General features: G+C 51.5%; 1 protein-coding gene and 1 pseudogene across 10 annotated transcripts; one reads left to right on the top strand and one right to left on the bottom strand.

Annotated features, from left to right (window-relative positions):
• Positions 1 to 20,118: 20,118 nt before the first annotated feature.
• Positions 20,119 to 20,571, top strand: LOC110548205 (small ribosomal subunit protein uS13-like; annotated as a pseudogene).
• A 42,543-nt stretch (positions 20,572 to 63,114) lies between these two features.
• On the bottom strand, positions 63,115 to 142,236 carry Ptpru (protein tyrosine phosphatase receptor type U). 10 transcript variants are annotated; one of them, XM_060379443.1, is made up of 32 exons: positions 142,029 to 142,235; positions 127,605 to 127,736; positions 124,705 to 124,976; positions 124,160 to 124,241; positions 123,940 to 124,055; positions 123,477 to 123,651; positions 122,782 to 123,075; positions 112,859 to 113,167; positions 106,444 to 106,553; positions 105,989 to 106,190; positions 105,588 to 105,690; positions 103,338 to 103,611; positions 102,536 to 102,572; positions 101,792 to 101,930; positions 98,999 to 99,028; positions 97,491 to 97,648; positions 88,401 to 88,591; positions 87,762 to 87,837; positions 87,298 to 87,374; positions 85,762 to 85,779; positions 80,617 to 80,653; positions 79,882 to 79,979; positions 79,669 to 79,785; positions 78,858 to 79,012; positions 76,678 to 76,813; positions 76,070 to 76,219; positions 73,236 to 73,409; positions 71,542 to 71,682; positions 70,779 to 70,904; positions 70,487 to 70,644; positions 69,870 to 70,005; positions 63,115 to 69,681 (listed from the first exon to the last, which is right to left on the bottom strand). In XM_060379443.1, the coding sequence occupies exons 1-32, from the start codon at positions 142,099 to 142,101 to the stop codon at positions 69,619 to 69,621; spliced, it is 4,359 nt and encodes a 1,452-aa protein (XP_060235426.1). In that variant the 5' UTR covers positions 142,102 to 142,235; the 3' UTR covers positions 63,115 to 69,618. The 10 variants fall into 10 exon arrangements, 9 of the variants coding, with proteins under 9 accessions (XP_060235426.1, XP_060235427.1, XP_060235430.1 ...); XM_060379444.1 differs by having other exon boundaries at positions 79,891 to 79,979; XR_009590582.1 differs by lacking the exon at positions 85,762 to 85,779 and having other exon boundaries at positions 63,115 to 69,048; positions 69,563 to 69,681; positions 79,669 to 79,979; positions 142,029 to 142,236.
• Between the last annotated feature and the right edge of the window lie 955 nt (positions 142,237 to 143,191).

The following is a 143,191-nucleotide window of genomic DNA, read 5'->3' as shown; positions in this document are numbered from 1 at the left end:
GCAAAGGTATGCAGACGTGTTGTGAGTCCCTGTCAGTCACGTGACTTTTCAGACTCATCTTTGCTCGTGAGTTGAGGATCAAAGGTCCAGATGAAGAAGAGACCATGTCCCCTAACCAATACTGTTATCTGTCGGCCCGGCTTCACGGTGAGCTCCTTGAAGGTTGGACGTATGTGCGTGGCCAGTAGCCAGGACATGCCCTCTATGTACATGTTAAAAGACTAAACACATGAAAAGTAACTTACTGATCTTGTCAGGACACGCCTGTAATCCCAGCACTCAGGACCTGGAGGCAAGTAGAACCAGGAGTTTAAAGAGGCATCACTAGCTATATATATATATATATATATATATATATATATATATATATATATATATATTAATTCCAAAGCTAGCCTGAGCTACTTAAGATCCTGTCTCAAAAAATAAAAATTATCAGAAACCCTCGCTTCCCAGGTGTGGAAACTGAGGCAGAGAACACAGCCCATGTGGAGTCTGGATTTTGGAACAGCTTCTACCACGGACCCCTTAAGGTGACCACTTCTGTATTGTGTAACAGAAGTTTTGGTTTCTTTGTAAACACAAACAGTTATGTTATGTAAATATGTTTTGTTTCAAGTGTGGGGTTTTAGTTGGTCTGTGCTTTGTCCACACCTGTTTATTGTCTTGTGCTGGGCATGGCTTTCGCCACCTGGTAACGGCCGGCCTCATGCCTTGTGTGGCACAGAGAGGGGCTTGGTCTAGGGCTCTGAGGATATAAACATGAAAACCGGGAGACGGGCAAGGTGGGGTGTGGGTGCTGGCGTGTGGCATGTAGCAGTTTGGAGAGACCGGAGAGACCGGCAGTTTAGAGCAGACAGAGGGAGAGAAACGCTTTGGGGCACAGCGGCGCGGAGGAGCCTGCTGGCCGCCTTTGCTGTTGACAGAGATTGGTATAGAGCCCTAAAAGAACCCACTGACCCCAAACAGCCAGGAGAAGTAAGAGGGTCTGCGCCCCCTCTCCCCATTAACCTTCTCTCTCCTACCTAGGGTTGGGCCGGTGGAAAGGACGTGGAGGCATAAACCCCCCAAATATACTAAAGTTTTTAAAACGAGGACAACCGTGTGTCCCAGTTCCCCGGGAGGGACCAGCCAAAGGCTGCTGCTCCCATCGGTGGAGCCATTTGTGGTGCCTTTTGGTGTCTGCGTGGGCATAATTCCAGTCACCTAGGAGGGTGGGACCTGGAAAGGACAGATTGAACTGAGTATCAGGGGCTTGCTTTGATTTACCCCGCACATCTGCATGGCTTCCCTACTCCACAGGCCGTGAGACACTCACAGACGCTCTGAGACAGCGGTTCTCAACCTTCCTAATGCTGCGAACCCTCATGTTGCGGTGATCCCCGCCCCCCAACCATAAAATGTTTTTGTTGCTGCTTCGTAACTGTAATTCTGCTGCTGTTATGAAACATAACATAAATATTTGATATGCAGGATATCTGTCTTGGGCACCCCCCAAAAAAAGGGGTTGTTTGAACCCTGTGGGGGGTCGTGACCCACAGGTTGAGAACAACTTCCCTGGGACCCGGGCCTCATGGAAATGGTCGAGGGAGACGTACCGGTGCCGCATAAATCGTCAAACCATTTGTCTCAAGCTTGTTCTTTTACTAAACAGGTAGTCTACGCCACCTCTGAGTGTTACTGAGCCAACAGGAGATGCGGGGGTTGGGGGGTGGGGGGTTGTCTGCTGGAGGTGGGACGGGGACCCCGCACAGAATTTTATAACACTACAGAGCAGAAGCGGCTCAGAATAGATGACTTCTGTTCAGTCGAGCGAAGGCAGATGTTTCGATTACGTATACACAAATCTTCAGCTCAGTGTGGGGGTGGCTGCACCTGGGGGGAAGGTGCAGGCATGAAGAGACGATGGATAAAACTGAGCAGGAACTAAAAGCCCCAGGAAGCAGTGATGGGGAGGCCACCCCGCCCCCACGCCTGAGGCACCTCCGGGCTCTAGGCTGGTCCACTGGGCATTTCTCAGTGGGAGAGATGAAGACTCCAGCAGGTTTGCGTGGCGTCCACGAAGAAGGTGGCGACAGAAGCTGGACTCCGGACAGCCCTGCCGAGACTTCTGAGGTCTGAGATCAGCTCTGTGTCTGCGGCGGGTTCCCAGTCCTCACTCTAGGCCTGCGCTGCCACATGACCTTGCAGCGCGCAGGCGCAGCCTCGGTTCTTCCCTGCTGATGGTGGACTTGGCCGCAAAACCTGTCTCAACCGTTGCTAGGTGTGTAGAAGAGACAAAGGCCGTTCCAAACCAAGGCCGGGGGCAGCAAAGGAGACCTGGGGAGATGGAGAGTATTGGAAAGAACCCGGCAAGAGGAGGCTGAGAAGCCCTGTTTGTCGACCGTGCGTGAAGACCTAAGGCCACCGTAGAACTGAGCACAGGAGCAGCCGGCAGAGGCTGAGTCGGGGCTCAAAGCCTGGACGTTAAAGGTCAGGTGATTGCTTAGAAGAAAAAATAAATAAATAAAAGCAAGAACATTCTTCACAAAATATTAACAGAACCCAGCGTTTCAAAATATCCAGAGTTTAATCCAAAATTGTTCAATATGCAAAGAACCAGGAAATGTCAACAACATGTGATGGAGAAGATGGCCAGATAACAGAAGCATTTAAATTGTCACCAAAAAAAAAAAATTTAATGTTCCATGAGATAAAGGCTAATGTTCTTAAAACAAGTAGAAATTTTCAACAAGGGAACACATGCGGTTAACAGAAAATCAAATGGCAGCTTGAGAACTGAACTAAAAAAGAAAAAATTCTGAAATTTAAATTTTCACTACCTCGACTCGGTAAAGAACCACACAACAGAGGAATGAGTCAGAGAGCCTAGAAATAAGTAGAAATTATCCAATCTGAACAAGATGATGGAAAATAATACACAGAAGTTCAGGGGACTGTGGGGCAGTGTTGAAAAGTCAAGCGTTGGGCTTGGAGAGAGTTAACCACGCTAGCTGGCTTTGCAGAGGACCGGAATCCAGTTCCCAGCACCCACATGGCAATTCACAGCTGCCTGGAACTCTAGCTCCAGGTGATCTGATGTCCCCTTCTGACCTCTGTGGGCACATACCTGCACACACAGGTAAAAGTAAAATATTTTTAACCCTTTGAAAGAAAGCCTAACATTATCCCACCCATGGTGGTGAATATCTATAATCCCTCCACTCGGGACGAGAGGTGGAAGGTAGTTTGCTTAATGAGCTCAAACCCAGCCTTGTCTCAAACAAACAAAAAAGAGCAAGCCTTGTATTTGTACTTTGGGACTCTTGGAGGGTAACAGACCGATGCAAAAGCTTATTTGAAGAACTGATGGATTAAAAACTCCCCAAATTCTGGGAGAGGATATCATTATAAAGATTTGAGGAGCTAAGCAACCCCAACCCAAATAAAATCAAAGAAAATTATCCCTGGACATATCATGATCAAAGTGCTAAAGATCAAAGAAAGAAACATCTTTTAAAAAGCCAAAGAAAAGAATAGCATGTCCCATTCAATGGGGATTGCAAAATTCTAACCAAAACCCAGAGAGAGAGGAGACAGAGGAAGATTTTTAAGATATTGAAAGAAAATAACTGTCAGCACAGAATGCTATCTAGAATAATATGTTCCTGAAGGGTGAAAAGCATTCTTCAGGAATGAAGGCAAAATAAACACAGTCTCAGAAGGAGCTGTGAGGAAGCTTGTCACAGACCTCCTTAAAGCAAGTACCAGAGGGAGCTCTTCAGCTAGGAGGGAAATGGTAGCAGTGAGAAACTCGGATCCTTGGAGATTATATGTCTGTTCTTCATCACTGGAATGAAATACTTGAGGCAAGGTGACTTTGTAAGCAAAGTAGGTATGTTCAGCTCACAGTTTTAGAAGCTGAAAGTTCAAAGGGCATGGCAGAGGCCCCTGTAAGGGCCCACCACCGTGGCTGGCAACTCAGGAAGGATGGTGATACCAAGAAAAGGTGAAAGGCAAAAACAGTAGGACCAAGTGGGTAGCCAGAGGGGAACTGGGAGGGGAAGGGGGGCAGCTTTAAGCATGGGAAAGCTTACTCCAGGAGACAAGTGTTCCCTTCCCAATTCAGTGCACCTAATGACCTAGGGGCTCCCTGCTGGTAGCTGTGCCTCTTGAAGACCCCGCCATCAGCTGGTCATAAAGGCCATGCTTGTAAGCCCAGCATTCTCGAAACTGAGGCAGGAAGATTGCAAGACCAAGTACAACCTGAACACAAGATGAGACCCTTTCCCAGAGCAAGAATCCCCTGATCTCCTTTATTGCCAACGGGACCAACACACCCAGCTCTGGGCTGACGTTCCAGGTGTTTCACAGCAGGAAAGAAGAGAAGCAGACAAATAAATAGTTGTATGAAAAATCACAAGCATTCTAAATACAGACGAGAGCTGAAAGTAAAAGTTCAATATCTAGCGGGTGGTCAATGTGCAGATTTATAAATCATTTGACAACAATGCCACAGAGGAAGGAGGGAAAAAGAGCTCACGGGACTGTAAAGCTTTTAAGTTTAAATTAAGGAACAAAATACTGATTTCCGATAGTCCGTTGATAGTCTATATATGTATCTCCCGGACTAAACCCTCCGTCTTTCCCTTGCCTTATGCCAGATACTTTGTCACACCGATGAGAAAATTAACTAATCCAATAGTCTTAAATCCAACCATATCAATTATTAGATCAAATGCAGAGCCTAAACGCACCGTTTAAAAAACAGGCTTGGGCTGGAGAGATGGCTCACCCAGGTAAGAGCTCTGGCTGCTCTTCAGAGGACGCAGGATCGATTCCCAGCACCCATGCGGCAGCTCACAGTCATCTGTAACTCCTGTTCCAGGGGATCTAACACCCTCTTCCGACCTCAGTGGACAGCAGGCACGTGGTGCACAGACACACGCGGAGGCAAAACACTCATATAGATAAAGTAATAAAGGTAAAGTAATAAAAACTAATAAAGTTTTTAGGACTAGATTATATTTTATTAAATAGTAAAAGCAGCCCCTCAAGGGGTGTTTGTGTGCACCTTAGATCGCAGCACTCGGGAGGCAGAGGCTAGAGGATCTCTGTGAATTTGAGGCCAGCCTGGTCTACATAGTGAGTTCCAGGACAGCCAGGCTGTGTAGAAAGACCCTGTCTCATTAAATAATAAATAAATAAATAAACAGCCATTATATGACATCCACAAGAAACATACATTTTTATGATGGTATGTTGAAGTTTTTTTTATTTCCTAAAAAGATACACCATACACACAATAATCAAAAGAAAGTCTGGGGCCAGGCTTGGTGGCCAGGAAGCAGAGACAGGAGGATTTCTGTGAGTTTGAGCCAGCCAGAGCTACATAGTGAGACCCTGGCACAAATCAGAGAGAGAGAGAGAAGTAAGTTAGAGGTGTCACTGATATCAGCAAAAGAAAATGTCAAAAAAAATAAATGAAAGCTACCAGAGAGAAAGAATAATGATGAAAAGACTGGTTTACCAAGAAGGCATGGCAGCCACGGATGTGAGGGTGGGGGGCTAACACAGGCTTCAAGTAGATGAGACAAATTTCAGCACTAGAGACGTCAGCGTTCCTCTCTTTCTAACTGACAGGGGAAGCAAAAAAAAAAAAAATCATCAAAGATGAACCTCTCCACCCACCAACCTGATATATCACTGTGTAGAATAACACTCTGTCCAACAACAGCTGGAAATGCCGCTTTAAATGCACAAGGGTCATTTGTCAGGAGAGACTGTATCCGGGGTCACAAAAGAAAACCAAAGCAGTAAACCTAAAATAACAGAAACATACAGAGGATAAGAAATATGCAAAGTACATTCTTTGACCATCATAGAACTAGACTATGAGTTGGCGACACAGAGCTACGTGGATGGGCTAGGGAGATGGCTCGGTGGTGATAATGCTCGCTACAGAAACACGGGGTCCTAAGTTCAAATCCTCAGCATCAACATGTAAAGCTGAGCATGGTGGAGAGAGATAGGAGTTTCCTGGGCAGTTCCTGGCTTAGTTCTGGTTCCAGTGAGAAACCCTGTACCAAGGGAATAAAGCCTCTGACCTCCGAAACCCTGCGTATGGGCACTGCACATATATACGTGCATAACACACACACATGCGCGTGCGCACACACACACACACACACACACACACATCAGTAACACATAAGAGGCTAGAGAGGTAACCCAGCCGTCAAGAGCACTTGCTGTTCTTGCAAAGGTCTCAGTTTTGGTTCCCAGACTCCACATGACAACTAACAACAGTGTGATTCCAGTTACATGCGATCTGACTTCCTGTTCCGGTCTCCACAGGCACTGCGTGTGGAGTATACGCATAGCGCACATGCGTATACTCAGGTTTACACACGTACACATGAAGTGGAATAAATGTTTGGGAGCTTTTGGTTTGGTTTGGTTTGGTTTGGTTTGGTTTGGTTGGTTTGGTTTGGTTTGGTTTTTTGAGACAGGGTTTCTCTGTGTAGCCCTGGCTGTCCTGGACTCACCCTGTAGACCAGGCTGGCCTTGAACTCACAGAGATCCACCTGCCTCTGCCTCCCAGAGTGCTGGGATTACAGGTGCACCCCTGTGCCCAGGAAAAGAAATTTAATAAAAATAGAAAAGAGAGCCTGTGAGATGGCTTAGCTGGCGTGATAGTTTGAGTGTGAATGGTCCCTATAAGCTTCTGTGTTTTAATGCTTGGTACTCCGTTAGTGGAACTATTCACGAAGAATTAGGAGGTATGTCCTTGTTGGAGGAGGTGTGTCACAGAGGTGCACTTTGGGGTTCAAGGAGCCCATTCCATGGCCCAGTATCTCATCTCTCTCTCTCTCTCTCTCTCTCTCTCTCTCTCTCTCTCTCTCTCTCTCTCTCCTGAAACTTGAGGATCAGATGTGACCTCTCGGCTACTTCTCCAGCCAATGCCTGCCTGCCACCGTGCTCCCCGCCATGATGATCAGGAAATAACCCTCTAAAACTGTAAACAATTCCCCAATTAATGCTTTCTTCTAGAGGTTGTCTTGGTTGTGGTGTCTTCACAGCACTAGAACAGTAGCTAAGACAGAAGTTGATATCAGGACTGGTGTTTTGCTAGAGCAGGCCTGAACATGCTTGTTGAAAAACTGTGGAAGACTTGGGGGCTTTGAACTAGGAACTTGCTTAAATGCTTTAAGCAGGGCTTAATGGGGCCGTTCTAGTTGAAGCATGGAAGACAGTAGTGCTGAGGGTAACGTGGACTAGCTCAAGAGGTTTTGGAGAGGGAGAATATTGGAGACTCTTCTTGAGATATTTTGGCAAAGAAAGTGGCTGCTTTCTGCTCTTGTCCTAAAAAATCTACTTGAGGCTAAATTGAAAGAGTTTTGGATTAATGTTGCTAGCAGAGGAGACTTCAGGACAGCCTAGTACTGACTGAGCAATGTGGTTATTAGTGACCCCTCTTATGCAGATCTACAGTGAAGAAGAGCAAGCAGGGCCAAAAGAAATACAAAGCGTACAATCTGAGGAGAAAAGAGCACCAGGAAATCCAGTGTTGGAGCCAAGTTTTGTGCTCAAGGAGATGAGAAGTTTAAAGAAAAGCCTAATGCTAGACAGAATAGGGAGAGTGGCGCCCTCAGAGCAAAACACCACACAGCTAATCCCACAACTTACAGAAAGGAAAGCTTATGGAGCAAAGGAAACCAGCAGCCAAAGCTTAAGCAAATGTAAGTCTTGGACCGGTTTCCAGCCCCAGCAAGCAGCAGAACTTGGCAGCTTTGGCCACGTGATTCTGGCTTTAGAGTCAAAAAGGACACAGGAGAGTGGTTGCGGACTCTTCTTCCAAGGTTAAGGGGAGCCACCGAGGTCAGATGGATAGCAAGAGGCCACTGGGTGACACTATGAAAAGTAAAGCATGGGTTGATTTGAAGATCCCAAGATGTTGGAGGCTTAGGCTACCTAACCAGGGAGAGATTCACACAGGGACTGGAACCAGCCCAAGAGAGAGAAGAATGCTGCAGCGAACAGAGCTGGAAGAAATGAGAGATTAGCAAAGCCATCTAAGACAGGATTTAGAGTTGGTGCTACTTGATTTCGATCTTGCTCTGGTCCAATTATTTCCCCAGTATGTTTTCTTCTCTCACTTTGGAGTTTGTAATGTATATTCTGTGCCATTGTATGTGGGAAGTACGTAAACTGTGTCTTTATTTTATAGAGAATAACAGTGAAGAAATTGCCTTGAATCTCAGAAGAGACTTTGGACTTTGAAACAAGTTTAAAACTCTGATAGACTATGGGGGCTTCTGAAGTTGGACTAAATGCACTTTGCATCATGATATGGCCACAAGCCTATGGGGGCCAGGGAGTAGAATGTGGTATTTGAGTGAAAATGAACACCATAGGCTCATGTGTTGGAATGCCTAAGCTAGAGGAACTGTGTGAGAAGGATTAGGAGGCGTGGCCTTGTTGGAGGAGGTGCGTCACTGGGTGGATGGGTTTTGAGATTTTTAAAAGCCAACAATAGACCCAGTCTCTATCTGCCTGCAACTTGCAGATCAGATGGGCGCTCTCAGCTACTTCTCCAGCAGCTGCCTGCCTGCCACCACAGGCCAGCACACCCCCATCACAATGATAATGGACTAACCCTCTAAAACGGTAAGCAAGCCCCCAACAAAATGTTAATTTTTAAGTTCCTTCATCATGGCATCTCTTCACAGCACAGAACAGTGATAGACAGCAGGTGTTTGCTACCGAGCCTGAGGACCTGAGTTCAATCCCTGAGGTTCACATGGTGGAAGGAGAGAATGCTCACAAGATGTCCTGTGACCTCTGTAAGGGAGCCATGACATGCTCACACACATACATGTTTACACACACACATGAACAAGTGAATAAATGCAATTTTAATTTAAAAGATATCTGATTAGTTTCAGATACAGAGAAAGTTAACAACATAGCTCTTAGCCTACAGATCACCAAGGACTCTCAGCTGGGCATGGTGGCTCATGTTGGCAATCACAGCTCTCTGGAAACAGAGGCAGGAGGATTCATTGGCTCCAGCATAGTCTTGGGCTTCATAATGAGATCCTATCTCAAACAACATATATAGTTATCTAAAGATAAGTTTTAAGACCTTATTTTATTTTAAGAAAAGTAAAATTAAGACCAGGAGTGGTGACTCACAACTGTGGTCCAAGCACTCAGGAGGCTGAGGCATGAGGATTCCAAGTTTGAGGCTAGCCTGGGCTACATAGCAAGGTCCTGTCTCAGAAAAACTGAAGGTTTAAAAATAAAGTAAAAATTAAGCACAAAATGTAGCCACGCTGTGTCATGGGGGAAAGGTTTCAAACCCAAAAATCTAAAATTTTGTGCAAGAATGTTGAAGACGAAGGACAAAATAAAGCCAATGAGAACAGGAAGATGGAGATGATAAAGACAAGAGCTGGAAGCGGAAACACAAAAACCATAGGGGAAAAAAACACAACGGAGACTTTGCACATTGAGAAGATCAATAAAATTGATATACTTCAGCCCAGACTAACCAAGAAAAAAGAGACAACAGAACCAACAACATCGTCGATAAAATCACTGTTGGGCTCCGCAGATAGTAAATGAGAATGAATGTGTACTGTGAATAATTCCAAACCCATAAGTCTGACAACTTCAATGAAACTGACCAAGTCCTTGAAAGACACAAAGTACCCAAGTTCACTGAAGAAGAAATTGATGACCTGAGTAGCCCTATAGCTATTAAGAAATTAAATTTAGAGTTGGAAAAAAAGCCTCCCAAAAAGGAAAGTTCCAGGAACAGACAGTTTTACCGGCAAATTCTACCAACATCGAAGGGACAGAATACCAATTCCAGAATTTAGAAGGGAGTACACTTCCTGGCATGCTTTATGGGGTCAGTATTATCATGAGGGGGGAAAAAGGCCATGAAAAATACATAAAGCCAAACCAGGCATGGTAATACATGTCTCTAACCCCAGCACTCAGAAAGCTGAGACTGGAGGCTGGTGAGTTCAAAGCCAACCTGGGCTAGAGAGCAATACTCTGTCAAAAAAATAAAAAAGAGAAGCAGAAGAAACCAAAAAAACCCAAATATTAATATTCTTTATGAACAATATGTAAAATTTCTCAACACTAAACTAAACACAATAATATTTAATCACAATAATTTGTCATGGGTAAATTTGTTTCAGTAATGTGAAAACTTATTGAAACTTGAGAATGAAGCTGTGTAGCATCCGAACAAACATCCCAGAAAAGAAAAATGCTTGATCATATATCCAGGGATACAGAAAAAGCATTTGACAAGCAACATTTCCCAGGGCTGGGCTATAGATCAGTGGCAAAGTGCTTGCTTAGTATGCACAAAGCCCAATTCAATACCCAGCTCCAAGACTGTGGAAAAATACTATTAATTTATTAAAATGTTTGCCTATTATGGTTTAGCACCATTCCCTAGACAGGGATCCTGAGCTGTATAAGAATGAAAAGATAGTCTGCAGGTTTAATGCAACCATAAAAGAAGGAACGGACAAGTCCATGTGATTTTAGCTCAGTAGAGATGGAAGTAAGCCCTCCCATTCCTGGGCTTCCAGAACTTTCTTTTACACTAATGCCATCTTCTCCATGAATAGATGAGGCAGACACCAACGACGCTGAGTCAAGTGAAAGACCATTTGAACTTTAGCATTTGTCTTTAAAATTCATGTGATCCTGTGAGGTGATGACTGTAGATGAAAGCGCTAAAGATCATATGGATAAAGACCACAGAGGAAGTGTAAGTGCAGAAAATACAGATATAAATTATAGCTAATACTGATATAGAGATAGTAAGTGTAGATGATATACATATACAGTTATAAATAGATCTTTGATCAATACAATACTTTATATTTGCCATAGGGGAGGGCAATGTTTTTATCTACTTAGTCACACCCCTTCGTCACAGTGCAGATCTCAGGGGTAAGCATGCCTGGACTGGGAGTCCCTGAAGTACGAACCCTGCCACCTTCGGGGACAAGGAAAGAATGGGCCAGAGGGCAGAGGCAGGGGCTGACGATCCTGCTGTTAAAAGTTCTGGAGAATTCAGCCTGGGGGAAGAGAGGCTGTCGGCTGCCAGCGCAACAGAGACCATGGAATTCAACCTAGAAATCCAAGGAATACAGGCTAGGCCGTGATGCTTCCGTTTATAGATGGAGAAACTGAGGGCCCAGGGAGGAAAGGTGATGTGCCCACAGTCATCCTGGCAAATGGGAAGCCGAACCCGTGCAGAATCTGGCTTCCTTGTGTGTAGTCTGAGAACCTTCCTCCCATGGAATTGTGGATGCAGAAACCTCCCTCCCCATCTCCCAGCCTAGGCCTTGGTACCCTTGCTGGTACTGAGCAGAAGTGGGCAGTTATGGGCTCTGCTATCCAAGGACTCTCACAGGTGAGGTGGGCACAACAGCAGACCCCCAAGCTCTGCTCAGCCCCTCCCACCTGTGTGACTTAGGACAGTGCCAACCTTTCCGAGTCTGGGTTCCGTTACTCAAACACACAGAGATGCCTTATGACAGAGATGCCAATGGAGAAGGCTTCATCTGGCTGATGCCCAGTCTTCATGAAGGAGGCCACTCCATCGAGGCTAAAAACTCTCAGGGCTAAGAGCAGAGAGGTGCCGCAGACAGGAAAGTCTTGTTCTTAAATATGGCAGGGAGGGCCAGGTGCAGCTGGGGAACTAGCAGAGAGGCCACCATGTCCCAGGTTTGGGATGGTCCTAGTCATGTGCAGAACGTAATCTCTACTACTGACAAGAGAAAACTGAGGTCCAGAGAGGGGAGATCTCGATTTTATACAAGGTCTGCTTGTCTCTTGGTTGTGGGTCTCTGATAAGAAATCCTAAATAGCCTGGTGGTGGTGGTGGCACATGCCTTTAATCTCAGCACTTGGGAGGCAGAGATGGATGGGTCTCTGTGCGTTCGAAGCCAGCCTAATCTACAGAGTAAGTTCCAGGACAGTGAGAAGAAACAGAGAAATCCTTCCTCAAAAAAAACAAAACAAAACAAACCAAAAAAAAAAAAAAAAAAAAACAAAAAAATGAGAGAAAAAAATCCTAAATTGTCTCCATTCTCAGAAACCGTCAGCAAGCAGTATGAAACAGAATCTTCCTGATCCCCACTATGTTTGATACCTACAGAGTAATAAAAACTTAGAAATTTCAGCAAAACAAGACTTACTTTCTATTAGAAAAAAAAAATCAGAAAATTGGGCTATTCATGCTATGAGTCTAACAAAGCAACAATTGCCAGGAGTCTAGTTCTTCTTCAAGAACAACACGGGCTTTGGAACCAGATGCCTCGGTGACCTCAGCAAGTGACTTCGCACCCCTGGCTCCTACCTCACAGGGTTAGCCTGAGCACTGAAGGAACATAGTACATATAAGGTGCTGTTACGGTTGTGTGTCTGCTGCTGTGACAAGACGCCCTGGCAAGAAGCGACTGAAGAAATAAGATTTCTTTCAACTTACAATCCATCACTGTAGGGAAGTCGAGGAGGGGACTTCACACAGCTGGTCACATCACAGCCACAGCCAAGAAGAGAGAGAGATTAGGGCAGTCATGCTCGCTGGTTCGCTTGCTCTCTTGTCCTTAGTTACATTTCTGCATTCTTAAAGAGCTCAGGAGCCCTGTCTAGGGGATGGTGCCCCCCATAGTAGGCTGGATCTGCTCGAATCAACCACCTAACTAGGACAGTCCCCACGGACACACCCCGAGCCCAATCCAGCATGGAAAATGCCTGCAGACGATTCTTGCCCTCGCCAGGTTGACAGTTACAGCTGTCTGGCTCACAGCAAGGCTGCCATTGGGCTTGCTCTTGTGCGCCTTAAAGTGACCCGCACTCTCCAATTGTCCAGGTCCCACCTCTATCTTTCCTTTCACCAGACGACCTGCTCATCCCTCCCCAGCCACTACAATGAGTGATTCCTGTGTTCCCAGGGCCGCTTCTCAGCCTGACATCAGGCTAAAAAGGGCCAGGGCTCAGATAGATGGGAAACAAAGTGTGCAAGCCAGAATGTTCTCAGCCTGAGTTCTAAGCAAGGCTCTCCTTAGGCCTGTCTGAAACTGCACGCCTACAAATCAATGCCCTCGCACAACCAGCAGTCTATTCGCCGGCAGCAGGGAGGGCCCAGCCTGAAGAGAATGGTGTGAGAAGGCAAAGGTCGGGAGAGCACCTACTTATGTCCTGAAACGCCATCCACGTGGTCAAGAGAATCGCCTCCGGCAGCCTTGCAAACTCTATAACCGGCCCCCACCCCTGAGCGCCTGCTTTCCCCAGGCCCTGCCTCCATGCCTGAGAGCATCTATGAGCACCAACCCGACTGCAGGAGCCGTCCATCAGTGCCCGTGGACGTTGTCAAGGCAGATGAGCAGCGAGGCTGGCGAACTTGCAGCGGGAGAAAGATTGATCTTCCGATTATCTCCCAATCTATACTTGTCAAGCAAGAAAAAAGACCTAAAGAATCATGAAATTAGAGCAAATGAGCTTCGGGATGCTGATCCTCTGTTGGGCCTCCCTCCCCCACCCGTAGGGGGAGGGCGATAGAAAAGAAACAGCTCCCCACCCCCTGCCCCAGCATGTGTGTGTACATACCCGCCCCTCCCTCCATGGGGGCGGGAAGACCTGAAGCAGCTTCTGGGATGGACCCCAGGATTCCACTCTGTCCTCGGCGCAGGGTCTCCCCTCATCAAGTAGATCCTGATACAGAGAGGGGAGAGCCCCTTCAGGTGGGAGTTGCCGCCTCAGCAAAACAGGGTTCTCCTCTAGCCTCACTTTCATCCTTTGCAAAATGAGTTACCTGGAGGAAGGGAGAGACCAATGAGAGAGAGGAATAACATTCCGGTTCATTTGCTTGTCCATCCGGCATTCACAGAGCTCCTGCTTAGAGCCAGAGCCTGGAGACACGGCCCAGAGGAAGGGGAGCCTGGCAGACCTCAAATGCTGACTGAGGCATATGGTCTCAGGTGCTATGACATGGCGATGCATGTGACATGAAGGTACACGGACCAAAGGACGAGGAAGGGACCTAGGCTGCTATGTTCCCTCTACTCTGCTTTTGCGACCAAGTTAAGTTACACTAGGAGTGTCAACTGGCCTAGAACTCATTCCGAAGCCTGGGCTGGCCTCTTTCCGCTGCGACCTCTCCCACCTCACCATGTGCTGGGGTTGCAGGTGTAAGCCACAATACCTGGCGAGAAGCTGACATCTTAGACAGGGTAGTCAGCTCCTTTGAGGCTCTAACAGTTGATCAAAGACCTGAAGTGTACCAGCCGAGATGAGCTCCCTCCTCTTGTAGCCTACAGTATCCAGTGCCTGCTGGTCCTCTGACCCCCGTGCACTGGAGTCCTTGCAGCGGGCCCAGACCAAAGTCCTGGCTCCGTCCTTCTTTGGGTATTGTCCTGACGTAACAGCCTCTCCTTTGAGCATGAGTGTTCTCATCTGGACATGGGTCTTCCTGCCTTCCCTTGAGAGGCTTCCCTAGAGAATCAATGTGAGCCCATGTCCAGCACAGCAATGATGACAGAGGTACAGAGACCCTCAGATCAAGCAGTCCCCAGACAGCATATATTCAGGACAATTTGCCAGAGAAGGGATATGCCAGCTGCCCGGAAACACCGTTATTTTTCCCTTTCCAGGAAATGATTCTCTAAAGACCCAGGTTCTTAATGCTGGAGTCAAACGGCCCTGCAAAGCCTCCATCAATTTATCCTCCCAGCCCCAAGGCACGTTTGAAAGGCCGGTCCGAGCAATCAGGAGGAACAGTCCAAGAGCTCTGGCTGTGCCGGCTGTGGCCTTTGAGACACTGAGGAGCCAGGGGCCAGCTCATATAGTCTGAGGCCTTTACTGCTTTTTGTCATCAGCATTACTGACGTCTGGGGAGGTAATACAGGCAGATTTTTCCAGGACCTGCCCATCTTCCCTGGCATCACTCTCCAGTCTCTGCCCCAGGTGGGTAGCTACAGCCCCACAGCTGGAAACTTCAGAGGCCAGAGCGGACTGATTATGAACTTGGGCTTGGAAGCTACCAGGGCCCGGCTGACCACAGCTCTGCCTCTCTCTAGCTGAGTGCTCCCAGAAACAGAACATGCCTTGTGTAGAGTACTTATTTTCCATGGAGCAGTAAAATTGACTCCTGGGGTGTCCCGTTCCACATATTTTGACCCATGCATACATTTGTGATGATCATCACAGGATAAATCACAGTTCCAGAACCCCAACGAACCCTGCCTCTTGCCGTCCCTTCTACTCACACTCTCTGCCACACCAAACCTCCAGAACCTGCTATTCTGCCTCTAGTCGATTTAGTCTTTACAGAAATGAGCTCTGAAAGGAATCACATGAGCCCTGCCAGGCAAGTGCAGTTCTCACCCCTTACCAAAGAAAACCTTTCTGAAGTAGCTGGAGACTATTAAAGAGACCCACAGTTAGTCAAAAACAAAAACGACAGTGGACCAATTGGTAATATGGACAATGCAGCCACCACACCAAAGGCTCAAAGGAACAACCTGGACAAAGGAGACAGAAAGACTGTAAGAGCCAGAGGGACATGGGGGGGGGGGGAGGACACCGCAAGGACCAGCCCAAGATGAAGAGCTACGTGTAACCAGCAAGAGGGAGACTCAGTTTTCCCCAGATACCAGCCTCATAATAGGTGACGCAACCCAAGCGGCCAGCCTTAACCTCCTGTAAGCAACACTAAATGGACTCAGTAGGGTGTGTGCGTGTGTGTGAAACAATAACTAGAATGTTGTTATAATAATAATAATGAGATCCTGAATTTGAGGGGGTGCATGGGAGGAGCTGGGGGAATGGTGGAAATGATGTAAATATATTACCTACACATGATATTCTTGAAACAATGTTTAAAAACCTTTAGGGAATCACATAGCAACACTTTGAAACCGGCTCTTGTGCTCGGCCTCACGCCAGTGAGATCTGCTGTGACTCAGATAAACCCGGTGTCTCTATTACTAAAGACTGCTTTTCTGCCGCTCAGCCTCATCCTGGTCAGATCCCAGGCATGAGCCTCCCTCCCTAGCACCGTGCGCCATAAAAACGTGGCCTCCACATGCACAAATTCTGATGCTTGAACAGGAGAATCGTGAATTCAGGGTCCCATCAGGGTTTAAGAATCTGCCCACTGACTGGCTGGCTGCTTAGAAGTTGGGACTATCATGTGGACTCACACACTCACATGCAACGGAGTGTGTGACTTGGGCCACCAACTCTTGTTCCCAGCCTGTGGACAGTCATATTTAGCTCGCCACGAACTACTTCCTGTTCCCTTTGTGGGGGGTGGGGGGGGAAGCATAAATGGCATGTTTCTTTTTGACCACTGAGCAATGTGCCAATTGGCTGCCATTTGTTTCTCTCTTGGAACAAGCACTTGAGCTCTAGGCACCTGAGGTGATTTTAACAATTAAGAACGGAGCTTGCGGTCTTGGGGTCAGGTGTGGCAGTTCACACCCTTAACTCCCGGCACTCAGGAGCCAGAAGCAAGTGGGTCTCTGTGAGTTTTGAGACCCGCCTGGTCTACATAGCTAGCTCTAGACCATCCAGGGCTACACAGCGAGACTTGAGACTCTGTCTCACATATATATATATGTATGTATGTATACGGAGCTTCGGTAGGATTCAAGAGTGGAATTGCTGGCTACTGCCACGGAGCACGCTGCAGAGTGGCTGCCTCCTTTTCCTCCCCCTCCCACAGTGACTGACAGCTGCTACATGCCCCTGACAGCCTGTCTTACTGTCAGGAACTCTTATTTAGCCATTCTGACCAGCACCCATTGCTCCCACTGCCGCTTTAACAAGCCCAGTTGGCTAACGGGGGGGGGGGGGAGTAGGGGGGAGCAGCTTTTTATTTACCCTTTATTTGCCTCCCTGTTGTATCGCTGTGTGTCTCTTTGAGGCCACATTTTTCTAGGTACATCTCTTCCCTACTGATTTTTTTTAAAGTCTCTTTGCATATTTCAGACAGAAATCCTTTCCTGGATATGTAATCTCAGATATTTTACCCTAGTCCTTAGCTTATCTCTGTGTTCCCTTAATAATGCTTTCTGTGCAGAAAAAAAGACGATCATTTTGAAGTATAATTTATCATTGTTTTATTTCATTGGGTTTTATGGATCTTGGTTGTTTTTTGTTTTGTTTTTTTTTTTTTTCTGGTGCTGTGTGTAAAAACTATCTGTCTAAACCCAAGCTGGGAGAAGCTCTCTCTCTATCCTGCATGAGCTTTGGAAAGTTGTGCCATCCATTTCACATCCAGAGCTGTGAGCAATCTTGTTAGACTTTTGCACAAAGTCTGACATTTAGATGGAGATTCCCTTTTTGCCTGCGGACATCTGACAGTTCTGGCACCATTTATTTCAGACAGTTGAAGAGTTCCGCTTCTCTGAGCTTCGCTGTCCTCTTCTGGAGGATGGGTTAACAACCGCAGCACTGGTTCATTGCGTCCCCTACCCCGGCCCTCCTGACTCGGGATAAGTGGGAATTGGATGTCAGTTTTTAGTTTTCTCCCTGTTGGTTGCTTTTCTTATTGCTATGATCAAAGACCTGGCAAGAAGCGGGTCCAGGGGGAGGCGCTCATTTTGACTTACAGTTTGAGCAGGTTCATTGCAGTGAGGAAAGAAGCAGGGGCCAGCCGTGGCAGCAGGCGTGTGAGGCTGCCCCCTCACATCTGGGCAGCCTGGAACAGGAAGTGGAACTGGGCTGAGGTCCTGCCCTCCAATGACTCTCTTCCTCCAATGTGGTCCCACCTCCCAAAAGTCCCAAATCTCCCAAAACCTACTACCATGTTCAGTCAGGCCATGGGGGCCGTTCACATCCAAACCAGAATGGCCATTGTCTACCCCGCCGCAAGTGTGTAGAACAGCCTTCTTACCCACAGAACAAGGAAGATAGAAATTCCTTCATGTACCTGGGCAGGACCTGCTATACAGTGTGTATGACCTGTGCCCATGGTCATTTACGATGGCCACATGCATTCGCAGACACTAGGCCTCAGCCTGTGACCCAGGTTTGGGAAACCAGCCTTAGCTCCCGTCCATCCTTCCCTATGAGGCAAATGTTGTTGAAATAGCGTGAGGGGACTCAGAGCTTAGACTTGCACACACATGGTTGGGCTAGAAAGATGGATAAGCCTGGGTAAGTCTGCTCCTCCAGAGGTCCTCAGTTCAATTCCCAGCAACCACATGGTGGCTCACAGCCACTATACTGGAATCTGGTGCCCTCTTCTGGCATGTAGGTGTACATGCAGCTAGAGCACTCACATTAAGATTTCTTTTTAAAAATCGCCCCCATGGTGGTGTGGATACGCCTGGGTGGCACGCGCACAGACCCTGGCATTGCGTGTGCAAACCCAGCCATGACTCCGTCTGTTCCCCATGCGCTGCATCCAGACATTTGTATCAGATTCTTCAGGAACGGCCTTAAAGCCCCCTTGTCCCCACCTCCCCGCTTGACGGCTCTCTATTTCTTTTATTTTTAACCTGTGTCCACTTAGAGTTGGAGGAGGTGTGCGTGAATGCGTGCAAAGTCACGTGCATAGAACGCAGAGGACAACTTGCAGGGGTCAGTCCTCTCCTTCCACTGTGTGGATTCTGGAGATAGAATCAACCGTCGGGCATTCCACGGGCTTTTAGCCACTGAGCCATCTCGATGGCCTGCGGTTCACTTCTTAAAGACGCCCCTGACCCCACCAGAGAGTCCAAGGACATCTCGTGGCTTCTGAGACAGACCATCCCAGGAGAAGTTTGACGTTTAGTGAAAATCGTCAAAGATGCTTTTGCTTGGGAGACAGAGAGACAGGCAGACAGAAAGAGATGGGACTTGGTTTACAGTTGTGTGCATGGAAGGCACCATGGCAGGAAATGGGGGCCACGGTGTTTCGGGGATCATCCCTAAGGCGTGGGGTGACACTTGTTGCTTTCAGAATCATGTCAGAGCAAGCCACACTAGGTAAACACTGGTGAGGGTGAAGGCATATACTCCACAACCCCAGTGCTCAGGAGGCCAAGGCAGGAAGATCACGGTTTTGAAGCCAGCCTGGGCTACAAAATGCATCTGAGGCCAGCTAAGCTGGCCTGATTTACACCCAGTTCCTCCGCCAAGTCCCATGCCCTGGCAGCACCTGGAGTGACCATTTTTACTTGTCTCAGCTCCTTGTCCTTTTGCCTTGAGCTTGGAAAAGAAGGACACCAGGGGTCACTTCTGAGGCTCACCCTCCCAAATCTCATCTTAACAGTGAAGGAGCCAAGGCTCACAGCAGCGTGACACCAGCACCCTTGTGTTCCAAGGTAGCAGAGCCTACATCCGGCCTCCAGTCAAGGTGACTCGAGTGCCCATCCTACGGCCAGAGGACACCAGCGGCCACCGTCATTGTCATGCTGGCAGCAGTCCCGGGAGTTGGGGACCAGAACTGCTGGCATGCAGACAGGAAAGTGAAGGTGTGACTGGACCTCAGCAGGCCCATGTCTGGTCCCCAAGCTTGTCGGCTTTCTGAGTCGAAGCCTCAGCACTCTTCCTGCAGAAGCATAAAATCAAAATGAAATGCATGCCCTCGTTTTTCCTAAGCTGGGCTGGGGGTTCAGGTTGCAGAGGAATCCCCTGGGGACGGGAAGGGGCAGGAAGGTATCTGTCTAAAAGTGTAAATTCCCACCAAAGATTCAGACAGTTCTCACTGAGTATATCTGAGAGGAGCCTGCAGTTTGGGGTACAGGGATGAAGCCCAACCCCTGCACATGCTAGTCAAGCCTTCGACCACTGAGCTTCATAGCTAGCCTTTTTTTCTTTTTTCACAGTAGCACAGGCTAATGTTGAATTCCTGATCTTCTCGCTTAAGGCTCCAGACTGGTGGGATTATCAGTGTATTCCACCATGCCTAGTCTAAGAATCTATATGTCAAACCTGGTGGTCTGGGTAGACTGTGTGCTGCCCATCTTTGGAGGAGCACTGGTCTGGGGAGGACCAGGCCCATTAGGGCACTATGTAAACATAGCCTGATGTTCAGGATCAAAATGCTCCATCCACACAGGAGGCCAACACTCTGCTGCCTGTGCCATCGCTTGTGCCTCCACCATGTCTCTGTTGATCCCTGAGAAGCTCCGGCACATTTCCCAAATACTCAACACCATCACCGACCGGCGGCGAAAAGTGGCCTTTGCCATCACTGCCACTAAGGGTGTGGGGCGGAGACACGCTCACGTGGTGCTGAGGAAAGCAGACATTGGCCTCACCCAGAGGGCTGGAGAGCTCACGGAGGACGAGGTGGGGCGTGTGATCACCAGCATGCAGAATCCAAGGCAGTACAAGATCCCAGACTGGTTCTTAGACAGACAGAAGGACGCGAAGGACAGAAGGTACAACCAGGTTCTGGCCAATGGGCTAGACAACAGGCTACATAAGGACCTGGAATGACTGGAGAAGCTCAGAGCCCATAGCGGTCTGTGCCTCTTTTAGGGCCTTCGTGTCCCAGGTCAGTACACCACTGGCCGCCAGGGCCATACTCTGGGTGTGTCCAAGAAGAAATGAGAGTCTGGGCCTTTGCTGTTCGTCAGTAGTTTATATACCTATGGGGGGGATGGAAAAAAAACCTCTCTATCCATCTGTTCTAGACCTTCCACTCATTCCCCAGGGAAGGAACCCAACCGCTCTTGCTCTATAACCAGAGTCATCATCCAAAACAGTAACTTGCAACCACCCCCTTTCCTTGACCTCCCCAAGGACCATCCAACCCAGCAGTTAGTTAGAATAAGGCCTGCCTGACTTGAGGCCTCAATGATGACAGCCCCCTAAACCAACCTACAACCTACAGATAACACTTCACAGAAAAGAAACATGGCGGCACAGAAGCAAAGAAACTGCCTAAGGACACTCAACGAATGAGAGGGTGGCAGGGCAGCCATCACACTGTGCCCGTGCAGAACTCAGTTCCCATAAGCCCTAGGCCTCCTGCAGAGCATAACTCTTTGGCCCTGCCTTTTGCACCTGCCCCCTGTAGGACTGTGACTCAGGAAAGAGAGTCAGGAGAGGCTACCAGATGCTGGACACGTTTTAACTACAAACACCACCTATCCTCACTGGTTCCACCATTGGGGGCTAGCCTGTGGCTCCAAGCAGCATCCCTTTTGCCCCAGACGCTTCAAGCATGGTTGGCTCCACTGTTTCCTAAGGCCAAGAAAGGGGCAGAGTGATTTGACCCAGTCTAGACAGGCTTTGCTTCCGTTCTCCACTCAGACCTGGTGGTATTATGGAAGTGTTGTCACTGAATGGAAGCAAATGCTCAAAGGTGATGTCATCTCCAGTATGAAATGCTTGCCAGGCACTTCACTGCTGGGGCATGAGATGCAACTGATAATTTTCTAGCTAGTGGGGACATGCCCACAAATTGTTGACCTTCAAAGCCCAGAAACTTCGCTGACACAGTGGGTTCTTGGGTATGAAGAAGGACAACCTCCCAACCCTTAGGTAGCTATTTTCTTCTTCTCCAATGCAGTCCATACAAGGTCATCAATACCTTGGACCAGCGTTCCTCCCTGCACAAGGTCTAGACAGCCAAGATCTCCAGACTGTGTGTGTGCTGCTTGTGAGAAACAGTGGGAGACATGTCACTTGGCCTGAGGCTGTGTGTGTGTGTGTGTGTGTGTGTGTGTGTGTGTAGGTAGGTATAAGTGTCTGGGGAATCACAGAGGCCAATGGCAGCTGTAGTTCTTCAGGCACCATCCACCTGATCTTTTGGAGTCTCTCACTGGCCTGGAACTCAATTAGGCTGTATGTTCTTGTACTTAAAATAAATAAATAAATAAATAAATAAATAAATAAACCTCTTATTTACATTTATTTACATTTCTTTTATCTTTTATCTCCCTACTCCACCCCAATCCCTTCCAACACCAAAACACCAGGTAGAGAGGGCACAGTTCTTTCTTAGCTGCTTCCTGCTGCTCAGGGTCGTCAGGTCCCTTGGAGCCAGTCCAATCCTCATTTCAGGAGATCTCTAACTTCTTGTTTCACAACAGCAACCAGGAGCAGCAAGGGGAAGCAGGAGCAGCCGTGTTCTCTCTCTGATCCCCACTCCCTGGGCTCTGGCATTTGTTCTCTCTCCAGAGTCCTCAGATTCAAACTATCTGCAGCTGGAAAAGAGCTCCTCTCAGAGCCCGCATGAGGCAAATAGTCTGCTGCTGTGGACAATCTGAATCAGTCCCATATCCCATACACGGGACCAAAACAAAAACATGTTTACATCTGCAGCAGCTGGCTGGCCAGTGGTCCCAGGAATCCACCTCACTGGATTACGAGCACACGCTACACACACCCCACTTATTTTATGCCAGTGTTGGAGATCAAACTCAGCTCCTCGCTCCTCATGGTTGTAAAGCAAGCACTTCACATCTCCCCAGACCCGTTAGGTGACATTCTGACAGTGCACTACGGGCCCTTCCAAACTGTCTCCCATCACACTTACAAAACAGAATTAAAGAAATACTCACAACCCAACGTTGGTGCAAGGTGCCTGGCACCAACGAGGTTGCCCACGTGAACCCCATGCTTCTGAGACAGGAGCGACGGGAACAGCTGCCTGCTCAAGTTCAGTGGGTCGGACTGGCAGGCCTCCTCTTTGGAAGCTCCTGAAAGCCTTGAATTTTGAGGTCAGCGTTTGTCTTTACAAACTCCCCCTGCACAGGAAGCATTACCTAATCTACTATGTCCTTGAGAACAGGAAGGAAGCTTGCAGATGCCTACTTTACCTTCCTACCATCATGGCATCACCCCACGGACCGTCACGCCACCGTGAGGCCCCAGTTTTGTGTGCGTGTGTCCCAGTTACCTTTCAGAAAGTCAGAGGCTCGCTTCCTTGGCCTTCAGTGTGATGAATGTGAACTAAGACTCCCTCCACCGCCTGGCTATTACACACCCACCTTGCAAAGCAGTCACAGTGGTGTGTGGGATCAACCCACAGCCCCATGCAGGAATCTGAAAAGCCCGCTTCTCATTTCCTTCTCTCTGGCAGACAGTAACTCCACCCCAGGAACTGGCAAATTGTGGCTGCTGAGCCATATCTGGCCTGTGGCTTTTATTTTTGCATTTCCTATGAGCTGTTGAGAATGGGTTTTTATGTTTGGTTTTTTTTAATCTTTTTAGGCAGAGTGGTGAATGCCTGTTATCCAAGCTCTGGGGAGGCTGAAAACAGAGGGTGTTTGAAGGCGAGGCCAGCGTGGGCAACGTGGTAAGACCTTGTCTTGGCAATAACAGCAAAATCAACCACACCTCTGCCGATCTATACCTTTGGTCAATCCCAATTCTCTTGTGTTTGGTTGGTTGGTTGGTTGGTAATTTTTTTTTTTTTTTTTTTGAGACAGAGTCTCACAATGTAGCACAGGCTGGCCTCAAACTCCTGATCCTCCTGCCTCAGCTTCCTGAGTGCTAGGGTTGCAGGTGTGCCTCTCTGGCCACATAAGTTCTGTACCAGTCAGGATGTAGTCAGAAGACAAGGTCACATGGTAATTTGATTCAGGGAAGTTTAATATAAAGGGTTATTAACAGCTAATTGGATTAATTACCGCAGACTAAAGAGAATCCTAAACGAAACCAAAATGGGCACTATATAGAGTAGAAGCAGAGAACAGAAGAGACCTCCCAGCCCCCACACGCCCCACCCTGGCAGCCTGCGCTGTGCTTCTGGCCTCCCTTCAGAAGTGGTAGGTCCAGCCGTGAAGCTGGGTGATGCTTCGCCCGCTGAGGTGAGCCAGCAGAAAGCAGCCCCCTGCGATGCAAGCGAGCTTGCTGCTCTCCGCTCCCTGGGGAGCCAGACACCTGCTGGGTGGTCCCCTTCTGTGCTTTGGAGAGAGCCATGTGCTAGCGCAGCTATGAGAGTTAACCAGTTCCTACATGGGACAGGCTGAACAAATGAAGTTTTCCCACTGTGACTGCTCTCGCCTTTTCTTTATTACTATTACCTGACGGTTCTCACGGGGAGGAAACTGAGCCTTAAAGGAGGGGTGTGACAAAGGCAGACCCGAGATCTCAGCTACACCTGGGTCCATGCCCTAGCGTGGTGGGTACCAAGATGCCCCTTCTACTTACAAGAAGCAAGAATCCCCTCTTCCTGTCTCTGCATCAGATACACAGGAACTGGTCCAGAGACATACCTGGGGCCACACAGTGAGAGGGACAGAAGCTGATCCGGTCTCATCTCTTCTCCAGGTAAGAATGGGAGCTATAGTCATCTGGTCACCCAAGCACAATGCAGCCTACAGCTCCCGGTCCCTGTCCCTTTCCTCCTCCTGGCCTGGGACTGACATAACCTGTGTTTTACGGTTGATAGTTTCACAGCAAACCTCCGTTTGCTCTCCCACTGGTTCACCCAGGGTTGGCTCTTTATGGTCAAGTAAATAATGCAGGCACCTTGTGCCACGCTGTGGCCAGCTCTGAGGACCCGGGCAGTGGGAGGAGCAGCTGGAGGAGCCTGACAGAGCCACAGGCTCTGTAGACAGAAACTAATCACAAGATGACAGGTGTGTGGGCATGACTCCTGCGAGACAGGAACGCTGTAATGAAATCGGCTTTTCCTCCAAAGCTCTAGGTGAGATTTTAAATGAAAGGGATGAACTCGGGGGCTGTGCCTGGGCTCAGGGACAAGAACTCAACTTAATCTTCTCACTATCGCTTCATAGTGAGATCACAGCCCACAGCCCACCAGGCCTTCCGGGGGCCTCAGCATCCTTAATTTTGGCTCAGGCTAGTCTAGTCACCTGGTTGATGAGGTCCAGAAGTGCTGCACAGAGCTGCTTGGGGTGATGGCCCCAGAGGATCCCGGGAAGATTTCCCCTGCCTCCAGCTTTCTCCTTCCCTGAGTGTCTTAAGAAGCAAAGGGCAGTGGGCAAGAAGCCAGGAGATGGGGAGCTCAGCCCAGGGTGGACAGGGTTTTCTGTACGACCTTGGAGCAAGGTCAGACATCTCTAGCCGGATGCCCTACTCCCTCCTCCCCTGGCCTGCACCGTCACTCTTCTCGCCACCTAGAAGCTTCCAGGCATCTCTGCACACTGCAGAGACCTGAGCCACTGCCTCCAGGTGGCGATGTGCTCTCCTGCTTCGAGCCTTAAACTTCAGCATTCCAGAGACAGGAAGCCCAAAGCTCCACTCCCTCCCATCAATTATCCTGCAACTTGGGGTTTGAAAAGGCATGCCGAATAGTGACAGTGGCAGCCACACACTTGGTTTCTGAATCCTCCCCATCTACATCCCAGGCACCAATTCCCATCTAAGTGCCAGGACCAAAGTCCACATGGATATAGACACTACAGGGGACCCTCAATTTACAACGGGATTACTTCCTGATCCAGCAGTCATCCAGTGAAAATACTGTAATTTGGAGGCTACCTGCATCATCCTCCTTTTGCTATGAGGAAACTGAGGCACCAGTAATGTCAGGTGACTAGGACAAGAGAGGACTTGACCGGACACTCTGAACTTGAGTCCTCAGAATGGTCTGCATTTCCAGTTTCTTGTACCTCTTATGGGCTTGTCCAGGAAAACTGTGGTAACCAGATCCTAGTTGCAAGGAGAGAAAGGTTCACTCCCATTTCCCCAGAGCTGTCCCTACAGAATGAACCACACACCGAGTGAGGCCCATAGGGTCAGAGTGCTGCCACATGAGGGAAGGCCTCTGACCAGCTGATGAGCTGATGTGTATGAGGAAGGGCCTGGAGCCTCCTGGGAACTTCAGGACCTAGGAAAGAAAGCCACCAGATTCATGGCTTATAAGAAAGGGAGCTGCCAAGGCTTTCCAGGTCAGAGAAAGTTCTGGAGTTTGGACTTCCTCCTGGAGGAAAGTCAGATGTCAACCCTTATCTCTTTTCCCATGAGCTTCGTCCAGCTTAGTGCTGGTCACCAGCTTCCTTCCTGTTGCCCAGATTGACCCTGCCTGACAGAGAAAGCACACAGCTGCTTTTGGAGCCTCTGAGACCAATAGCCACCAGAAGAGCTGGGTCCCCAAGCCAGGACTCCTTGGAGGTGGGATAAACTTGTGGCCACAAACAATTCACTTACAGCCTCTGAGATTTTCTTGGTTGCCAGTGGCAACAGTGACCAAACTCACAGGTATCTGAGGCACATACCCCACTGCTCATCACCTGTTTACTCTCAGTGCAGTGACCATTGGTGACCTGGGTGGGAGGGGATGCCAGCCAGTGAGAAGGAACAGGAAACATTTCAAAGTCAAACACTGAGCAGGCCTTGGCTTGAAACCACCTTGGGTTCAGGCCCAGGTCAGACAGCTCCTGCTGAGCCTGGGCTCTCCAAGCCCCCTCTCCTCACTTGTAGCTCCACCTTAGTTCCTGAACAGAGGCCATGACACAGCAGAAACCTGGAACCTGGCCAGTGGAGGGGGGTGGCATTCAGAGAGCAGCCAGAGAGGAAACTGTGTATGTGTATGCTTGCTTGCATATGTGTGTGCATGCATATATTTTCGTGTGTGTGTGTGTGCGTGCGTGTGCGTGTGCGTGTGCGTGTGTGTGTGTACATCCATGTGCATGGGGGGGCGATTGCAGACAGACAAACACACAAGGTTGACCTAGCCTGTCGTCTCTTTAGACCTGTCCTCTCCTACTTCTACGTATCACCTTGGCCACACCCTGAGCCTCAGTTTCCTCACCTGTCCTGGGGAATATGGAGGATTGAGAGAGCAGACCTGTGAAGGGACTTCTGGGCACCTGGCTTAAACAAGCCTCCTTCTCCCCCACCCCAGTGACATGCTGGAGTCTGGTGTCACTCCACCCAAGCTGACTCTGTCTTAGGACCAAGCTGCCCCCTGCCCTTCCTCCTCCCAACCTGGAAGCGACCTCTGTTCTGGACCCAGCCGACCAGGACATGGGACTCCATTCGGCTCATCATAGACTCCAGCAAAACATCATCCTGTATCTTGTCTCCACCAAAGGTAGAAAGACCAGGAGGCCACCCCTCCCCGAGCTGTTCAACACCATCTCAAAACCCCCCACAGGCCCACCTGACACAGGAGTTTAAGTTCCAGACCGCTGGTTCTCAACCTTTCGGTCCAGACACATACACACCCCAAGCACACACAGGAGTCACATAGCAGATATTTACAGTTCACAACAGTAGCAGAATTATGAAGTGGTAACAAAATAATTTCACAGTTGGGGTCACCATGACATGAGGAACTGTATTAAAGGGTTAACAGGTCACAGCATTACGAAGGTTGAGAATTACTGTTCTAGACCAAAATCCTCTCAGGGAGCTTCCATTATCACTGCTTATACCACTCCTATGAAAGGCTCTACACACACACACACACACACACACACACCAGTAAACTCACAGCTGCCTCCAGCCACATGGGGGCAACATGGGTCTTAACTCATCCATCTATTTACTGAGACCTATGTGGCAGACTGGGCTTCATTTCATCCTTAAAACAGCCTCCTTCCTAGTAAGGAAACAGGTTCAGAGAGGTTAAGCAACTTGGCCAAGGTCACACAGGAAGCAGAAGAGGCAGGATTTACACTCTGCTGACCTGCTGCTGCCTTCGTCATTTTTCCCATCAAGTCTGGACAAGGTGACTCGGGGCCACCTTTGAGTCTGCAGTATGTTCCTTCCTGAGGACCAACTGGGAGCCGCCTGCTGCCCCCAAACTGGCATATGCTTCTTTGGAACCAGGGGCCCCAGTCTGAGTTGCCAGATGTCCATGTTGGCGCCAGCAGCAAAGACCAGGAAGGGGAACAGCAAGTGAGAGAAAGATTGATTAATTCACTGAGAAATGGAGACAGAGACGCTGGGAGCTGGGATGGGCTTGTGCCTACCCGAAGCAGGAGGCAAGTCTGCACACTTGCACACACACACACACACACACACACACACACAGTCATATGGAAGGAAAGAACACACAAATGGTGAGAGATCTGGGGCCGTTTGGAAATGAGCTACATAATGAAGAAGGAGAGAAGGGAGAAAAGGAAGGAAAAAGAGACTCACACCGATAAGGAAAACAAGGAGTACCTGGAGAGAGACAGAAATAGAAAACATGAACACAGATTGAGAGAGAGAGAGAGGGAGAGAGATGAGAGAGAGGTTATAGGAGATAAAATTAGAGAGAGGAACAGTCTGGGAAAGAGAGACTAACAGCCCATCACCCCACCCCCACAGAGATGGAGACAAGCACAGGGAAACACAGACACACTGTTGCAGGCACGGGGGTAGAGGAGCAAGGCCATCCCAGGACAGAGAGAAACAGGGGTGGGAGCTGTAGAAAGCTGGTGACTCCTGCGGTGCTCCAGGCTGCCCCTCCTCCTTAGCTCACAGCGCTACCCAAGAAGCTGATCTTACTGCCTAGCAACCAGACATGCTCTGTGTACCCCCCCCCACATACACGCCACGAGTTCCCACAAAGTCAAAGGTGATGGGATCCATCTGCAGACAGCACAGGGCTCTTCTTCATCCTGGCTCCACACTAGGCACAATGAGAGACAGAGGGACCCACCCGGCTGCCAAGCCCAGGCTCAAAGTCACAGGGTCCCTCCCCCTGTTTCAGCTCAGCTAAAGAACGAACATCAACCAGGAACCAAAAGGGCGAGATGCAGCCACTATCCACAGATCCCCGACCTGAGAGACATCAGGTCTGGGTCCAGACATCATCTTTACTGTCTGCAACACGCCTGGCATCAGTCACCTGGCCTCCTGTGCACCTCTGGGACAAGAATACCCACACCCCTTCCTCAGGTTGGTGAGAAAACCAAAAGCAGATGTCAGTGTTACACAAAATCTGTCTCGCCGGGTTTCTCTAACCGGGAAAGTCTGGAAAACTGGGAGATAAAAGTAGAAAGTGAGAGGCAGCCAGGATGAGTGCCCCCGAGCGCGCGTGCAGTCCTAGGAAGGGAGAGGCCATGCTAGCCCTTTGGACGAAGGATAAACACGGCTTTGGGGTGTAGAAAGTGTGCACAGCTGCTATGGGAATCGGCACAAGGTGTACGCAATAGTGTAGAGACAAGACGGTCCTCAAAGCAGGGACTTCGTTGGAGTTGGGATACGCTCACCGCACGTCACAGATGGGGAAACTGAGGCCCAGAAATGCATCAACTTGTCCAAACTCACTCAGTTGGCAAGTGTTTGACATGGTATTTGAATCCAGGTCTGGGCATTCTGCCCAGCTGTAGGTCAGCACCTTGCAGGTAAAGGCAGAGACCAGGGAAGGGAATCTTGGATCATCAGAAGTTTGTTTTTCTGACAGATGAAGTCCCCAAAACAAAGCCCAGGCAGGAGAGAAGGGAGCAGGAGTCAGTTTCAGTGTGGGGGCACCAGGGTAGGACAAGGAGGACTCACACAAGTGGCCTCAGAGTTCAAAGGTAGGGGTCGGGCCCCAAATGCAATGTCATTACTGATGAGGTACAAGAAAATTTCCCATGAGCCTCCAGGATCACTGATCTGTGTTTTATGAAGACTAGGGTGAGGCTTGGTGGTGCCTTAGTTAGACTTCCTGTGATGAAACACTATAACCAAAAGCAGCTTGGGGAGGAAAAGGGTTTATTTTGCTCATTCATCATCAAAAGCAGTGGTGGCAGGGAGCTCAACCAGGGCAAAAACCTGGAGGCAGGACCTGATGCAGAGGTGATGGAAGGGTGCTGCTTACTGGCTTTCTCCTCGTGGCTTGCTCAGTCCAGTATCTTATAGAACCCAGGACCACCTGCCCAGGAGTGAAACCACCCACAATCACCCCCATAAATCACTAATTAAGGAGATGCCCTATAGCCAGGTGGTGGTGGAGCACCAGGAAGGCAGAGGTGGACGGATCTCTGTAAGTTCAAGGCCAGCCTGAGTTCTAGGACTGCCAGGGATACACAGAATAACTCTGTCTCAAAAAAAAAAAAAAAGAAAGAGAGAAAGAAAAAGAAAAGAAAGGAAGGAAGGAAGGAAGGAAGGAAGGAAGAAAGAAAGAAAGAAAGAAAGAAAGAAAGAAAGAAAGAAAGAAAAGAAAAGAAAGAAGGAGGAGGAGGAGGAGGAGGAGGGAGGGAGGGAGGGAGGGAGGGAGGGAGGGAGGGAGGGAGGGGAGGGGAGGGGAGGGGAGGGGAGGGCAGGGCAGGGCAGGGCAGGGCAGGGCAGGGCAGGGCAGGGCAGGGCAGGGCAGGGAAGGGAAGGGAAGGGAAGGGAAGGGAAGGGAAGGGAAGGGAAGGGAAGGGAAGGGAAGGGAAGGGAAGGGAAGGGAAGGGAAGGGAAGGGAAGGGAAGGGAAGGGAAGGGAAGGGAAGGGAAGGGAAGGGAAGGGAAGGGAAGGGAAGGGAAGGGAAGGGAAGGGAAATGCCCTACAGGCTTCCTTGCAGCCTGAACTTATGAAGGCATTTTCTCAATTGAGGCCCCCTCCTCTCTAAGTGACTACTTTTTGTCAAGTTGGCATAAACCTTGCCAGCACATTCATGGAGACCAAACCCATGAAATTGGGGTGGGGGGGTTAAATGTTATAGACACATGTGCACAAGGTACCTAACGATAACTCTAGTTCTATTCCCACACACCTCTGAGGATGGAGGGCTGCTTAAGGAGGCCATTCATTCTTTGGGGCATCTAAATGGGTTCAGATATTCTAGGGTAGGAGCAAAGAGCTGATGCTCCCAAAGGCCACCAGCAAGGGAAAGAAACTGTGATCAAGGGGACTACTGCCATTATCACCAATCAGGTCAAAGAGTGTGAAGTGGGCAGTGTTAAAAATCTACATGATCCCTAGATGTGAGGGGAGAGAGAGAGAAAAACAAACCAAGATAGTAGTTGGTTCTGCAATGATTGTAATGTAATGGTTCTCTGCATTTTCCTGGAGAAAAGATCTATGGTTTCCAACAGATTATCAAAATGGTCTATATTAGTCAGGATGGGCTAGTATCCTGCTGTAGTAACAATTCCAAATCTCACTGGCTGTGACTTCATGTCGCTATGTCTCACACACTGTAGTGTGGGTCAGGCAACTCTCCAAGGCTCTGTCCTCTGTGTGAGATCCTGTGATCTAAGCTGCTTTGATCTTGAGCCACGGGTGTCTCAGCTTGCCAGCTTCAAGATCAATGAGGAGCTTTGGAGGTGGTTCAGTAGATAAAACACTTGCTGCACAAGCCTGGAGGTCTAAAATCAGACACCCAGAACCCATGTAAAGCCAAGTGTGACACTGTGTATCTGTAATTCTGACGATCCTGTAGCAAGTGCACATGTACACACACAGATGCCTGCATACAAGATAGATAGATAGATAGATAGATAGATAGATAGATAGATAGATAGATAGATAGATAGATAGATCTCAAACAAGGAAGAGGAAGCCGGACAATCCAGAAAGAATACATCACCAACAACTCACATCACTCTGCTTACCACCCATTGGTCATAGCTAGTCATATGGTCCATCTAACTGCAAAGGAAGATAGAAAATCCAGACTTCCATGTAACCAGGACAGAAAGAACAGGATATTGACAAACATTGTTTATGTCTGCCACCCTTCTCCAAAAAAGAGGCATACATTTCAGAGTTGCGGGAGTGAGCCCCCACACTGCTTTGTTTTAACAGACTGCCCCTGAACCTCTCTGGGGAAGTCAGATGCCCCAACCACCCACCTGGAGAGCAGTCATGTGGGGTCCAGGAAAACTATAATTTTTATATCTCAAAATGTCTTGAGCAACTTTGGCTAAAGAGCCCTCTGGTTACAGAGCTTGGGGTTTCCTCCAAGATCACCCTGGCCTCTCCTGCACCTGTCTTCATACTGTCCAGTGTAAAAAAAAAAAAAAGCTTCCATCAAGGTTAGATGGCAGTCATCACCCATTTTACTGTTAGAACAACTGAGGCACAGAGGGCCACTCTGGATCTGGGATGAATGACACCCACCTCAGACAATGTGTCTGAGTTGGAAAACGCAAATGCCCAGCTGTGACACCCCAAATGACACCCCAGGAGATCCGGATTTCTGGAATTCTCCAGATCTGTGGACCTTTACAACACACGATATTAAAAACTCCATCAAACACATCTGGGCAGCTCTCCCTGCTACTGTAGTTTAATTCCTCCTGGGAAGCAAGATTGGAAAGACAATGCTAATTTAATTTGCCAGAATGAATAAGCATAAGACAGTAATGGAGGGTGATGAAGTGCTGTGAACCCTTAATTCACATGCCAACATCCCAGCTCTTCCATCACTAACTTCGTCCTCACCTCTCGCTGATTAAGCCCAAATGATGGCAGTTAATTATCATCCTCTGTCACCGAGGATGGCTGGCTTCCTCAACCAGGCGGGGGGGAGGGGGGAGGTGTAATGGATAGATCAGATTAAGCAGTGGAGGGAAGAGGCTTGTAAGGCCTCGGGGGTTGGGGTGGGGTGGGAGAGGCTCACAGGTCCTTTGGTGCCAACAGGGGCACACGGAGATGTTGGTGAATGGGGAGGCATCAGCCTGCCATCAATAAAGCGCATATCTGAGATGGATTCGCTTAGGCTCCCAGAGATGGCAATTTCACCTCTCTGTGGACCACGCCTATTGTACTGGCCTGTGAGGGCCAGTGGTCCTCATGGTGGGAATGCAGAAAGGAGCAAAATCTCTCACCTCCATGGCCGGGAAACCAAACAGGGGAAAAAGAAGGGGCTGCTCCCTACAAGGACACACCCCTGGTGACTTTGAAGTCTTCCCAGCAGGACCCACCACTTGAAGGTGCTGTCTTCTCCCGGCACTGTCCTCCTGGGGACTCTGCCAGGCACCCCAGGTTCAAGCTGAACTCACAGAGCTCCCACAACCGGCCACATTGTCTGCGGGTTCCAGGAGTCCTGAGAGATGCTGACAGGTGTTTCTAACAACGCTGGTCCCACAGCAAGCTTCCTGGCCAGAAGGGAGAAGCTTCTCCCAAGAAGCACTGAAGTGTGGACAGGCTCAGCGCTGCCAGCACCCACAGGACATCCCTGTGCCCCGCAGGCTTTCTGAGAGGCACACAGGCCACTGCTCAGCAGCAAAGTGAAGATTTGCCTGGAGCACGCTGGACCTTCACTGGCACGAGGGCCCTGGTTTGGCACACAGCAGTTAGAAACACTCAAACCCCAATGCCCTGGGTATCTGTCACTGTCCCAGTGCAAACTAGTGAGTGAGGAGGCTTCGCTGTGGGATTGCAGCAGACACACCTCATCAGCTCCACTGAAGACCAAGAGTGGGAGTGAAGAATTGTTCGACTCTGCCTCGCCCAGAGGAAGAGTTGAGTCCTCTGGTTATCACAATGATCCCCTGTCTTCTCCCTCCCAGGGGAACATGGGGCCTCCCTGGCTGGCGCACAGGGAGGGACCATTCTGTCACACTCAAGGTACCATTCCATCTTCCTTTGTGGCTCAGACAATGGACCATGGTGCCTGGCTGCCAGGGAGGGAAAAGCTATGACAAGCCAGTCCTTCAGGGCCAGAGGATCTGACTTTATGCAGAGGCCCAGACCTACTTCACTAGAACTGAAAGCAATTTGCAGCCTCACAAAAGGATGCATTAGAGAGAGAGCCTGAGCGCAGCAGTGGGCAGCTGGAGGCTGAGGAAGAGAAGAGAGGAACTGGCCTGGGGAAGAACAATTTGAGGACAGCCATAGTAGGGGTGTGTCCATTCATGTAGCAGGACCCATGAGGTGGATGCCTGGCCCTGCTGAGGAGGAGGGGCAGGCTCATCCCTGCAGATGCCGGCTAGGTGGGCTGGCTTTCACTTCTGTTTTCTTGATGAAGTCTGGGAAGAGGCTTGTGGTGTTTGGGCCTGGGATGGGAAAGGTGGGCTCGGGGCTGATGGGGTCTGGATTTTCCCTGGAGATGGGGGAGAAGCCAGAATCCCAACAAACAAAATGAGGGCCTGTGATGGCTGTGCCAAATAGTTTGGGGGTGAACGTGACTGTAAGTGACAGTTTGGGGGAACAGGAAAGACTAAAGCAGCAGCAGAGAAAAGCTCAGGACTGGGGCTGTAACATCAGGAGACACAGACACAGGAGCTTGGAGCATGTCCCACTCCCAACTCACTGTGGGCTTCTCTGGTCTCCAGGCACCTGGGCAGACCTGGAATCACCCTAGTCACGAGATGGGAAGGTATAAAATCGGGACGGGGCATGCTTGGAAGTTACCCAGCCGCACGACCATGCCCAAGGAGGTTCACGATGAAGGGAACTGCCCAAAGGCCCAGACCATGCCAACTCTTTTTCCACACTCTACCTACCTTGGCCCTTGAGGCTTATGTTGTTGTTTGTTTTTCTCCACCCTTGGCCATGTGATGCATGTGGAACAGAGACTGTGAGTAAGCACAAACGCTGGCTGCTCATTCTAGCCTACGTCCTCCAGTGGCTGAGGCGTCACCTGTGCTCTGCACGGCCCTCGGCGCTTGCACCATTGTGGCTAAGAAGAGCACGTCATTTGGAGCACGTGCTGCACACAGGATGAGACTCTCGGGAGCCCAGAGCCTCTGCCAAGGCCGTCTGTATCAGACCTAGAACAGAACGGCCCTGGCCAACCTCGAGCCCGCTAGCGAGGGAAGAGAATTCGAGAAGCTGCTGTGCTCAGTGGCATGTTACACAGCACTGACACAGACACAGACACAGACACAGACACAGACACAGACACAGACACACAGCCTGTCCAGAACTAGAGTGGTTTGACTGTGACTCCTCCCCCAAGGGTTTAAAGGTCTAAGAGGCAGGGTTCCTCATTCAGACAGGACTGACGGAACAAAGACACAGAAAAGGAAGAGTTATTGCACAGTATGGCCTACACGATGCAGCCAATCAGAATGTGCAGCAACGGCCGTCTCACACCAGGAAGACCCGGAACCAGTACTTGCTCCGCCCACCCCTCTCCTATGCTGCAGTGGTGGGGGGGACTACCATAAACTGATAGAGCCCCTCCCTGTCTCCCCCACCCCCCAGCCAGCATACCCCAGGGCTCAAGGGTGTCAGTGCCACAGTCACACATCGAAGACTTGTGCTCCCTTTGCAGTATGGCCCTGGAGGGGGTAGGGAACTGCACTTCTCTGTACCTCAGTTTACACGTCTGCAAAGGGAGGATAGTAAGAGCCCTTCCCTCTGTACACCAGGCTCACAGCTAGGTCCATTGCTCCCTAGGTCCATTCCAGAACACTGTAAGGAGTCCACAGCGCTCCTGTCCAACCCAACACCTTCTCCCTCCCTTCCTCCCTCCCTCCCTCTCTTCCTCCCACCTCCCCTCCCCCTCTCCCTATCCAGCTTTGACAGGGCTGGTCTGGTTCTGGGTGGAAATGGATTTTCTGTCCCCATAAAAATCTCATGGAAAATGATCATATCTTCTATGGGATGAATGATGAAAGCACAAACTACATCTGCAGTCTACTGTTAGGCTCTTCTGAGCAAGCAGGCTGCCTGCATACCTGAGAGGCTCATTAAGAGCTGTTTGGGAAATGTGCTCTCCCCACCATTAAGCCACATTGTGGTAAAAGCCGTTTCCACTCTGCTGCCTGCCTGCTAAGTTTCCTCCTCTTCCCTCCTTTCAAATGAGAGCAGCCCTGTTCGCTGCTGCAGCACCCCAAATTGATACATTACAGCCAGAGCTAGAAGTCCCCGGGTAATTGTATTAGTTACTTTTCTTGTTGCTTTTGACAAAGTGCCTGACAAAAGCAACTTCAGGAGGAAAGGGTCTATTTGGCTTCCGGTTTAACAATTGACAGGCCCATCGTGGCTGCGGAAGGCAGGGCAGCAGGGGAGCGAATGAAGCAGCCGACTGCACCGAGTCCGCAGTCAGGAAGCAGAGAAGGATGAATGTTAGCTCAGCTCAGCCCAGCGCAGCTCAGCTCAGCTCAGGGCAGCTCACTTTCTCTTTTGTTCCCGGCTCCTGAAACGGTATCACCGGCATCCAAGACGGGTCTTTTCACCTCAGTCGAATCTCTCAAGGAACAATTTCACGGGCGTGCCCAGGAGTTGTCTCCTAGCTGGTTCTAACTGCAGTCAAGCTGACAGTGATGGTTAGCCATCGCAATGGTCGTGTTGGAAGAGGGGGCCTTTGGAAGCTAATGAGCTATATATTAGGTCATGAGGATGGGGGCCCTCTTTCCAGGATTAGTGCCCTCACAGGGAGGCAGCAAGCCCCTTGCTGGCATTGCGCTCCTGAACATCAAGCCTCCAAAAGTATGAGAAAATAACTCTTTGTCATTTCAGCCTTCTATCAGGCATTGGCCTTTTATTATGGTCTTAGAAAAGACCTGTCTGGGGAGAAGAACCCGAGACCTCCTGAAAAGGTGCGGTTCTTTTAAAAGGCTGTATGACTTCAAATGTGGCTGACTGTGAGCATGCGAGTGTGCCTACCAGGCCATCGGGGAGAGGACTGAACAGGACTTTTTGATTTGGGATTGGTGCGCACATTTGTGTGTGTTATGTGTGCACATGTGTGTATGTGAAGGCACACGTGCACATGTGTGCAAATGTGTGTAGAAGCTGGAAGTCAACATGAAGTGACTTCCTCAGTAACCGTCAACCGTAATTTTGGAGATGGAATCCCGCTGAGCTTGGAACTCCTGCTAGACTGGCTGGCCAGGAAGCTCCAGATATCCCCCTGCCTCAATTTCCCCACAGCTAAGCTTCCAGTCATAATCCATCACGGCTGGCATTGTTTACAAAGGTTTTGGGGGATGGAGCCAGCTCCTCATGCTCGTGTGGTGATAGCTCTGCTGACTGAGCCACCTCTCCGGCCCCAGGTTAAGCTGGTTTACTGCCAACCTGTCTGGAGTTAGCAGCTCCTGACTAGCACTATGGCTGCTGCTTTCATCACAGCATTCAGGGAAATGGTGGGAGCCTGGTGATTTCTCTCAGCTCAGCCCTGGCCCTCAAAGCAGCCAGCTAGCTACCCTTTCACCTGCACGGCTCTCTAGAGCTTAGACCCCCTCTCTAGCCAGTGCCACCCTTGGACCTCTGCATCCTGAAGCTGCTGCAACCTTTTTGTTCTTGATCTCAGTGTGGGGTCTATGAGTCCAGCTCTCCCCAAGAATTTAGTCCTTTTGCCCCTGGGGATCTTGGCAGTGCGTAACTGAGCCTGGAAAGTGGAGCAGGGCCTCAGCTCGCACCATCTCCATGTTACGAGAGACAGGATCTTTTGGCATGGCAATAACAGAAGGGACACCAAGATAAAACTGCACACAGACAGTCCAAGGCTTTCATGGGACTTCAGCTCAGCAGCAGAAGAGAGATCCTGGCTGAGAGAAAGCAGTCTGCTTCAGGAGCAAAAGGGCTGGCTTGCTGGGGCAGGTGAAGGTCTGGTAATGGCCGTTGCCATGAGTATGTTTTCAAATGATGTTTTTCCTTTTTGTCCTTGTAGCCGGTGGCTAACAGGGGCTCAGCTTGTCCCAGGCAACATTGTCCTGTGCAAACTTTCTGGCCTTGAGGCTCAACCTGAGCCTGGTGCGGAGGCCAAAGGGCAGTAGGTGCTGGGGGCTCAAATGCTGCGGAAATGCCACAGGGGTCAGGCAGTTGACACATAGTTAGTCCTCAGGAGGAAGAACTGGTGAATCTCTCTAAGCCAGCCTAGTCTACACAGTAGGTTCCAGGCCAGTCAGGGTTACACGGTGAGACCCGATCTCAAAATAAAATAGAATAGAATAAAAATGAAAAACACAGGGCACATAGAAGAAAATGTCCATGTCTTCAGGCAGAGCTGAGCAGATCTAACTCAGACATTAGGGCAGCCAAGGGATAAACACTAAGAAGACAGAGGACAAACCTTCTGACCCTTTCTGGTCTCCCAGCGGATAGCAGCAGGTGAAAGGGCAGAGAGATTCTATCTCACCCCAGTCAGAATGACAGTCATTAAGAAAATGAAAGGAGCCCAGTAATGATGACGCACGCCTTTAGATGCAGGCTGATCTCTGAGTTCAAGGCTAGCCTGGTCTACATAACAAGTTCCAGAGCAGCCAAGGCTACACAGAGAAACCCTGTCTAAAAAGAGAGAAGAAGAGGAGGAGGAGGAGGAGGAGGAGGAGGAGGAGGAGGAGGAGGAGGAGGAGGAGGAGGAGGAAGAGAAAGAAGAAGAAGAAAAGAGAGAATAAAATAAAAGCTGAACAACAAAGTCTGGCATGAACGTGGCCACAGATAGTGTGGTGGTTTGAATAAGTTTGGCCCCCATAGACTCCTGTGTTTGAATGCTCAGCCCACAGGGAGTGGCACTATTAGGAGGTGTGGCCTTGTTGGAGAAAGTGTGTCATTGTGCATTGTGGGTGTGGGCTCCACCCAGTGTGGAAAGAAAGCCTCCTCCTGGCTGCCTTTGGATCAAGATGTAGAACTCTCGGCTCCTTCTCCAGCACCAGGTCCGCCCTCATGCTGCCATGCTTCCCGCCATGACGATAATGGACTAAACCTCTGAAACTGTAAGCCAGCCCCAATTAAATGTCGTCCTTTAAAAGAGTTGCCTTGGTCATGGTGTGTCTTCACAACAATGGAAACCCCAACCAAGACAGGTGGGGACAGACATCAGTCCAGCCACTGGGGAAGTCAGTATGGAATGCCACAAAAAAGTGAAAACAAATCTTCCAGGGCTGCAGAGACAGCTCAGAGTGTAAAAGCACTTGATGCTCAAGCCTGCGGACTTGTGTTTGAATTTCCAGCAATGGTGTGAAGAACCAGGCCTGGCCCAGACATGCCTGTGTCTCCAGCACTGTGACACAAGGACATCTGCAGCTTGCTGGCTGCCAGCCCAGCTCCAACTCTGTGGGAGACCTTGTCTCAAGAGAACAAATAAAGTTAGGAAGGAAAGAGGACACCTGACATTCTCCTCTGGCTTCTAAATGCTTGGGCATGCACACCCTCGCACATACATGTGTATGTTCCACATACACACAAACACACACACACAGAGTCTTCCATGATCAGGCTAGACCACTCCTGAGTACTCAGCCAAAGGACTCCAAGCCAATGCATTACAGAGACACTCATCAGTGTATGCTGTCTATGATATAGCTACGATATGGAAGCAACCCTGGAATGAACAAGAAAATGTGGTATATACGCACAGTGGAATTTTGTTTGTCTGTTTGGTTTTGGAGACAGGGTCTTGCTATGTAGCCCTTGCTGTCCTGGAACTCAATCTGTAGACCAGGCTGGCCTTGAACTCACAGAGATCTGCCTGCCTCTGCCTCCTGAGTGCTGGGATTAAAGGCATGCAACACTACACCCAGCCACAGTGGAATTTTTTTTAAAGATTTTAATTTTTTATGTGTATAAGTGTTTTTTGCTTGCATGTCTATGTATGGACCATGTGCACACCTGGTGCCCAAAGAGACAGAAGAAGGTACCAGAACCTCTAGAGCTGGAGTTACAGATAGTAGTAGACCATCACATGGGTGCTAGGAACCAGACCCAGGTCCCCTGCGATAGCAGTGAGTGCTCTTGACAGCTAAGCTATCTCTCTAGCCCACAGGAGATTTTTTTTTTCTGGGTGGTAGGGGGAGACAGGGTTTCTCTGTGTAGCCTTGGCTGTCCTGAAACTCACTTTGTAAACCAGGCTGACCCCAGACTCATAGAGATCTGCCTGCAACTGCCTCCCGAGTGCTGGGATCAAAGACACGCGCCACCACTGCCTGGCCACATGGTGTAAGGTTTGATGAAGTCATGTTGTTTGCGGGAAAACAGATGTCACCGGAGATAGTGCTAGTAAGTTAAGTAAGCCAATTCAGAAAGACAAATATACATCTTTTTTTTTCTTACTTATGACAACACATGGGTGCTGGGAATTAAGCCCCAATTCTCTGCAAGAGAGTGCTGCCGGCTGCTCCTAGCAAACAAACTACAGCTCGGGATCTGGGACTGTGGACATTCTACACGTCCTGAGATTCTCCTGGGTCCAGCGCAATAAGGTATAGCAGCAAGTTCTATCACCGGCGCCCCCACCCCCCACCCCTGGCCGAGAAACCCCGGCTCAGGATCGGACTTAGAAGCCCCAACCCCTTCTGGCACTCCCCTGAGAGCACCGCCATAAGCTTGCCCTAGCGGAGGGGAAGGTCAGAGGGGAAGGACAGAGAGGCAGCCTGCCAAGGACACAGCACCCTCTCTCCAGCTCACCCAGCGGCCCCTAGCAGAGAAACCCAAGCTCTGGATCTGAGGACACTCAATCCTACCTGGTGCTCTCTCGGGATCAGCAAACATAGGTTCTACCGCCAGGCTGCTTCTGGCAGAGAGATCTGGGCCCGGGATCTGGGATTGAGAACACTCAACCTAACTCTTTCCCGAGCCACCCCAGGACCAATCAATATAACCCCTCCTGGCAGAGGGAAAGGACAGAGAGGCAGCACACAGGAAAGGTGGACACCGAGTCCTGCGGCCACAGTGTCACAGAGCTGACTGTTAGCCTACCTGCGCACTCTCCGCAGCAGGACCAAATCAGAGAGTAGAGAGCAAGGGGAACCCCTGTGCATTCCAACTGGTCCTGCAAGAGAGTAAGTGAGCCTTCTAGGGAGAGGTTGCCCCAGACCCAGGGCCTCTCCACAGAAGCAACAAGACGAGATCCCTGCCACCCACATCCCTAGTGTGGGCATCATAGGGATTCTTGGGATAGCGACCCCAACGTTGAAGCCTCTGCCTGGTGGGTCCACCAGTGTTATCCAGGCAAACAATCCCTGGATCTCAGACAGAACTGCGTAATAGTGGCCTGCAGGCCACTGCAATAGTCAGAGAATCCGTGCATGCACACTGCACCCGCTAAAAGCACACTCGAAAAGCGCCAGCGTCACATTCCTTACTTAGGCAAAACTGAAACCACAGTGCACCCTCCCAAACCAGTGAACCTCTCTCATCTTCCTGAAAAAACAGTCCAGAAAACAGAAAGAGATGATCATAGCCCAAGTCTCTGCAAGAACAAGTGCTCTTAACCTCTGAGCCATCTCTACACCCCCACCTCTCACATTTCAACAGTGGTTTAGGCACCTGGGACCCTAAAATTCCCCACTCAGAAAGCCAGAACCCCGCTTTGTGAACCTAAGTGAGCCTCTCACTGGGTGAAGTCCCTAAGTGTGGCGTCAGTGAGCATAGGCCTGGGGTGGGGTGCCCCAGGAATAGCTGCTCCTGGTTGGGGTCTGCTCTGGGGTGGCTGTGTGCCTGTGAGACTCTCAAGGTGAGCAATGGGGCAAAGACAGGGAAACCAGGGGCCGCGTCAGGGGCTGACCAAGGTTGCTTATGTCTCTGGGGTGGTGCACCAGGAGGCCTGAGAACATGAAAATAAAAACCAGTCTTCTAGACAGCAGCAAAGTTGTTGAAGTAGAAAAGTTTAAAACAACAACAAAAAAATGTGTGTGTGTGTGTGTGCACATGTATGTCTGTATGTCTATGTGTCTCTGTGTGTATGTGTATGTGTGTTTGTGTATGTCTGTATCATTGTATGTCCATCTGTGTGTGTGTGTGTGTGTGTGTGTGTGTGTGTGTGTGTGTGTGTGTCTTGATTTTAAACATTTTGTAATATGGGTGTTCATTGTACTCTACAAATGTAAAGGGCACCCTGGCCCTGTGATCAGCGGAGATGAAGCCTTCCAACCATCCTCCTACAGGTGTCCCCTGTATCCCTCCCCACATTACCAGGAATGGGAGTGTCAGGGAACCTTGTCTGGTCTGGCCTGAGCAGGGGCAGGTAGAGTCATCACTGACAGGACCAGGCATTGCCTGTCCTGTCCCTGGCAAATCTGTGTCAACCCGGATGTGCTCTGAGCACAGTCAGTGGTGAATCTAAGGAGAATGGGACTTTCAAAAGCATGGTCTGGGTGGTGGAGACTTGTGGCTGGGGCTCTGGGGGTCTGTCCTCTGCCTCTGGGCTTTTCTGTCCCTCACACAGTGTCCTTCCCACCTCTAGGTCAGAGCAGCTGCCACAGGCCACACAATCAGCTGTGCACCTCCACTCTCTCAGGCTCACGCCAATGCCCTGTTTAGAGTCAACAGCACACACAGAGTGTGTACCAAGGGCGAGCTCGGCAGCCAGGGGGGCTTCTGGGAGCCGAGGTCAGTTGAGAGGACTTTAAACCCATTTCCATCCCATGGAGCTTTAACATGCAATAGAGGGTTCGGCACAAAGCAAAGATTCCCTGAGGCTGTGGTACCTGCAGGGTAACACAGTAAGGAGAGCAGAGTGGGGGTGGAGGTGTTGGTCCCCCCAGCATCCCTCAGCCTGATCCTTTTTGCCTCCCCACTGGCACTGGCTTCCCTCTGCCATCTCGATTTAAGGTCTTCCCTCAGCCTCCCAGAATGCACCAGCTCCCACCTGCCACACGACTTTATGCACACCCTCCTCATGCCTAGATCAACCCTGGTTGGGTGTGGCTCCTCCTCAGCTTCCTAGGAGCAAGACTGTTTGACTGTGTCTCTCTCTACTTGACACCATCTTGTCAAAGGGTCAGAGACCCTGCTGGCACAGCCTTACCTGGTTGCAGACTCCTCAAGGGATTCTGCACGGGACCTCAGATCCTGTGGAAGCCACAGGAAACAAGATGGTGCTCGGTGGCCAGAGGGCCAGAGTCTTGACAACGCTCTTTCCCCTACATCTTCTCTACTGTGACAAGAGAAAGCGCTGACAATCTCAGGACTGCTCTCCAGTGGTCACACGACTGTAGCCTTGGTGGAACCTGAGAGATGCTGGTAGGATAATGGCTTTTAGCACAAGCCCATCCCCTTGAGGTCTGACATCTTAAAATTCATAGACTCACAGCATCTCGGGGCTGCAGGGATTTTCCCAGGCACTTACTGATAACCTGCCTGGCAGGGACGGCTTTATGATCGAGCGTGCGCTTGCAACTCTACACGCGCACACTCGTTCACTCACTCATACAGAGGAGACTTTATCTTTCTCCACTCGGCGTCTCCCCTTCCCTGCCCTCTAAATGAGAATATTATCTTTGCAATATTATCTTTGGTTCCTGGCGTGTGCGTGCATACTCTCGATGCTGAGCCAGGAGATTCAGCTGTAAAAAAGAAAATCAGAGAAGAGACCGGAAAGAAAGAGCTGATCTTTCCATGAAATGAAGATGGGGAGGGAGGAAAGGGGAAATGGCCCTGCAGACTCTGCCTGGGAGACTGTCGAGGTCTGGGTGGGCACTGCAGTCCTCTGAGGGTGAGGGACGCCACATCAGCACGTTAGCCTGCATTCTGGGGGAGAAGCCACACCCCTACAGCTTGCCTTTGGATATTACCTCTGTGGCTATACTAAGGTGAAGTGGGACTCACAGACCCCACTGTGGCCCCAACACTAGCACCTCCAGGTCAGGATGGGGTTGTACGCCACATTCCCATGCTCGGTGGCTATGCAGAGGAGGCTCTCGGTTCCTAGCTGCCCGACAAATGAAGACAAAGAGACCATCAACACAAGACCCAGATTGCACCTCAAAAGGGATGAGGGGTTTTCGGTTTTGTTTTCGTTTTTGTTTTTTCAGGAGCTAAATTCAAGTGACTGCAGCCCAGGAACATAGATTTGGGTTACTGTAAACACCACATTCTACTGTGGCTACACTTTCAGGGGCTTTTATAGTAACAGAACCAAGAAAGCCATAAATGAAGATACTCTTCAGATACGTCGGCGGGAACATCAGGTCACTGGGTTGCAAAAGAGTGGGGACATCTCCACCACGGTCTTCAGATGTTGTCTGTGACCGTCTTGGCCTTTGGGACTGCGGAGGCTAGAGATCTATTTGTACATTCCAAAAAGGATTTTACAAGGATGTTAGGTCAGGCAGAGGTGAGCAATAAATGACTATTAAGGGGCTAAAGATAGTCCCAGATAATTTGGCTCCAGACCTGCCCCCCTCCAACCCTTCCCAACCGTGGATATTCTGATCCGACCATCCGCAGGCAGTGCAGGATCCTTAACAAAGGCATGGGCGCTTTTCTTTCCTGGAAACTTCAGCTCAGAATAAAGCGGAGTCCCTGCCTCTGAGACCTCATTTCTCAGTGAGTTTGAATGCTGAAAATCATGAGTAACAGGACTGTCCAAAGAGGGGTGACCAGGACCACTGAGAGCTGGGCCAGCAGCCTGAGGTGGAGGTCACAGATGCGGAAATGGACTCAGAGAGGGTACAAAAATAGGCCTAATTTGCACACTCGGGCTAAGCCCCTGCTGGCTTTCATTCCATGCTCTCCACACTCTTTCCACTCATTCGTTGGAGCAAAGGAGGAATACGCAACACACAATGCTTGAGACCCAGGTAAGGGTCAAGGATAAGCTGCCACTGAGCTGGACTTTCAATGGTACATGACATTTCAACAGCAACAGGTGACAGGCCCAAGGTTGTAGGGAAGCAATTATAAACACTCTGTTACTGGGACAAAATACTTGAGACAATCAACCTTAAGAAAGGAGAGTTTATTTGAGCTGACAATTTCAAAGCTGTATCCCTTGACCCCACTGCCCTTTAAGCCTATGGCAAGGCACCGTGCTTGAGAAAGCTGTTCACCTCATAGCAGCCAGGGAATGAAATGAAGAGACTGGCTTCCCATCCTCCTCTCTGAGGGCCCACACACCCCCAGGGGCCCAGTGACTGAAAACCTCCAGCTAGGCCCCACTTGGTTAAAGGTTCTATTACCTCCCAGTCATGCCTCACCAAGGATCAAGCTCTCAAAGCATGGGCCTTTGGGAACGTTCCAGGTCCTCAGGACAGGTGAGGGAGGCAAGCTGCTTCCTCAGGGAGCAGCAAGAAGTATAGAACCCTTGGGCACCTTTAGCAATAGGGGCAGAATTCAGAGGTTTAAAGGGGAGATAAACAGCAAGAACAGAGTGGGGCTTGACCAGGAGACAAGGTCATGGCTTCCTGTAGCTTTCCAAGCCAACAGTCACGTGCACGGGCTTGGTCAGTGTGACAGTGAGTTCCCCCACTCTCTGTTCAGTCCCTCAGACTCCGGTTGCTTGCCCTGTTCTCACAGAAGCCAGCTCCCAGTTGCCTTGAGGTCCATACAAGTCTTCCAAGTCCCGGATCTGCACACCAGATTTTGTGGGCTCCTCAGGCTCCCTCTGTCTGGACCTGAGTCGACCTCTGACTCTGTGTCTTCAGGCTCATTGAACACCACAAGGTGAGCCCTGTCCTCAGTGAGCATTTAGTCTAGGGGAGAAGGGGCCATAAATAACCAAATCGGTTCACAACCAGGATGTTTATCTTGAAAGGAGAAAATGGAGTAACAGGAGGGAGAATTCAGTCTGGAAAATGTGGGAAAGGCTTTGTGGCATAAACAGACCAGAATGTCAGAATGTAATCAACATGGAAAGGAAAGGGCTTTCCTGTAGAAAGAACTGCCTGTGCCAAGACCCTGAGGCAGGAAGGAGCTTGGGCAAAGTGAGGATGCAGGCCCCAGTGTGGCTGGAACCTCCCAGACTCTGGGACCAGTCAGTCGGGATCACGTGGGCTAGGGCAAGGATGAGTGGTGTTTTCGGCTGAGTCTATTGTGTTCACAGAGCTCTGTCTTCAGTGTGGAGAGTGGCCTGGGGTGGGGGTGGGGAGCAGAGAGAGGAGCCAGGGTCAAGCCAAAAGTCAGAACATACCCAAGCCCTTCTAGGAGCAGGTGGCTAGAACAGCAAGCAAAAAGGGGGGTGTCAGCTGGCCAAAGAGAGACCCTAAAGAAACCAAACCTGCCAACCCCTTGATTTTAGAGTCCCAGCCAACCCCAGACTGGGAGTCTAAATCAATTTCTGCTGTTTAAGCACCTTAGTCTTGACAGCCAATGTGCACCAAAGCACCTCCCAACTACCTTATGTTATATAGCACACGGCTCCTGACATCGATTCTGTACTAATTCCCAGTTTGTCCCTTCTTCCACATGCCTTAGAATCTGAACTAAAGAAAGACAATCACCCCACCAGTTCCCTGGGCATCCCCAGACCCCAGGCCAGCACTTCACCCATAGTAAGTCCTCAATAAATGACAACATATCAGACAAACATTTGTGGCACCAAGTTTCTGCTCCATCGGCCCCCTCCAGTGCCATCCTGGACTGCTCTCCCCTTCTCTAAATCCAGTGTACATACATCATCTGTAACTAGTCCTGACCACCCTGCCAACTCCCGAGGGCTCATGAATCAATGAGAGACAAACACAGCCAAATTGCCCAGCTCCAAAATCAACAGATAGAGTCATGATAGCGCTGAGTGCATTCGCTCATCTGGCCCCTCCATCAGCACACACTGACACCTCCACTGATGCCAGCTGCTGGCAACACTGGAAAATCACTCTGCCTTCTCACCTCCATACCCACCTGCTCACAGATCACTGAGGGAAACAGACCAAGGGATCAGTAGCTTGGGGCTATGTGCACACAGAAGTAGGATGGGCAAGGGGCCTTCAGAGACAAGATGTTGAAAAAGAAAGAGTTCACGGGGCCAGCAGGAAGGGAGTGGCATTCAGGCAGAGAGATAGGTGGAGGCAAAATCAGGGCAGGTTCTGGCTGCTCCTGCATGATTGGCATCTATCTAGATGATGGTGACCGCGTGTGCTGTGACCTCCAAGGTGTTGGGCCCTGGGGAGTTGTTTCCAGTTGCGGCCAGTGGGTTAGAGGCAGTGTGCTCCTGATAATGACTCTAGAGCAGAATGGAGGGAGAAACTTGAAGGCAGTGAGGCCAGCAGTGTGTGGACCTAGGGCAATATGGATGCTCAGCCAAGGACCACGGAAGGCACAGAGGTTCAGGACAGGCCACAGGTTAGGAGAAGACATGACCAGGCCAGTGGCTCATCAAAAACATCTGTGTCTTAGAATATGTCTCCCTCAAATGCCTTACAAATGTCTGGGTCTCCCTGCCAAGCAGAGCTGGGCTGGTGAGTGGGGTGCCGAGTGGGGCGCCAAGGCTGTGGGGTCAGAATTGAGTCAGCCAGGACATGGCCATCATAACTCACAAAGACGTCAGAAGGAACATTCTGTGATCCGGGACCAGGCCAGGAAACTTGATCAGCCCAGTTTCCTCCCACCCTACAACCAAATAAAAACACATTTGTTTCCATGACACACTTGTGTTTGCAGGAGACAGTGCAATTTTTTTTTTTTTTTCACGGATAAGGCAAGAATAGAAAATTCCACCTGCCAAGACAGCCTTCCTCCCCCAGGCACAAAGGACAGAGGAAGCTCCTGTCCCCAGCTTACTGGTGCCTGAAATGCCAAGGCTTCTTCCTGAGGCTCCAGGCTTTGTCATTTGTCAAAATGCAAACAACTTCCCAGAAGTCGTGACTTGAAAACAAACTTGTTTTCTTTAATTTTATAAATATTTACTGATCCTTTTCTTTCAGCAGACAATACCTAGAATCTGGGAATAGAGAGATTGATTAAGACTTGCTCAAAACAAACCTCTCAAGGGCTCAGCAGGCTTTGTGGGTGGGTGACGGGTCACTGGGTATAACAAGGAAGCCACAATGGTACTGAGGGATTGGCAGCAGAGACAATGGGAAACCGCAGCAGAGATCTCTCCGTTTTATAGCTGTGGAAAGTCATGCTTGAGCTGCCATCTAAGGACAGGCTGGGAATCTCAAGTGGGGGCACAGCAAGCTAATTCAAGCATGACTGAACCCTTGGAGGTATGGTATCCCGGTGCCACTTAGCATGATGGAAGGCAGGATGAGGAACCAAGCAGCAAAGAGCTCTCATTGATTGAGGTCACATAAATGACCTAAGACAACAGTGTCTGATTCAGTTCAGTATCCTTTCCCACTTCATTTCATTTCTTTTTTCTTTTCAGAACTGCCCTAACCCCACCCCCATAGACTGGATGGCCTACCTTTAGCTCCAAATATGGATTCTGTTTGGGTAAGCAGTTAGTCTATCTCATTCTGTTAGATACAGTGATTGAGGCACATAATTCTGTTTAGACCAATGAAAGGTGAAGAGATGTTGGGGTGGGAATGGGAGGGGTCTTGGAAAAAGGAACTACTTCACTATTTGAAGGAGGTTTCTAGAAGGAACTTGCTGTCCTCTTCTCCTTCCCTTAGACTGAAGGTGTAGGCAGCCAGAGGTCAAGGCAGCAGGTGGCTGAGCACAGAGAGGAACTAGAGGAGACAGGAAGGGTGGTGGTCCATGCTTAAAGTCCTGAAGGTGGAAGGATTAGTCAAACCTTGGAGTTCCAGGCCAGTCTGAACCACATAAAAAGTCACAAAGAGACAAAGAGAGATTGGATAAGGAAGATAATGGTGATGGTGCTGAATATATTGGTTAGTTTTTGGTCAAGTTAACACAAGCTAGAGTCATTTGGGAAGAGAGAGCTTCAATTGAGAGATTGCCTCCATCAGATTGGCTTGTAGATGAGTCTGCGGGGCATTTTCTTCTTTAGTGATTGTCGTGGGAGGGCCCAGTTCGCTGTGGATGATGCCATTTCTGGGAAGGTAGTCCTGGGGTATTATTAGGAAGTAGACTGAGCAAGCCAGAAAGCAGCATTCCTCCGTGGTCCCTGCTGCAGTCCCTGACTCCAGGTTCCTGCCTTGAGTTCCTGCCCTGACTTCCCTACATGATACACTGTGATTGGAATGTGCAAGCCAAATAAACCCCCTTTCCTCACCAAGTCGCTTTTGATCATGGAGTTTTATCAAAGTCACAGAAAGCCAAGACAATGACAATGGTGGCGGTGATTGTGATGATTGTAATGAGTCAGGTGATAATGGCAATGATGTGGTAATGATGGTGCTGCTGCTGCTGAATTGTGATGATGGCAATAATGATGGTGGTGATAATGATGACAATGATGATGAAAATGGCAACGATGATGATGAGGAGAAGGATGACAATGATGATGGTGGTGATAATAATGGCAATGATGATGATGTGGTTATGATGATGGCAATGATGATGGTGGTGGTGATGATGGTAATGATGATAATGGTGAGGATGATGGCAATGATCATGGTGATGGTGGGATTGCAGATGTAAACCACTCTGTCCAGCTTTTTAAAATATTTTTATCCATTCTTCAAGAATTTTATACATGTATACAATATATTTTTATCATATCAACTGCACCAAGCTTTTAATGTGGGTTTAGATTGCCCACTGGGCCATCTCACTATCCCCCTTTGGGGTTCTTGGAAAAGAAAAACAGGGCCACTGAGATGGCAAGTGATAAAAACACTTGCCACCAAGCCTGAGGACCTGATTTGGATGGCTGAACCCACGTGGATGGTAGAAGGAAGAGAACCAACTCCCACAATTTGTCTCCTGATCCATAGGTACATGCCCTTCCCCACTACACACTCCAAAAAAGTAAATACGACTTTTAATGTAAAGGAAAACAGTCTGGGGCTAGAGAGATGGATCAGTAGTGAAGAACAAAGGACCTGGGTTCAATTCCCAGCACCCAGATGGCAGCTCACAACTGTCTGTGATGCCAATTCCAAGGGATCTGACACCTTCACACTAATGCACATAAAATAAAATTAAATAAATCATTAACAAAAAAAAAATGCTCAGTAAAGGAAAACAGTCCCAAGGACCTCCTGTTTGGGAGTATCCCATGCTTTCATGTTCACCTGTGTTCGTGGGTTATCTCTTCTATTCACATGCCTGTGCAAGGATGGCTAACTGCAGCTGAATGGATCTGTGGGATCATGTGTATTTCGTACTAAAAGATCTGGAGTCTTAGAATCCACACTTAGATTTGCAAATCTAAGGCAAATATTTAGCTCGTATTTCATCCCGCTTGGAAAATGCAGACATCCTGAGTTGCCTCATCTCCACCCACAGCCCGCGGTCCCAGCCACCCAGGTAGCATCTGCTAAGAACAGGAAACTCTGGTATCCGCCCAGCGAGGGTGCTGCCACACTTGGAGAAAGCTGCAAGGATTTCAAGGTCCCAGGGAGATGAAGAGCTCACGGACCCTCGGCCGGCCTTCCACGGATGTGGTCCTAGGCCTGGACACAGACTGGGTCAACTGTGAGGCCCCTCAAAGGCTCAGCCACGGGAGAAGCTGGGCTAGAATCCAGATTCGTTTTGTGTGGTGTGTGTGTGTAGTAGAGTGTGTTTGTATATGCACACATGGTGGTGGGGTAGGTGGAATACAGTATGAGCGTGGTTTGTGTGTATATGTGCTCTGTGTAGTATATGCGTGTGTCTGCACATCATGTATGTGTGTGCACATGTCTATGTAGCATACGTACTGATGCATGCACATGTGGAGGGCAAAGGTCAACTTCAAGCATCTTCTCTATTGCTCTCCACCTGTGTGTGCAAGAGAGAGAGAGAGAGAGAGAGAGAGTCATTATGTATCCTTGGTTGGCCTGGAGCTCACTATGTAGACCAGGCTGGCCTTGATCATGTAGAGATTCCTCTGCCTGTTTCCCTGAGTGCTGGGATTGAAGGTGTGTACCACCACACCGGCCTCTACCATCTGGGAGGAGGCAGGTCTCTCACTGAACCTGCTCGCCGCCTGGCTTAACTGGCTGGGGTTCAGGTGCACACTGCCACACTCAGCCTTTTAAGTGGACGCTGGGGCTCCGAACTCACATCGGCACATTTGCGCGGCAAGCACTTTCCCCACTGAGTCCTCCACGCGGCCTGAAGCCAGGCCCTACCTCTCATGCTGTGGTACTGGCGGTGTCGTTCCTAGCGAGATCTTGAATTCCAATCCCAGCGAGCACACCCCAGGGCAGCTGCTCCACAACGGGTGCTTGTCACGGTGACCACCCTGAGGAAGGATGACATGAACAGTCGCCTTCTCAGACTCCCCGTTTATGTCTTGTCCTGACTTAGCTGCTGGTGTGGCGCTCGCCTTCGGCTCCTTATGTATTAATGGGTTCAGCCACTGTTTACACAAGAAACTGTCCTCCTCGGCAGAGTTGATGCTCATTAAAGGAGAATTCCTGGTATCGTCAGCATCAGGAGGATGTGAAACCTGACCCCACGTGTGTGATCTGGGTTTCTGTGTCCCTTCCCTTCATGAGTGGCTCTCTCGTCTGCCTGTATGCAGCCAGCGGCGTGGATTTCACAGCTCTTCGCTGAAGAACAAGACAACTTGAAGACTGAAAGCTCCCTGTTCATCTGCCGCCTCTCAAGCAACTCCACACTGGGGAGCTGCTCTGGGCCAGTCATAGTGATGAGATCTTTTCAAGATGATCCCTAAGGAAGAGGCATCCCCAGTTTGCAGATGTGAAGAGGTCTAGATGACAGCAGCATGCACCAAAAAGGGGGGGGCACAGCTTTTACCTCAGGCCCTTCCGCCTGCAGCCCACAGTTCCTGTTGCACTTGGCACTGCACGCTAGAAGCAATCCTCCTGCAGAGGATTGTCCTTCTTTCCTCCTCTTTCTCTTCTTCCTCCCTATCCTCTCATAAGCCTTCCCTTTCTCTTTTCCCCTCCACAAGCTCTTTGCCCACAGCCCAGCACTGACAAGATCGTGTGGGCGGGCATCCTAGAACTGGCATGCCCTGCCACTCACTGGGACAGTGAAGGGAGTCTGTCTTCAGAGCATCTAAGGGCTTTATTGCTGTGAAGAGACACCAAGACCATGGCAACTCTTATTAAAAAGCAAAATTAATTGTTTTTTAATTAATTGAAATTAATTACAGTTTCAGAGTTTTATTGTCATGATGAGAGAAATACGGTGGCCTGCAGGCAGACATGGTGCTGGAGAAGGAGCTGAGAGTTCTACATCTTGATCCACAGGCGACCTCAAAAGAACTGTGAGCCACTAGGCCTGGTTTGAGCTTCTGGGACCCCACCCCCTAGTGACACACTTCCTCCAACAAGGCCACACCTACTCCAATAAGGCCACCCCTCCTAACAGTGCCACACCCTATGGCCAAGTATTCAAACACATGAGTCTATGGGGGCCATACCTATTCAACCCACCACAGTATCCCACATTATAGGGATAAAGCCTGGGGCTCCCCAACTTGCTACCCACCAGAGGAATCTCCCTCAGCTCAAGCTGCTCGGCTGGGAGGTGACACCACGTTTTCTCCTCCCCTCTTTCTGGCAGCTCCGATATGGAACTGCCCCAGTCTCACCACAGAAGATTAAGTGATGGGAAGTGTGCTTCCTTGAGGCCTCACATGGCTCCCGGGGAATCTTAGGAAGGAGGGGCTCACTGTGAACCTTGAATGGGAAAACTGAGATCACAAAGTGACTGAGGAAAAGAAACAGACGTGGGTCGCAGGATCTCTAATTCTCCAGCCAGTGCCTCTAACAAAATGGGTACAACCTGGGACCGTATCATTCTGTTGTTTGCTTATATGTGTTTGTTTGGATTAGAGTTTTGTTTTGTTTTATTTTACAAAGGGATTTTCTGTTGACTGAGACTGACCCAGAACCCCCTGTGTAGCCCAGGCTGGCCACCCACTCCTTATCCTGAAGCCTCCCTGTCCCCAAATGCTGAGATAGCAATCCTGCTGATTGGGGGTGTTGAGTTTCCTTGGGGCAAGTTTGATCTTCACCATCAGGATACTTAATTTCTTCTTCTCATTTCTTTGTGCACAGCTACTTGACAAACCACAACCAACAGCAACCAGCCACCAACCAGCAACCCACCCCACCTGTCGAAGCCCTAGCATTTATATGCCCTCTGAAAATTCCCCAGAACTACAAAGGTCACAAATTGCCGAAACTATCTGAGGCTGGCAAAATCACGCCTCTGCTATAGCACGAGGCAAATCATATTCAACTGCTGTGAAGCAGCCCCATATCCCCACAGTTGGGATTAAAACAAAAACATACTCCCATATGATTTCTGTGTTGTTGTTGTTTTTTTTTTTTTAAGGAAATCAAAATTACAAAATTTTACCACCTCTAGGTATTCAGTTTGATGCCAAAATGTGCCCAGGGTGTTCTATGCCCCCAAGGGTTTTAAAGCTGGAGGTGGCACCCGGGCCATGGGACTGCTTGGCCTGGCAGCTACTTTTCCACATCTCAGAAAGACATCATTCCTCATGCTGGCTGCCAGGCCCAGGGGTTGGGCTAAATGAATGGATTTGCAGAAATCATCATTTCCTGTGGTTGTTCGTGTGAGGAGCAGCAGGTGTCTGTTCTGAGCACTTCAGAGCAGGTCCCCACCCATGTCCACCGAGGACAAAATTTTTCCCCAAAGCTGTACCTGCAATAAGGCAATGTTGCATTGTGTTTCTTGATAGCACGTTTATTCCATCTCATAACCTCTATTTAGCAGAAGTTGGAATCTCCTGCAGAGGCCACTTTCCTGTTTGGGAATGTTTTCCTGGCAGGAGACATCCTGGGCAGGCAGCATCCCAGAAAACTGAGAGACATTTAAGACAAAGTATTGGAACTCCGGGACAGACAGGGCAGCAGTGAAGAGGAAGAAAAGGCAGAGCTGAGGGACCACATTGCGGACAGCCAGCTAGGCAAGGCCCATACACCCAGCACGGGGCAAGAAGAGCAGGAACAGCTGATGGCTCTGAAAGAAGAGCTCTGGAGCCAGCAGTGCCTCTGAGAGGAGGCACAGTGAGGAAACGGAAGGGCAAGCCAGCATCTACATGGCTACCAGGGTCCTTCAGGGGGCCCCTCAGTCACCACTTAGCCACCAACTTGAGGCACTAATTCTTCTTGTCCCTGTACTGACACCTGCCACACAAACAGCCAGGGAAGGAGGGAAAGAAGTGCAGGCATCTGGGGTGGGAAGCATCCAGATGCTGGGCACTGTCCTTAGCTGCGGGACTCAGGGAGAGGAGGAGGCAGGGCACAGGGCAGGACGCTGGCAGCATCTTTGTGGCATCTGCAAAAGATGGTGTTTGAACTGGTGGGTGGTGTGAGGGTTCTTGCTGACTGCGCAGACCAGACACGGTGCAAATTCAGAATGGCACGGGGAAACGAACTGAAAGTTCTCCACAGGACAATGGGTCTCAAGAAAATAATTTCAATTAAAATTAAGTCAGAGGGGGACTTGCACCTCCTTTATGCCAGAAGCATAAAGTATGGGGAGCTGACAAGTTGGAGAAGAGGGAGAGGGAGGGGTAAAAAGGGAGGAGGAGAGAGAATAGGCGCACAAAACAGGGACAAACTCCTGAAGAGGCAGCAGGGAATTTATCCGGAAGATGGAGACAAGTGGATCTCAGCCAGGGAAGCAAAACGGCCAGCAGTGGTGGCTAAGCTGTCTGCTCCCTGGCTAGCTATAGGTGTGGGAGAGGAGGGGGCCCTGATTGGCGGGGAGAGAGGGTGCTTAAGAAGGATAGGAATTTGAGTTGCCCTTGAAGGAGAGGGGAGCCAGCAGCCTGCAGGAGGATTGGAGGAAAGACGGAGGATGCTAGAGCCAGCTGGCCTTGCTCCTGCCCTTTGGCAAAATCACCAGGATTGGCTGGGTGCAGTGGTTATCAGCAACTCAGAACAGAAGTCAAGCTGCAGATGGTTGCAGTGGGAAATGGCTGGGACTTCATAAGCTCTGTGGTTTGGATATGGTATGAGTGTGTTCCCCCCAAGGCGTCATGCTCTGAAATTTAATCTCCATTGGAAGGTGTGAAGAGGCTGGAAATAATCCAATTCTAGAGTTCAGCAATGGGGCCTTTGGGGGGGGCATTGACAGAGATTAAACACAGCCATCAAGGTAAAGCCCCAGGATTGAACCCTGATGGCCACAGAAGATGGAAAGCAGGCTGGGTAGGTCTATCATCCCAGCACTTGAGAGGCAGAAGCCTGAGGATCAGGAGTTAAATACCATCCTCAGCTAGCTAGCTAGTTCAAGGTAAGCCTGAACTACATGAGACCCTGTCTCGAAAAGAGAGAAGAAGGAAGACGGGAAGGAGGAGAAGGAAGAAGAAAAGGAAGAGAAGGAAGAGAAGAAGGAAGAGCAAGAGGAGGAAGGAATCAGAAGAGACATGTGGACATCCAAGTTCCCTGTCTCTTGCTGTGTGAGGCCTTGCTGTGATGACTAATCTCTGTTGGTACCTGAGAGACAAGCCTCTGGGCACACCTGTAAAGGATTGTCTAGACCAGCAGTTCTCAACCTGTAGGTCAACACCCCTTTGGGGGCCAAATGACCCTTTCACATGGGGTCGCCTAAGACCATGGGAAGAGACATATATATTTACATTACAATTCACAGCAGTCGACCAGGCTGGCCTCAGACTCACAGAGCTCTGCCTCCCAAGTGCTGGGATAAAAGGCCATGCACACCATGCCCGGCTCCCTGAGTTACTCTATCACACAACAGGAGACGATAACTAAGACCTCTGGGCCGCCTCAGGCCTCTGCCAGCAAGAAAGCTGTCGCAACTTTGGACTTCCCAGAACCATGAGCCAAAATGAGCCTCTTTCCTTCACAACTTCGTGTACAGTGTTAGGTTATATCATCAGCAACAGAAAAGAAAAAGGGGGAAAACAGGATTGTGGTGGAAGTTTTGGTTTCTTTAAAAACTCAGTTACGTTATATAAACAGGTTTTGGTTTTAATCCCAAGTGTGGGATATATAGCTGCTTTTAGTGTATCCACAGCTGATCACAGCCTTGCGCTGCTCAGAGAGGGGCATGGTCCTTGCCAGCTGAGGATAGTTTAACTCTGAGGACTCTGAGAGGGTATAAATGCCAGAGCCCAGAAAGAGCAAAGGATGCTTTGAGGAAACTCTGAGAAAGAAGAAGGCTGCTTGCTCCCACCCAGTCAGAACTGCTGTTCAGTCTCCCTAAACTGTTGCTGGTTCATCCTTCTTCTGAGTTCGCCGTTTGCTGTTGCTGGACTGCTGCATATCCTGATGAGTGAGATTGGTATTTTCCCAAAGAACCCAATGACCCTAATCAGCAGGAACTAACTCTAAAGAGGTTTACTTCCCCTTTCCCTGCTAATCTTCTTTCTCTCCCACCTCGTATCAGGGGTTTGAAAGGGAGGTAGAGGCGTAGGAAACCAAAAGGAAATATAATGAAAAACTAGCACCTGCCCCGGATGGTTAGAGAATGCCAACCACTGTAGGCACACTGTCCCCACTTCTTGAACAGGGTTGAAAAGGCCACCGCCAGGAGTCTTGGGGCCTGGACTCTCAGCTAGTTCTACGACCCAGGCAAACCCAGCAAACAGCTTCCTCTTTGGGAATGCCTGTTTCTACACTTGTGAATTTGAAGGTTTGGTTTGGTTTAGTTTGGTTTTGTTTGGTTTGGTTTGGTTTTGATTCTCAGTGCTGCTCACATTGGGACAGGTAAGTCCTTGTGGGGCTGGGTTCTGAGTAGCTTCCCAGATCACCCAGGCCTCAAACCATTAGATCTGAGTGCACAGGGCACTGGCACCATCACCGGCTCTATCCCAGAGCACGCTGCTTCCTGCCACACCTTCGACATCAGGTGACATGCAGGATAGTCCATGGAACACCTCTCTACACAGCAGCAGCCTGCCTACATCTGGCTTCCAAGGCGAGATCGACAGGGACCTCAACTCACCTCCATTCACCACCCCCACGGCTTCCTACCCTCCCACTCTTAACATGCCGAGCACCTTCTCAGCAGCCCACGGGGCTTCCCAGAGTTTCAGCCACAGTCCCCACGGGCAGCTTACAGTGCCAGCAGACCTTGGCCCATTGGAACAGCTTCAGCATGCACTCAGCTCTAGCCAATGGGCTACACTGGTCTGGATCCCCTTCCGTTCACAAGACCTTTCCTTCCTTAGCCCTTGAATGCTCTCAATCTCAGTGGTGCTTTTTAGAGTTTTCTTTATTCCCCTGCCGTGGAGTATAGCAAAAGAGCCATCCTCTTTATCAGATCACAGAAGAAAGTAGTGGGGAGGAGTAGATACCCCTGAGAGTCTAGCCACACATCCTAGCCGCTTGTACATAATTCTACCCTAATTACACATGGCCTCCGGATCTTGGGTGGCGCCAAGGTGATAGGCTTAGAGAGCTTCACGGCAAGATGGAGGACTCCAGCTTGCAGCTAAAGCAGTGGTTCTCAACCTGTGGGTCACGACCCCTCCAGCAAACTTCTATCTCCAGAATATGTTTACAATCCATAACAGTAACTCAATCACAGTTACGGAGTAGCAGTGAAAAAAATAATTTTACAGTTGGGGTCAGCACAACCTAACTGTACTGAAGGGTTGCAGCATGAGGAAGCTTGAGAACCACTGATCTCTAAGGAAGCCATCATCCATGCTGTGTGAAAGCTTTCCAGTGTGGCTATTTTAGGGTCACCCAGGCTCCAGTTGGTAACCCATGCTCTCTAAGTAAGCTTAATAAACTCAGTGGGCAGAGTGAACTGTGGTGGAATCAAACTTTGGTTCGTCATTGGGACCTTAGGAGGAGGAAACAGACCCTCTTAGCACCTCCCCAGAGATGCGACTCTTGAAACCCCGCTTTAGCTAATGATTCTGTCTCCTGGTCGGAACAGGCTGTGTAAGAAGCAAATTGTTCTACTCCGTTTTCAGTGTGCACTGAGCTTAGAATTCATCAGAATTATGGGTGAGTGGGAGCAGCTGGGACTTGCTGGTCTCAGAACTCAGGAAGTGGGAGACCACAGGTAGCCATCTTTGTAACTGAGCCCATGGTCAGAAAAGAGGGTGGTCTTAAGCCCTGTGGTGGTTTGACTAGGTATAGTCCCCATAGACTCGCATGTTTGAATGCTTGGCCCATGGGGAATGGCACTCTTTTGGAGGGGGTGTGGCTTTGCTGCAGGAAGTGTGTCACTGTAGGGGTGGGGCTTTGAGGTCTCCTATGCTCAAGCTCTGCCCAGTGTGGAACACAGTCTCCTTCTGCTGCCTTTCAATCAAAACGTAGAACTCTCTGCTCCTCCAGCACCAGGTCTGCCTGCATGCTGCCATGCTTCCCAGCACGATGACAATGAACTAAGCCTCTGAAACCATAAGCCAGCCCCAACTAAATGTCCTTTGGAAGAGTTGCCATGGCCATGATGTCTCTTCAAAACCCTAACTAAGACAAGCCCCAAATTAGATCGTGATTTACACTCTCAACCAAAAGGATGAGGAATTCAACAAGTGGACAAATCCCAGCTACGGGGAAGAGAGGAAGGAATTTCCCACTATCCAGAGACTTCAAAAACCACTGTCTTGCATCCACTCAGCACGCAGCCCTTTTCGTGTTCTCTCTATGCTGGCATATATTAAAAGCTGCCTCATTTTCACTAGTCTCTTGAATTTATTATTTTCTTCTTGTGGGCCTAGGATCACTCCCCATGCCTCTCCTTCATTAGTGGACCAGCGTGTTCACAGGAGAAGGGAAACAACACTCTACAAAGGTGTCTGCTTCAAAGTGCATCTCTCAACCGGCGCCACACCTGAGCCCTCACTAAGCCCTTCCACCCTTTAATTAGGTTATCTGCTTGCAGGTGATGAGCTGTGCAGTAAGACTGGTTAATTCCACGGATAAGGCCACTATTCGGTTTTCTCTGTTGTGAAGAAAGCTCTTTGAGAAGGAGCTATTTCACATAGACTGCCGCAGTGCTGTGAGCGGATCCCAGGTACATGAATCGTGGTGTGCACATAGACATCACCGTCAGGAACAGCAAATCCAGAAAATTATTTTATCCTGGTAAGAAAGAACCTTTGTCCCTGGGTGACGGAACAAGCATAGTGAAATCAGCCTGACACCAGGGAGCTGGCTGGCGCAATCCAAGCAACGAGGCAAACCCTGGGCTCCCATTATCTCTTCTGTTGGGGTTTTGAGTGCCTGGTGGTGGCTGTGTCCAGAGCAGCCCTTGATAAAGGGGGGTGGGGAGAGGTTGCGGTTTGGAGAGCATGCATATCATACGCCCCAACAAGAGTCTTTTGATTCACGGGGGCTCCCTCCCCTCCCCCAGCCAAGAACAGGGACATCAGGGTCAAGAAGTTAGATGGCAAATACAGAGCCTGTCCTCACTCCAGTAGAAGCCCTTCAGTGAACACCAGCTTAGAACACGAGAATTTCCTTCACACCATACCTTGGGTCCCTTCGGTGGGGTGACTGTATTCCATTTTATCTTTTGGGTGGTTTACGGAAGCAGACCAGACTTGGTATTTCATTCTTCAGTCAGTTGGTGATGAGAAACTCCACACAAAGATGTGAATTTGGGGAAGAGGAGGCAGAAGTGGATGCTAAGGCGTTTGAGCCATCAATTCTTACGTAAGCTTCCAGTCTTGCCAGAGGGGGGTCCTTCAGCATCATTCCCAGAGGATGAGAAAGGACCGCTGCCCTTTATAAGGTTATAGCTAACCTTATAACCCATTGTTAAAGAGAATCCTAAAGGAGGGGCTGGAGAGATGGCTCGGTGGGTGAGAGTGATTGCTGCTCTTGCTTAGGACCAGAATTCAATTCCCAGAACACCATATGAGGTGGCTTATAGAAACCCTAACTCAAGCTCCAGAAGATTCAAACACTCTCTTCTGGCCTCTGCAGGCACCGGCACTCATGAAAAATGCCCCTGCACAGACACATTTATTATTATTGTTATTATTATTATTATTATTATTATTATTATTTTAAATAAAGAGAAAGAATCCTAAATGGATGCATGGGCTGTTTGGCTACCATGCTTTGACCTCTAGCCTCTACCTCATCAGGTAGCAAGCGAGATGCTACCAGAAGAAGATGTATTCTAAGTAAGGGAGGAAGTTTACTTTGAAAGCCTAGAGGCCTGTGCTGTGATTCATCTGTGAGGGCTTGCCACAGAGCATCCCTGCCTTCTGTGGGTACCTGAATCACCAGCGGCTCCCCTCAGTCACTAAAACCGAGAGATGAGGACTTGACTAGAGCCTTTTGCTATGATCTCCCCTCAAAACTCAAACCCTAATGGAAGTTTTATCAATAACTCAAGTAGCAAATACCAGGCTGGCGGTGTTGTACAAAGCCTAGGGTGCAGTCCGCAGCGCTGTACAAAAAGTTAACATACGCCGATGTATCACAGTTTGCCTCTGAAGCACAAACGCCTATCAAGTCCTGCATCCTTCACGGTTGGCAGCACCATTTGCAGCAACTTGACTTTCACGTCAGAGGACACATTTCCATGTTGTCCACACCTCTGAACCCTAGGAGTTCTCCATGACAACAAAGCCTCTGAGATCCTACGGAACTTGATTCCCAACTTCTTGTTCATGTGTTTTACCCCCCACTTATGGGGAAGGCTCAGCTTGTTATTGGTCTAATGTGCTGGTGTGAGGCTTTTAGATTCTTAAGGTGAGAATATTATGTATAGACGGTTTCATGGGAAGGGAAAGGCAAAGGGTTGGGGGCAGCACCAAGTAAAACTGGAAATGTACATTGTTGGCTCTTCCGGGTAAAAAAAATAACTGTTTCTCATAGCACGTGCGTGGGAAATGGTATAGAGAAAAATGCGGTAGGTAGACCAATGGCTACAAAGCATTGGGTACATTGTGCTGGCCCTGTAAAGGCACTGCAAGCCTGGCTAACAACCCTGATCTCGGGAGGAAAGGGGCCCACACAGTGAAAATATATCTAATGGTTCATTAAACTGGCACAGCAGCAAGCCATATTCTCCATACCTGTGGTTAGGGGACTGGGGAGACCTTCCAACCATTAACATCGCTTGCTGATCTTGGAGAGGATCCAGGTTCGGCTCCAAGCACCCACTTGGTGGCTCACAATTTTCTGTAACTCAAGTCCCAGGGGACCTGATACCTACTTCTGACCTCCGTGGGCATAGGGAGTGAGTATAATGTACACACACACGTGCAGGCAAAGACATACACACGTAAAACAAAATAATCAATCTGAAAAAGAACTTTAAGCAGCCATGGTTATGCCAATAGACAAATAGCAGCTCCAGCCTTAGCCAGAAATAAAAAGAATCTCTGCTTACAGTGGACAGCAGTGGGTGGGCAGGCTCATGGCTGCTCAAGGTGTGGAAAACTGGCTGAAGAGACACCTCGGCAGTTAAGAGCCCTTGCTCTTGTAGAGGACACGAGTCCAGTTCCCACCACCAACATGGCGGCTGACAACCGTCTCTAACTGTATTTCCAGGAGGTCTCATGCCCTCTTCTAACCCACCCAGGACCCGGGTGGGCACACGGTGCACATATATACATGCAGGCAAAACTTCTACACGGAAAGCAAAAATAAAGCAAATCTTCCTTTAAAAGATGTAGAAAATAAGATATGACAGATATGAGCCCAGCTCTAAGTCGCTTACACCACCACTAACACCACCCCTCTAAGGCTCAAGGACCATTGCAGAAAAGAGGACAGGAGTTGTGGGAAGGGCTGTGACACCATTACTTAACCAAACCCAATGATGGAGCTTATTAGTTCCCAACAACTGTGGTTACTGGCACTGGATCCACACAAGGCCATCCCTGCCAACAACCAGCCAGGGAAGGAGGACGGGGGCCCCCAGGGCCCAACCACTTGCCTCTGAACCACTGGCCAGCAATAGACTCTGGAGGTCTTTGGCTGTGTGCTGGACCCTCTTGACCCCAATGGACAGCTCCAAACCATATGGCCCTGGGAAATCTTGGTAGATCCAAAACTAAATGAATAGACGTGAGTGTGAGAGCATTTTTGTGGAGAGAAGGATCAGGACTAGTAAATCAGGAGGCAGAAGTGGGAGGCATGTCAGTATGCAAGATGCCTAAGTGTGAGATTGTTTATTAAAAAAATTAAGGTTTTTTTATTATCTGAGATAGCAGGAATGGCTGGAGTCCTCGCTTGAAGTGTACAATAATACAGTGGTTCTCTAAAATCCACACACACCCTGCCCAGGCCAAATAGGCAAGCTCCACGGGAGTGGGTCGGAATTCACTACTTCCAAATGCCAAGCCTTCATTAATCTCCGTGAGCCTCTGAGGGAGACAGACAGAGGGATCCAGTTCACAAGCGCAATACAGAGAAAAAGATCCAAGGACTTCTCAGGTTCTTTCTCTCATAATGGGCCTCATGAGCTTCATGAGTCAGAGACCCAAACCAGGGTTTCTTCCAGTGACCAAGCGTATCCATCATACGTGCAGAAACAGGAAATGACTAAACGCACACTCAAGCCGAGCATCTATCACTGAACTACATATGCTCCAGTGTCAGTACCTAGAAACCTCCCCAAAGGTGGAGGTGCCATCTTTCCCTGAGGGCAGTCTTTCTCATAAGGGACTACAGGACCCTGTGAGGGAGGATTTGAATAAGACAGATGGAGCATGATTACGGAACTTCCGCAGAAAGCTTTCCCAGGGGCTTGGCACCCACTCCAGCCGAGAGACTCTAGTTTACATCTGAGAATGGGGAGACAGGCCGCAACTCACACGTATGTGTTTCAAGTGAGGTGTTAGCTGGCGCCCTGCTAGAAGGTTGGCTGGTTCTTCCATATGTAAAGCAGACACTAATTCAGTGGGGCAGTCCGTCCATTTCTTTCCTTGGGACATGATGACTGGACAGTCACTGCCAAAGATCACAGTGAGCCCTGGGATATCCATGCTGCCATTCATAGGAATGCTCCCATCGGGCTCTCTCCTCCTCCTAATTCCCTAAGGCCTTAGTTATGAGTCTATCTTCTGGGGATTTTTATGTACCATAGTTTGGGGAGGAGGCTATGCATGTCAGTCCTGTTAAATGCCCCTCCAATACCTGTCTCTTTGAGCCTCTGGAACCCCTTCTTGAGTTTTGGGGCCTTTCCTCCACAGTACAACGCAGGGCATTATAACATCTCAACTGAATAAAATCCAAGCCACCTTCAGGGCCAAGTTTCAGCCAAGCAACCAAATAGGCGGTCAGAGCCAACTTCAGCTGTGGAATTAGCCAGCTAAATCCCTGATGCAGCTCCCTGGATTCAGAATGACTGTGCAGTCCCATCTTCCATCCTCAGGATGACCTCCACATGCATGCCATGACCAAGGATGACATCAAGTCTCGCCGTTAACAAACTTTTGCATCACTTCTGCTGTATAAGCTGTCAGCTCCGCTGTCTCAGTGTGCACTGCCCCCTTGAAGCAGAGTGGGATCTGGCCTTATTTATGGATGTAATAATAGTAACCAAGTGTCCTTGTGACCTGTCATTAAAAGGTCTGTCATCCCTTTCAAGGCATTTGCTCCATGTCAGATCATCACAGAATTTTCAAACAAAGGAAAATCAATCTTGTCAAACACACACAAAAAAAGTCATTTTTGTTGGCAGTGGGGGCAGGGGGCTCCACTGAGTGACTTGGGGATCCAGGAGTCTCCATCCCACTGAATCCAATCAAACGTCCCTACCCCAAGTGTGAGGGCTGAAGTCTTCCATGAGTCACCCCCAAATTTTCCCGCAAGACACTTGCCAGTGTGGTAAATTTTAATAACACAACCCACACAATCACAATTTTATGATTCATTTTCAGCAATATCATCCCTGTGGCTACATAAAATCAAAGATGCCACTGCTCTCCAGCTATCATCTAAGCTGAGAATTAAATGGCCTGGCTTTGTCACTTGCTTTCTAGAGGCTGTGTTCCAGTGCATTCATACATAGGGCATGTACATTCATGCACATACAGGTCATTCATGTATGTGCATGCACATACATGCCCCATGGTCACCATGACTGAAGTAATGGCCAAGTGCAGAAGTTACCAGGGCACCCAAGACATGTACTTCATTTGGCAATGAATCAAAGCTCATCACAGGTAATGACATAATTACACTGCCACCACGCTGTAGATTATGAGTCTCCGGTTTCCTGTTGGCAAGGAGCTCACCACGCTCAAGGCCAAGGGTACAATGAAATCAATCAAAGTCCCATCTGTTGGAGTCTGTCTCCTGGGACCTCCTGAGTCCTAGTCAGTATCAATTAGGAGCCAGTCAGGTGACAGAGCCCATCCATGATGATATGAACACGAACTTGAGAGCTCTTATATCAAGAATACTAATCCAGCAAAGGGCAGTCAGCCACTAAGGCAGTCACAGAGAGCCCTTAAAGACCCCGAGGCAGCAAGTGAGAAAAGCAGTTACATCTCTGCAAGGGCAAAGTGAACAAGAAACAGACAGAGGGGCCGGTGAGATGGGCGAGAAGAGAAGGTGATTGCTGCCAAACCCGATGATCGTGGATTGATCCCTGAGACCCACATGGTAGATGGAGAGATCTGACTATCACAAGTTGTCCTCCACACACATGCCATGGCAAGACATTCAGACACACACACAAACACAAACACATACATACATACATAAGTGCATAAATAAAGTTTTAGAAATTTTAAAGAATGGCTTCAGGAGATTACCCTCCCTCATTCAGCTGAACAAGGGAGACATACCACCGGAACACACAGCCTACGGTGGCTAAGAAATTGGCCAGGCCATGTAGGCTAGCCTGGCCTATACCAATGGCCCTCAGAGTGGGAGCATGATCCAAGCACGTATGTTTGATCTATAAAAGTGACTTCCAAGTGGAAACAGGGATATCTGGGGGACATCTAGAGCTGTCCCGTGGGTCACAGAGAAGATGGGGACTGGGTCTTGCCTTTGTAGAAAGGAAACAAAAAGGAGAGAAGAACCCGATCCTGGAAGGGAGAGCGAACCTCTCCTGCTGCAATCACCCTCGTATCCGTCTAGTGCCCTCTACTGACTGCCTCTAGCACTGCTCCCTCTGGCAAAACTCAAGGGACCAGCTCCAGAATCTCAAAGAGGAGCAAAGACGGTGTATTCAGAGCTCAGGGGTGATAAATTAGCAAATGGCACAGGGAGAGAGGCAGATGGGATGAAGCATGTGGGAGAGGGGCGGGGTGTGGAGGCTGGGGTTGGGGGTGGGCAAACAGTTATCAAGGAAGAGTCCAGAGAAGCAAGTTCTGTGCCTGGTTTGCCTGGGCTGGGGCCATCTCCATCTCGCCTGACAAAGAAAATGCCATCACATACCGAACACAGCTCAAGAGAGCCACATTGTTCCACTTTCGAACGAACAGAAAATAAAATTCCTGGACAGATTCCTTCTTCCCACCCCTGGGGATAAGTGGGAAGTGAGTTGAGACACATTTTATTTTCTTGAAAAGGCTCTCCCAGCTCCTCGGCTCCTGCTGAGTCAGGCTGCCCCCGCCATCTGCAGATCTGAGACCTCCAGTCATTCATTCAGCAACATTTTCTTCAGGTCTACAAGGAGCCAAACACTAAGCCCAGGAGAATGTTTGGTTGTCAGGCTCAGCTAAGCTGTCCCCTGCATCTGTGGCTAAGTATTCATGAGTATCAAGAATGCTGAGCCCTGAATGGGAGAAGTGTCCACAGACTGATGTGGTTCAGATCGAAATCTTCCACAATTTCTGCACCGATTACAAGAGCCATGGCTTTGAAGTCATATGACTAGAGTTCTAATCCTGCTTAATTGTGTGCTGCATGACCTGAAGCATTCATTGACATGTACACTCACGAGCACACAGAGACACACACACAAAGGATTTTTTTTTTCCCCAAAAGTAAGTAGTCAGTGTTTTATTCCCCAGGGATCTCGGGGCCAGAGCCTCTTGACCTCCACTAAGTTAGACTCCATCCTAGACTGAAACTCTCCTAAGTGAAAAGTGCCTTTACCCCACCTGACCTCCCTACTGTAACAGCTAGCAACTCGATTCCCGGGAGTATGGCTGGCTCACCCTCTGGTCACATGACCGCCCCCCAGCATCGCTGGAGAGTGCACAGCAGTGTATCAAAGACTAGTGAGATAACTCAGCAGATGAGGATGTGCTCTTCCAAGCCTGACGACCTGAGTTCCATCCCTGGGATCCATGTGGTAGAGGTGAGACTGACTCCTGCAAATTGTCCTCTGACCTCTGCACACATTCTGAGGTGCATGCACACCCACTCGTGTGCATACGTACATAACAAAAACATTAAGTTGAGCTATTGTAAACTAGGGACTGCCTATATTGTAATATATGTCCTTTATCAAAGAACAATTGTGTCAGTAAAGAGTGACCTATACTCAGTCTTTTTTAATATTTTGCCTCATAGCCAATCCTGCAAAAAGATACCACTATATTCATGGTGGAGTATTAGGGGGCCGTGCATGGCCACTTCCGGGTTAACTGTGAGGCCAAGAAGACCACCCTTGGCTTGTTGGTTCTGCAGCTGGTACTCTTTTCCATGCCTAGCCGGGCCCCAAGTCTTCTGAAAGGCTTTGCGAGCTCAGGCGATCAGACCCAGGCTTCCTTCCCTCCAAGCGCCAGGAATTCTGGAACACCGGCTTCAAGACAAGCCTTTTGTTAGACAATAGACACAGCGAGGGAAACATAGAAGCATCCCCTGTCCTCAAGGAGCTCAGCACTGAAGGGAACAAAGAAAAAAAGCAATGTCTGCAGCAGCCACAGCACACGGGCATCAGGTAGCTTTGGGTGTGTAACAAATCATCACCATACTTCCAGCATAGGAAACAGGTGTGTATAACCGCTCCTGGTTCCAGAAGTTGATCAGACAGCCTCTTCTAACCAGTCATATTTATACAACAGATCAGCTGGGCTGAAAGGTTGTCGATGGCCTCATCCGCAGGCCTGGAACCTAGCACTGACTTTAGGGGATGTTCCGTGTCCCCTCCAGGTGTTCTCAGCCATCCAGGAGGCTACAAAGGCTTCCTTCCTTCCAGGGCATTGTTCCAGGACAATGCAAAACTGAGTGCCTTGGGAGGGCTGGGATCTGAACCCTGCACTCTGCCATTTCCACCACATCCTATTGGTCCAAGCAAGTTATATTCCCTGGCTTGACACACATTTGAGTCCATCAGGTAAGGCTTTATAGGTCAGCTCAGAAAGAGGAGGTGGGCGTCAGTCTAAAGGAAAGCCAGGTGGGCACTAACTGCACAATTATTCTTTTGAATTACATGTATACATGTATGTCTGTACACATGAGTGCAGGCGCCCTCAAAGACAAGGGTTCCCCCAGAGCTGGACTGACAGGTGTTGTGACAACTGGCCTGAGCCATCTCTCCTCCACCCCATAGTGAGTTTTTTTAGCTCAGACTTGAGGAAAACTGAATTGGGAGTCATTAAAAGAGGCTCCACTTTGGAGCTCACGTAGGTCAGGTGGCGTGAGAAGAGAATCCAGAGGAGACCAGATTTGTGTAAGGAGGGGGAACACAGAACAGGGAGTGTCCAGTCTGAGGGCACACACACAGCAAGCTGTGACAGAGCCGAGAATGACCCAGCCCCCCCACCCCCACAAAGGAGCCTGAGGCTGGGACTGGGCGGGCCCAGGACAGCTGTGCGATCATGTCTCTCCCTGTCCCGTATCTACCACAAATTTAGCTACTGAACCTTTTCAGCCCCCATCGCCAGCTCGGCAGATCACAAGATGGTTCCCATTTGCAGATGAGAAAATGAAGCCGAGATGGCTGCTGGCCCACATTAGGGACCCCAGAGGACTGGCCTGGGATCTCTCTGCCTGATGCCAAAGGCTGAACAACAGAGCTGACCTCGGCCCGGCCCCCCCAGGGGGGGGGCTGGCCAGCAGCTTGACACCTCAAGAGGAAGCCCCACTGCCTGAGGAATAGCTTCAGAAGCCTCTGGGCATACCTGGATTGGGTTGAGGGGGGAAGAGCCACTTTACTGTGGGAGTTACTGTTCCGTGGGCTGCAATCTTGGACCAAACAAAAGAGAGAAAGGGAACGGAGGGTCTACACCCATCACCATCTGCTCCTCTATTTTAGGGGGCAACACATGTCCATGTGCACACATGCAGAGGCCAGAGGACATCTGGTGACTTCCTTTATCGCTGACACATTGATCCCTGGAAACTGGACCTCCCTGCTAACCTGAAGCTCACCCTCTTGGCTAGGCTGCCTGACCAGTGAGCTCCCAGCATTGATTGGTCTTCACACTCCAATGCTAGGGTTACACACATGTGCGGCCATGGCCAACTTTTACGTGGGAACTGAGGAATTAAACTCTGGCCTTCAAGCTTGCACGGCAAGCCCTCTTACCCGGTAATCCGTCTCCTTAAGCCCTACCCTCTGCTTCTTGAATGCAAATGCTTTATAACCAGCCACTTCGAGCCCCTTCCCCCAAGCCTTTCCCGCTATGATGACTAATCTTGGTTGCCCATGTGACACACCTGGGAAAGGGGAACTTCAGCTGAAGAATCAGCTCCATCACCCTGGCCTGTGGCCATGTCTGTGGGGAACAGTTTTTGTTTCACGGTTGATATGGGAGGCCCCAGCCCACTGTGGGCAGCACCGTTCCCAGGCAGGTGGGCCTGGGCGATGTGAGAAAGATAGCGGAGCCTGGGTCTAGAGCAAGCCAATGCATGGTGTTCCTCCTTGGTTTCTGTCATAGGACCCCGCTCTGAGTGAGTTCCCGCCTTGGCTTCCCTCTATGGCGGACTGCAGCCTGTAAGGTGAAATACATGCTTTTCCCTCCGGCTTGCTTTTGGTCATGGTGTCTATCGTAGCAACAGAAAGCAAACTTGAACACTCACTGTAGTTGCCTGTAGCCTTGAACTGTAACCCAGAATAAGCCCTTCCTCCCTTAAGCGGCTTTTGTCAGGTACCGAGGCTGAAGAAACAAGGAAGGTCCCATAATACACTGGGTGAAGGCAATAGGACCTCCGTGGGAGGACTCTGAGTGGTGCCCTGGGCCATAGCTCTGCTGTCTGGTGAACAGAAAAGCCCAAACAAGCCTAGAATGTAAGCTTCTGACCCACACTGCAGCAGGAGGCTGGGCAGAGAATCAGGCACCCTCCGGGCTGGTTGGCATTCAGAGAGCACATTTATTTACAAAGCGCTTTACAAACCTTACACCTCCCCACAGCCCCCTGTGAGGTAGGTCAGTAGTCATATCTACAGTTTACAGATGGGGAAATTGAGGCACGAAATGGGGGTGTGGCCTACCCCATTATAAAGAGAACTTCCCACCCTCCCATCAAAAAATAACGACAACCAAAAAAAAAAAAAAAAAAAAAAGCACTGGTCCTCCATCCCATCGCACCCCTTCCTCCTCTGAACTCTAGGAGCTGTCATCAGCCCTGCTCTACCCTGCCCCAACCCAGTGGCGGCCTCACCAAGAGCCACAGGGACCTCAACCCCCAGGGGCTGTGCTTCAGCCTCGTGGATTGGCACAGGCCCTGGGTAAGCAGGGCCGAGCCGTGGAGGCCGGTAGGGTAGGGAAGAGGGAGCTGAAGTGGTATCATTCTGCATATTCCGGACCAGGCAGGGATGGAGCCCAGGAGGGAGGCACAGGTCCTGTCGCAGGAAGCTCAGAAGCAGAAGTAGGGCAGCATGGCGAGCAAAGCACCCCTGGGTCTGCAGGGGCAGTGGGATGGAGAACAGAGCTGCAGGATAGTCAGCATGTCCCATTGGCAAGACAGGGGAAGAGTCCCAGCTTCTTCAGGACTCCCAGGAGCTAAGCCAGGTGGGACTCAGGCCCTGCCAAGCCCCAGTGAACCTCCGCCACGTGCAGAGGGAGGAACACTGGGTGCAAACCTTGGACACACACACACTCTCTCACACTCTCTCACTCTCTCTTTCTCTCTCTCTGCAGGCTCTCATTCTTTTCTTGCCAAGGAGTGGAATGAAGTGGAGGGGCCTGGCCTGGGGTCCCTAGCACTGGCTGCTCTGGCCAGTGTCACTGTCCCAGGCAGGCTTCTCTGCACAGGTCTGCAGGGCCCTCTGGAGGTGGGGCTGGCTGCAGTCTTGCAAAGGTCCTCCTCGGCCTGCAGCCTTCCCCTGGGGGTCGCCAACATAGTGCATCGTCCACTCCAGTGTTTTCCCTGTGGAATTATGGCTGAGCAAAGTTGGGGCCAGAGGCCCTCCTCACCAGTCCGGGTTGACAGGCCACACCCTGGGTGCTCAGTGCCCCAGGCCATGCGCCTGCTATCTCAACTCCAGAGCCTCCAGGTACTCCAGGGCGACATCGTAGCAGAAGTGATATTGATCCTGGGGAAAGAGAGCACCTTGAGCCCTGGCCACCCTCCGGAGAAAGGGAAATGAGGATGGCGTGCTAACAACCCAGGACTGGGATGGAGGCCCAGAGTTGGGGACTAGATAGGAGTAGGTGGGCGCCGAGGAACCTGGTGGGGCTTCGGTGGGGCTGCCGTGGCTGTGCTTGGGACACGGCTCCTCACCATAGTCTCCACCATATTGGGCTTGTAGTTCCGAAGCGTTTTGGCAGCAAAGAAAACATCCACCAGGCCGTGACAGCGGATCATCTCCAAGACCGTGGCACAGGCGCAGAAGGTACCACTACGGCCACCCCCATTGCTAAAGAAAACACAAGAAGAGGTGTGGGGCAGGACCTGGGAACCCAAGGATGGAGCTAGGTGATCAAAAGGCAGGGGCAAGCTCAGAGAGGCCAAAGGTGGGGATGACACTAAGAGCCACCGTAGGGTAGATTAGGAAGATGAGAGAGATAAGAAGTGGGGCCCAGAAGCCAGCCCTAGGACCAGAAGCTTAAGGGTTGAGACTGACATCCAAAACTGTGTATCCTGACAGAAGATATCCTCAAAAACATAGAAAGGTCCAGTCACACTTCAAGTGACAGAGAAGGCTAGCTCAGAGGCAAACAGACCCTAGAGCAAGATGGAAAATGGGAAGCCCAGTCAGGGCCCACGGTACAGACACACAGGCCAAACACAGGCCCTGAGCCCAGCCTGTGGCCACCAGCGTCCTCTCCTCCTCTTCCCACTGGGGGCCTCTGTCAGTCTCCAGCCCTTCACCCACCCTCCTACCAGGGAGCACTCACAGACAATGCACCACAGTGCGCCCGTCCCCGCTCTCCGCCTGCCACTTGTCCACCTCAGCCAACAGGTGGAGGAAGGCCTTCCTGGAGTCAGGCGTGTCCCGATAGGCAGACCAGCGAAGGAACTGGAAGTGCCGGACGAGCAGGTGGCCCTCCTGCAGCTGGAGGCACAGCAGCCGGGCCGAGAAACATGAACGCAAAGGTCACTGCAGCCCCTGACGACCTTGAGAGGGTCACTAAAGGTAGCCCTGGCCACCACCCGGATTCTCGCCCCTTGGCTCCTCAGGGCACTCACCCGAGAAGTGTTCTGTACCCGGAACACTCGGGCCACCAAATCCTCGTTTGCTGTGCCAGACACAAACTCCACCTCCATAAGGCCATACTGCTGCCGGCCAGGCTCTGGCCAGTACTGCAGACAGGGCTGGGACACGGAGAGAAAGCTGAGCAGGGCACAGCCAGTCCCCACCCCAGTGCCAGCTCTAGGGGTTCCACCCTGGCTCAGCACCTGGCTCCAGACTCCCCTGCAGCACAGCCGTCTCTCCAGCACTCCATCAGAACACAAGGACAATTTCCATGCGAGTTACATTCTACATGCGTGTGTGTGTGTGTGTGTGTGTGTGTGTGTGTGTGTGTGTGTGTACTTCTGCATCACGCTACCTTTCTCTGGGAAGAGGCAGGCAACCTATCCCAACAATGCCACTTCCTTGCCATCTCTGAGCTCAGCTGCAGCTCAGAGGTAGGACATCCCCTGATGCTATAACACAGCTTCATTTCCCACGCTGCCCCTGTGGACCCCACTAGAGATGGGAGAGGGGCAGGAGAGGCCCCCTAAAGCCTCCATCTAGACGCCACTGTCAACTGTAAGTGAGACCAAGTGTGCACAGCAGTCCTTGGCTCACTAAGGCACAGGTGCTCCCTAGAATGCAGCGAGCTGGCTCTGTCGGAAACCCTTGCTTACAGATTAGGAAACCAAGGCCCCAGGAGCGGAGCTGGGCCCCTGCTCCCCTAGTTGGGGACGGCGCCTGTGAATGCACTGAGGAGGCCCTGGCCAGCCTCACCCAGGCGGAGTTGGACTGGTTGAGCTGGTTGAGCATGACGATGGAGGTGCAGCCATAGTCGTAGACCAGCCGCCAGAAGTCAGGGGTGGTGCTCTGCAGCGGATGCAAGGTCACGATGAAGGCCGAGTTTCTCGTGTAGCTCTGCAAGGGGAAAGGGCACTCAGCAGAATCCTCTGATGGCCGGCACCGGCACCGGCACCTCCTAGAAGCCAGTACTTACACAGGGGGGAACCACCCCAAAAGGACCCTGGCTGACCCCTTCCCTCCGGCATCTGTCAGTCCCCTGGCATGCCGGTCCCACTGCACGTGGCCAGAACCAGCAATCGAGGCTTCAGGGACCCAGGAGGGACCAAGGCTGTCCTGCAGCTTTTCCTCCCAGCCGCCCATTCCCACCCATGACTTTCCCTCGCTAGATACTCTGCACATCAGACCAGCTCTCCGGTCCCAGGATACAGAGAGCACAATGAGGTAAAAATCGGGGATAGAAAGGAGGTCACGAAATCCTGAGCTTTCCTCCCAAGCCATGATCCTCCACAGGCCCAGACACCCAGCTAAGCCATCTAGCGGGCACACGCCCATGCTCACACGTGGCACTGGACAGAGTAATGGTGACTGGGAGCCTCTCCCATGTGTCTCACTTCAGGCACACCAAGGAGCCCACAGGCAACACCATTGTACCCCTCATAGGGTCTTGTGCTGTCCTGCTGAGGGGCTCTGGGCCATGCACTAGGCCACAAAAAGCCTTACTTCCTTCAGACCAGCTTGAGGGGCTCGGCTGTCTCCTCCCTATGTAGAGGTCTCCAGCTGTGCTGTGCCTGGCCTGGCTCCCTTCACTTATTCCTCCCCTGATCATCACTGCCCTTGGCTTTTTCCTCTCAGCAACATGTGTTCTCGCTGCCTCACTCCTTGTCCCCCATCACGGCCTGTGTCGGATGTGTCCAGGAGGGCAAGTTAGCCTGGCAGAGGGCCCACGACACACACAGCCTATGTGGCTGTATATGTAAATCCTCTCCCCTGCTTTCGATAACATTTGGTCCTCCGCCTGTCTGGCTCCTGGACTTCTCTCTCAACTGGCTTTAAGGGGGCAGAAGAACAGGAGAGATACTCACAGACTCTCCCTTCTCAGAGAGTGTCATCCCCAGTCCCCAGTCCCCAGCACCCATATCCTACTCTGCTTGCGATGCCCAGTAAAGAAGGTGAAGTCCCTTGGGCCAGGGTCAGGAGATGGGTCTGCTGAATGGTCCCTGGGCCCTCTGGTTACAGTTAGAGAAGGGCCAGGAGTCAAATCAGCACTGCAGGCCAGGTCCTGGAGCTGGGTACAGCCCCCAGCTCCCCAAAACAGACTCCTCTGGCTCTAAATAGCAGATATCAAGTCCTGATCTTAAATCCTCAAGGATCCCCACCCAGCATCCTCATATCACTACCCCTACCCCAGGCTGTGCTGGGAATGGCCCTGGAGACAACCCTGCCTGAACTCCACCACCCAGATCTGTGCTGACGCTGACTGTAAGACCTGAAAGGAAACATTGGACGTCCAAGGTGGAAGGCTGATAGGTGGCCCATGGGCCTGTCTCACGGAACGGGCATTGGAGTGGGGTGGGAGGTATGGCCCTCTACCCCTCAGCTCTGCTCCACTGACTCCTGGGCCCTCCCAAGAGGGGGACCTCGGAGCCACTGCAGCCTTGGGCTCTCACATCAGTCAGGGCGGCATTGATGTAGTTGTTGGGGTCCCCGTCCGTGGAGATGAGGAAGGGCAGGCAGCGGTCCGGCGGTAGCACGTCCATGCTGCGGTTCTTGTCTCGGTTCCGGGGCAGCAGAGCGATGCTGCATTCCTCCACGTCCAGGGGCGGGGTGACCGAGTTCAGCGTCTGCAGAGGCGGGGATGAGGGCTGAGCATGGCCAGGGCATTCAAGGCCTCCTCGCAGCTTCACAAAGGGCCTTAGGTTAGATAATTAACCCTGTGCTCTGGATGGAGGAAAGAGGCCCAGAGAGAAAGAAGTTAGGGAGCCAAGCTGCCTGTCACCAGGCCATGTAGGGCCCTGACTGAGCTTTGGGATGAGCACCTGTCCCCATGAGCTGCTGTGGCCTTGAATAAGTGACTTACTTTTCTCACTTGTTAAATGGGAATATGATATGCCTTTTCCACGGGGCTTTCTAGAAGGCCAAATGAGATCATGGCAGGCACTGAGCAGAGCCTGATGCACAAGGGCTCAGTGTGTGGCAGGCCTGGCGAGGACAATCATTAGCTTGTCGGTGCTTTCAAAGCAAGCCTGAGCCCCACCTCTTCCCTAGAGCTGACCCCAGGCAGAAGCTTTGGTCACAGCTCTCTCTAGACAGAGTGCCACCCTGAGCACCTGGCAAAGATTCTAGCCAGGGCTGTGCCATCTCTACACCACACCTTCAGGCTTCAGGCACACATCCCTTATTCTTGGAATCTCTCCCAGGACCTCAAGTCTGTCATGCTCCCCAAAGCTGATACCGTTCTCCAGGAAACACGATCCACATTCCCCAGGCCATCCTGTGCTGGCTCCAGAACATGCCAGCTGGCAGGTGCCATATGGCTGAGGAAACGCAGGAACCCTGAGTGGAGGGAACCTCTGGCTCTCTGGCACCCAGAGATCAGCATGTTCCTCTGGAGAGAAGCCTGCAGCGTGGTGAGCCTGGACCCACCCAAAACAGACCGCCAGAACCTAGGACTGTCATGGGTCTAGCATGAGGATCCAAGTTCAACCACAAAACCCATGTTTAAAAATTAAAAATAAAGCCGGGCACAGTGGCACATGCTTGTAATCCCAGCACTCAGGGAGGCAGAGGCAGGCAGATCTCTGTGAGTTCAAGGCCAGTCTGGTCTACAAAGAGAGTCCAGGACAGCCAAGGCTACACAGAAAACCCTGTTTTGTAAAATCAAAGATAGATAGATAGATAGATAGATAGATAGATAGATAGATAGATAGATAGATAGATAGATAAATGAAAATAAAAATGAAGAGTTTGTTCCCTGCTTGGTGGCACAGACTTGTCATGGGAGAGGGAGATAGGCAGAACCCGCAGACCCCCAAACACCTAAGATTCGTTAGCCAGCCAGCCTGGGTTAGTCAGTCAGCCTGGGTTACACACTGTGAGAGACTCTGTCTCAAAAACAGACCATACCTGAGGACAGCACCTAGGTTGTCCCCTGCCACCACCCCAACACACACAGCGCTGAGCTGGTGGCACACGCCTGTAATCATAGCACTAAGAAGGTAAAGGCAGAAGCATCGGAAACTCAAGGTCATCTCTGTCTACACAGCAAGCTCAGGACCAGGCTGGGCTACATAAGACACTGTCTCAAAAATGAAACAAACAGAAAGCAGCCGAACCAAGTGCTGGAAGCACCCTGCTGTTTGAGGGTGCCGTCCTCCCAGTCCAGATAGCCATTTTGATCTCAGCATTAGGAGCAGGACTCCCTCTCCCCAGCAGGGCCTCCTGCTCTCTGTCTGACTTCATCTGGAGAGTGTCTCTAGACCTAGACACCCCTAAGCACATTTGATAGATGGCCTTTGACACAGCTCCCTGCTAGCTCTCCCCTCCCTGTGCCTTAGGATAATAGGTTCTGTGTCCTTGTTCATATGATAGGAGTGTGCTGTTTAAAGCAAAGCAAGCATCCTTGAAGTGCCTAGTTCTAACCAATTACGTACACCCATCCTGGGAGCCCTCCACCCACTCCCTAAGGGGTACACAGCCTTTGTTCCCCAGATTAAAGTTGAGCTATCCCCCTGAAGTGGTTCCCGGACTGGCCATCCTCCACCGTGCTCATGGCCTTCCAAGTCCTGTGTCTTACCCCCTGCTCCTCCTGCCTTTGTGGGCTGGTGGCCAACAGCCCCCCAGGGAGGAGGAGAACACCAAGGATGGGCAGAGTGCAGCACTGTCGCTTGAGTCCCTGGGTCCAGCTACACTGAGGGCACCTCCACACCTCACCGTTGCCGGAGCCCCAGAGCTAGGTTCTCAGGAAACCAGGAGAATCCCATGGCCACATGCCTGCGGGACAATGGGCACTTCCTTTTTCCCTGGGTGGCAAAATGAGGGCTTAGAGAGGTGAAGTGACTGGCTCGACTCCTCACAGCTCCTCAAGGTACGCCAGGACCGGAACCCACATGTACCTGACCCCAAAAGTCTGGGGTCACAACTGCCCTCACACGTGTCCTTTCCAGTCGCCCAGCTCTGTCCCTCCAGCAGGGTCTCAGGCCAGTCCTTCCTGCTTAACCCTTGATAGCCAGGGCACTCACACACACCACACCTATATCCATACACATACACACACAACTCCTATACACACACTCACACAACCCACACCTACTCATACAACCCCTACCTAGACACACACATACACACACACTCACACACCCTGCACCTACCTACACACAAGCACCCAAACCCTACTCCTATACATATACACACCCAACCCTGTATATACTCACACACCCCACTCCTATGCACACGCACTCACACACCTCACACCTGCGCACACATCCCCATCCCCCTCCCGTACCTGGAACTCTTCCCGGAGCTGAGAGGAATTGCTCTGGGGGTCAATGCGGATCATCTCCCTGTAGGTCGCCTTGAACTCGTTGACAGGGATGGTGGTCTCCCCACACAGGCAGGCCTCCAGGATCGCATCGTGGATGAAGATGTATTGCTCCTGGCACGGGAGATGAGAATGTAAGCGTGAGGAGAGAAGGGGACTGGAAGCTGAGCTCTGCAGAAGATGAAGGACAAGCAGGCAAAGGCTGAGGCCCGGGGGTCAGCTGAGTCCAACCATCACCTCAGCTCATCTCTATGGCATCCCAGGAACATTCCCAACATGGCATCTGAGTGGTGAGGGGACAGTCCAAGGTCCCAGATCTAGTGAGCACACAAACCCTGGTACATGTGACTCTAGATTCCCTCCCCATCTGACACACACCTTGAAGTGAAGTCTGGAGAGACCTAAGAGACCCCACTCCCACCCCCGCACGCCCACCGGCCGCCATGTTGGAAACGGCCAGGGAAGGAAGGGCCTAGGATGCCCTAAAGATACGTTTCTCCAGCTCTGAGCTCCATGATAGAAACATTGAGACCTAGAGGGACGGGAGAGGTCGAGGACAGGCTGCTCCGAACCTCGGTCTGGATCATGTTGACCCGCCGGGAGCAGAGGGTCTTCACGCAGTTGTAAATGTCCACGACACCCTCACACTCAGCCATGTCCAGCATCACATCCAGGACGATGTAGCAGCCTGTGCGGCCAGTGCCTGCACTGAGGGGAAGAGAAGGCCACAGCCACCTCAGAGCCTTGGCTCGGGGGCTCCGCACCAGGGTACCTGCCACATCTAGATAACTTAGGGGCCAGGATCACTCCAACAAGGAGGGGCCGTGGAGCAAAGGCCGGGTTCCCTGTCATGTGCCAGAGGACACGGATGGAAGCAAAGAACAAGACCTGAGGAGGAAACAGACAGAAAAGGAATCGGGGGACACGGACGTGAGGCTGGCTCAACTTAGCAGCCAAGACTAGGGGAGAGGGATGGGAGGATGGGAGGTGATGCTCAGAGTTCAAGCTGAGAACACATTCTGCCCCAGGATACCCCAGTCCCCTGCAGAGCCTTCAAAGCCCCACACACTCGCACCGGTCCACCTCCCCAGTGGAGCTCCAATGCTCCCAGGCCCTCTTCCCCAGCCTCACAGCAACGAGGCCAGCTTCCGTTAGAACACTTGAGCCGTGCTCCCTGTTTCTGTGGCTATCTCCCTAAAGTGCGTTCAACACCCATGTGTGTGTCGATGGGGAGGCGGGCTGAGAAGGACGCCACCAAGACTCCAGCTTCGAAGACGGCACCATCAAAGCGTCACCGCCCAGCTCAGGTCACACAAGCACCTCGGAAGACCCGAGCGGCCTCGGCCAGGGCTGAATGTTCACAAACGGCCATCCTGTCCCTGCGCGCGCGTGTGTTTGTGTTTGTGTGTGTGTGTGTGTGTGTGTATGTGTGTGTGAATGAGGAACTGCATTAAAGGGCCCGAGGGTTAGGAAAGTTGAGGAAACTCTGCCTTTGTGCTGCCATTTTATTTTAGCACCACTATTTCTGGTGAAAACTAGTGAAATGCCTGGCATCACCCTGGATTGTGACGCTGTACGGATGGACCTCACGCACTGAGGTGAAGGAAGAAAGTCACACAGCGGAGAGCTCACACCGACAGACTCAATTCACACCAAGTTCAAAACCGTGAAAGGCTTCCTACAGGGGAGAAGTCATCGCTTGCTCTGGGACAGGGAACATTCCTGGGCTGTGCACACGTGCGTGAATCCACGTGTATAATGGGGGTGGGGCTAACACTTGTGTATGTATACAAGCGTGTCAGAGGCCAGAGGTCAACATCAGGTGTCATTCCTCAGAAGCACAGGGTTCCTCTGACACAGGGTCTCCCACTGGGGCCTGAGGCTTGCGCTGGCTGGCCATGAGGGACAGGGATATCCCTGTCTCCCACGACCAGGATTACAAGCACATGCCCCCACAACCAGCTTTTTACACTGGTGCTGGGATCAAACTCAGGTCCTGGGACTTGCGTAGCCAACACTTCAGCCAGCCATCTTCCCCTTCCCCCACCCCATCTCACCCCCAAACTCTGTTTCTCAATCTGAGATTAAGTTAGTGGTTCAGTTACCGAACACTCACTGCTCATGGTAGAAATTACTCTTTGCATTACAGACTTTCTATACCAACTAAAATTCATTCTTAACAGATGCTATCTTGGGGCTGAAGAGATGGCTCAGTGGTTAAGTGGCCGCCCTTGCAGTGGTCCTGAGTTCAATTCCTAGTACCCGAATGGTGGCTCACAACCATCTATAATGGAATCTGATGCCCTCTCCGGCCGTGTAGGCATACATGCAAATAGGGCACTCATATGCATAAAATAAACACATTTTTAAAAATGCAATCTTAATGCAATCTGAAGAGAAGACAGAGAGAGAGAGAGAGAGAAAGAGAGAGACTCACTAGGAGGATGCAAACAAGGGAAGTCAGCCATGTGGCGTTTGGTGAGCTGGTAAAAACACTGCAGAGGAGCCAGGATGAGCCCGAGGGACTGTGGGCTTGCAGGCTCCAGGACTCATCAGTTCTGGCAAAGGGACTCCGTGGGGGCCAACCTCAGAGCCAAAGCTCATGGGATCTTTGGGGAGTCTTCCTCTCCTATCCTACGTCTCCAAGCAGGCTGAACCCAAGCCCAGAACTCCTTGGGGCCCTCGAACCTGCCTTACCCCAGCCCAGCCCCCCAGCTTGGTCCCCTCTCCTTGGGCTCCCCAGTGTCCCCACCTGCAGTGGATGACAACGGGCCCGGCGTCAGGGGGAGTGGAAGCCTTCACGCGCCGGATGAAGGCCAGCAGCCCCGTGGCATGGTAGGGGACGCCGTGCTCTGGCCATGCTGTAAAGTGGAACTGGCGGACCTCGTGCCGGGCTGAGTAGCCTCTCTGTGAAAACCACAGCAGCGACGGTCAGCTGCTGGCAGCGGCCACCAGGTACCCGCTGTATGCCAGGCTCTGGCAAGGCAGGCAGCACGTCTATTGTGCATGTGAGGAAAGGAAGGCCTGGCGTGGACAGCCCCTCCCCCGCCCCGTGGGGACTGAACAAGCGCACACACTCCGTCTGGGCAGCTTAAACCCGTGCTGTCCGACACCCGCCTCATCCCCGGGTTGTCGTGTAAACGGCACTGGGAACCGGGCTCGCCCCGCCTGCACAGCAACTACGCTTACCCGCTGAGCCATCCTGCCAGCCCTCCCCTGAGGATCTCCACAAAGTAATTAAGTGGGAACGTGGACCCTGATACATGAGGAAACCCTCTGACCCTCATTTTTCCCATCTGCACAATGGGTCTGACGGTGAGCGCATGCCCAGAGCTTTCTAGAGCTAAGACAACGCGTGAAAGGGGCTCAGCAGTGTCCCACACAGCAAAGGGCAAATGCAAGGCGGGCATCACATCCTCTTCACCCTATCAGATGCCCACTGGACTCCGGCAGGGCCAGCCACCATCCTGTCCCTCAGCCATGCTTCCTTGCCCCTCCCTCCCTTCCTGCTTCCTGGTCTGGGGCAAGGCACGCTCCGCGCGGAACAGTATAGGGGGACTCACCCGCTCCAGGGCAAAGGTGCGCACCACATACTCAGCCAGCGTCTCCGTCTTGACCAGCGTGATCTTGATGTCCCCGTACATGTCGGAGTCCTCGGGCCAGTAGCGGGCACACTTCACCTGCGGCCCCCATAGCGCAGGGTTCAGTGGGCTCTTAGCCACCCACGAGGCCCGCCCTTGTCCCCAGCCCGTCTCCCCTCCCCCGGCCCCGCTTACCCTGCCCACCTCCACCAGCTTGGTGATCATGACGATGCTCGCACACTGTTCCTGCCACACCATTCGCCAGAAATCGTAGATCATCTCAGGCTTCGGCCCTGGGGGGCGCAGAGGGTGCCTGCCCCTGAGCAAGGTCCCCCATGGCCAGCCCACTGAGATGCCCCATGGCATCATCCCTTGCCGAGAGGCTCCCAGGACCAGACCCCAATGGGGGCTTCTCATCCACCCCTATGTACCCCACCAACCACAACTTCCTGCCTGCAGGACCCTAGAATGGGCAGTAGCGGGGCAGAGCCAGGCTGGAGAGCCTGGTGTGCTGAGAAAGCCTTAGGGAGCTTTGTGGACAGTAGACCCTTGGTCCATGGGGCGAACCTCCAGGAGGGGTGGATAGAGAGGCAGTAGCCAAAAAGAGACACAAGACTAGAGGGGGCCCAGGTGACCGGGTGGACAAAGAGGCATGCTCCGGAGTGGGAGGGTGGGCCTGGCTAGCCTTTGCACATGCGTCACCACAGGGATACACACAGCCAGGATGTCGGGGGTGGACTGCTCATATCAGGAGGCACAAACAGACAAGGGATACAGGCTGCAGTTAGATACAAGAGACCCGGGCAGGCAGTGGGGATGGAGAGACAGACAGATGGGGAGGCAGACAGGCAGCTGAGCAGGTCAGCAGGGAAGGCAGGCAGGCAGGCAGGCAGGCCGTGAGAGGGTGCCACAGGCTGAGGGGCCAGGTACCTTGAGTGGCTATGAAGTGGTTTGACCTGTGGTAGCCCTGGAACAGGAGAACAGGACGCAGTGAATGCTGAGGGAGCAGACCTCTGTACTGCCTTCCCCGCCTCACCCTCCTTCCAGGAGCATCATCCTCCAGAAACTCCCACCCTCATGTCTCTGGATGAGGGTGACCTCGTCCTTCCAGTCCCAAGGCAGAGACAAGTGAAGCTAAGACATCAAGGTCTTGCTATAGAGAGTGTTTTTCTGTGAGCCCAGCTGGTCTCTCTACCCGCAAAGGAGAGTTCTCTGTTAATGACAAGACAGCTGCCTGGAGACAAATGAAGCCCAGGATGATGCTGGCCTGCTCCCAGAGTCCCAGAAACATAATCCACCCTAGACCCCAGATGTGGGAGAACCAGTGGTTGGCAGAATCCCCAGTTCCTGTTAGAATGGATGGTACCCTTCCCAAGGACCTCAGCTACCCAGAGCTTGTGGGGTGGAAGGCTGGGGTTGGGGAATCTTAAAGAGAGTTTCAAGTTAGAAGCAAAGGGCCCTTAGATAATATTTTAAATTTTGTTTTACTGATAATGAGGAATATTCTGAGACGGGGTGATGGCCCCATACTGTTCTAAGCACTATTGTCTAACTTACATGAAAGAGAAACCAAGAGCTACCTCATCTCCCATGCCCAGTCATCAGACCACACAGCAGTGAGCCAAGGTTCCAGAGTCATGGCCCCACACTTCTCTAAGCCCTGCCATCTATTTTACATAAAAACAGGCCAAGAGCTACCTCATCCTCCCTCCCCAGAGCCCTCAGGCCAGGTAGGACCAAAGCCACGAGACCCCAAGGTCCTTCACAAGGCTGCATCTTTCTGTGACAAGAGCCAGCCAGGACGCCAGCGCAGCTACTGTGTAAAGTTTACAAAGTCCAATGGAGGCAGGTGCAAAGGAAAGCCACCAAGCTCCGCCCCTGGCCCTCAACATAGTTCCTTGCACTTCCTCTAAACCCCTGGGCCTCCAGACCCCACAGGGATCTGGAGCCTCGATGCCAGGGTCAATCCCAACTACCCTTGAGCAAATACCCCTTCCTTCTCTCGGCCTCCATCTTCACTTCACTAAAGTAGATCATGACAAGATCTTCCTCCCGGGGATGTGAGGAATACGAACAACAACGTAGGTTAAGAGTGTGTCTCTGGGCCAGGCACAAAGCAGGACTAGGAGCAGCTGCTATGATTAACCATGTTTCAAAGGTCTCTAAAGATCCAGATAGTGTTGGTGTCAAGAACTGCTCAGCTGGGTGTGGTGGCACACACGGGCAAAAGCAGGGTTTGGAGGGAGAGCAGCTGGGGCGGGAGGTGACCTCCTGAGTGTTGGGCTCTAACGGACCAGGGTCCCTGTTGGCAGATACCAGCAAGTGCCAGCACTTCTCAGTCGGTATAAATGATTGAGTAATGGAACTCAATTAAAGCTGATCAGTTGGGCGGAGGATGAGGCTCAGGGGTGGAGCATTTGCCTAGCATTCGGGAGACTCTGGATTCCATCACCGGAAAAAAAAAAATTGAGTCCAATGACTGGATGTTATAAAATTCACCTCTGTCACCACACCAACGGGAGGTCAGTTTGGCATTTTGAGTGCACAAGGACCCCCGGGATACCATCAAAGGCAGACTTGGGCTCAGAGGAGGTGGGTGGGTATTGAAATGTGTGTGCCCCATCAGTTCCTTGGCAGTGCCTACACTGCAGAGCCTCAGACATGGGAGTAGCCAGCAAGGCTGGACCTTCCCAAGCCTCTGTTGTTCTCTGTGACTGGAAGCTAACAGCGAGACAGTCTCACGGTTGCCCTGGGAGAAACCAAAACCCCTTCAAAGTGACAAACTACATAAAAAAAAAAAAAAAAAAAAAAAAAAACCCTCCAGAGTCACTCTGCCCTCGCTGCAGCAGCCTTTCCACATCTCTGTAGCAGGTCAGAGGGACAGCAGAGGTGGGGGAGGGGAAGGGCCCACCCTAGCTCACCTGGCCTAGCAAGTAGCCAAGCTTCAAACAGATTACCCTGAACTGCTTGTGCCCCTGCACCCAGCAAAGCCAGTCTGCCTAAGCCCCACCCCAGCTACAGAGGCAGAGCTCTGTAACCTCCAACCCCTATACCCTGCCCGGGCTCAGCGCCATGCCAGCATCCAAGCATCAGTCAGTAAACAACAGACGACCTGAACTCAACTGATAGCTCGGGCTTGAGGATGTAGGCGAGGGGTGGAGAGCTTGCCTGGCCTGAGAGATCCTGGGATCCATCCCCGGCATAAAAAGGAAGGAAACCTGACTGGCTGCCCGGTGATTGGGTGGTCCAAAATTCAACCCTGTTACAGCTGCTTCCAGCCCTCTCCAGGAGCCCCATTCTCTCACTGTTGGAGAAAGCCTGGCCCTGGGTCATCTAGCCTACCTTGTCATGCAGGCCTATTTGTTTTGTTTCAGTGTTTATAAATGTACATGCATGCCTGTAGCCCAGCATGTGCTTATGCGTACCGTGTGCACGCAGGAACAATGGAGGCCCCGAGGAGGGCATCGGATTCCCTAGAACTGTAACTACAGATGGCTGTGAGCCGCCTGTGGGATGCTGGGAGTTGAACCCAGATCCTCTGGGAGAGCAGCCAGGCTCTTAAACCAACCGCCGGGCATCATCTCTCCAGCCCCCGCTCAGTCCCATCTGAAGCAAGTGTATAGGCACGCAACTCATAATTTCTACGTGTTCGGTTCTTTGAACATCATTACATTTTATTTCCTTTGTGTGTATGGAGGAGAGTGTGTACACCGGCAAGTGCCACAGGATACGTGTGGAGGTCAGACCACAAGCTATGGAAGTCAGCTCTCTCCTTCTCCCATGCGGGCTCCCAGGGCTCAAGTACTGGTCACCAGGCCTGGAGGCCGGCTTCCACCTGCTGAGCCATCTCACAGCCCTCACTTCTTAATAAGATGTTACTGAACAATTCATATTACACACAGGACACAAATAGTTTCTGCTATGCAAATGTATTTATGTATGTAGGTATGCATGCATGTTCATGTACATGTGTGCAGGTGTGTGGGTGGGGGTTGCACATGCAGGGAGGGTACACGTGTCCACATGTGTAGAAGACAGACAATAGCTTCAAGTACTCTTCTCAGAGCAGCTGTCCACCTCCTTGGAGACAGGGGTCTCTCGTTGGCCTGACAGTTAGACTAAGCCAGCTGGCCAGCCTGAAAGATCCACCTGCCTCTACCTCCCCAGTGCTGGGATTACAAGTGTGAATCCTCACCTGGGATCTGGGTATTGAACTTGGGTCCTCACACTTGCAAGGGAAGCATTTACCAACCCGGTCACCCCCAAATACAAGTTTTAAATGACCATATCTTGAAGTACACTGAGCAGATCGCCTTGCACACCTCTGCTTTAGGGAGCAGCAAAGAGAGGTCTGGAAGCATCCCCAAGAAGCATCGGCAGGTGCTAGGACCACACACACCCTTGCTGTAGTCTGAGAGGGTGGTGCTGGCGGGGAGAGTCATTTCACCTTTCTCAGACTCAATACTCTCATCTGCAAATGGTCCTCTGCACAATTTAACAGAGATGACACAATGCCTTCTAGGTGCACTTGGCAGGTGCCATCAGCGACACCATTGCTCACTGGCATTTAGGGCAGCGTTAAGCCCAGTGAGGCTTCTAAGAGAATTTATAGAGTCTGACAAGAGAGAACCAAAGGCCGGTTAAGGCCCTATATTCTTCACAACCCACAGGGGGCGCTGGGGCTCAGCCTATCCACTCTTTTGTAAGCCTAATGGGCCTTTCACATCGGAGAATTTCACAAACCAACTGTTTGACTCCACTCAAAATCAGGGGCACGTTCGGGATAATTGGCTGCCTCTGCCAAATGTGACTGGGGGGAAACCTTCACTTCTTATGTTAGTCTCTCCATGTTGCCTGGAAGTCTGATAATGAACAGAATTCTAACAATGATAATAAAAAAAAAAATGAAATATCTTTTTTTAAAGGAGATAAAATGGAAAATGAACCCACAAAATAGCAAAGAATACTAGTCATTAAACAGTTTGAAATACAATCCTAGCATTCAGCAGGCTGAGACAAAAGATTGCTGGGAATTTGAATCCAGCCTCAGCTATATAGTAAATTCCAAGCCAGACTAGCTACAGAGTGGGACTCCATCTTGCAAAACCAAAATTAATAATAATTATTATTGTAAATATTATGAAAATAACATGTCTTAAAGATCAAATCAAAGAATGACTAAATTAATTAGGAGTTTTCTTTCTTTTTAAATTTATTTTGAGACAAGTTGGCCTCAAATTTACTATGTAGCTGAGGATGACTTTGAATTTCTTTGTGTGTGTGTGTGTGTTGTTTTGTTTGTTTGTTTGTTTGTTTGTTTGTTTGAGACAAGGTCTCTTTACATAGCCCTGGATGTCCTAGAACTTGCTCTGTAGACCAGGCTGGCCTCCTCCTCAGAGACCCACCTGCCTCTGCCTCCCAAGGGCTAGGACTGAAGAAGCACACACCACATCCAGTGTTCATGATGCTGGGTCTCAACCCAGGGCTCCATCACCAGCACCCCCTAACTGACTTGTCCTCAGCCCTTGTTTTAATTCTCAAATGAGCAGAAGCTATTGTAATTTTTAAACTGATATTCAAACTAATTTTTTTTCATAAAAAAACCACTTTCAAATTGACTGGGGTCTAATTTTAAGCAAACTGACCACAAAGGGATTTGAACTCTAGGGGAGATGAGTTTAACGAGGTGGCCCAAGCCTGTCTGAGAACAAGTCCATTCCAACAGCTTCCCCGTCCACACACTAAGAGCTCTGCAGAAGGGCAGAGCTGTCAAAGTTCACAGGAAATGGCTACACAGGGGGACAAATGTGACCACAGTGACCAGCACCCAACGTAGCTGCCCTTATCGAGACAGCAGAGGGCCGCAGGGAATGTCTCCCAACGGGGAGGCAAGGTCTTCAGCCTTGGTGGCCCCTGGCAGGCTGCTGGGATGGGTGGCTGGCGTTCAGTGCCAGGGGAGGGGAAGGAAGGAGAGAGAGAAAGAGAGAGACAGCCAGCCTGAGCCTGTGAGAGAGCCCGGGACACAGCCAGTCCACCAGACAGCAGGAGGAGGAGAAGGAGAGGAGAGATACTTACTTGTCGATTTATCCGAATCTTAATGATTCCAGTGAGGTAACAGAACAAAGCAAAAGAGACAGATGTTAGGCCAGAGGTGGGTGGAGGTGGGCGGGGCACAGGAGAGGCCAGAAAGGGTGATGTGAGCTGGCAGGCAGAACAGAGACAGGTGGCCAGGACTTGGGGTAGAGAGAGGGATGGGCATGTCCCTGCCAGGGCCCAAGAGAAACCAACCAGGTGGAACCCCAATGAGAAAGGTCCACTGTCTCCAAGCTGCCAATGCCTGTGTGGCCGGGCTTGGCTCTTACTCTAGGCAAGGAACAGGATAGAAGGCAGGGAGAAGGCAAAAGGTTCTGGGACACAAGGGGTGGAATTTTAAGCTCTAGGAGGAAGATGGAAGAGGGAGAGGAGAGGCATCTCCAGAGGTCTTCGTGACCTCAGCCCTCGTAAACTGTGGCTCCCTCCTGGGCCTTTGGCTTTGAGGTTGGCACCTGAGTGTACCCTCCCCTTCCTCCACACAGTCTATACAGCCAGACCTGGCTTTGCTGCTAACTGGCTATGTGACGCCTTTCTTCTCTCTGCTTTCCCCAGCTAATCTAAAATGAATTTCCTTGCATGTTTCCTTCGATGTTAATCTGCTTCCCCTTCTAGAATCTCTGCATCATTAAAAAAAAAAAAAAAAGTAACAGTCACGTGTTCTCATCTCTATCCCTGGTGCCCAGGTGCTCAAAATACATTTCCTACACAATTAAAGGATGCTCTTTCAGAATCAGCTTGCTGCACAGAATGCAGGCAAGTCCCTGGGCCTTGCCCATTTTCCATCACTGCCACCACCATCCACACCTGGGAAGCCTGCCCTCTCTCGCTCCCTCCCCGTGGCCCAGTCCAATACTTGTCAGGACAGTCAAATGGTCAGCATCAGAGGCTGAAGAGACAGCCAAGCTGGGGCTGGGGTCCTCCCTTTACCACTCTAGCTGTATGGCCTAGAACCAGTAGCTTCACCTCTCTGAGCTCCAGCTTCCTCCGCAGTAAGGCAAGGTATTACAGGTGAAAAGTTTACATGAAATGTGAGGTTTCGTGTAAGTGCTTATCACTGTGCTCAGTAAACACATCTCAGTGTGAAGGACCACTGTAGTCAAAGTGAAAACCCTTGAACAACTTCCTGATGGCTGGGGGAAACGGCCCAAGACCTTAGCCTGATACTCAAGGCCTTCACCATCTAGCCCTGTGTAACCCCTTCAGCTTCACTATGGGAAGCATAAGAACCCCACCTCCAAGCTCTCAGCCCCTTGCTAAGGCAGCTCCTCCCTTCCCTCAGCCTTCCTGTCTGCTCCCCAGACCTTGTTCTAGCTCCCCACGGGCCAGCGCAGCCCTTGGGATGGTCTCCTGAAGGCTGCCACCCACTCTCAGCACCCCATCTCTGAGTTCCCTGGCACCAAATGCAACTCAGCCGTTCAGATCCTCATTTGTTCTCTGGTAGGTTTCTGCCCTGCCTAGACAGTGAGCCTGGAGGGGACGGGGACAAGTAAGTAGAAAGAGCGGGGACCAGGCACTCACGTCTATGTAGTTGGCGGAGATGTAGTCGGCATCGGGGTCTCCCAGCATTGGGTGTAGTTTCACTCGGTGCCGGTCATCTGCAAACAGAGCGGCAGAGCAGGGCTGTGCCAGGGAGCCTGGAGCCCTGTCAGTGGGGAAGATCTCCTGGAGACTAGGGGAGCGTCCAGGCAGGGATGCCAGGGGAACTTTATAAGGGCTCAGAGCTGACCAGTAAGCTCTGGGCACCGTGAGGCTGGGCCAAAAGTTAGGGCCAGCCAGCAGCAATTAGCTGAGGTCTCAACCTCCCAAACCTCATCTCTAAGATAGAAGTATGCTGCCTCTATGTCACGGGGCAGTGACTGGGGCAAGAGAGACACTGTGTCCTCGTCTCTGAGGACAAAACTACCCAGGGTGTGCTCTGACCGTGCTCCCCCTTTCTCACTTCCTCCTGTTGTGTAAGCCCCAGCCCCTTCCCCAGAACTCACAAGCAGACACTGACTCCTGCCGGCTGCCCTTGAGCTTGTCTTTCTTCTTGGTGGCATCCCAGCCTTCAAAGAAGCTCTGACAAAGGGAAAGTGGTAGTCAGTGGAAGAGAGAGACCCCAAGACCTTTGGGACCCCTCCCCGCAAGAGGAATGATGAAGGCAGGGTGCAGGAGGGGCACAGTAGCGGCCAGGTTCAAAATACATGAGTATGGTGGGAAGGGAGGTCAGAGTTCATGGAGTTTGGGATACAGAGGCCCGAGTTTGAACTAGGAGGAGAAGAAAGACTAAATGATAAAAATTAGGGGTGAAATTAAGTTTAAGTGGGGGTAGTGCCGCCATCCAGGTGAGGGTGGCTGGAATCCAATCAGATGAGGGTCAGGGGTCGATGTCAGATGGGGGTTAGGTCAAGGTCAGATGGGGGTTAGATCAAGGTCATTACCAATGTGGCTTCAGCCAGAGACAGGATAAGACCCCTGATCATGGTAGAGATGAGATGGAACACTGAGAAGCCAGACAGTGTGAGCTTAATGTAACGGTCAGAGTCAAGGTCAAAGTGTTAGGTTGAGTTGGGGACTGTGAGGGTCAGGGTCCAGCCAGGACTGGACTTGAGAGTGGCCAGGTGAGAACGGGCTGGGCCCACCTCATACTCCTGCTTGAAGCCATAGCCCTCCGCTGTCTTCATCTGGTTGATATGCTGCAGGAGGTCGGCCACGCGTACTGCGGGGTGAAGCTGCCCTGTGTGATAAGGGGAGCCCTTTCGGCCACATGGGCGCCGAGGGGAGCCCCCCAGGAGGCTGCTGGCCTCGGTGACCCCACTGCTTCGCTGGTCTCCTGCAGTGAGAGGAAGGAAGAGGGTGTCTCTCACATATACGCATGCCCAGACTCGGGGGACCCTGAAGCCGGGGAACACAGCCAGCATGGAGGGTGGCTGGAACATCAGCTGGAGTCGACTGAGGCAGGACCACCCCATTTGGGACTTTGTAAGCCTTTCCCTTCCGTATCTCGGGTTCCCCATCTACAAGATAAGCAGGTCAGCTGAGGTGACCCACAGAGTCCTCGTGGTTCAGTCACCGGGATCCCGGGACATCTTCACACACCACCATGACAGGTTTCACCGAGCAACCTGCCCCGGGGGTGGGTGGGGGTGGTGGCATTAGCAGAGACCTGGACACGCCCTCCTTTTCCACAGAATGATCCGGAACATTGGCAACTCCCAGCAATCACCCCCCATTCAAAGACGAGCAGCGCAAAATTAGCTTGCACAGCCGCCCCCTCCGCTGACAATGCCAGGCACCTGAATAGGGTTTCTCCTGCGCCAGCATTTCCATTGTCAGCCAGTGAAGCGGCCCAGACAAGGGGCTCCATGAACCCCAGGCCCTCCCAGACAGATACGCCCCCTCCCTAGCGCCTAGAATCAGCATCCCTGAGGATATCCTGCCTTGCTTCTGGAGCTCAGGTCTAAGGCTGAGGTTTCTCCACATGGAGCCCTCACTCACTGTGTCTCCTCCCAGCTCTCAGGAAGGCTGACTGGAGACTTGCCCTTCACGTGACAGAATCTCTAGTGGGTGCCTGTTCTTCCCCTCCCTGGGCATCCCGGATGCTGCTTCCTCCCCTAGCCTTTATGCCCGGAGAACTCATACCTATCCTCCATGTCTCAGCCAAAATGGCCCCATGGAGGCCTTCTCCAGGGCAGGCCTGTGTGCCACCTTAGCAACTCACAGAGAGGATAGATACAAGCTGCTCAGGCCGCTGCCCCAGACCCCAGCCAGAGCAAGGTTTGAAAACTGCCTCCAGGGAGGAACTCAAGGCCGAGGCTCGGTTTTCCTACTTTGCCATTCTCCTCTCAGCAGCCTTGGTCCTAAAGAGCAGCGCAATTTCACAGAGAACAATTGTCTCCTGGGTTTAATTCTGAGTTCCGGTCGCTTACAGCTACAGAACTGTTCAGTTATGAGTGTATCATGGGGTCAGACGCCCCACACCCTTAACCTTACAGATGGGAAAGCTGAATCCAAAGATGCGAGATAGGACCCAGGTCACAGTGGCAAGTATAGTAAGGACGCAAGATGGCTGGGTGGGTAGAGTGTTTCCTGCATGAGCCTCAGGGCCTGAGCTCAGAGCCCCAGCGCCCACCTAAGAAGCCGGGCATAGTGGCAGACACCTGTATCCCTACCACCTGGGAAGCAGAGACAGATGTGGCCTGGGGACTTGTGGGCCAGCCAGTCTAGCTGAGCCTGTTTTCACAAGAGAAGATGGAGAAGCCATTGAGGAAGACAGCCCAACAACCTCTGGACTGCACCTGAGCCTGCAAACATTGGAATGTACACACAAACACACACACACACACACACACACACACACACGTGAACACTTCAAGTGCACATACACATGAACATTTACACAGAGATGTGCGTACCCACATGGACACTCACACACATGTGCACATATGTGTAAATGCTTTTACATACATGTGTGCAAGCTCCTGTGAACACTTACACATACATGCACAGGTTAACATGAACATACAACTGCACCCGTGAAATCTTATAGACACACAAACACACAAGTTAAATAAAGCCAGGAGGAAATCTGTGTTTAAATGAGTCTGCGCAATCCTGTTGTAAACAAAAATGAGTGTGTAAGGGGTCTTCCCTGTAAGACCCCTCGAAGTGTTCAAGAGACAAGCGGAAGGAGGGCCGCTTCACGTCTCTTACCACGCAGGGCTCCTCTGTGTTCTGTGAAACATCCTCAGGGGGTGGCAGGGCCGGGTGGGGACTGAGAGAGGCCCGGGCAGATCTCAGACCACATCCCAGTTCTTCACGTGGCCTTGTGGACGGACACGACTTAGTCTGTCTAAACCTCCGCTCTCACAGGTCGGGTGAAGTAAAAACCAACGCTGTGCGACATGGCAACATAAACGTGAAATAAGACAATGCTCAAGAGACACCCAGAGCCTGGCACCAGGCAGCACTGCCCACGGCGATTGCTGGCATGGCCAGCTGTTTCCAGGAAAGGGAGTCCCTGGGTCCCCGAAAGCCGGGGCAGCTGACTGAAGGCTTAGCCCTTCTCCATTGTAAGACACTGGTCTAGCCGGAAAAGCCAGCTCCAAGAAGCAGCTACAACCACACAAGTTGAAGACATGTAAGACTTCAAGAAGGGTTTCTGGGGCTGAGGAGATGGCTCCATGGGTGTCATGGAAGCCTGCTCTCCAGTGACCACATAAAAAGCGGGGCACAGCAGCATTTGTCTGTAGCCCCAACGCTGGGGATAGAACAGGATGGAGACAGGCTGGGGCCCTGGTGAGGTGAGGGGAAAGAGGGAGCAAGCCAGCACAGGCATCCGGCACCTCTGCTTCCCGGTGGCCTGGTATGAACAGCTCTGCTCCACTGGACCGCTGTATTGACTAAAACCACTGTAACAGCGAGCCAAAGTAAATCATTCTTCCCCAAAGCTACTTTTATCAGAGCACTGAAAATATCCAATAAATGCAACATGGTTTTCTGTTGTAAACCAAAATCAAGTCTCTGATAGACGAGGAAGGGTAGGTTGAGCCAACAGGTAGTGAGTAGACAAAGCCTGTGAGGCTTCTAAGACTCAGCTCCGGTCTCCTGGACACAGTGGTTTTCCAGATGTTGCAACCTGGCCTACATTGTGTCCAACCTTCCCATCCCAACGCCAGCCACATCTCCCTTTCCCGGTGGCACTTGGCAGCCAGGCTTGTGCCCACCTATGATGGCTGAATGAAAATGGCCTCCACAGGCCCATAGTTAGTGGGACAATTAGGAGGTGTGGCCTTGTTGGAGGAAGTGTGTCAGTGGGGGTGGGCTTTGAGGTTTCAGAAGCTCAAGCCAGGCCCCGTGGCTCACTTGCCTCCCTCAGCTACCTCTCCGGCGCCATGTCTGCCTTTATGCCGCCATGCTCCCCACCATGACAACAGTGCACTAACCTCTGAACTGTAAACCAGCCCCAAGTAAAGGTTTTCCTTATAAGAGTTGCTGCGGTCGTGGTGTCTCTTCACAGCAATAGAAGCCTAGCTAAGACACCACCCTACCTCAGCACGTGTTCTCTCAGCCCCACCAGGTGTGTCCACACAGTGAGACACAGCCCTGTCTCTCCTCTGCCCACCGCTATGCACTCGCATGTTTGTCCTCCCTGCCTCTGACTGCCAAAACCCTTCTGTGCCTTCAGACCCAGCCCCACACAGCACACAGAGGTCAGAGAGACATGGGTCCAGATCAGGGTTCTCCCACCTCTGGCTATGTGACCTGGACAAGTGACTTCCCCTCTCTGAGACTCTTTTTTTCCTCTTTATTTATTTATTTATTTATTTGCTTGTTTTTTGCTCGCATATCCATTTTTGAGGTAGGTCTCAGGTAGCCCAGGCCACTCTCAAAGCCTTTATGTAACCAAGGAGGACTCTTGCCTTCCCCACCCAAAGGCTGGGTCACCGTGCCCTGCCTATGTAATGCTCATGATCTAACCCAGAGCTTCCTCCCATTAGGCAGGCACTTCAGCCACTGCAGCCATGGCCACGGCCCTCCCTTTTCCTCTTTTTGTAGGATGAAGGTTGATGATCTCTACTAAGCCATGTAAAATGGCGGGACTACAAGAAGGAAATAAGTGTTCATCAGGCTTGAAAACGTACATGAAACAGACAAATTCCCTGACAGATGCAATGCCAATTTGCATCATTTTCTGATATATGTGCGACATTTTTACAGACTTACCAAAAAATCGAAAGTGACTCAAAAATAAGAAGTCTGAAAGCCTGACTCCTTTAAAGAAGCTGATTGTGAATTTTAAATCTTGGGCTGGTGAGATAGCTTCGAGGCTCCAAGTGTCTATCACCAACTCTGCCAATCTGAATTCAGCCCTCAAGACCCACGCAGTAAAAGAAGAGAATCAACTCTTATGCTCTGTCCGCTGACCCACACATATATACACAGCGGCACTCATGTACCCACACACATAAATGCATATAAATATGTATATATATATATGCAGAGAAAAATATGTAAATAAAAATGTAAGATACTTAGAACTTCTCAAAACTCTTGATAGCACTGATTGTCTCCGGAAGCCACATGGAAGTTTCCCTGATCCCATTTCCCAGGGTCCTTCTGGACTCCTCAAATAGTCCTTGAGTTCCTCGAGAGAGGAGCTATACTTCCTCTTCCCACCCCACCCCCCTTTTTCCGATGGCACTCAGAAGCAAGGCCTGTTTCCACCTCAACACCCACGCTTTATTTTTTTAAAGAACCTTAAAGACTCCTATTTATTTTGGTTTTTTGAGATAGGGCCTCTCTAAGTAGTTTTATCCATCCTCAAACTTACTGTGCAGACCAGGTTAACCTCAGATTCACAGAGATATCTGCCTGCTGAGTGCTGGAATTAAGGGCGTGCATCACTATGTCCCATAAAATGTAACAATTTTTCAAAGAAATTTTAAAACTTTCCATAAAGAAAACGACAACCAAAAGGCTTGTCTTTTGACGAATTCCACCAAACTTTCCAGAAGTGATTTATTCTAACCTTCCATAATGAGGGACAAAGAGCAGAAACCCAGTGTATTTTTTAAAATTCTGATAACAAAACCAGGCAGGAAAAGTATAAGGCAGAGCCATTTGCAAGAAAAGCCTACCCAGAAAGGCCACTTGAGGATCTTGAACAGTAAGTGCAGTAAATTAGAAGACGTGAAAATGCCACTCACTTCATTAACAAACAAAAGGGAAATAACGGCTATTTCAGTAAGTTTGGAAGAAAGGTCTGGGGAAGTTTAATGTGTTCAGTCTAAAACCCACTTAGCAAACTGAAAACTGAAGGAAACTGTTAACCTGACAAGACATTTCGAACCCCAAACCCTCAGCAAACTATTCTTCGTGTTTAAATGTTGGAAGCATCTTTTTAAAAAGCCAATAAAACAAGACAAAGATTCCTACTAAAAAAAAAACTTCTACAAGGCCCCTCATGGTGATTGTTCAGAAAGCCATGGAAAGAAAGGCCTAGAGGCATTGGTTCTCAACCTATGGGTCATGAACCCCCTGGGGTTTCATATCAGATATTTACATTGGGATTCATAACAGCAGCAAAATTAGGGTTACAAAGTAGCAAGGAAATAATCTTATGTTTGGGGTCACCACATGAGGAAGTGTATTAAAGCGTCTCGGTGTTAGAGTGACCACTGGCCTAGAAGAAACAGCAGTTCTGTATCTGTAGATCCTCTGAGGACCCTGGGAAACCTGAGAGATTCTACTATTGCGTTAAGACCAAGGTGAACGTCAATGAAGTAGCATGATTTTAAGACCAAGTCACATACCAAAAAAATCAACCTCAAGCCCAACGTGGTAGTGCGCTCCTTTAATCCCAGCACTCAGGAGGCAAAGGCAGGCGGATCTTCGGTGAGTTGGGAGGCCAGCCTGGTCTGCATAGTGAGTTCCAGGATAGCCAGTAATATATAGTGAGGTCCTATCTCCAAAAGAGAAAGAGAAAAAAAGAAATTAAGGAGCGAGAAAGGACCAGGATATTTTAAAGTCCACTGTTTTGCAATAGCAGTCAGAAAAAAGACCCAGTGAAATGGTTCAGCTTAGTGTTTGCCACTAAGCCTGAGAATCTGAGTTCAATTATTCCTGGAACCTACAAAGTAAAACGAGAGAACTGACTCCCAGAAGTTGTCCTCTGACCTATACACAGACAGACAGACAGAAAGGCAGAGAGACAGGCAGACTAACAAGTAAGTAATGTAAGTAATGGGTGTGGTACAGGCTAGTGACAAAACACTGAGCTCAGCATGCACCAAGCCCAGGGTTCAGTCCTCAGCACCAAAAGGTAAGGGACCTGAAGATGTAGTTCACAAAGGCTGCACAGAGTTTATGGAGAAAAACACTCGCAGGCCCGGAAGATGTAAACAAGCAAGGTGGTATGTGTCATGTCCGCGTACAGTTCGTGAGAGGAAAGATGGCTTCTTAAAAACTGATCCTTGGATTTGATGTGAAGCTACTTGAAAACACGATTCTAAAATTTGTAACAAAGAGATTGAAGACAGAAAAAAAAAAAAAAAACAAACATGAAGAGCAAATGGCTATGTCTCGGACAGTAAGACAGCTGGGCGTGTCCTGGGATTCTAGCCCAGGGACTGACAGGGCCTGCCGGCTCTGTAAATCAGAAAGGAGTGAGGGGCCCGCGAGCTGGCTCAGCAGGAGAAGGTGCTTGCCACGCAAGCCTAACAACCCCCAGCCTCCACATGTTTAGTCGCCTATGCCCACCTAGACTCCACAAAGTTGTCCCCCAGCCTCCACATGTTCACAGCAGCACACGCTTTTCGCCCCACCCCCCATCAGACACACAGAAAATTAATCAAGCCAAAAATGTTAAGAAAGAAAATGATGCAGAAGCTGTTCATTATCCCTGTGGATAAGAGAAAATCCTTAATTCATGCCACACGCAAAAATAGATGCCAGAGAAAGATTTAAATATGAATTGCAAAATATTAAGTTTGAGGGAACAAAGGGGGGGAATGCTTAATAATGTGTGCATGCACACAAGCACACACACTCCTGCGGGCGGATACACGCGTGTGAGCAGGTGGGAGCGGACATGCGTGTGGAAGTCAGAGGCCAGCACTGGTCTGTCCCTCTCCACCTTCTTTGTCAGGACCCGCAGCTCACCACTTCGGCTCCACTAGCTGGCCGGTGAGCTCTAGGGACCGTCATGTACCTAGCCTTTAATGGTCCAACCATCTCTTCGACCCTCGCCTGGCCTTTGAAAAGTAGGCTCTGGGGCTTGAACTCAAGTCCTTGCACTTGTGTGGCAAATGCTTTATAGACAGAGTCATCCTCCCGGCCCCAGAGAAAAATTCTAAGGAAAAAAAAAAAAAAAAGCAGAAGTCACAGAGGAAATGGCAGACAAATCTGAGGATATTAAAATAAAGATGTTTCTAGTCCTCCAAAGCTGCTATAAATAACCCCGAAAGATGGGCTACAAACTGAGGAAAGATATTTGCAATTCAAATGGGACAAATGATTATTATCCTGAATATATAAAGAACTCCTAAAAACCACTAAGAAAGCAACCAAAAAAGAAAAAAAAAAAAACTAACAGAAAATGAGGTAGAAGATGTGAGCAGGCATTTCATGGAAGAGGTGGCCGGAATGCCAATCATGACTGGAAAATGCATTCAAGCTCATTAGCACTCGAAGAAATGCAAATGAAGACTATAGAAAAATCACCATTTCACACAAACCAGCTCTGCAATGGGAAGAAGGCTGGCAAATTTTAATACTGATGTACAGCGACGAAGTCTTTCACACTAGAAGGGCCAAAGCAGAGCTGCTTTGGAAAACATCTCGGCCCTGTCTCACTACGTGGAAGGAGTGAGTCTGCCTCTAGGACCCCACGTGAGGGGTGTCTACAGACCTGCGCAGCACCGCTCTCAGCGGACGCGCTGTGGCAACAGACCAGAAGACCAACAGGTAGTCACAAAGAACACAACTGCGACATAGTCATACAATGGAGAACTACACATCTGAGAACAGTTAAGGAACTACGGCAAAGCCAAAGGTCCATATGGGCAAAGGTGAGAATGGTGACATTGGCCTGAAAAAATAGAGTGTGGGTTCCTTTTGATGAAGCTAGGAGATGAGAAAAACGTGCCTGTGCTATAACCGACCTTAGAAGGCTAGATCGAAGGACAGATAGAGTGGAGAGACGGAAGTTTGGAGCTGACTGCTCTTCTGCTGTTGTTTAGTTTTTGTTGGTGTTTTCTTTCAGTGTGGGGGGGGTGTGTGTGCTGAGGTTTGAACCCAGGGCCTCCTATGATCGAGGTAAGCACTCAGCCTTTTAGCCCAGGAACACACAGCTTCCACAGAGGACCCAGGTTCGGTTCCCAGCACCCACACCAGCTCTGGGGATTCTGATGCTCTGCCGTCCTCTCCAGGTACTGCAATCACATGACGCACATATGCTCATATAGGCCGACACACATAAAATAAAAATAAACAAATCTTTTAAGAAAAAAAAAGGCCAGATAATTATGAATACAAATTGGGGGTGGAGTATTTATATGTGAGGGCAGCATGGGTGTAGCCTGAAGCAGCACTCTGCTACCATTCTGAGTTGCTGGTATTTTACTGGTCATCACAGCTTTAGCCACGAACAGTGCTTCAGTGTCATTCCCTATTTTCTTTCGTGGAAATCAACACTAACTGAAGCAAAAAGATGGGAAACGAAAGAAGTCCGGGCCTAGCACGTAGCGGCTGACTCACTCTGCTCTGGCAATCAGGACACCACACCAGGTGATTCACATAGCTATCTCATTTGGACATCACAGCAGGCCTGCGGGGAACTGGTCTACCAGCAGAGATGACCTTCTTCCCATTTTATGTGCAAAGAAACAGATGTCTGGCGAGCTTAATTGAGCAACTCGACCTAGATCACACAGCCAGAAGGAAGAGATTCCAGAGGCCAGTCCAGGTCGGCATGGCTGCAGCCTGGCTGTCTCCACCCCAGCTACCAGATCTCAGTCTGGTAAACGGTAGGTGCCCAGTAAGAGGTGACAGTGCGCTCATCAACTCAGTGCCACGCTGGCACAGCTCCTGTAAGTTCCTCCAGGCACAGCATCAACACACCCTGTGTATTCTCTGGATTTCTGGGATACACAGGAGTTGATACACAGGAGGTAGAGGCCTTGGCAAGACTCTGTCCTGTGAGCCTGGGGATCCGGAGGGCCGGCACTTACCCCGAGGGCTGTAGCCGGGAGCATCCATGAAGGACAGGCCCAGCCGTTCATCCTCCTGCAGAGTGCTCTGGTCTGTGAAGCTGCGGTCCACAGCACTCATCATGTGAGTCTTCTCCTGGCGGTAGTTGACCGTGGCTTTCGTCATGCTCACTGGCTTCCTGCAGAAGGGGACAGTTGGAGACACTGGCACGGAGGATGGGGCCAACAGCACCCAGATGTGGGAGGGAACACACACACACCCTCCGCTGCCTGCTCTCAGAGCCTTCAGGTCAGGGGTCAGCAGCATTTCAAATGCACCTCTGGCTGCAGAAGGAACACAGCTCATACTCACTCACCAGCCCAGTTCAGCCAATAGCAGCCATGGGCTGGGTCCTTGTTTCCTATCCCTCCTGACTCCAAGGTCTCAGGAGACAGTCAGTCACTCTAGACCTAATTAGGTGCCACTGCAGAGCCACCATCCCACAAACTGGAAGGAGATTCACCCATAGAGCCCCAAACACACACCCCCTGCAAGATCCTTGCCTGGGAGCTCCCTCCATCTCACAGGAGAGGAACTTGGCCTTCTGAGAGTGGGCTAGAGTCTGCTCTGCCAGTTCAGGGGCCTTCTAGGGAACACCAGCTGTGGAACCCTACTCCCCCACCTACCTGGCCAACAAATGAACGCAACAAAGGGAGGAGAGGACAGTCCTGCCCTGCCTGGGACCCCTCATGGGTAGAGACCTCAGGCTGTGACCCCCAGGTACTTGGGGAAGGTGAGAGACAGAGAGCACAGCTGTGCCTCTCTCTAGCTAAAAGAGCAAGAAGCCCACATGGAAATGACCTGGGACCCATGTGGAGGCCGAGCAGACCCTGCCAAGCTGGCTGAGCAATGAGGCTCAAGAGAACCCTTCAGTAAGTACATGCTGGCCTAGAAGGCAGTTTCCAGTGGTGTGCCACAAGGCTCTTTCCCGGGGAAGGGGCTGTCAGCCTCCTTGGAAAAACTACAAAAGCGAACCAATCAGCTCCACAGGGGACAGAGCACGGGGGGGGGGGGGCAGGCGGGGGACACCTGACTCCACTGGCCGCCGGCTGATCTCAGTGTGAGAGCGGGCAGATGAAATTCAATGTACACACTCCAAAAGTTCTGAATTTAGGTTCAAAAATTATCTGCACGAAATCACGGGGAGGGAAAGCAGCCATGTCAGCAATTCCTTGGTGTGAAAGGGAGAGAACTGGGGGGCTGGTGCCGGGAGCCAGCAGGGTGGGGACAGGCTCAGGAAGTTGGGGTGGGAGATGAGGAGGGTCAACCTCAGTGGAGAGGGGTCACTGAGGCCCAGGAAGGTGATGTGAGCTGGAGGGTGGCTGGGGAGGAGAACAGAGCCGGCTCTCTATAGAGGCAGTGGCAAAGAGGAGGAATGCCACGAGGGAGGGGAGGCCATGGAGAGGGGCTGACATTGACCTAGTCAGGAGAAGAGGAGGGCGGAGGGGAGGGCAGGCCGTGGGAGCCCTGGATGATCGGAACTACTTACGGGTAGTAGGAGTAGGCATAGCGGTCCCTCCTGGCAGCGTGCAAAGAGAAACGGTGATGTGACCAGGCTTCCCTCCCAGAAGGAAGGGACCACACAGGTTGGGGGGGGGGGCGGCATTCTCAATCTAAAGGCTGACCAGATTCAGTCACTGTGAGCTCAGGCTAAATGCCCTTCCAGAATCTTGCCCCAAGTGTGCAAAGAGTCTGAGGGATGCACAGCTTTTACAGTCATACACACATGTGCAGAGACAAACACATAGACACATACACACACACACAAATAGATTCACATATACATACACTCCCACACAGAAATACACACACACATATATTCAAACACTCTGAGGCCTCATCTATGCCTGCTCTGGCCTTTGCAGACAGCCCCGACCCTCAGGCTTCTTCTCTGCAGCCTCCACAGCCCCAAGAGTGCACCTCAGCCTAGAAAAGAGAGTAGCTCGGGACAAGGAGAGACAGGGTGGAGAAGCCCCAACAGGGTACAGAGGCCCAGAAAGACACCAAGACAGGCCTAGGGCCCACTCTTCCCACCTTGACTGACCCTGAGCATGGGGATCATTAAGTAACTAGTACAGCCTCTCGCTGGACACCCGAAGCGTGTGTGAAAAGCCTCACGTTAAACTAAGACTGCTGCTGACTGCAGAACACTTGCCTCAGGGCTCAGGGCTCAATCTCTAGCACTGAGGAGTGAGAGGAGGAAATCCCATTCCACAGGTAAGGACACTAAGTCACAGGTTGTCGTGGCAAAGGCCAGAGTCCCCCAGGTCTCAGGATCCTGGTTCAGAAACTCCCTCGGTGCTCCCTCCCAGGCTCCATCAGGGGCTGGTGTTGGACCTCCTACTCTGTCCATTACATTTGCAACACAGGCTGTTCTGAAACCTATTCAGACCTTGCTCTGTTCCATCCCAACCCACAAGGCAAACGGGGGGAGCCCTGAAGAGTACACTGGTTCCCCAAGGACAGGACCAGGGGACACAGTGATGAGACACAGAAGTAGCCAAGTGCAGTGCTGGGAAAGCAATGGTCTTAGCGGCTTCAGAGGTAGCCTTGGATATTTATGGATATATGAGTTAGGGGCTGTATAATGGAGGCGGTCCCCTAGTGACACCCCAAATACATCTTTAGTCCACCCTGTCCTGGCCAGAGGCTTTGTTGCAGCATTAGGGATGATAACCCACATAGCCAATTCTCTACCCTCGGGGAAGATTTCTACGAACTCAAATACACTCCAGAAGTGCCACTTATAGCCTGCACCCTACTTAGCATGCCCTCTCTGGCCTCTGCTGGGAACACGTGCAGAGACTTGCCATTGCCCAGGAGCCTACAGTGAGGCCTGTACACTCGTAGTGAGGCCTGAGTTCGGAGCAAGTCCTACCATTTTACCTAGAGACATGGGCAACTCACTTTAATCACTGTGTCTCCGTCCGTCCGTTGGTCGGTGAAAAGGGAGTCAGACCTGCTGTTTGTCGGGATCCAAGAAGGAAATGTTCTAGGATAGATCCCAAGTGCCAAAACCTCATCTGGCACATTCTGCGTACTCAACAGCTAACGCTCCTGGCAACAGTCATTTCTCATTAAGCGATCATTAAAAATACTGTGTCTCAAGACACTGTTCTGGAACTCCAGAAGAAAAGGGGGAGAAAAAAACTGAACCCAAGCCCAGGATAGGCCATCCCCACACAGAACCTCCATTCCACTGACACATCCTATCCCTACTGCTGATGGCCCTAGCCAACTCTTTGTCCCCTCTCTGGATCCTACTTATCTGCTCCTGGCAGCCCAGAGAGCCAATGCCAACCATCCTGTGTGTGCCCAGCCTGGCATCAGCAGGGGCTTATAGAAGCCAGAGCCCAGATGGGGAAGAATGAAGCCAACACTGCCTTTGGCTCCTTAGGGTGACTTTGGGCAGGCCCACTGTCCCCCCCAGGGCTCAGTTAAGGTGCTTGAAGCCACCATGCTGTGGAGGCACCTAGTGAGGATGAGGTCGTTAGCATGCAGCTGCAGGCAAAGAGGTCTCAGGAGGTCCCACCCTGCCTTCGACGGGTTGGAGGGGAGGGGCCCATTGTTGTTTTGGTGTTTTGAGCTTTTGTTTTGTTCTTGAATCAGAACCTCAAGTAGCCCAGGCAAGCCCTGAACTCAGAATATAGCAGGGATGACAGAGATGGCCTTGAACTTCTGATCCTCCTGCGTCCATCTCTGGAATGTCAGGGTTACGCATGTGTGCCATCATTTCTGGTTTATGCCAGGCTGGGGACCAAACCAAGGGTTTCATGTATGCTAAGCAAGCACTCTCCAAAGTGAGGGGGATCATTGGCTCTGACAGAAGCTGTTGCTCCAAAAACCATTCTGAACACAAGACCAGATGTCCTTCGACTCCCTGGCAGGCCTCTCACTCTGGGGCTCTGAGCCCGCACAATCACTCAGGGCAGATACCTTGGCTAGAGGGCAAGGTATAGCGACAGTCAGGTTGCTTCTGTGCCTTCCTATTGAAACAGTCCCTGGAGGAAAAGGAGGGCACCGCCTGCTTCCAGCACGGCTCCCTGGCACCAGGCAGAGGACTCATTCCTGGAGAGTGGCCCCTGGCACTAACCAGACCTGTGCTCCTGCCACAACAGTGCCCTTTGCTGAGTCTCTGGCTCTCAGTGCCCAGTGCCAGGCTGGTAACCCTCCACATACTTCACCACCAGAGAAACTGCTCTAGCAGCCCCAGCCCCTCTGTGCCCAGCAGGCCTTCCAGGAGTGGGGGCCCCGGGTGGGTCAGGGCGCTGGCTCTACTCACCCTTTGCGGATGATGACGATGATGGCCCCCAGGAGGAGAATGAGGACAGCGAGGCCACCTGCACAGATGCCCAGGATGAGCCCCATCTCCTCCGACCTCTGGGACACTTCGAGGGGTCGCTTGCTCTCCTTGCAAGCAGCTGGGGGGGACAAACAGGACGGAGGGCCAAAGGGTCAGAGACCACCCAGGCCGGATCTGAGTGCCGAGGCACAGAACAGACTGTACAGACACAAACGTACCCAGGCAATGCCCATCTGCTCAGCCGGATGTGTTATCTCTTTCCCCCACATCTCAGCCAATAGCCCTGCCGTCATATTCCAGGTCAGTCTCCCTCAGCCTGCTCCTCTATGGAGCCTCCCCAGACCTTCAGAGAACACTTGGGGCCTTCACACACCTACCCTCTTGCCCTCATGCCAGGTGACCGAGGGAGGGGAAAGTACCTCTGCCACAGGCGACCCATCCCAGGATGTAACCAACCACATTCCACGTCTAGAAGAGGGACTCACACCACAGCCTCCCTGCCTGTCACCCTCAAGATGCAAGCACAATGGCTCTCTCTCTCCACAGGCTGGTCCCTGTATGTCAGGGTCCCTTCTGTCGCTATGGGGAGTGTAAAAGCTAGGAAAGGCTGACTGTTGTCCAGCTTGAGAGAAAAAGCCCCTGAAGTGGGCACCAGGCGGCTAAAGACGGGAAGCCCTTCCTGCCTGGGCCTGGGCAGGGCTGAAGGACACACAGCGGACTCACCTTTCCTGGCAATGCGGATGCAGTTCAGCCGGGTTTCCTGGAAGTGCAGATGAAAGAGCTCAGAGACGCAAAAACCACCCTCCACAGACCAGGGCCCCCCAATAAGGACAGATTGCATTTAGTCAGGGCTCCCATGTCAGGTGCCAACTGTTAACTAAGGACACTGCCTAGAGCAGTGTCTTAAAACCAATGAGACCTGAGAACACAAAAACAGCATGGGAAGCAGGGGGTAGAGCTCAGACATGAGGGGCAGGAACTAGATCCAGGGGTCTGCTGGAAAAGAGAGAGAGAGAGAGAGAGAGAGAGAGAGAGAGAGAGAGGGAGGGAGGGAGGGAAGAGGGAGAGAGGGAGGGAGGGAGGGAGGGAGGAAGGAAGGAAGGAAGGAAGGAAGGAAGGAAGGAAGGAAGGAAGGAAAGAAAGAAAGAAAGAAAGAAAGAAAGAAAGAAAGAAAGAAAGAAAGAAAGAAAGAAAGAAAAGGAGAAGCCAGCACTGAGGAGCCTGATGCCCAGAGAATAGGGGAACCCAGGGAAAAGAGAGTCTGGTTTGGGATGGGGCCTAGGCCTCTAGAGGTAGACTCCGTTGGGAAGAAGTATCTGAGAGAAAGCAGGGCCTCAGGAAGCAAGGGTGTTGGGGCATCTGTGGAAAGAAGTCTGGGACCAGGAGGGCGAGGCTCAAGGAAAGGGAGTTAGGTGTGGAGGAGTCTAGGACCAGGTCTCAGGCCTCTGGTAATTCTCTCCAGAGGCTCCCTGCCCTACCACCCACCACCCCAGCCTGCACCACCAGGACCCAGCCAGTCCCTCACCCCTTTCAAGTGGCTTGCTGCCTGGAAGTAGATGAGGTAGGCCTTCCTGGGCTCCAGCGGTGGGTTCCAGAAGCCACGATAGGTCTGGTTGTCACCCACAGTGAACGGCATGGCCTCAAGCAGGCTGCTGGCGGCCAGTTCAGCCCCAAAGTAGTGCACCAGGCCTCGAGCTAGTGCCGTCTCAAAGGTCAGAGGTACTGAGAAGCAGTCCTGACCTCCTGGCTCCCGCCGCAACCGCCGTGGCCGCTCCTCCTCCACGACCACCTGGTACACACTGGACAGGGAGGAGACAGTAAAAGGCTTTAACTCTGCCTCTTCCTAGACCAGCAAGTCACGGATTCTCCCAAACCTCAGCTCCCTCCTCTGTAAGACGGGAGTGACCCAGGGTGCAGACAGAAAGGACGCTTAGCTAGTGAGGGTCTATTGTCATTGCTGCCACCAGCTGTAGCCCTGCTAGGTGACACTGAACCCTAAGGCCTCACCAAGGAGCCCTCTTATGTGTGACACAGGATCTGGGACACGGAAACAACTAAAGACTCTTTCCAGGGCCTGGAGAGATGGCTCAGTGGTTAAGAGCACAGTCTGTTCTTCCAAAGGACCTGGGTTCAATTCCCAGCAACCACGTGGAGGCTCACAACTCTCTGTAGCCTCAGTTCCCAGGGATCTGACACCCTCACACCAATGCACATAAAATAAAATTTTTAAAAAAAGTAACGAATGAGTAAGGTCACGTGAGGAGTCCTGTGCTGGTACTGAGGGATCTAGGCCTTCTGAAACTAAATGTCCCTAGCAGGAAAGAGACTATCTCTAAGCAAACAGCCATATCCTGGTGCTACTGTCTAGAGGCTTCTCAATCCCAAAACAGCCCTGTCTACAAATTGGAGCCCACTGTGCCCCATAGGGCCTTTGCTGCCTGACTTGGATCTCTATTCCTGACAGCTGTGGTTCTGCTTATTTTAGCACCTCGCTGAAGGGGCTCTGGCTATGGTCTCCTCCAGTCCACCGTGGAACTCAGCCAGAGTGAATGTGTGTGGTTTGAGGTGCTTAAATATTTCCCACCAGCCCCCCTGACAGCTCAGCCTGTGACACCCGCCTATATACCCCGCCTGACAACCTCTGCTCTGGGAAGCAGGAAAGCCCTTGCCTTCCCTCCAGCTTCTGGTACACGGGGTCACTGCCTGTCACAAAATCGCTACAAACACCAGCCCGGCTCCCTCTCAGCCCTGTGCCCCCAGGCTAGGGTCAAGCCTCCTCCCACCTCCAGGGCTCCCAGGAGGAAACAATAATTCACATTAGCCCAAGCTGGAATGGTGTCTAAGGAAATGAAGCCTCAGGGAAATAAGGTCCGGCGCCAGGGTCACCGGTCCAGCATGTTCCATCTCCCTGTTCCCATCTAACTTGGTCAGTCCAGCTCCCAGAATCCCTTGAGAGGACACTGAGGGAGAAGTCTCCCGAGTCCTTCCTGTTGATGCCACACAAGGACCCGGAGGCTTCAGCAAAGAACATGGCATTGCAGGGCCTGAGAGTCCATTCAAGGCAGGCTGTTATGGCAAATCAGAGAGAGACCCAGCAGGTGAGGAAGAGAAGGTAAAGGACAGGACGAGAAGGCGAAGGAAGTGCCTAGGGCACGTGACAATCTAACCACCTTCACGGGACAGCTACCAGTCCCCACTAAAGGAAGATCCAAGGGGCAGAGAGGCTCTATGACTTCCAAAATCACACCCACCCTCATCTCCATGATTGGGCTCACACACTGCCCATCTGTATTCTAGCAAGCGGCTGTGCACATGCGCGCGCACACACAGCAGAGGCGTCTGTTGTAACACTGGTAATCTAGAGACCTTCTAGAGAGGAGGGAGCAGAAAAGCTATGTTAGGCCATCCCCATGGAGATGGCTTTATCTGGCTGTCTATCTAGTCTTCTAGAATGCCCTTCCCTGTGTCCCCAGGAACAGAACCAGCTAGAAAATACAAGGCCCCAAGTTTTCACTTCTCCTAAAAGTCTAATGAACCACTCTGGTGAGGCCTACACCATCCCTTCTCCAAACAGGCACTGTCCGGGAAACCCATGAGAGTTCCCAGCAGAGACCTGTGATCTTGGCTGGAAGTGAGTGGCTTCGAGCTTTCCACTGCCCAGAATCATGAAGCAGCCTCCTCAGCTCTGAGCCCAGACAGGAAAAGGGGTAACCAGAGAGCTGGCCAGATCAGAGGAGAGGCCTGTGGCCTACCCTCTCCACACAGGCTGTCCCACCTGATGGGTGCTCCTCGGCCCTGGGCCGGCCTCAGCAGCACAGTGATGGTGTTCTCAGACTCGCCCAGGGGTGACGGCATGTCAGCATAATCAAAGCTGGGAGCTGAGAAAAGACGGGGACACACACATGGCGCCAGAAAGACCAGACTTTCACCAACGCCCCCCCAACCCCACCTCCAGACTTAACATCATGTTCCCTTGATCTAAGCTTCCCTGGGCCCTGATTGTAGGCTCTGACCTCTGACCTCAACTCTGAATCCACCCACCATAGTCTCCTGACCTGACTCCTGACTTCAGCCTTTAAATGGTTCGTTTGTCTCAGCAAGGTCCTCTGTACCCACACTAGCGGCTTCTGCCCTTCAATATCCTTGGCGCCTGGGTCCCCTCCGGAGGATGCTCACCCGAGATGTTGGTGGTAATCTCGGTGAGAGCCGCCTGGCCGAAGCCCTTGCTGGTCCGAGCACGCACGGAGAACAGGTAAGTGGTTCCGGGGTGCAGGTTGGAGAAGACGTGGTAGGTCTCATTTCGAAGTTTGGAGATGGTGCGTCGAGGGCCGGGCACGTTCACTGCCGGGTCTGAGGACTCAATGCTTTGGTAGCTGATCTGGGGGGCAGGGGGGGCAGGTAGGTGGCACAGGCCAGCGGCGGATGACACTATTCCAGGAGCCTCATGCACCCGCTATATTCCATGGAAACTGGAACTGCACCGGGCAGACCCCTACCCTGCTCAGAACTCGGAGCATAGACTCTGAGGCCCACCTCTGTCCTCCCATGTGTGTCCTTCTGCATCACAGCACAGGAAGAAACTCTCACCTCCCACCTCCCACCTCCCACCTCCCACCTGGGCCCCTGTTCACCTCATACTGAGTGATGAGGCCATTGGGTTCCTGGGGCTCCTCCCACTTGAGAAAGATCATGTCCTCCAGCGGAGTGAAGGTTAGGGACTCGGCTGCGATCCCACCAGGCACTGGGAGGGAAGGGCGGAGGCAGAGGAAAACGGGTTTTGGCTCCAGACACCGGAGTTCATGCTTCAGCCTCGCCTCTCCCTAGCTGCCCTGCATGGGCTGTTTGTTCAACCTCCCTAAGCCTCGGTTTCTGCATCTATGGAACCAACATGACACAGCCCCTCTCTCACCGGAACTAAATAATGTGAGGTACGCAAGGTTCAAAGCTCACATGGCCCATTCCACGGGGTGGAGGGGGGAGGGGCGTGCAACGGATCCCTCCCACTTTCATGGGCAAGCAGGTTCCATTCAGGCTCCTGCTCCAGCTGGTAGCTTTCAAGAAATGTGGATATTTACCAGAAAGAGGAAAACAACTAGCAATAGGGGGTCAGGATCATGGGTGGAGATGTTTTCCTGTCTAAAGAGATCTTAATTACATAAACAATCTCAATGAGACTGAAGAAATTTAACAGCACCGACAATTACATCATACACACATGCTATGAAAATTTCCACACGGGCACTGTGAGGCACAGTTCTGTTTAGTTTGGGCTGCAGTAAACAGCAGTAAACAACAAGCGCAGTGGGGCGGGTGGAGGACAGACAGCTTCTGATCGGAAAACTTCTGACCGGAAAACACTTTGGTAAGCCTTTGTGAGGAACCGGAGGTTATCGGGCAGGGGCAGTGGGAAGAATCAGGGAAAACTAGACTAAAGAGTCCAGTGGGTAAAGCACAGGGACCTGGATTTGGATCACCAACATCTGAGCAAAAGCCAGGCACTCAGTTATGCATCTAAAACCCAGCACTGGAGGGTTAGGGGACAGAGACAAGTGGATTTCTTGGGGGCTCCGTGGCCAGCCAACAGAGCTGAGACAAGGCGATCCAGGCTCAGCGGGACCTTGTCTCAAAAAAAGAAAGTGAGGAGCAATAGAGGAAGACACTCACCATCACAACCTCTGGCCTACTCACACACACACACACACACACACACACAATGGAGGGAGTGAGCACCCATACCCCCGCCAGAAAAAAAAAAAAAAAGAAAAGAAAAAAAGAAACAGTGAAAGCTATGCATTCAGTTAAAGCAAGATTTTCTCAACGTCATTCTCCACCCACTCAAACAGTTAAAAAAAAAAAAAGGCAATTCTAAGGTTCAGTAAGGTCACGGAACCACAAAAGTTTCATTCAGTGCTAGTGGCATATAAAAATGGCACAATCACAACCAATGGAAAACTGTCTAGCTAAATCTATGAAAGATAAGCACACACCCTTGCAACCTAGCCATTCTCTTCCTACACACACCCACACGACCCATGAATACCTACCGAAAATAATCTACCCAGACTTTCTTCAAAGCATGGTTCAAAGTAACCCCAGATCGGAACCCACCCGGGTACTCGCCAGCAGTTAACAGAAAGTAAATGTGGAGGATTCGTTCCTAGAATGAACCACAGCGCTGAGGACGCATTCCCTGGGACCATGCGAGCGACGGTCAGATCTCACATCTACGGTACGATTCTGCTTACGCAAAGCCCAGAACCGAGAAACAATTAATACATAATGTTATCCGGCAGGATAATGGTCGCCCTTGGGAAGTGGTGGATGGAGGGAAGTAAGTGGTCTCCTGGGTGCTGCTGGTGATGATACTTCTTCATTTGCATGTGAGTCTCCTGACGTGTCTAGTCTGTGGGAACTTCTTGGGCTGACCGCTTAGGATAAGCACCCTAATGGAATAGGGTGGCCTGACCACAGCCCCGGGGACCAACTGACGTGCAGAGATGGTAGGGATAAAGCAGTGTGGTGTCTAACTACAGGCTGTGTGTGCAAAGCTTTGGGGCAATCCCAGCCATTGCTTGTTCCTGCCCGAGAAAATCTTCAGTGTGTATGCACATGCCAGAGGTGAGTGGTGTCTGGGGGAAGCCAGTGAGGTGGGCCGAATTTTCTATGGGCTACTGCTATATAGAGAACATGCAGGGGCTGGAGGGATGGCTCAGTGGTTAGGGGCGCTGACTGCTCTTTCAGAGGACCTGTGTTCAACTCTCAGTGCCCACAGGGCAGCTCATAACTGCCTGTAAGTCTTGTTCCAGGCGATCCAATGCCCTCACACGGATACACATGCAGGCAAAACACCAATGTTATAAAATACCAATAAATTAATTATTTTTAAAAGGAGAATACGCATTTATATGTGCAGATGATATTACACACGGAATAGAAAACTGCACACATAGGCCACAGGAAAACCTACGAGCCAATCCTCGCACAGGTTCCTGGGAATCTGCACGAGCTCAGAGAAGGCTGTGGGCATATGCTGGTGTTAGAGTGAAGCTGCCAGAGGTGGCCGGTCTGCCGGCGTGGTGGCGTGGACCCGTAAGCCCAGCAGCTGGGAAACAGAAGCAGAAAGGCCACCATAAATTCGAGGGTAACATGCCCTGCTGGTGAGACTGCCGAAAAAACCAAACAAGACAAATAAACAACAACAACAAAAAAAAAACATAAAAATAAGTTACTCGGGGTGGGAGCGAAGTTGAGGGTAAAGCATACGCTGGGCGTGCGCGAGGCCATGGGTTCAGCCTCCAGCTCTGAAGCAAAACAACAAGACCAGCATTAGGCCCCGCCCTGCCCTGCCCTGCCAATCACAGGCTGGCTACGTGAGCTCACCTGGCGTGTAGGACCCGAAACAGCAACCTGCCGCACAGGGTGGTCATGGGGGCTGTACGCATTCACACATGGAGCCCATCCATACGGGCATCCGATGTGGAGCAGGCCAGTAAACTCAGACAGTGTGACATTCAGAGTACACTGCGCCCAGCACTGGCAGGATGAGACGCAGGGGACACCTACCAAGATTTAAACCACTTGCTGGGCCACAGAGCAAGGGTCACATCTGAAAAGACTAAATTTAGAATTCCTACTCTGACCACGGTGGACGAAGCCAGAAATTAATAACAAGAAGATAATTAATTAGAAGTTCTCCTTGGTGGACTCGGGTTGGGTCTCAATAGTACGGTTCTGGCCTTGCATGCATAAAGCCCAGGTATCGGTCTCAATCCCCAGCAACACAAACACGCACACTCGCACACGCACACAAGTTCTAAGTGCTTGGAAATTAGGCAAACTGGCCAGCTGGTGGTGGCACATGTATTAACTCCAGCTCTCAAGAGGCAGAGGCAGAGGCAGGTGGATAGATTTTTGACATTGAGGCCAGTCTGGTCTAAAGAGTGAGTTCCAGGGCAGCCGGGGCTACACAGAGAAACCCTGTCTTGAACAAAAGCTCCCCCCCTACACACAACTCTGCTTCCCCACAGGCCTGCTTCCCCAGAGGCCTGTGGGACACCAGGTAACCCCCCCCCCCCCGCAACCAGCTGCCCACCAACTCCCCGAAAAGCACAGCAGCAAACAGCGCCCCATTCCAAAAAAAAAAAAGGCAGCCTGCAGAATGGAAAAAGAGCTTCACCAATCCTATATCCGACCAAGGGCTGATACCCAAAATACATAAAGACCTCAAGACACTAGACATCAACAAATCAAATAACTCAATTTAAAAATGGGGTACAGATCTAAAGAAGGAATTCACAATAGAGGAATCTCTAAAGGCCAAGAAGCACTTAAAGAAATGTTCAAAATCCTTAGTCATCAAGGAAATGCAAATGAAAACAGCTATGAGATTCCATCTTACACCCATCAGAATGGCCAAGATCAAAAACTCAAGTGACAGCACATTTTGGCAAGGATGTGGAGCAAGGAGAACACTCCTCCTTTGCTGGTGGGAGTGCCAACTTATACAACCACTTTGGTAATCAATTTGGCACTTTCTCAGAAAATTGGGAATAGTTCTACCTCAAGACCCAGCTATACCACTCCTGGGCATATTCCCAAAACATGCTCTACCATACCACAAGGACACTTGCTCAACTCTTTTCACAGAAGCTTTATTCATAATAGCCAGAAACTGCGTGAGGAACCTAGATGTTCCTCGACCAAAGAATAGATAAAGAAAATGTAGAACATTTACACAATGGAATATTACTCATCTACTAAAGACAATGACGTCATGAAACTTGTAAGCAAATGGATGGAACTAGAAAATATCATCCTGAGTGAGGTAACCCAGACCCAGAAAAGATACACGTGGTATTTACTTACTTATAAGTGGATAATAGACAGAAAGTACGGGATAACCATGCTACAATCCACAGACCCAAAGAAGCTAAATAACAGGGAGGGCCTGGAGTGGGGGTGGGGGTGAACTTGATTTTCACTGAGAAGGGGAAACAGAATAGACATGGGTGGGGGTGGATGGAGGAAGGGAACCGGGTGGGGAGAGGAGAAGAAGGGATCAAGTGGAGGGGAGGATGGAGGGAGAGGGGACAGGGAGAGAGCTGTAACCAGAAAAGCCTTCCAGTAGAGGGACTGGAACACCAACCCAGCCACAAAACCTCAGACCCACAATTCGTCCTTCCAACAAGATATACAGGGGTAGAGATGGAGCAGAAATTGAGGGAATGACCAAGCAATGACTGGCCCAGCTTGAGACCCATGCCATAAAGGAGAGCCTGCCCCTGACACTGTTAATGATATGCTGCTATACTTCCAACAGGCACCTGGCATCAAACTGTCATCTGATGGAAACAGATGCAGAGACCCACAGCCAAACATCATGCAGGGTGTGGAGAATTCCACAGAAGAGGGGGATAAAGGATTGAAGAAGCCAGAGAGGCCAAGGACACCACAAGAAAACACACAGAACCAATCAACCTGGTCACAAAGGGGCCCACAGAGACTGAACCACCAAACAGAGAGCACACATGAGACAGACCTAGGCCCTCGGCACATATGTAACAGTTGTTGTGGGGTCGGTCCCCATGTGGGACTCCTAACAGCAGGAGCAGGAGCTGGAGCTGACTTTGATGCCCACCTTGGGATCCCTTTTCCCTAACTGGGCTGCCTTGCCTAGCCCTGGGAGGAAATATGCTTAGTCCTACTGCGATTTGATATGCCAAGACTGGCTAATATCCATGGAAGGGCTCCCTTTTTTCTGAGCCTCTTCTGAGGAGAAAGGTAGGATGAGAGGATGACAGGAAGGTGAGGTGAGAGGGAGGAACTGAGAGGAGAGGAGGGAGGGAAAGCTTGCAATTGGGATGTAAAGTGAATACATTAATTTTTCTAAAAGCCATCCCCCCCCCAAAAAAAAGAGAAAGAAAGAAATTAAGCAAAGTAATTCTAAATGACTTTTGAGTCAAACAGGGAATTATTACAGCAGTTAGAAAATGTTTTAAACTGAAAGGTAATGAAGACAATGTATCAAAACTTATGGGTAAGCTGAAGACAGAGCCCTGTGCTGCAAAACACCTGTTATCATGTACAAGTCTGGGGTCAAGCCCCAACCTGGACCACAGCAAACATGACTGGATGCAGCCAGAGCAGAGCATAAAGAAAAACATACAGCTTTAAGTGCATGCGTTAGAAATTAGGTTCAGGGGGGCCGGAGAGATGGCTCAGAGGTTAAGAGCACCAGCTGCTCTTTCAAAGGTCCTGAGTTCAATTCCCAGCAAGCCACATGGTGGCTCATAACCATCTATAGTGAGATCTGGTGCCCTCTGCTGGCTCACATGCAGGCAGAACACTGAATACATACTAAATCTAAAAAAATAAAAAGAAAAAGAAAAAGAAATTAGGCTCGAACCAGCCAAGCATGGTGGAGGCTGAACACGCCCAGCACTGAGGAGGCTGAAGAGAAACGATTAGAGGCCAGCCTCTGCTACACAGCAAGGCCATGTTAGAAGAGGGGAGAACGGTGGAATAAAGGCTCAAAAAGCTAAAAGTGGGACTGGAGAGATGGCTCAATTGGTGAAAGTGCTTGCTATGCAAACACAAGGATCCAAGTTCTATGCAGAGCACCCATGTAAAAGCCAGGCATGGTTTTTACATGTGAAACCCCAGTGCTCAGGGAAGGGGGTCAGAGATGAAAGGATCCCTGAAACCTGCTGACCAGCCGGTCTAGACTACTGGTAAGGTCCTGGGTCAGTGAGAGGCTGTCTCAAAAGAAAGAAAAAAAAAAAAAAGCGAAAGTGACCGAACATATATCCAAATCTATTTCACAAGTGAAAACTGTTATTAAAAACCTTGCTATGAGGACCATTCCTGGTCCAAATCCTGCTGCTGAGTTCTCCCTCAAGGGAGAAATTACACTAACCTAAGAACCTACCGTCTCCGAGAATGAGTTAGGGCCACCACTGCCTTCCCAGAGTTTCCTGCGTGAATCTGAGCGTTGATCCCGGGCACCGGAGGCACCCGGGGCTCTGGGAATCCAGCCGGCACACTCACCATCTTCGTCTGTCTGGAAGGTGACCTCCTTGCCCTCCTTGCGCCCCTCCGGGTTGGTGAGGATCAGCCGCACGTGGACATTCCTGAATGGCAACAGATTCTTGATGGTGTAGCGGCTGGCACCCCGCTCCATCTTCACACACTCCCGGATGGTCTGATTGTGGCTGCCGCCCAGGGTGTAGTGATAGCACAGGGTCACAGCGTAGGTGTGGCAACGCGTCACGTTGTAGCCCAGGGGCTCCCACTGCAGGGTGAGCTGACGAGCCTGGATCTCAGCAAAAGCCAGGCCTTTGGGGGCCCTCATGGGCTCTGGAGACATAGGAAGCAGGGAGAAGGTTGAGGAAAAGGGAAGAGAAAAAGAAGGAGAGGAAGAAAGCATTAATCAGCTGCCAGAAATCATTCCTCCTCTGCCTTGAGGAACCCCTGGCACCCTCAGAACTGAACAGGCCGTAACACTGCATGCTCTCGAGCAAGTGAGACACGTCGGAAGCTTGGCTCTGTCACCTACAGCCGGCAATCGCTGCCTGAGTGATTCCACCCCTCTCAGCCTTGGTTTCCTGAACTTCGGAATGAAAGGACATAAATCTGGATCCCCAGCACCCACACAGAAGCAAGTCTCCCTCAGAGGACGGCTAGACCACACCGTGCCTGTCACGGTGACACAAGTGAGCCAGGCATGGCCAAGAGTAACACACCACAACCCTCACAAAACAAAAGCTACTGGGCCGGACAGAAGGCTCGGTGGGATAAAGACATTTGGCCACCCCCAATGACCTGAGTTCAATTCCTGAGACCTGTGTTGTAGAGGAAAAGAAATAACTCTGTGTAGGTGTCCTTTGACCTCCACATTCACAGTGTGTCCACACACACACACACACACACACTACAGATAGACAGACAGACAGACAGACAGATAGATATTGCCAGCATGGCGGCACATGCCTATAATTCCAGCACTCAGGAGGTCAGCCCAGGCTGCATAGTGAGACCCTGTCTCAAAACAAAAAGGTGTGCTCTATACAGCACAATTTACCTCCTGGTTAACATCCTGAACAACACTGGGCCACTCAGAAACAACCTGTTGCTACATTTTCTTCGTTTACTAATTCTGAACTTGGTGTAAAACCATTTATAGTAACATATGGAGAATTACAGTAACAGTAAACCTGGATGATGGAGGAAGCCGTGACAGCAAAGGGTACAATATGACAGAGAATGTTTGGACAGCAGAAACAGACATCCATGCCGCTATGCCCGAGGTAGGGCTCTACAGGTAAAGTACAAATTCAGTGGTGAGCTCCCCAGCTGCCAAAGCCACAGGAAAACGCAATGTGCCGCCGATGCACTGATAATGCCAGCAGTTAATATTTAGGGGATTCTGGAAGTGTCCAGCATCTTTCTAAGGGCTTTTAAAAAATGTCTTATCTCATTTAATCTTGTTGAACCCCAATGAGACAGGGGCTGTCATTGACCCTGCTATACAAATGAGAAAGCAGAGAGCTTTTGCTTAGGTGAGGAGTCCACAGTCACAAAATCAAGGGGTGAAGCTAGGATCTAAATCCAATCAGGCTGGCGCCAGAATCCATACTCTGACCTGCCGCTGCCCTGGTCCCCGGGGCACACTCATGCCTTGAAGAGACACAGCTACTCCAACAGGAGAGAGAGACCGGCTATGTTACCAAGTCTCTTAATGGCTCCACATGCCAAAATACATCCCCCATTTGGAAACAGAGACACGGATGAGCTGGAGAGACAGCTCTGTAGGCAAAAATGCTTGCTTTGCAAGGGTGGGGCCCGAGTTCAATTCCCAGAGTCCACATCAAAATGGAGGTGGTAATGTGTGCTTGTAATCCCAGCACCTAGGAGGCAGAAGCAGACAGATCCTTGGGATTCAATGGACGGCCAGCCTGGCTTATCTGAGGGGTTCTAGGGCAGTGAAAGACCCTGTCTCGAAAATGCAAGGCGGGGCCTGAGGACACACAAGGTAGAAGGAACGAACTGCCTCCTGCATTGTCCTCTGACCTCCATACATGTACTGTGGTACATGTACACACACACACATACAAACACATGCACACATACAAACACATGCACACACACGCACACTCGCCTACACGCAGTTTCCAAAGTGAAACCAGGAGGTGACAGGGCTCAGCCCACATCTCTGCATCTACCTTGGCCAGCCTATGGTCTTAATCAAACCTCAGAGAGGAAAGAAGCCAAGATGCCTCCAAGGATCCTTTATCCCTCACAACCTGATTGGAGGACATTCAAATCTATGTCTCAAAAGTTCTCTGAGCACCTTGCTTCAAAGTGTCACGTCAGAGACCTCAAGACCCCATTGTGAGCGGCTGCAAAGACACTGTGACTTTACCCGTTGCGAAGATTCAGGGAGGACCCTAGGGATCCTTCCTTGTCCTTGACAATCTACTCAGCACCCCCCTTATAAGAGATACATCTGAAAACATAAGTTCACACTCTCCCAACACAGGAGTGCATGGGTGACAATTGTCGGCCTACCTCTGAGCACAGCAAGCTCCTGACCCTACCCAGCCTTCATTTCTTCCCTAGCCTGGGCAAGAGGCAAGTCTTTGGCCCCTATGGGGCCATCAGAGAGAGAAGTTTCAGATTTCAGAACCTGCTGACAAGACCTATGTCTTGACCAGCGCCCTGCTCCCCAAAAGCAGAACACACCCAAGTCCCATCCCCCACGGACACTAATGACTGGCTGCTGCCCCTCACTACCATGCCATGAAGGATGCCGGCTGCTGGTCTAGTTGCCATATGTGGGATCTCTCCCCTTTCTGAGAAGCCCACAGGGGTTCGGGTGGGTCTGGCTTGACCCATCGTTCTTCTGTGTTTTGGGTGTGACACTGTGTGCTCACCTGCCGTTGCCTTGGTCACTGCTCTCCAGCTCTGGGCTGGCCTGTGTGCACTGTACCAGGGTGTCCACAGGGGCCAATACACCACCCTTTCTTTTTTTTTTTTTTTTTTTTTTTTTTTTGTTTTTGAGAGTTTTTGTTTTTGTTGCTGCTTCATAACGGTAATTTTGCTACTGTTAAGAATCGTAATGTAAATATCTCCATTTCCCGGTGGTCTTAGGTGACCCCTGTTGAAAGGGCCGTTCAACCTCCTAACCCACAGGTTGAGAACCGTTTGCTTAGGGGATCCAGACTCCAAGGTTATCCTCAGGTATGTAGCTAGCTGGGGGTTAGCTTAGGCTATATGAGCTCATGCCTCAAAAGGAACAACAGCAAAAGAGAGGGAACACAAACATCACATGGGACATGGCAAACCAGAGCGCCCAGCCAAAAGTGATCAATAAGGTAACGCGTGCGCCCAAGTGAGACTTCTGCAGCAATGTGAATTAGCAGAAAGCACGCCGCAAAGCAATAACACGTCAGGGCCCTTCCTCTAATCACTCCTGACGGCTTACCCCAAAGAATACAATTCAAGAAAATAAAAAGAACAGTAAGCATTTAATTTTTCCAGTGTAGTATTATAATAATAAGGATATAGAAACAAACAGCCCAGCAATCAGGGGACACTGGGTAGATATCTGCAGGCAATAACATAATTATAAGCAGTGGCGCACATGGACCAGCACTGAGCAAAACGAAGCAGCATCCTGGAGCGTCTGCTCCATCCCAATGACAAGCGTGTGAAAATGTGCACCGAAGACATATGGGCAGAGACTGGAACAAGACAGAAAAATTAAGGCAGCTGTTGAGCTAGGACGGTATGATTCAGAGGGCTTTTTTTTTTAAACCTTTTCCTGGTGCAATGTTATTGTTTTTACAGTAAATAATAGAGTGGAGGGAATTGTAGGCCCGCAGAGCCTGACAACACAGCTGCCCAAGAGCAAAACAACCCCAGGCCAGGCTCCAGGGTGGTAATAACAAGAAAGAGAAGCCTGTGATTAGGAGGGATGGGTGGGAGGTCTTGGTTTCGAGTCTACCCACCTGGCCCCTACCCCATCGCCACCCTGGCTAGCCTAAGGCAAGTGTTTCTCTGTGCCTGACACCAGCGCGCACTTGGCCAGAAGCAGGGGCAGCGACAGAGCTGCCCCTATCTGTCATCACTCATTGGCACTCATTGGCGATCAAGAGGTCCCAGCTGCGGTGGTTCGTGTGGCTTCTCACTCTGATAGGATGTGGGATAGCCTGGGAGGGGCGTCTCTGGGCGTACCTGTGGGGGATTTTCTTGATGAAGTTAACTGAGGTGGGAAGAATCACCTTAGCCGTGGGTGGATCCCAGACTGAGGAGCCGTGGAACCGAGCGCGTGCCTCCCGTATCCTACTCTCCCTGACTGTGCCCCGGATGTGGCCGGCTGCTTCATGCTCCTGCTGTCCTGACCTTCCCTCCCCACCCCACCCCGCCCCCTCGCGCAAGCGCATGTGCCACGATGGACTATACCCTCAAACTAACTGTGAGCCAAAATAAACCCTTCCTCAGGCTGTTTGTCTCAGGATATTTATTGACAGCAACAGGAAAGTAGCTAAGACGCCAACTCTGCCTCTGGCTCTGCTGTGGACCTCAGTACAGACATGGTCAAGTGACCGAATCTCTAAATCTTAGTTGATTCACCTGTAAAATGTGAATGATCGAAAGTTATGACTTGGGTAATAGTCTCGGGTCATGAGGAATTAAGTCAGGCTGTACAGGTCAATAGCTCCTAACCATAAAGAATGGCTCAACCCCAGCCAGATCATTCAGCTCCAGCGGCAGAAACAATACGCACAGGTATCAAAACAACCCTCTCTGCTCCCAGTCAGACCACAAAAAATAGCTGTAACTTCCTGGTAACTGACTGAGTGTGTGTGTCTGTGTCTGTGTGTGTGCGTGTGTGTGTATACATACATGCCTGAGTCTTCTGCTTCCACTCAACGCCCCCACACAGTGATCACAGGCACACACAGTACTGCACTCATCATTTCTAAGTAGTTGACAGCAATCACGTTATTGACTGAGCCATTTCCCCAACCCCACATCCCAGGTTCTTGACCCACTGTCTGATTGCAAGCAAGTCCCTTCTCCATCTGGGTTTCAGTGTCCCCATCTGCACACTCAGGAGAGCACAACAGGGATTTCCATGTGCCTCAAGCTCGGATCTCTTTTATTCTAAGTGGCAAATAAAAAACGCCATAATGATGACAGCTGCCACTTACAGAGTGCCATGGTTGGCCCATGGTGTGCCCAGGACAGTATTTCACGTGCATGCCATGTTCACCCCTACAATTGCCCAAGTTAACCCAAAACCCTGCAGGACCCCAAGGATCAGCTTCACAAGTCCATCTCCTCATTTACACTCCCCAAAAACCTAAACAGGGGTTTTTCAACCTCAACACCACTGACAGTTTGGATGAAATAACCGTCACTGGACTCACTGGATGGCCGTCCAACCTCTCCTCAACCTCTTAATGCTGGCAGCAGCCAGTATGACAGGCTACATGCCTCCAGACACCACCAAATGCCTCCTCGGGGAGAGGGCTAACATGACAGATGTGGTGCCGCCGCACGGCTTCAAACGCCACCAACGCCATCTCTGCAGGGACGACTTTCAGATTTGTACCAGCAGCCCACATCCTTCCCTTGGCCTCTTGCTCATCCATCCAGCTGCCTGGTGGAGATCGCCAGTGGCACATTTAATGGCATCTCAAAGTCACCGTGTCCAACGCACAGCTCCTGATCTATGACAGCCCCCAGGTTGGCTCCCGCCACCAACTCTGCTGCTATGGGCTCCTTCGCAGTAAGTGACAGCTCCATCCGTCCAGTTACTCAAGCAAAACACCTTGGAGCGCCCTGGCCTCTCTCTTAATTTGTTTCTCCTTCATCCCAGAGCAGATCTATCGGCGGATGCCACTGACTTCAGAACCAACCAGGCTGAGCAGCTTGTCATCACTGTCATGGTGGTCGCTTCCGCTCAGGCCCGACTACCATCTCTGGCTTCAACAGCTGTAGGCACCTCCCCATGGGTCTCCTTCAGGAACCTTTGCCCTCTGTCACAGTTTGTCTCTCTCTTGCTGTGATACACACCGTAACTAAAAGCAGCTTGGGGAAGGAAAAGCTTATTGGCTTCCACTTCCACACCATGGTCCATCAACCAGGAAAGCCAGGGCAGGAGCTCAAGGCAGGAACTGAAGCAGAGGCCCTGGAGGAATACTGCTTGCAGGAGAGCTCTCTCTCTCTCCCCCCTCTCTCTCTTTCCATCTCCCCTTGCTCAGCCTTCTTTCTTATAAGACCTAAGATCACCTGCCTAAAGGTGAGGCTACCCACAGTGCACCGGGCCCTCCCATAGCCATCATGAAACAAGAAGCTGCCCCACAGATCTCCAGAGCAGACCTTCTGAGCACCAGCTGCACACATTCATGCTTGTTCTGCAAGCCCTGCCATCCACTGCCCCAGGTCACTTCACCTCTGAATCTGACATCACAAACTATTTATGCATCCTCTCGTACCGGTCTCCTCCAGGCTCCAGGCCTTTGCACTCAGTGGTCTGCCTGTCCGGACTGTTCCTTCCCAGCTGTCCCTATCCAGCACACCACCTGGAGTAGCCCCTCACCTCCTGCACAACTCTGCTAAAATGCCGCCATCTCAACAAGACAGTCCTTCAGCTTTTTATAAATAGCAACCCTCCACCCCCTCCCCATCCCCCGCCCTGATTTATTCCCTCTCGCACACTTATCACCATCTGACAGACTATATATTCCACGTGTTTACTTATTTATCATCTGCCTCCTTCTGCCAGGACACAAGCTCCCTGCAGAGTCTTAAGAGGACCCAAACGCTGGTGGCCTCTGTCTAGGGTGCAACCATGTCTCCCTAGCAACTGTGACATTACCTGGCACATAATAGACGCTCAATAAGCATCCGTTGCCTGAATCTCTATGCTGCCCCATATGGTAGAGATTCCTGTTGTTTCCACTTATAAAACAAGGAGAATGAAGCTCTCGGTGGGTATGGCGCCCCACCGGACCCCTCAGCTGGAAAGCAATCACCACAGGGACAATGACCCACCACCCAACCATCTCTCTGCCAAAGTCTGGCACTAAACTAGATTTTAGTTGGCACACAAATGCTTTAATAACACTTAAGAATATGGATTGCAGGCTGTCACAATGGCTCAGTAGGTAAAAAATGCTTGCTGTCAAACCTGACAAACTTGAGTTCGATCCCCAGGACCCACGTGGTGGAAGGAGAGAACAGACTCCAGAAGGCTCCTCTCCAGCCTCCACAAGCACACCATGGCAAGCGAGTGCCCAAACAGACACAAACGCTAAATAAATACGTTCACCAAAAAAAAAAACAACTAAAAATTAATTGTAAAAACTGTTTGACTCTTAACCTTAACCTCACACATTATCCAAAACAGACCACAAATGTAAAGATGAAACTATTAGACTTTTAGAGAAAAATAAATAAATAAAAGAAGAAATAGAAAAGGATATTCAAGAGCTAGCTTAGGGCTAGGCAAGGGACTCTTATGATTGACCCCAAACGCGCTGGGCAGCTTGAGAAACACAACTTCATCAAAATTTAAAATGGTTGATCTCCGTCCATGTCAAGACAAGAAGGGGACAAGATCCCTGGAGGCAGAAATACCTACAGATTATGCATCCATTAATACACTAATAATGCACTCTAGATGCATCTGTTACCTAGAATACATAAGAAGTCTCAGCGCTCAATAGGACAAAAAGCAATTCTATTAAGAAATGAGCAATGATATAAACAGGCAATTCACCGAAGAGCACAGGCGGCAGTCATGTGTGGAGAGATGTTCAGCAACACTAGACACTAAAGAAATGCATATCAGGACGATGAGAGGGAGGGCGGTCTCAGCTGTTAGAAGCAACGGCTGCTCTGGCAGAGATCTCAGAGTTCCGTCCCCAGCAGCCACATCAGGTGATTCACACCTGTAACTCCAGACCCAGGGGCAATCCAATGCTCTCTTCTGGCCTTGTCAGGCACCTGCACTCATAAGCGCACATCACGCACAAAACACACACACACACACATACATGCACACACAACTAAAAATAAACATTCTTAAAACTTGTATGGAATATTGTTCCTGATGGCCAAAAAGCATAAACAACCCAAGTATCTGGCCGCTGGCGAATGGACATGTGATACACAAGAGTTCTACGCAACACAACCAAAAGGAATACAGTAATGACAACTCCTTATAGGAGAACAAGGCCAAAAGAAGAAGCCGCCAGCAAAAGACTGCAAACCGTCATACACGGTTCTACTACATATAATATCTACAAAGAGTGAATCAAGAGGGATGGAAAGTGGGCTCATGTTTGCCTCGGGCTTCCGGATTAGTATGACCTTGGTGACTGTTAAACCATGTAAGGGTCCCACCTGGAGTGATGGCGTGTTCCGAAATCAATCATATTAAGAGCTGCGCAGCTCCAGAGAAACTGCAAGCCTCTAGACAGTAAACTTTAATGAGTGACATGTGCAAATGCAGATTATATTGCAATAAACCCCCCAAAAAAATTTTACCCCCAAAAAAAATTTTTTCAAAAGAAGCAATTCCAAAAAGGTTAAATACTGCATGGTGTCATTTATGGAACAGTCTGGAGATGACAGTATTCTAGGACCGAAGGACAGATCTGTGGTTACCAGTGGGGTGGGTGGAGGAAGAGAGAATTGGCTGTGGCTATAGAACAGCAGTGTGAATTGTGTGTAGGGGAACTGACTGCTCAGGGGTCCCACTCTGTAGTACGGACACACCAGCCTGCACAGGTGATAAATTACACAGCGCTAAGGACACATACAGAGGCACACAGACACTGGAAACGGGGGATTCTGTTAAGGTAGCTGTGGAGTCAACAGACGTCAACTTTTTGCTACAGACTTTGCTTACATCGCACCTACTGTTTTTCAGGCGCACATCTGGCTGGGGGCGGAGGGCACAAGTACACCATCACACACATCTGGAGGTCAGAGGACATCTTATGAGAGTGGGCTCTCTCCTTCTGTTGTGTGAGAGTCTCCATGCCATCAGGCTTGGCGGCAAGCACCTTTACCTGCTGAGCCATCTTGCCAGCCCCAGATGTCTGTCTGTCTTTATTGTAAAATTACACTATAGTTGTCCAAAACGTAGCGATCGTGGAAAACATGATAAAGGATGGAGGACCTCTGTTTTCCTTATAACAGCTCATGAATCTACATTGAGAATCTACATTTATCACCAAAAAAAATATTTTTTGCAGAAACAACAGCGCACTGACACCACAGAGAACCCTGCTCTCTGTTTCTCTCCTTATTAGTCTTCCAGGTACAGGTGCATCGTGGGTCCTTACCAACTGCGACTTCATCCTCCCAAACAAGGAAGAGCTGACTTCCAGCTCAATGCTAGGCCCAGGGAATCCAGATAAAATCCATCACAAACAATTTTCGATTGATAGTGTTTAAGAAGATAGAATCTGGCCAATTAAGAGTTCTGGTCCCTTGGGAGGGAAGGTGGGATTGGGAGGGGATGGGGAAGGGGGCTACAGCTGGGATACAAAGTGAATAAACTATAATTAATAAAATTTAAATTTAAAAATAAAAGAGTTCTGGTCCCATCTCTGCGACGTGTTGCCCAGTTACCTAACATCTCTGTCTCAGCCACCTCATCTGCAAAATATGTATGGCTACCTATGGCACAGTATTCCGGTAAGTTTTCTGATTTGTTTTCTTGGTTTGCCTTTTTGTTTTGATTTGGTTGGGGGTGGGGAGGAGGTTGTTTTGCTTTATTTTCTTTGTCTTGTTTGATTTTTTTTTTTTTTTTTTTTGAGACAAGCTATGGAGAAGTAGCCCAGGCTAGCCTCTAGAGTGCTTACCTAGTGGTAAGGATGAACTCAACAGATGCGTGCGTGTCAGAAAGCCTTACTGCCTCTGTCGAAAGGGGCCTTCCCCCAACCCACCTGCACACTTGGTCCGGCTGAGCAACGGCGGCCCAGGGCGGCCTGTGCCCCCGTCCCCTGGGCGTGTGAGCAGCACGCTGATCTCATACTCGGTGTCCGGGTCGAGGTGCCACAGCTTGTAGGTCTGCAGGTTGACAGCATGCACCTCAGCCCACGGGCCCCGAGCCATGCGGTACTCGATCTCCTTGCGCACGATCGGCCCATCGCCAATGATGGAGTTGGTGTTGAGCTGGATGATGAGGTAGGTCGGGCCTGCGCGCAGCAGCTGTGGGGGCGCGATGGGGGTGGGAGGCTCTGCGAGGACATGCGGAAGAGGAGGAGCCTACTGATGCCGCCGCGCGGCCCCAGAACTCCCAGAACTCAGTCACGCCCACTCTGAACGCACAAGCCCAGGCCCGGGGGACCCCAGCACACTACCGGCATGGAAGGAACATGTAGACAGAGCCCCGCTCCCTGTGCCCTCCTCCCATGCGGCCAGCCCATCCCTCAGCCGGGTGACACTGTTCAGGTCACAGCCAGAGACGGACTCTGCGTCTCCCTCTGCCCCCATCACGAAACCCTCACTGTCCTCCCAGGCCCCTCAAGCTGCTACCAAGCCCTCATCTGAACCTGCCTCAAGGGCAGGCGCAACCCTGCCGGACTCCACCTTATCCGGGCCCCGCCCCTCAGGCCTTCCTCAAGGCCCATCCGCTGACCTTTGACGATGAGCTCCGCGAAGTTGGAGACGCCCGCGCCACGCGGGGCCTGGGACACGCAGCGGTACAGATCTTGTTCTGCGCGGCCTACGGAGGCCAGCGGGAAAGTGGCGAGGAAGCGACGGTGGCTGATGTGCCGCACACCAGCCGCAGGCACCATCACCCCACTCTGCCGCTGAATGAAGGGAAAGAGGGATGGGAGAGTCAAGGAACATTCCAACCCAGCAGCGTAGATGAGTCTCTGCTACCCATGAGGCATTTGAGGAGCCAGGAACTGCCCTCCACCCTGGGGTTCAGGGGGATCCAAGCTTCCAGAGCACAGCCTGGGAGAGGCAAGACACAGAGCCCAGATGCTGGGGTATGAAGGGAGGACTCAACCCCCGCCCCGCAAGGAACCAAGCCTAGGAGAAGCACCCTGCCCTCCACGTCCTTCCTGAGCCAAGTCTGCGTGGGACAGCCTCACCTGCAAGAGGAAGCGCTCTGCCTCTGCAGCTCTGCCTGCGGCCATGCACTGGAAGGAAGCATTCTGGCCCGCGTTCACCTCCACGTCTCCAAGGCGGGAGAAGTGAGGGGCCTTTGCTGTGGGGAAACAGGCAGAGCCCCAGCATGAGCTGGGCCTGCATGCCCTGCAGGCAGGAGCCAAGGCTACCCTCATCCTTGTGTCCGGGTGGACTGGGACTCACCGCAGGGGTAGCTGAAGAGCAAGATGTCATCTAGGCCTATGTAGCCCTTGTGGTCTGGGGAGATGAGGGCCTCAAACAGCACCTGAGGGGAGTGGGAAGGCCAACTGTCACGGTGACATCCCTCCAACCCGAGTTGGGCCCCAACACCATCCCTCTCCACCAACTGATGCCAACCCATCTCACATAGACCCTCGCTACCAAGCCAGCTGGCTCAGGGGTATGGGCAGAGAAAGCAAAGTCGAGGTCAAGGCCAGAAGTTCCATCCCAACCCGGACAACTCCCTCGAAGCAGAACAATTCTTCTAATCAGACAGAATTTCTGGCTGAGTACTGTTCCAACTCACCCTCAACCCTGCCCATCCTATTAATAACAATGACCTCCGACACTGTACCCACACTGAGCCCAGAATAACTCCAAACCTGACCACAGATTGAGTCCTGACGCTGGACGGATATTAATTCCAACCTGGTCTGGCCTTGGGGTGGCCTGCCCCTGCCCTGACCTCCAAGCCCAAGCAAGCTGACCACGGACTGAACTCAGCCCACCTGATATTCATTGGGCCAGAAGGTACTGACGGCCAGTTCAGCCTGGTGCCACTGCCGGCCATGGGATCCTGTCATATTCCACACAGCGCTGCCCAGAGGGCCACCGTTCACCCGCACATAGACGCCCAGGGTGCCTGGGCTGTGCCCATCCCGGCTGTACAGGAAGTAGCTGAACTGCACACAGTGGGTGTCGTTCTCACTCAGGGTCTGGAAGATGATGTGGGCCCGCTGGCCTGGGGCATGCTGGGAAGCGTTGACCATCAAGTAGGCGCCTGGAGAGAACAAAAAGAAGAGGCGGGAGGTGGGGAGACCTTAGGGGACGCCAAGGTTTCACTGAGAAGGGACAGAAACAAGGGCCCACCAGGACTCAAGGGTTTTGGGTCTTGAGTTCTCACCTGGAGTAGACCCTTCCCCTCCCCAGGGTCTGGTTCCCGAAGGAGAGGGCTAAGATAGGAGAAAACTCAACTCTGTCAAAGCCCATATGGCCCCTCACCACCCCACAGGTCACCAGCTTCCCAGCTCTGTGCTGTCTTGGGGGGGTAAGGAACACTCCTCTCAGGAATCAAGAGCCTGGCTCCGGACAGGTCTCCTGAGGTCGCTGATTCCCAAAACTCACACACTCCTCTTCTTCCCCCACCCCCATACTGTGTACTTCCCTCTGGCACTGATTGTTCATAAAGCTTGTGACCATCTTGCTAGCAGCCTGTCATGCCTCAGGCCTCTGCTGTGTCCTCGCGCACAGGCCCGGAGCCCAAACTTGATGAATATGTAGGACAGACTGAACGAAAGGATTAACTTCCCTTCCCACACAAACTTCCAACACAAACACCCCTGGTTCCAACCTGAGGTCCTTGATGTGTTATGGAGACGGTGGGAATGTCTCAGAACCTGGCTGGGGACTGTGGCCTTTCCTGGGGGTGCGGGAGGGGATGCAGCTGCCAAGAAGAGGCCAGAAGCCACCCTTGCACAGCAGCAGCCACTGGCACCGCCTCCTCCCAGGCTTGGCTGACAGCACATTCCAAGCTTGCTCAACAGGGCTCCCCAGGGACTCCCGCTAGAAGGATCTCATTCATCTCTATGAGCCTGCAGCCCTGTGAAGGTGGCTGCTGCCTCTGTCCTGCAGGGATAGGCAATGAACCTCCAGGTCCCTGTCTCCCACTGGAACCCTAGAGGGGTCCACACCCTAGCCAGACGCTTCTTAGCCGGCTCTTGTGGACTCTCCTCTCCCGGAAGGTAGCTCCCTCTTCCAATGTGACACTTTCTTGCCTCCTCCTCCCCGGTTCCCTGCAGCCCTCCCTGCTCTGACATGCATGCCTCCATCACCATGGCTCTCTCTTATCCCTCATGCTCTCCTCGAGAGTAAGGCTCCCTGTCTCATCTCCATCCACCTGGACTTTCCCTAGACTAGCCACCAAGCTCTCCCCTCCTACCAGACATAGCCCTTCCCCCAACCACCACTTCACCAAGGAGGAAAGAGAAGAAAGACCACAGGTCTGGAAAACCTAAATCTAAGCCAGAACTCTTATACCTGAGTGCCTACTAAGGCCTGGGATGATGGCTGGGTCTAGGGGTGCAGAGAGCTCACTGGGAACCCCTGCAGGGTGGGTACCTTTATGTGTTTCTCTCAAAAAAGCTAAACAATATCTCTAAAACATATACAAGGATCAAGGCCCCTGAAGAAACAGATGAACACGCCCAGAATGACATGGAAGGGCAATGACCAGAGTGCTAGGGAAGGCCACGGTGGAGTCGGAGTCTGCTTCCAGAGCCCAGCCAGCCAACCAGCCAAGCCCCGAGCTACCTCTCACCTTCAGCTGCTAGTCCACCCGCCACTAGGAACCAACCACTTCCCTGGCCCACTCTTGCCAGCAGTTGCCATGTTGGCCATGCTGTGAATTGAACAGCCAAGGCCCTGGGCCACCTCTATAACAGGACACGGGGAGGGGGGCTGTTGGGAAGTTCCCTCACAGTCTCTCCTACCACACAGGCCTCATAGGCAACAAAGTGGCTCATTTGCCCTCAATCTCTCTTATCCTTTTCTTTTTCCTTTAAAAAAAATTTTTTTTTAATTTTATATGTTTTGGGTGTTTTGCCTACATGGCTGTGTACCACACGTGAATTCCTGAAGAGGCCATGAGAAGGCACTGGCCCCCCTGGAACTGGAGTTGGTTATGAGCTGGGAATTGAACCCAGGTCCTCTGAAAGAACAGCCAGTGCTCTTAACCATGGAGCCATCTCACCAGCCCCCTTTTCTTTTTTCTTTTCTCCTGGTATTATTTTAGGGGCAGTTTCTCACCAAGTAGCCCAGGCTAGCCTCAAACTTGTAAGCCTCCTACCCTAGCTTCATGTCTGTTTTCTAATTCTCGGTTGATTCTGCACCCAGTGAAGAGGGCTACCAGGCTCTCTCAACATCCTCAACACCAGCAACTACACAACAGACACCCTGTGTCACCTCTGTGCCCTGTGGCATGAGCTACCGTTCTCCCTCTTCACAGTCAAGACAGCGAAGGCTCAGAGAAGCTGAGCAGCTTGCGCAAGGCCACTGAGGTAGCTAGATGACGGGGGCTGGGCTTTGAACCCATGTCTTCAAGATTCTGGAATAACTGTTCTCAAGGCCATCGTGTGAGTAGGAGACCAATACCAGAATCTACATCTAGCCTCCTGACTCCCAGTCTGGTGCTCAAGATGCCCAAAATGCCCACCCAGTGCTGGAGTAGGGACAGAGTCCAGTCAAAAGAGGGAGGAGGCACAACCAGAGACCCAACGTCACCTCTCCTCGGCGTCTCTAAGTGCCAGGACGAGCAGGTGGCCCTGGGGGGGTGGGGAGGGGGGGAAGGGGGGACGGGACTAAAGAAGACCTGGAAGGAGAGAAAACGAGTAACGACGGAGAGTAGGCTCACCGTGGGGCAGGTCTGCAGGGGCCCGCGTGCCGGGGTTGATCCGCACTTGCTCCCACTGGAAGTCATCGTACTGAGCCTGGCTGTACTCGCAGGGCACGACCAGGTCGCTCGCCTCCTCGAAGGTGCAGCCAGCTAGGAGGGCAAGGCCTGGTTAGTTAGGCTCAGGCAAGGCCACTGACCAGGAGGACCCCAGTGCGTCCCTTCAGTTTCCCTCACTGTCCCCTCGTTCTACCCAGGCCACCCTCTCCCCTCCTTATCGTGGCTCCTTCCAACTAACAACGTCCTCCCTGCTCCACCCCAACCCCTTTCCCTCGTTGTCCCTTACCAATACCAAGACTTCCCACTGGCCCATTCCCCCATTACTTCCCAGGGTCCCCAGCAGCTCAGCCATCCATCAAGACTCTTCTCCTTAATAAAAACAGCCATCATTACTGTTGTATCATAGGGCCTCAAGTCAACCTACAAGATCACCACTAGATTCATCCCATTTTACAGGCCCGGTGATGGAGGCCCTAAGTTTAGCAAGACGCTAAGCACCAAGTGCAGAGCGTCACCTTCTGGGTCAGGTGACAATGTGATGGACACCGAAGTCACTGCCCAAAGTCAAACAACTTGGGGATTTCTGTCCCCAAGGATGTGACACGGGTCAGTCCTGTCTGGATTGAACCCATAAGTGACTAGAGGATGTCAATTCTGGTGACCAGAGACCAAGACTGACTATCTGAATGATGGAAGTGAGGGGTGTGTGAATCCCTCGGCTGGTGGTGAGGTCCACGTGTCTCAAGCTGGTTCAGCAGCACCTGGGGCTGGCACCACAGAAAACCTGAGCTGCACCGGCTGGAGAAAGGATTTGCATCTGGGTCTTGCACCCACACCATAGCGTCTGCAGCCCCAGTGAGCTGGACAGAGTGTTGAGAGAGCACTGGCAGGTCAGGCCCATCCTGCCGGCCCACCAGGTGCTCGTCCCCCACCTGACGGATAGGATGACTGAGGCTCTGAGGAGCAAAGGCACTTGCCCACGACACAGTACGATAAGTTGTAGCTCGGTGGTGGTCACTGGGAACTTGGGACAGACTTGGAGTTCAATCTTGACTTGGCCCTTGGCCATTCCTAGCAACTGTCGCTTCTCTTTCTCAGCCTCAGTTTCCCTACCCACACATGGGACTGCTGAAGATTTACAACATCAGCACAGGTGAGCACTCAGGAAATGCCAGCTTAGGTGTGGCCACCGGGTCCCGTAGGAGGAAAAGAAACCAGGTGGAACCCACGCCCATCCACAATCCCCAGAGACATGAAAAGGGGCAGAATGGGAAGCTTCTGGGTCTCAAGAAGAAGGGGGAGGGGGCCATAAGCCAGTAGGTGACTGGCACAGACCGGCAGGGAGCAAGCGGCTTCTCTTGGAGGACAGGCTGTTTCACCTTGTTTGCATGTTTCCACCGGCCCTGTGGGAACATACAGGCAGAGCTAGGCATGACTGGGCTCATCATTGTTGGGGTCCCTCATCTCCGTAAACCCCACTAGAGAATGGGAAACAATGAAATGTGTGTGTGTGAGAGAGAGGGTGCGTGCACACCAAGCAGACAGGGGGTAGTGAGGGAGTTGGTACAGGGAACCCACAGTACTTTGTGTCTCTTTGTTTGAAAAGCTCCAGTCAGCACTATGCCCTGAGGCCTGAGGTGAGTTTTAATGTCATCTGTGTTGGGAGGGCCCCAGCTTTCCCCTTGCAAAATGCCCACAGTGCAAAGAGACGGGTGGCCAGAGAGCAGTCTTCTGGGCAGAGGGGAACACTCTCTTCCTGCCCATGGGGGTCTCAGCCACTGTGGCAGTCGGAGGAAAGAGTTGGGTTTATATCCCAGGCCTTTCCTGTACATAGGCAAAGGATCTGCCCCAGGCATCTCCTCCAGGGCCTGAGGTAACCGCCCTGGGGTTCCTTCCCATCGGTCCTGAGCCAGGCACATGACCAGACAGCCCTCCCACCCCACCCACCCAGAGCTTACCGACCTCAGACTAACAACCAGACTGGGGTCGCTACTCAGAACAACCTGACCACAATTATTTGAGTTCCTCCATCCCCCTTCCCCTTCCCCGTGACTGACCTTACTCCCTGTTAACTGTGCCTGGCCAGAGTGGCCCCAGTCTTACTTAGCCACATGACACAAACTCACTGACTCCTGTCCTCTACCAGATGCCCTCTCTATGTGACCAGTTAGGATGACCCTCAAGCTGACTGATTCCATCCAGGATGGCCTCTTAGGTAGAGTGACCACTCTCACTAATCTCTAGTCAGCCCGAGACCTGGCCCTCTAGGCCAGGCCCAGTTCAACACCATCTTTCAGAAAACAACATCTCCCAAAGGAAACTCCATCTCACCTCCCCGACTCCCCAGTGATAGGAATGGCCAGTTCCTTCTGCCAGGGGCTTCAGCACCAACCACAAGGGGGCACCAATTCCCACCATGCCTGCCCTGACAACCCTAGCCAACGTGTGTGTAAGGAACTCAGCATTTACAAAGCAGTGCTGTTGTTATTCTTGTCTTACAGATGAATTCTCTGTGATGCTTGAAGATGAGCAAGGGCCACACTTCCACAGTGTGCAGAAGACACAAATTAAAGAAGGCGCCTGTCTTTATCTAAGGAGAGTAGACACGCACAAAATAAAACTCCGATTTAGTTTTCCACACAAGGCTTGTCTCCCCTGACAATGCAGTGCACAAGAATGACTGGGGGGGAGGGGAGAGGAGGAGGAAGGCAGTCGTAGAAGAGTTTTGCCTATCACATGTGAGGGAGGTCCTAGGTTTGATCCCCAACATGGGGATGGGTGGGGGAAGGGCGGGGTGGCGCGGGGAGAAAAAGAAAGATGTTCTCCCTTACTTTGGGGGCTTCCTAGGCTGAGCAAAGATGAGGAAAGGAAAGCTGAGAAGGGTCACGGTTAAAGGTAGGGAAAGGGCACACAAAGAAAAGGGAGGGGGAGGCTACATCCATGCTGAGCCTGGGACCGGAGGGAGGGAGGGAGGGAGGGAGGGAGGGAGGGAGGAAGAAAGGTAGCCCGTTCGGTCCCCAGCAAAGGGAGGGGCTCGGGCCGGCTGACATAATGGGAAACAGGAGGCTGAGGACAGTTCTTAAACAGCCTTGGATGCCAGAGTGAAGCGCTGAACCTCGTGCTGAACTGGGGAGCCCCAGAAGGTGCTGGAACAAAGAATGCCGGGATTCTGGTGCCTCAAGCTGGTGGCTTTTCCGGAGAACAAGGGGGTCAGGCAGGAACTAGGGATGAAGCTACTAAATGGCCTGGAGTCTGCTGTCAGAAACTGGCAAAAATAAAAAGGGGGGGGGGTCTCATCCTGAATACAAATAGCACACACTTCAGTCAATAAAATGCCCACACATACACACACACACTTTCTCCTGCCCAACTCAAGTCCAGTCTAAGTCTAGTCCAAGGTACAAAGTTAAGCTGGGAACAGGGAGAGAAGACATGGGCCCTCTTTGCGGATCTCATCTCTGCAGAGAGCTCTCAGGTTGAATGGTGCAAGACCCCGGTGCTCCCCCAGACTCAGCTCCAACTGGCCCAGCAACATTCCTCTGCTAATCTCCCCAGTCTGGCCAGGCGGTTGCCTGAGCAACCGTCAACCACAATTTGGGAAGAAGGGGGGATGGCTTATCCGCAGGCTCTGGGCTAGATGATGTCAGAGACCAGCAGCCTCTAGAGGAGGAGCCTGGGAGGGGTCCCCCTAAGGGGTCCCCCCCCCGCCATGTGTGTGTGTGTGTGTGTGTGTGTGTGTGTGTGTGTGTGTGTTACCTAGCCGGGAGGAAGACCACTGGTACAAAACCTTCAACTAATAGCCTGGAATCTGCACCTTAGTCTCGCTGTGCCCCTGGGTCTCTTCAGGACTTAGCCTGGGACTTGCCTTCTCAGACCACAGTCAGGATGACCTATCAGACTGATTCCATCCAGCATGAACCCTTCTCACTGATCTCTGGCCGACCGGCCCCAGCCCTGGGTCCGGTCATTAGGTCAGGCCCAGGTCAGCTCCTCAGCTATGAAGGAAGAACAGGGGTTATGACTCTGGCTTCAGGTGTGCGAGTTTACAAATGCCAGGTGTGGTGGTGCACCCCTCTGATCCCAGGACTTGTGAGACGGAGGAATAGGCAAGAGGATCCAGAGTTTGGGGTTATCTCCAGCTGCATAAATAAATGAGTTCCAGGCCTGGCTGGGCTACACGGGACCCTGTCTCAAATCAGCCAACGGTAACACTAATAACAACAACTGCAGGTGTCATGGGGGAAAGATGTGCACAGGGGGGCATGGGTACCTGCCAGCATGGGCTCTCGGGAGTAATGAGAAGTTGGCTCACAGAATACACCTATGAGCAGAAACACGGAGATGCATTCTACAGTGGGCGTGGGCCTGGGGGAGGTGTTTGTATAGGACACGAAGAGTTGGTGTGTGTGTCTGTGTGTGCGATGCACCAGCTGCCCTCCTCTAGCCAGGACAGATTAGGGATGTGCTCTTGGCCCACTGCACCTGCAACCGTGTGTTTTCTGAAGACCCGAGTAAACACAGCTTGTTTGCAATGAGATTTTTTTTTTTTTATTTTCTCTGTTATGTCAATAAAACATCCAGTTCCCAGGGGTAGCCCCAGAGGAAACAGAATTTCTCTGGACAGATTGTAGATATGGCAGGCGGGGACCTCACACTGCCAGGCACAACCCAACCGTAGACTTGGGACCCTATATACGATCCCAACAACAATGCCAGCCTAGATCACTACCCCTCCCTCTTCTAGGTCACTGAACTCAACCCTGGACATTCTCGCCCAACCTAGCCCTGTCCCAGGTGCTCCACCCCAACACTGGCTGCACTGCAGGCCTGCTTAACTCTCTTACCGCCTCCCTTCCCAAAGTCAGGGACTGGCTCTTATGACTTTGAACCCCATCCCCAAGCCCTGTGTGTAGATGGCCAGCTGTGCCCAGACTTATTAACACTAAGACCCCAACTGGTCTAACTTCCACCAGCTGCACTAAGTTCAAGAATGTGACCATAACCTAACCCTAGGCCAACACAGCCAAATGGAGGTCTGACATCCCAGATCTGACTGCCAGAACCCCCGAGTAACTGACAGGAAGCACAGTAGGGCTGGTAGCAAAAATATAACCATGCAGAGGTCAGCAACCAAGGAGACCACCAAGGGCTGGCCACAGGCAGAGAAAGCTGGAACATAAGGAGCTGACACAAAACCTGGCAATGCCAACATCCTGCCATCTCCTGAGTATGAAAGGAAGCCATATCCAATGGCAGAACTCGCAGCAGACCCTTTCTCATTTCCATGGCCAACACAGACCATGAATTCCAGAATCGAGCAGACGGATGCTGTATGGACAGGCCAAGACCAGACCCCAGAGGTAAAAGACTAGGGGTCTCACTGTGCAGAAGTACAGCGGGCCGAGCACAGAGATCTCCTAGAAGCAGGATAGAGACACAGTGTGGGCTAAAGCAGTACAGGTGGGAACAGGTTCCAGGGAGAGGGCCATGTGCCGCTATGATGGGGTGTGCTGAAGATATAGGGCACAATAGACGGAGTCCTGGAATTCTGCACAAGGCTGCAGGGCAACACAGCACCACAGCCCCCAGCACTGACATCTGCTAGGCATGTCAGTGGCTGTGCGATGTGGAACCGCATCCGTCTTGTGTATATGTCACCACGTGGGGGTGTGGCAGAATGGAGGGTGTTGGGCTCAAGCCTTTTTTCTGCTCCAGACACCAGCATAGGATCTGGTACAGAACAGGAGCCTCCTCCTAGACACGGTCCTCCCAGCATCGGCACGCGGGCTGGTACGATGACGCAGGAAGGAAAAGATGGAACATCATCCAGAACCAAGCAATGGTGGTGGCAACCTAGTCCTGAACAGAAACTAAATGCAGTCCTCGGGACCTGGGTGGTGTGTGCAGACTCCAGGGATGGGTGAGAGGTGGCACAAAATCGAAGTGCCATGATGATGCCCTGTGGAACAATGGATTCGGTTCAAGGGCTCCGGGTCTGGAAACGCAGTGGAGCGCTCACAACCTGGCAGGATGCCACTTCCTCTCAATGGAAACATCCCCTCCTGACGGGAGAAGAGAGGAGACAGTCACGCAACTTAGCAGGTTCCAGAAGCTTGGGAAGGCACAGGCTTCACGAGACCTTCTCCAAGGTTATGTAAGCAGTAACAGCTCCTGGAGGGAGAAGGCTCTGTGAAAGCTGCCAGGGATGAGGCTTTCAAGACTCATCCCCATGCTGCGGTGGGCTTTTCCTAAACGCAGCTGCCTTTGAACTACCGGTGTTCCTGAAAGAAGCCCCACTAAAAACTCAGTGCACCACACTAGACTTGGACGAAATCGCTTCTTTGGTCTGCGGGGTGAATAGATGTTTGTTCGCGTCCCCTCCCCCCGGGAAAAGGCACACAACACAACCCCACAGAGAACAGATGCATGACAAGGTTGACTCTCTGGGTGGCAGTCCTGTGCTGTTCATAAGCAATGCAAACCTCAAGCTGTCCCCAAGTCCAGCAAAGAGTGTCCAAATCATGTGCAATACGAAGCAGAGAGGCACTGCACTGAGGACACACAGAGACGTGGTCCTCCCGGGGCTACACACGGACACCCCCGCTGTAGTACACCCAGGGAAAGGCTGAGATGACATCGGGGCAGCTTCAGGGCAGCTGTGGTGCAGTGTGGGGGCTGGGCTGTTGGACACCTATCCACGGTGGTACAGTGAACCAGTGGAACCGTGAGGCCATGCGTCCTGTGCTCCTGAAACACGTGGCAGCATGCAAGGGAGCTGTGCCTAGAAATAGAAGGGTCCACAGACAAGGACAGTGCAGATGCCCACTGGAAAAAAAAAACACCAGTGGTGCCAACATACAGTATAGTGGCAGGAGACCATGTGTTGGCGTTGGCATTGAGCTGCCTGCCACATGAGGTGCTGTGCAAAGCCCAGGTGAGTCTACATGCCTGATGCGACAGACTGCTTTAAATGTAAACACGCCGCGTGGCCGCAGAAAGACACCCGCTGATCCCAGGTGTGGTGCCATGTAAGGTCCTCTACCCAGACACCCCCAAAAAAAAGCTGCCTTCCCAATGTAACCCTGGTACGCAGCGGAGTGAGAACCACACCGGGGGAGAGAGCCACAAGGAAAGTGTGTGGCAGGACAGCTGCAGGATGGAGGCTCTGATGGGCAGGATGCTGCAGGACGGAGGACAAAGGAACTATGGAGAACCCACACACCACCAGGGCCCAGCACCCCTAAGTTGAATAGAGTAGGCTGAGTCACTGCTCAATGTGGGGGCACCAGAAACCCCAGATTGCACTCATCCTGAGCAGGCCAGGGGTGAGATATGGGGCCTCTGTCTACTGCGAGACAGGCGTGGGTATGTTGGGAAGGCACTGTTGAAGTCTCTTGGGGATGCAGTGGGGGGGGGTCATTCAGCGCCTCCAGTTCTCCCAGGCTGGCCTGCCTGTGGGATGAAGGCCAAGCCCGCTTCCGCTGTCCTGTGGGCTCCTGCAACCCAACCCTCCAGCATCTTCCAGTGACTCTCCAAGGACACAGGATAAAGGAACTGCCACCCACAGGACAGGTGGTACCAAACCCAGCACACCGTCCAGGTATTCCTCTCTGACAAGGCCTTAGAAAACTGGCAGACAAACAATGGATTTGGATTCTGCTTAAAATCTTTTTGGACAGTTACAACGAATCCCCTGGCCCCCAGCCCAGGGTAGAGCAGTATGGGGCAGAACAGGAAGGATGGAGGGAGGGCCCATTGAATTAGAGCCTGGCATTGGACGTGGGATGAACAGGAGGCAGATGGAGGAAGAGAGCCAGCCCCAACAAGCCTGATCCTCACTCCCCCCCAACTACCACCATCACCTCTCCCCAGGCCTGGACTTCATCAGGAGCCAAGAACAAACTTTTCCGAGCACATGGGAGGCCTGCAAACGCTCACACATCACACATTTAAGAATAATTCACACTTACATGGGACTCACTATGTACCGGGATGTGTTCTAGACTAAATGTGTCCAAATATAAAACACAACTAATCATCCTGGGCACTGAGTAACATCCCCACCCTCGTTTCCCAAGTAGGATCACTCCAAGGCCCAGAGAGGCTCATTACCCGCCCAGATGTCACACAGCTAGAAACAGTGGAAGCAGAATGAGAACTCAGACCAAGTAGTCTCAAAGCCCACCTTCCGACCCATCACACTCCAGGCGCAAACACACATCTATTTACATGCGTGCACAACATGACAAAAAGGACCCACACGCACACAGAAACATGCACACATGCTCATTGTAAGCAACACGCACCCCACTCTCTCAGTTCAGACTTGCCCATCTCCAGATGGGCTTCTGTCACCTCTCAGTTGCTGTCATGCGTGCCTCGGCTGTCCCTCTCATCTGCCTACTCCTTATCCCCCAGCTGCCCCTCAAGCTAGCCATTCCTCCCACTCCACCTGCCTCGTTGCCAGCTGTCCGGAGCTCACACATATCGCCATCACCAGCTACCTCCAGTGCCCACTTGTACCCTCAGCCCCAGACCTTTAGCCCAGCTGAGGTCCTACATAGGTATCCCCAACACCACCTCCCACAACTCACCCCCATCCTTTCTCGAGCTTCTGCCTTCAAATTTCAGGTACAGCCCACACCCACCCACTGCCTTCCTCTTGTCCCCTTTGGGTCCAGTTTTAAGCCCCAGGCTCCTTGTGGTGGGAGCCTATTGGAGACCCCCGGGGGTCACATGAGCACAGCATCTTCAGAGCTGGCTACCACAGGAGAGCCCCACCACTTGGCACTCTGCAGGCCACTTCAGGAAGCTTATCAGCCTACCACTGACAGCCCTCTGTACCCCAGGACCTCCCTTCACCCCTTCCGAGCTTTCCCTGCAACATGCAAGGGTGCAAACCGATGCAAACGCTCCACGAGCACCTGCTGCAAACCACTAAGGGAGCCAGAGATGACAAAAACCCAGCTCAGCCCTTGGGGAGGGGGGGAGCTCCCAGCAAAAGAAGGGAGACTTAAGAGAGAAGGCCCCACCACTGCCTGGGTGGGGGCAGGGCAGCTTTACTGCGACAGTTGACAGGGGGCTGGAATGCAGGGAGAAGAGCCTCTCAGCGAAAGTCACAGAGTGGGCAAAAATCAAAGGGCCTGACAGGCTTCTGGACTTGGGATCACAAAGCAGATGGGTAGGAGCGGAGTTTAGGGACAAGGGCTGCCTGGCCTGCCTGGCCTGCCATGTCAGGGTTGGGGTTTAGCTTGGGGAGCAGGGAGCAGAGGAGACTTGAGGCAAGGGAGTGACAGCACACTGTGACAGCCTCACAAAGGGTGCTTTGGTCACAGGGCAGAGGACAAGTGCTGTGACAGGCGTAATGAAGGTCACTGGGATTTGGGGAGTTCAGGACTGCTGCAGAGCAAGGATCCGTCCACACAAGCTCCACCCTCTGCAGAGCCCAGGCCACACTAAAGCCCTGCAGGCCTTTTTAGACCCATGGTTCTCAGCCTTCCTAAGGCTGCAGCAACCCTTTAACATAGTTCCTCAGGTTGGGGAGACTGTCCCCCCAACCATAAAATGATTTTGCTGCTGCTTCCTAACTGTAACCTTGCTACTGTTACAAATCCTAATGCAAATGTCTGACATGCAGGCTCCCATGGGGGTCGAGACCCACAGGTTGAGGACCACTGTTTTAGACCGTCCACAGAACATTCCACAAGTGTGGGAATGCCCCCCACCCATTCTTGCCAAAATGCTGGTAACCACCAGCAGTGCATAACAGTTGATCTTTTGAAGCGTGGCTACTGCAACTGATGAATTAAATTAGTGTTTTAATTAATGGTACCTAATTTAACTGTAATAGCCACATATGAGTAAGAGGCCACCGCTGCAAGGAAGGAACATTGCCACCAACGTGGAAGGCTCTGGACTGATGGCCATGGGCCCCCAGCGTGCAGATCAAAGCCACTGTGCCACCCTCTGCACCCCAACATTCTCACACCTCAGAGCAGGTGCCACCCACTCTGAGACTCAGAGAAGCTCCCCAGCCAGACAGCTCTGTACCATTCCAGGAACGAGGTGCTGGGGGCTCCCAGGGGTCATGGCAGCTGTTTCTCCCCAACTCCAGACTCCGATTGAAGCACGCCAAAGTGACCAGCAGACAGCTTGGCACCCTGAGAGGCCATGCATCTGCCCTGTGCCCCTTTGCTACTGTTACGACTCCTAATGCAAATATCTGATATGCACATGCACACACACGCACATGCACAAACACACACACACACCTCACTTCTGCTGCCCAGGTGACAGGCTCACACCTGTATGCGTCTGTCTGCCTTCCCCCAACCTCTACAATTGTGGCCCCTCTTCTCTCCAGCCAGACCCTCAGGATTCAGGAGGAAGGCTGTGGCCAAGATCGGGACTGAGGACTGAAGGAACGTTTGTTTGCCTGGCCTGGGCCCTCATCCTTCCTCCCCATGTTCAGGCTGACCGTTGAGACTCCAAGCCTCACCAACGGTTGCCCTGATCACAGGAGGCTGGAACTCTCTGGATTGGACACGCTGAGCCAGCTGCTAGGGGTGGGGCCAGGGAAAGGGGGAGACAGCCGCAGGAGTCCTGGGGAAAAGGGCCCTCCTGAAAGAGCCCTCTTCCTTCCGTCTCTGCCAGGGATTCAACCTCTTTAACTCACAGCTCCCAGATGACACTTTTCGGATATGGCCTTTTCACAACGTGACACCATCCACCAGCAGAATCTTCTAGATTCTCTCCGAGGGGGAAAGAAAAAGAAAACCTCTTCCTTCCAATTCTGCCTTCAGTGGAGTCATTGCGCCCCCACCTGGTGTCTCCCACTCTGAATGGGACCCACCTGACTCCATTCATTCATTCTCTTCTTTTCTTTTTTACAACGTCCCTGGCTAGCATGGAATTCACAGTGAAAACACAGCCCAACCTCAAAGTTTCAATCAGTCCTCCTGACTCGGCCTCCCCAGTGCATGGATTACAGGACTGAACTATATCACTTCTTTAATTCTTGCATATCACATCCACTTGCTTAGAGGAGGAGGCTCAGGCCCTGTGACTCGGTGCTAAGTCTTTGAAGGTGAGCAGTGACTTTCCTCACGGTTCCTGGTCTAGTGAGGGCAGTAGGACCGAGAGACTGTAATCACCATCTAAATATTAATATCATGTAAAAATCTAATCAGCTCCTACCTACCTCCCTTTTCCTGGGCTCAAAGAGAAAAACCAAGGAAGGCTTCAAGGAGGAGGTGATTCCTAAGCTGAGACATAAACTAGGGACTCTGATCTGGAGATGTGGGATCACAGAGTCCTGGGGGAAAAGCACAGTTTGTACACGGTGCAGAGGAAATGGTGAGCAGTGGGTACTTAGGGAGTACTGGTAAATAAGGCTAGCTGGAACACAGGATCCCGAAACAAGATGGCGTGGACCGGGCTAGAACACTAACAGAGCTAAGAAGAAAAGACCTAACTCCTCGGTGGAAGGAAGTGGCCCTCACCTTCCTGCAGGTGGAAGATGGCCGAGGAAGAAGAGAAAGGAGAGGTGGAGGAGGCATGGGGCAGGACACTTGAAGACACAAAGGGCAGACACAAAGCCCCTCCTGTCACGGTGGCTGCCATATCCGGATGCTCTGAGCCTAGCTGGGAACAGCATGGAGGAAAGATAACAGTACGCCTCCAGCATGTAGGACATGGCCCTGGACCTCCCCTGCCACCAGACATAAGCAGGAGGCAGCCCAGAAGTGTGGCACAGAATCTGGCCACCCTCCTTGCTTCCCACCTAGCCCCTCTTTCAGCCAGAGAGAAGGCTGAGCTGCCCCCTGAGGAGCCCTCATTGCCCAACCTGAAACCACTGGGCATCTACCTCTCCCTCCTTCTTGCAGTCCACGGTTCCAGAGACAGACTGAGCCAGAACTCAATGGGATACATTACTGCCAGGTGTGCACAGCTGGAGATACCCTACACACACACACACACACACACACACACCGGCGACTAGGGACATAGGCAGGGGACTGAATTCACTCCCTGGACTGAGAACAGGGGGCTGCTACCTCCCTTTCTGCCCAGAGCGTCAAACTCAGGCTCTAATAGTAAAAAGTGTCAAGGGTGCTGGAACTTTAGAAGTGACGTGACTTAGCCAAGGTCACACACACACAAGCAGCAGAGGCAAAATTTGAGCCTGTGGTTTCCCCCCTGGCTTCAAGTTAGCCTCTAAGGCTTTGCCACACCCCTCCAACCCATCTTCTGGTCTAATTCTGCTGAGTATCACACACGATCGATCCTTAGTAATATGGTGAAGAAGATGGGGAAACCGAGGCTCGGGAAGGAGACTAACCTGCATGCAGTAAGCCTTGCTCTCAAACCTTCAACCTGACGGTCCACTGACATGACAACTGAGGCACATGTGTATTCTCAAATCAAGGTGATGGGGTGGGGGAGTACTGAGGGATCCGTCTCAAGGTGGGGGGAGGTTGGAGGGGTTGAAAGGGGTCTCAGGTTTCCTGAGTCACCAGGAGGTCAAAACTGAAGCTGAGCAGCATGGCCCCAAGGCTGCAGGGCCAGGCCAGGCCAGCTCCAGAGACGCCCCGAGGGGGTGGGGCCGTTAACTAGATCCCCGGAGGCCAGGTCCAGGGCAGGAGGCCTGGAGTCTGTCCTCCCGCTGAGGCGGCAGCTCGGTCCCGGCTCTGCCTCCACCCGGGGCTGCTCCCAGCTACCCCACGCCAGGGGAGCCAGGGGAGGAGGAAACCCTGGAGCAGAGCCGGTGCGCGGCCGCCGGAGGGGCCGAGGCCTGGGGTCCAGGCCTCAGGAAACGACTGTGGACCACGCACATACACAAGCACACCGACACACCGTCCGCACAGCACACGACGCGATGCGCTCGCGGACGCACAGGCTTGGACACACATACATTCAGCCCTGCGAATACACCACACCACACACACACACACACACACACACACACCCCTCCTCCAAAGGACAGCAGACTCCAAAGCACACTCAAGCCCGCGATCACACCACAGGCAGAGCAGGAGCCCCACGCACGCATTCACACACACATACACACACACACACACACACACACACACACACACACACACACGCACACACAGTCCGCACTCACGGGCCCGGCCGGGAGGCCGCGCAAAGTTGCAAAGCAGACGCAGGCGGCGTCCCTGGGGACCGCGGCGTCCCCGGCGCCTCTGTCGAGCCAGGATGGGGACGCCGTCCCGGGGTCTCCGGCCAGGCCCTGCAGGGACCCCGACGCCGCAGCCCCGCCGCCCCCGGGGGCGCCCCGCTGCCCTCCCCACCCCGGGGCGCCCCGCGGCCCTCCCCACCCCGGCGCCCCGCGGCCCTGGCGCCGCCTCGGAGCAGCCGCCAGCCAGCGCCGCGCGGAACTTGCGAAACAACAACCGGCCCGAAAGGCCGGAGCCGGCAGCCGCGGCCGCGTCTCCCCCACCCCCCACCCCCTTCCCTCACCCGCCGCAGGGCCGCCCCAGCCTCCGAGGGATGTGGCCGCGACAACTTGTTCCGGCCGGGTGCTCCACGCACACGCGCGCGCGCGATCGTACACACACACTCACACACACACACTCACACACGCAGACACTCACTCACAGATGCGCGCACACACACACACACACACACACACACACACCCTCGGCTCCCGGGCACACTCGACCACGGTCCAGGAGCGCCTCACTCTCGCAGCCTTCTTAGCCACGCAGCCAACGCGCACCAGCACACTCACATCCACTCCAGACACGCTCCCCGACACGCATTCCCCGCATCCCTGGCATCCACTAGGACCCACGCAGCGCTGCACATCCCGAAGACTCCCCCAGGGTCCCTCGTGGGCACAGAGCACACAGACTCACGGGTCCCTACCCGGTTCCCACGCCTGCACACGCACCACAACACACACGTTCCTGGGCCCACGCTCGGGCAGGATCCACGGAGCCCTCGCCGCACACGCATAAACAAAACACGCGGGTTCGCGAACGCAACAGCCAGAGCACACTTGCCTGGGGAATCCAAAAAAAAAAAAAAAGCCAACACATGCAACAACACATTATCAGACGCAACTCCACTCAAGCCACCGAAACTCAGACACACAACCCACTGGGCAGCGCCGACAGACCCGGGCGGGGGCGAGCCAGGGCACCCCCGGTGCCCCACGCAGGCGACACTCACGCCAGCACCCTCGCGTCCGCGGCACACGCGCAACCTCCGCTCGCACACCCAGAACTACGGCCACGGCGGCCACGCACACTCCGGGCACACGACCGGAGCGGGCGTCCCGCACTCCGACGCGAGCGGCGAGCCGTCCCCGGGCCCCCCGGGCGCCCGCGGGGTGAGCTCGGGGGGACCGCGCGCGCTTACCTGCGGGAGTCTCGGTCTCCGGCGCGCACAACTGGAAGGTGAGCGCCAGGACCAGAGCCTGAGCGCGGGCCATGGCTGGGGCGCCCCTTCCTCCGTCCTGGGGACCCGCCGCCGGGGAGGCGACGCCGCCGGAGCCCGGGCCCGAGCCCGGAGCGAGCGGGAGCCGGAGCGGAGCGGCGCGGCGCCGAGCGGGACTGGCGCCGAGTCCAGAGCGGGAGCCCGAGCGAGCGGGGCGCTGACGTCAGGCCCCCGGGCGCGGGTTCCGCGGTCTCGAGGCGTCCCCTGCTGGCGGCGGCGCGCGCTGCGGCCCGGGGCCCCCTGGATCAGCCGGCCCCGGCGCGCCCTTCCCCCCACGCCAGCACCCCGTAGAGAAGACCCATCTGAAGGTGCCGGTGTTCGCCTCGACAACCTCTGCGCGGTCGTCGCTCTGAGGCTGTGACCCGGGGACACTGGGCCCCTCTGTCCCCTGTGTTGCTTAACTTCTTTCTACCTCGACGGTCCCAAATCTACATTCCTGCCTCCCTCCAAAGATAGAGAACTCCCCATCTACCAAAGGAACATTGTTGGGCCTTTGGAATGCCGGCTTTCATGTGCAGCCACAGGAAATCCACCTTTCTCACCAGCGTTCGTGCCTCCCGCGGTAGCCTCCGGCACTCGGAGCAAGCAAATTTGGAACTCTGCCCAGCCCTAGCGCTTGTACAACAAGTTATCAGCGACTACGGAAGACCAGGCGCCATGTACAAGCCTCTCTCTCCCGGTGGACTGTGTTCATCTTCACCACTAACCCAGGAGGCACAGACCACATTAATCCCCTTACAGAGCTGAGAAAAACTGAGATTACGGAGCGTGATTTTTCCAAGATTATGCATCAGTCTGAGGCCACTCCAAGATCTGAATCAAGGCTGTCTGTCTTGAACTTCGTAAAAGTAAAAAGAGAGAGAGAGAGAACAAATTCACTTGGAAACGCATTCGTTTCTCAAAGAGTGACCAGACAGAGGCTCATTGGCTCAATGATTATCGTAGGCCACAGAGGAGATTTAAAACAAAACAACTGCTAATCTCTGGCAGCCGCAGAGATTGCTCAGTGGTTAGGAGCACTTACTGCTCTTGCAGAGGACCCGGGATGGATTCCCAGCACCCTTGTCCAGTGGCCCGACCGATTG

Source organism: Meriones unguiculatus, chromosome 3 (assembly GCF_030254825.1).
Source record: "Meriones unguiculatus strain TT.TT164.6M chromosome 3, Bangor_MerUng_6.1, whole genome shotgun sequence".
Classification (NCBI taxonomy): Eukaryota; Metazoa; Chordata; class Mammalia; order Rodentia; family Muridae; genus Meriones; species Meriones unguiculatus.
The sequence above is the reverse complement of the archived record's forward strand: the minus strand, read 5'-3'. Positions and strand labels throughout refer to the sequence as shown.

Excerpts from the sequence above, each read along its gene's own strand:
- Ptpru (XM_060379441.1), bottom strand. The coding sequence starts at position 142,101 with ATGGCCCGCGCTCAGGCTCTGGTCCTGGCGCTCACCTTCCAGTTGTGC. Across the intron at positions 123,076-123,476 it reads CGCGGAGCTCATCGTCAAAG|AGCCTCCCACCCCCATCGCG; the intron begins GTCAGCGGATGG and ends ATGTCCTCGCAG. Across the intron at positions 106,554-112,858 it reads CTTCCAGACAGACGAAGATG|TGCCTGGTGGGATCGCAGCC; the intron begins GTGAGTGTGCCG and ends CTTCCCTCCCAG.